The following is a 120,675-nucleotide window of genomic DNA, read 5'->3' as shown; positions in this document are numbered from 1 at the left end:
TTCATTGGAATTTCGGATGAATTCTCAAACTTGTCTTTCAATACCACTCGTTTTTTTTTTGCACAGTAGAACGGTCAACTTAATCTGACATTTTTCACACCACTTCTCCATATAAGATGGTTTTCTAATTGTTTTGCACCATTCCTCAAGTTTCACAAATGATAATTGCCTAATATTTTTCGTTGGGATGAAAATTTCTGCATTTTGGTGGGTTAATAGTTTTTTCAAAAACGTCGTTATCATTCGGTTCATATCATTCCATTACATCCCGTCTGTAATGGCAGCTTGTTAAGTCAGGCCAATGCAACACCGGACAGTCGTGTGATTGAATGGATGGCAAAAATCGCTTCTGAAGACACTCCTCCTTGTATATTTGCCCATTTATGGTCGCTCCAGTGATGAAAACTTTAGTTTTTTTTTCCACAACTTCAGATGCTTTGACAAACCATCAATTTGTGAGCATTCTTGCCTGCATAGACATATTTGAATTTTCCTGGAGCATTACCCTTTCGTTTGATAAGGTAAAACTTGTGTTAGGAATTGAAAGTCAGTTTTGAAATTAATTTCATCGTCCATCAAAATACATCAATTGTATTTCGTCAGAACTTGCTCGACCATCATTTTTGCGCTATGTTTGGCAACCAGGATCTGTTTCAGGGTCCTGTTGGGACGCTTACTGACATAATACGACATGAAACCTTCGCGCTGACAGATTATTTGAGCAGTGCTGTACGGCGCAGTGAACCTTTTCGCCAAATCACGCAAGGAAACCCAAAATGGTTCCAAAAACTGCTCTGCAGGACTTTCACTTGTAGTTTCTAGTCGTATGTTACACTTCTACGATTGTTTTGTTTTACGCGATCCAGCAGTAGTGTTTTCCGATAACATTTGACAGTTTTTTCAGTAGTCAATTTCGGTAATTTTAGATAGGGGAATGACGGCTTTGGCGGGTTTTGTTCTATTATTGGCGGGTTTTTATGACTGTCTAGGCTCAAATTTGGCCTGAACATTCTTTGCATATCAAAGAACCTTGTGGCCAAATTTCATAAGAATTTGGTCGACAAAACCCTTTGCCAAAAATAGAACAAAACTGCCAAAGCCGTCTTTCTCTACTTTGAAATCATTCCTCCTGGCCATGTTGGTTTCCAACGCGAGTGTGCAAAATTTGTTTCCATCTCTCGCGTTCCATTTTCGATAACTTTTGAACGTGTGTTTTACTTCTCGGTACGGCCACCAGAGCGCCGCAGTAATTGAAAAGAAATGGCCAAATACTAAGCGGATTGAGCTTTAACCCTCTGCGCATTTCGAAGGGCCTCGAGAATGCCCTGAAACTCGAACTACGCACATCACCCGATCCATCGTCGCCTGTGATCAACCGTATCAGTTTATCCGGAAATCCGTTTTCGTGCATTAGCTGCCATAGCTGGTCCTGATCGACTGTATTATATGTGGCTTTGAAGTCGATAAATAGATGATGTGTGGGCACATTGTATTCACGGCATTTCTGCAATACCTGACATACGGCGAACAATTGGTCTGCGGTAGAGCGTTCACCCATAAATCCCGCCTGGTACTGACCCACGTACCCTCTTGCGATTGGTGCTAGTCGGCGGCACAGAATTTGATAGAGTACCTTGTAGACGGCGTTCAGCAATGTGATTGCGCGGTAGTTGCTACAATCCAGCTTATCGCCCTTTTTGTAGAAGGGACACAAAACATCTTCCATCCACTCCTGCGGCAGAACCTCATCCTCCCAAACCTTGGTAATTACCCAGTGCAACGCTCTAGCCAGTGCCTCACCACCGTGTTTAAACAGCTCTCCTGGTAGTTGGTCAACTCCAGGGCTTTATTGTGTTTTCAGCCAGCCGATCTCCTCCTGGATTTCCTGGAGATTCGGAGCCTCCAGCAAGTCCGCGCGCGTGCTCTAGGTTCATTACCATACCGCCACCGTTGTCTGCCCTATCGCCATTCAGGTGCTCTTCGTCGTGCTGCCGCCATCTTTGGATCACCTCACGCTCGTTTGTAAGAAGGCTTCCGTTTATGTCCTTACACATGTCGCGTACACTAGTCACCACAGTCTGAATTTTTCATTTTTCACCATATAAGGAAACTCGTTATTGTCCAGTTATACACTCTTTATTTATTTGTTTCCCCAGTACATTATACTTTTTGTAATGAATTAGTTTTAGTATGTTTTTATTCCTCTCTGTGTATTCACGATGTGCGTTTTTGAATCAAACCACTCATATTTTAACTTGCTGCCTTAATTGAACTGCACTGGCTAATTGAACGCACTCACTTACTGCACTAAAACAATCTAATAACTGACCACTATCTGGTGATGGTTAAACTGCGCCCAAAACTATCCGTCATCAACAATGTTCGGTACCGACGACCGCCGCGGTACGACCTAGAGCGACTGAAGCAACCTGATGTCGCCACTGCATACGCGCAACATCTCGAGACAGCGTTGCCGGAAGAGGGTGAGCTTGATGGGGCCCCTCTTGAGGACTGCTGGAATACAGTCAAAGCAGCCATTAACGACGCAGCGGAGAACAACGTCGGGTATATGGGTCGAAGTCGACGGAACGATTGGTTCGACGAAGAGTGCAGACAGATTCTGGAGGAGAAGGACGCAGCGCGCGCGGTCGCGCTGCAGCAAGGTACCCGGCAGAACGTGGAACGTTATAGACGGAAGCGGAGACAACAGACCCGCCTTTTCAGGAGAAGAAACGCCGCCTGGAAGAAGCGGAGTGCGAGGAGATGGAACAGCTGTGCCGTTCTCAAGATACACGCAAGTTCTATCAGAAGCTCAACGCATCCCGCAAAGGCTTCGTGCCGCGAGCCGAAATGTGCCGGGATAAGGATGGGAGCATCTTGACGGACGAACGTGTGGTGATCGAAAAGGTGGAAGCAGCACTACGAGGAACATCTGAATGGTGCTGAGAGTACAGGCAGTGAAAGTCAAGGCAGCGGAGGAGATGGCTACGTCAGCTCAGCGGACGATGAAAGCCAACCAGCCCCCACCTTGAGGGAAGTTAAGGATGCCATTCAACAGCTAAAGACCAATAAAGCAGCTGGTAAGGATGGTATCGGAGCTGAGCTCATCAAAGATGGGCCCGGAAAAGCTGGAAAAGCCCGGAAAAGCTTGCCTGCACAAACTGATAGTCAGAATCTGGGAAACTGAACAGCTACCGGAGGAGGGGAAGGAGGGGGTTATATGCCCCATCTACAAGAAAGGCGACAAGCTGGAGTGTGAGATCTTTCGAGCGATCACCATTCTTAATACCTCCTACAAAGTGATATCCCAGATCATCTTCCGTCGTCTGTCACCATTAGTGAACGAGTTCGTGGGAAGTTATCAAGCCGGCTTCGTTGACGGCCGCTCGACAACGGACCAGATCTTTACTGTACGGCAAATCCTTTAAAAATGCCGTGAATACCAGGTCCCAACGCACCATCTGTTCGTTGATTTCAAGGCTGCATACGACAGTATAGACCGCGTAGAGCTATGTACCTTCGAGGTGGTCGAGGAATTCGGCTACCTCGGATCCTTGCTAACGGCTGACAACAACGTTAGTCGTGAAATACGAAGGCGCATCATCTGTGGAAGTCGGGCCTACTACGGGCTCCAGAAGAAACTGCGGTCGAAAAAGATTCGCCACCGCACCAATTGTGTCATGTACAAGACGCTTATAAGACCGGTTGTCCTCTACGGACATGAAACATGGACAATGCTTGAGGAGGACTTGCAAGCACTCAGGTATTCTAGAGACGGGTGCTTAGGACCATCTTTGACGGTGTGCTAGAAGACGGTGTGTGGCGGCGAAGAATGAACCATGAGCTCGCCCAACTCTACGGCGAACCCAGTATCCAGAAGGTAGCTAAAGCCGGAAGGGTACGATGGGCAGGACATGTTGCAAGAATGCCGGACAGCAACCTGCAAAGATGGTGTTCTCTTCCGATCCGGTAGGTACGAGACGGCGTGGAGCGCAGCGAGCGAGATGGGCAGACGAAAAGAATTGCACTATGCATGCATGCTGTTGACCAACGCAGCAAGGAATATTCTCCAGTCGAAACACCACACCAGGCCTGCCCAACTTTTTCAAACCACGGACCAATTAATAGAAATCACGTTTGCTGGCCTGGTGTAATATTCGGTGTAAAATATTCGGTACATAACTTTCTAAATATTTTCAAAAAAAAAATCATGTTTTTTTTTAATTTTCTAGGAAAATTAAACACGATCTTAACGCGTTCAAACAATATTTTTTGTTTATTTTGTTTTTGTCATTGCATTAGAGATCCATTTGAAACATTAAATTAAATTATTTTCATAGTTTACCGGGTGTTAAAAATGCATAAACTGTTTGTAGAAACGAACCAGATTTCAAAAACCCACTGTGCCAAAGTGCTTCATGTTCAAGTCATTGAGATGTTTGGCAATATCTGCAAGAAAAGCCAAGTAACTTATCTATTCAGGATCATTCAGCTCGGGCAGTGGTTTTCCTTCATCTTGTAGAAATGGAGCCATTTTCTTTTCGTAACAGTCACTGAAATTCGCAAGATTTAGTTCTCTAACGTTGAAAAAGTTGTTTGTCTTAATAAAGAGCATCAATACTTGAGGAATATTGACCGTTTTTGCATATCGATGCTTTTGATGAATATCTAGTAGCAGGGGCTATCAACCATAAGGTCACTTAAGTTATCAAAGGAGAAAAAAGTTCCTTCACACAGGTCTTAACAGCCGTCAGGTTTCAAATAAATGGTTTTGCTGAGCGAACTTTGATTTAAAACTTAGGTGAAAAATAGTGAATAATAAAGAGGGCTTTTCGAGCCAGACAGGTAGATGACGGGCCGAAGGTTATTTTTGAGGTTAGGACGGTGAGGTTATTTTTCTTACACGCCGCAGGGCCACAAAAATGAAGCCGAGGGCCGCATCCGGCCCGCAGGCCGTACGTTGGGCAGCCCTGGACTACACCATCACCGGATCATCGTGCGCGGTGCAGGTTTGTTCTATGCCCTACTATAGCGGAGACAGAAAAATCAAATGGTAGCGAATAAAAATTCCGACTCATGATTTTTTGTATGGTTGCCCCCACGGGCATGTCTAAAACCACCCCCGTGGCTACGCCACTGGTTCGGACCATCAATATTCGAAGCGTTATAACATTTTTTGTGGACGTTTCAGCAACGTACTTTCTTTAGTAATTTTTTACGGCATCTTTTACACTATATGCCACACTTAATCACGGCTTTCTTGTTCGGTATTTTTTACGGTTTTCGAACCGTAAAACTTAAAAATACTGAAAACTCGGTAATTCGACAAATTGCTGACCGTCGGAAAGAATTAAGCAAAATGAATTACTGAATTCGGTTATGATTAATACCGACTTTATTGTAATAAGTGAATGTTCACTAATGTTTACTGAATAAATTAAAAAGTCAGTAAACACAGATACCGAAATTACGGTATTTTGATATTTTTCTACTGACAATGCGTTTCAAAACTAAACGTCACCTGAGCTCGTGGTTTGAAAAGGCAAAACTTTCATTTTCTCGCATTTTTTCAAGGTTCTGGAAGCAAACGGTTCAGTTGGTGTTTTTTCTTCGCAGAACTTTTGAAGAATCATACAGTCTTGAGCAGGCACCCTCGATAGCACCTTGATTTGAGGATCCCGGAATCGAAAAAAAAGTACTGCTGATAATTGCGCAGAAGTTTTGGTTCGTTTTGGCCCTTACATATATGCCGGCTGCTACTGTTTCGTAAATTATCAGGTTCCCAACGGCAATCCATTCCCAAGCAGTAGTAGGGATCCATGCCCGAGCATCCTTTGGCAGTTTGGTTATTGTTGAGTACAAGTACACCTCCAAAATGGAATCAGAATCGAAAATGATTGTCGAATCTAGAAAGGAAATTGCTGATTTACGTAAACTCATTTAAATGACTATCGTTGAAGTTGAAGCAACGTTTTTATATGTTTTGTATATGTTTTTATTATTCTAACATATTTAGTCAAAAATGATATTTTTTTAAATATTCCACAAAATATTTATGATGTTTATGATAACTGAAAATTTCGGTAAACCCCAGTGAACGAAAAAATTACCGAGAAAGTCAGTTATTTTTTGACATTTCATGAGCTGGAATCTTTACCGACTTTTCAGTAGCATTTAAAATTACCGAGTTAAGTCAGCTGTTCAAAAACCCAGTAAAATTTTACCGACTTCGGTAATCGAAACTAACAGTGTCATCAGTGTAAATATCAAGAAGTCTATGTTGAAGTCTAACTTTAACTTCTTAATGAGCTAGTGTTAACTTGAGAAGACCTGCCTTCGCCCCATTCAGCGATCATTGCCGCTCAAAATAGTGACTTTAGTGACCAACGTTGTCGAAAAAAGAGACCAAATAGTGACTTTCAGACAGTTTTAAGAAAAATTCAACATCTCGAATCTCGGTACGATTTCAATCGAGCACGAAATTTTGCAATCATTTTTTGGCAAATGAATGAAACTAGGTGATTTTGCATAAAAAAACTCAAGTACGATACTTTCTTTCAAAATCACAAATCAGTTTGCTCGGGCGTAAGGACTTGGCTGCCGTGGTAAGCATAGTTGGCGTTTTTCAACAGTGCCATTCCTATTGTAATGTGCGCATCTGCCTAAACAAGTTATTTTTTATCAGACATCATATCTAGACTTGCCTGCAATCAATTCTTGCTCTTGAATCCATTGATGGTAACATTTACATCTGATTACTGTCGGCGTTGTGGCAAATGCATTCCTTGAAAATGACATGGGATAACTATGCATGGCAATTGATAAATAAGCATTGAAATGATTTTACCATTAACATTGATTTCAGTTGTAAAACATTAACAATGGACTTTTATTTAAATTTAATAAATTATTAGTCAGTGAGTTACAATTTGTTACCTATATGAAGCCTCACGTCCTTTAATTCTTTTCCTGTTCTAGGACGAACTACTTGACGAAATATGAATTTCGATCAGACATGGGCTTAGGGACTAAACTACGGATTTTGATCAAACTAGTTGAAAATAGTGACTTTTTGAGAGAAAAAGTGACTTTAGTGACTTGAGCTCGAAAATTAGTGACTGAACAGGAAAAGGTGACCCACTCAGGCCTGCAAATACCGGAATTTAAGGGGACAGACTTATTTCGAAAATATACAATTTTGTTTGCCTCTGTTTAGTAATTTGTGTTCGATCATTTAGTAGTTCGTCAATAACACATTCTAGCGGCTAGATGCAACTCTGCCTAACAGTTCGATGGTTCGATGTTTGAATTTTGCTAATATGGGAGCTAGTAGCTAGTAGCCTCAGCCCGATATGTGTGAACGGCCTGGAGACCCATCGTCACCCGTCGTATTAGTGTTACGAGATCCTTTGAAAAGATCTCTTTGAGAAGTATTTAGTACTTTTCCTGCACATACATTTGAGAATAAGCTTTTATACAAGCTCAAACTCAAGGGGGTGAATAAAATTCAATGTCTCATAATGTTCTTCATGTAAACTAGACCAATTTTCTGGCTACGCCACTGGTCCGAACCTTTCTTGTTATACTCAACTCATCCCCGGGCCTTGGCCAATCACGTTGTATGACACTAGGCAATACGTTTACACGGCCAATTTTCAACGTGACGATGACGATTACTATATCGAACTCATGAAATCAATGTGAACTCGACTCGTGGAGAACTTATTCCAGGTTATCCGAGGCTTGTGATAGATCCTTTATCATAGCGGACCTTTCCATCCACTGACTGGTAGGCTCAAGCGTCCCGTCCTCTGCTACAGACCCATAAGGGGTCCGAAACAGTTCAGTTTCAGGGTAGTGAACTTGTGAGAGTATAGAAGATAGAGGAGGAGAATGTGGAGCCGCTTGTTGTCCACTTCCGGCTCTAGTCACTGGTGGAACCTATTTATTAGAGAATTGTTTGTAGAGATAGAAACGGTTGGGTTTATGTACATGATAGATGTTCAGATAGTTCGGGATCACTGCGATAGAGTTTGTTATAGTTTAGAAACTTTTCAGATTATACTTAGGGGCGATTCAAATATGACGTCCAATACTTTTCGAGATTTTTAGACCCCCCTCCCCCCGCTGTCATGCTTTTTTGTATACCTAGTACATGTACTGTCACAAAATCTTAGACCCCTTATGGTAGAAGGGAAATGATTGAAATCCGTTTTCTGGTGATTGTTGCAGAAGCTATGTAGATTGATATGAAGAGGTACGTGTAGTTTGGGATTAGAATAATCCTGTTGGTTTTAAATTGGAAAAATAAAATAGAATGGGGGCAGGCTGGAGAGGAGGTAATCCGGATTGAATAATAAAGGAGGAAAGTATGGAGCGGCTTGTTGTCCGCTTCGGGCTCTAGTGACTGCTATAAATAGAACCTATTTATTAGAAATTATAGAAAGAGAAACGGCTGTATTTATAGACATGATAGATGTTCAGGCAGTTTTGGAATTGATGAGTCTATAATTGTTTGGAAACTTTTAAGATGAGTTCGTTGTACGTCCAGTTTGGGATTAGTATGATCACGTTGGTTTATGTTTGGAAACATTAAATAGAATAAGAGGGAGCAGGAGGGGTGGGGGAACAAATACCTAACCATCTAACGCAGAAAAATGAAAATAATTAAACTGATTTAAAATAAATCAATTAAATTTTACAAACGGGCTTGATGGTCATATGGCTACCGCTTCTGCCTCATACGCAAGAGGTCGTGGGTTCAATCCCAGGCCCGTTCCATTCTTCCTACTTTATATCTTTTCATATATTTCTCATGTTCTAGCAATCGCAAGAATTGAAAATGGACTTTCATACCGTTTCCATCTTCTATACATACAACTTCAACTTAACTTGATTAGTTCTAGCTAGCAGGTAACTGTTAGAATTCGAAATGAGCAAAAAAGAGCTCGTTTCGGCATCCACCCTTTCATTACTATCAAATTGGCAACCCGTTAACCTAACCCCCAGATTTCCAATAAAATTCCGCAGGAACCTCGTGGCAAGTGCAGAAGAGTTCTCGGCTTACAGTGGGCGAGTGACTGCATGATCATTGCCTTTCCATCCCCGATGACCACGTCCGGCCAGCGCCGTTATCGTAATAAACATATCCAACAGACCATAATGGATACAAATATTTCCAAAAAGTAGCCAGTTTTGTGCAGTAAAATCATTTGTTTACTTCTTCGTCTCTGTGCTAAGCACAAGCAAATATGGCGGTCGATGGGAGGACCAAATTGAAATAACTTTATTTGGTGTACTAAACCAGGTTCGTTTCTCAAATTATTTCGTGAAAAACATTCAACAACAATAATATGTTGTAATCCTCCCGATTTTCAATTCTGACTGGCAACTAAAAATTGAAAAAATAAATGATTTATAATTGAGATTGCTGACAGCTCACATTGGCTGGCCTAGCTGATTCCAAACTCGATGAAAATAATAACAAATAGCCGTCAGAACAGTTAACCCAGATGGTGCAATTGCTCACGAACCTGCATTTCCAGTCACAGGGCTTCAAATTTGATGAATTTCACCAGGTGGGATGACTGAGTTGAAGTTTGTTTGTTGTTGTTTTCATCGAGTTCTGCGGAAGAACCCCAATGATAATAAAATGGTTACCTGTTTTTCCGTAATTTTCACACTGGGCTTAGTACCTCTATGGTCCAATGCACCGAATGAACACAATGACGTTTGAGACGGGCGCTGTTTACTAAAAATGAACACTTGCATGAACTCGATGAATGAAAAAGTATTCATTCTTAGTAAACAGCGCCCGTCTCAAACGTCAATGATGAACTCGGTGCATTGGACCATGCTACTGAAGTTAGGGCGCGCGCGAAATCAGGGCACATCACGGAACTTGTTTTTTTAAATAAATCTTTCCTTTTTACATCAACTTTATTAAGAATTGAAGAATTTTTAATGTAATTTATCGAAAATTTATTTTTCCCGGTGACTTCAATTTCCCATCTTTTTCCCGGTTCGGTGGCCACCCCATGGGCGTAGCCAGGGGGGCAGATGGGGGGGGGCGTCGCCCCCCTTAAATTGTGGAAAGATTGAACGGGTACTGAAATGAATTCCCTCAAACATGTGCACTTTACGATCCAATCATATACAGAAATAGGTGGTTGAAATTCAAAAAATTCCCAAAACTTATTAGGGCATCCAGGATCCATACTATATGAAAGTTCAAAACAACTCGAAACATTTCGGGCTCATAAATTCTCCTTGAAATCCTTCTAGAAGCTCCCCTGGGAACTTCTAAATTCCTCCGGAAAGTTATCCACAAATTCCTCTGAAAATCGTTGGAAAATCCTTCTCATGTAATTGTAATTCCTCTTTATCTAGAAACCCCCCACTATTTTTTTTTAGGAAATTCACGAGGAAATTCCTTGAAGATATCTTTTCTTCTCTCCAAGATTTACTTCTAGATATTTCATCGGCTATTCTCTCTTCAGGAAGAATCCGGCATTTTCTTCATGCATGCATTCGAGAGTTCCGTCAAGAATACATACGGAATTTCTTCCCAAAATTCTACCAGAAGTTTCTTCAAAATTTTGACGGAAATACTCGATTTAGCTCCATAATTTCACTTGTAAATCTATAAGGAATTCCTTCGGAAATTCTTATAGGAACTTCTCAGGCATTCCTCTCGGAACTCTTCCTTTAATACCTCCGGGATTACTTTAGGAATACCTCAAACATTCAATTGCGAACTCATCTAGCATTCTAATCTGGAATTCTTTTCGCAATTACTTCAGAATATCCTTCAAGAAATCCTCTAGAAATATCTTCATGAATTTCTCCTGGAATTCGTCCAAGTATTTCCCCAGAAATTCTTACAGGTATTTTTTCGGAAGTTTCTTCAGGTACTTCTCCAGGAATTCCTTCAGGAATTTCTCCGGGAGATTTTCCGCGGAAGTGTACTAGAATTCCTTCCGGACTTCACTCGGAATTTACTCGGATATCTGCCAAGAGTTCTTCCAGAAATTTCTTCGGAACAATCCGCAGAGATTTTCTTCAGCAATTCATCTGGGAATACTTTCAGGATTTCATCTGGGAATTTCTGCATTAATTCCTCCTGGTATTTTTCTGGGAATTCCTTTAGATATTTTTCGGAAATTCCTTTAGGAACTTCTCTAAGAATTATTTAAGGACTTCCATGTGGGAATTCCTCCGGAAGTGCTTGTGGGAGTTCCTCCGGGAGTTCTTCCAGGAGTTTTTCCAAGAAATTCTCCGGTAATACCTCCAGGAACTTAACAAGGAATTCCTGGACGATACTTGTGGGGAATTTCACGGGAGATGGGATTTCGGAAGTTCTTTCAGAAATATTTTTCTCTTCCTCTAGGGTATTCCACCGGATGTTCCTCTGAAGTTCCACCAGTAGTTCCTTCAGGGAATTCAATCAGGCTTTCTTCCAGGAATTCATTTAGCATTTCTTTAGACATTTATCTCCAAATTCCTCCAGAAGTTCCTCGGATAATTTCTCTGGGAGTTCTTGCATGGAATTCCTCCAGGAGGTTCTTAAAATTCTTCCAGGAGTTCCTCCTGGAATTCTTACGGAAGTTCCTTTGGGAGTTCGTCCTAGAATTCTTGCGGGAGTTCCTCAAGATTTACTCCGGAAATTCTTCCTGTAGTTCTTCAAGAAATTCCTCCGGGAGATCCTCCGGCAGTTCCTACGAGATTTCCTCTAATAATTTCTCCAGAAATTCCTAAAGAAAATCCCCCGGGAGCTCCTCCGGAAATTACTCTGGGAGTTCCTCCGGGGGTTCCTTTTCAGAGAAACACCCGGAGAAACTGCAGGTGAAACTCCCGGAGGGATTCTCGTAGAAACTACTGGTGGATCTCCCGGAGGAATTCCCGAAGGAACTGCCGGAGGATTTCCCGTTAAATCTCCCTTAAGAATTCCCGGAGGAATTACAGGAGGAACTCCTAGAAGAATTCCTAGAGAGCCTCCCGGATGAGAACCCAGAGAAACTATCGGAAGCACTTCGGGAGGAATTTCCAGCTTAATTTCTGAAGAAAACCTAAATGATTTCCTGAAAAAATCCTGAATAACTTCCTGGAATAGCTTCTGGTGGAACTCCCGGAGGAATTTCCGGAGAAACTCCCGGATGAATTGCTGGTGGAATTCCCGGAGGAACTCTCGAAGGAATTTTCAGGAAGAATTTCTGAAGAAACTCCCCGGAGAATTTTTAAAAGTAACCCCGGGGAAACTACCAGAAGCATTCTCGGAAACAAGAGAATTTATCTTATAGACAAATCTCGTCTATATGAAACCTTTGTTTGGGGTTTGTAGCTGGACCATCATCATCATCAGAGGACCTCCCGGAGAATTCCCTGAGGAGCTCGCAGAGAAATTCTCGGAGGAGCTTCTGGTGAAAAATCTATATAAATTCCTGAAGAAGCCTATGTAAATTCCAATTCTGCCGAAATTCCCGGAAGAATTTTCAGAGGAACTGCCGATAGACCTACCGGAATAATTCTCGAAGGAAATCCTAGAGAAATTCTTGGTGGAATGCCGGTGGAACTCCTGGAAGAATTCCTGGAGGAATTTTCGGAGAAAATCCTGGAGGATCTCCCAGTGGAAATCTTGAAATTTCCACCGGAATTCTTTCAGGATTTCATTGCGAATTAATCTAGGAATTCCTCTAGGAATTACTGGCAATTCTGCAGAATTTCCACGGAATATTCTCATTCTTAAAAATTATGGGAAACGAAATTATTTGAATTATTGCAGGGAATTCTGCAGAACTTATAAAGAAGTTCGTGAAGATTTGCTTGGAGTAAATAATGGTGGAATTTTCGGATCAATTCCCGGCAAAATTTATGGTGGAATTCCTGAAGACACTGCCGAAGAAGTTGCTGTAGGCATTCCTAAAGAATCCCTGATAGAATTTCGGATAGAATGCCAGGAGCAATTGTCGAAGGAATTTCTGTAGAAACCTTGCATATTGATTTTTATGTTTCTGTTTTTTGTTTAGAAATTCAGATGTATGGTTCTAGTTTTCTTAAACTTAAGGAAGAATAATTTTTATAATAATTGTTATAGCTGATTTTATATTCCTTCTGAATACTAAGTTCGTTATATTTTTCTGACTTTATTTAAAAATATCTGATGAGTAATAAATCACGCATTTTTAAATCCATTATTGTTTTAATCATTAATGGTTTGATTTGGTTTCATGTGTTAATATTCATGTGTTTTTATAAAACTACTATAAAACTACGATTTAGAAGAACAAAAAAGTTGGCCCCCCCCTTCTCGAAATCCTGGCTACGCCCATGGGCCACCCAATGAAAATAAATACTAAGGTATGGAAATCCATATACTGTGTGCGTGCCTTTCGTGTATGGCGAAAAACCTCACTACATACTACATTCGAACGAGCTCCCATAAGACCGTCAGTACGTCACCATTTGCTGTTTACATTTTCTATCATCCACTAATGCACTTGCATTTCAAGCAAAATTTTTCATAACGACGTATGTAACAAAAGTAAACAAAACGAGGTTTTTAATACAACGTGACAATCACACGCGGCTTTATATAATACGCATCGATTTTACTGATTTCAGATCTTAAAATTCTTTAATTCAATCTTTTTACGAATCGACGTATGTCAAAAATCAATTTTGAAGTCTCACTGTTACATACGTCGCTTTAACATATGGGAACTAAGAGCGACCTATGTACCAAAAAAAGCAAAACAAAACAAAACTGCAGTTGCGTCAATCGTGCACTATGGAAAACCGACCAATGTACACCGACGTGCGTGCAGCATACCGGTGTATGTATAATTTTATCGTTTTCACAGTGAATTTGAATGAACTGAGAGTCGTTATGAAAAATTATGCTTGATTTGGTCTTCTTCCTCACCTTCTATCTATTCTCATTGGTGGCCACCCTGTTACTTACTTACTTATGGATCCTGTACACCTCCGGTGGTGCAAAGAGCCGACTTGAAAGATCTCCATCCTGAGCGTTGCCCGGCTATCGCTTTAACCTGTTGCCAGGTTAGATTTCGGTCGACTTCTTTTATTTCTTTATTGAGGCCACCCTGTTACTCAAGAAAAAAGTTATTAGCAAATTATTCCCATGACATCGAAACGACATTTCCCATCACTGCTTACAGCTTAGACTTTTTTCGGATCTACTAACATAGTCAACAATAAAGAATTCCTATAGACAATTATACTTACACGTATAAATTCAATTTTTAAAGGTATTTTTTATTATACTCGCTCTCTCGCAACCTTATCAACCTAACGGTCTCAAAACTTAGATCATACGCTGGATAAGTTCGTTGATCTTATTCTCGCGGTTACCGAAGTCACCACCCTCGACGTAATGGTTGTTCTTCTTGCGCCATCCACCGGTCGGGGTGTTAAGCTTGAACGGCCACAAAAAGTTGTTGGCCTTGCGGAACTTTGGTCCACCGGTGTAGATCTGGTACACCAGATCCTCGACGCACTGCATCTGGTATCCGGCGCGCAGCTTGCGCTCAATCACGAAGTTGTCGGTGATCGGGATGCGGCTGTGTCGGTGCTTAACAAATCCGCGCTTGTAGATCAGGTGCCGTACCGATTTCAGCGTCGGGTATCCGTAGGTGATGTACGGCTCGGCAATGCTCAGCATGTTCTTGGTGGCCTTGTTCAGCTTGATGAAGGTGGCATTGTTGATCTGGCGCAGGCGGAACAACTGGAGCACCTTGCGGACTTTGGGAGCGACCTTGTTGATACTGGGAAGAAAAAAGGAAAACAATCAGATTAGTTATCAGTTGTTAATTATTAATATTCAAAATCAAAGATTTTTTTAGTTCAACTAACAGATAATGAAATATTACGGACTGATTTACGGGCAACGACTTTAAAACAACAGCCGTGATTAGGAACATGGAACGTTTGAGCCATAGCCCAGCTTGAGATCGGTATCATAGTGACGCTACCAAAATAGGACGACCTGACTATATGTGATCCAGGAGTAGATCGATGGGACCCTCCAACAGTAGCAGGTCGGATTCCGTACCGAATGATTTGTGTAGACCGTATGCCACGCTTCGTATTATTCCGGAATAGCTTCACGAATTCCAAGAAAGCTTTTGATTGATCCGGTCGCAAGAATGAGTTCTTGAGAAAATCAACGGCCTCATCGAGACATACAGTAAAAGGGCCTTCACGTGCAGAGTGCTACGCCATTGATTCCGGGTCGTAGCTGAAGACAAAAATGTATTCTACAGTCGATTATCTACATCTCAATGTTCTATATCTCGTTATCACTACCTATGTCGATGGTTTCCTCAGTCCCTTCAATCTACATACATTTGGGCTTACTACATCTCGATAACCTCTCTATCTTGATATCCCTTTATCTCGATGTGTTCTGATCATATTTTGTTCAGGATTAACTCTCCTTATGTCGATATGTTCATTTTTTTAGGCTACTAGATTATCTTTGGACAAAAACAAACACATTAAAAACAGGAAACGACATTATACAAACAAATTTTGTTTTGTTGTCGTTTTTCATAGCAACGAGCGTTTTTGGATCTAGTACCCATTTCAATTTTCCATCCATTCATCGATCTCTCCCTATCTCGATGGTCCCTTCAGTATCGAGATGTGGAGAGGCGACTGTAAAACTGGTGCTGTCCCTTGGCGTAATCGACAAGATTCTGGTTGGTACGATTGACCGTGAACGAACTATTGCAGGCTATAGCCGTGGGTCACAAAAAATGACATTGAATTGGCTGATGGTTTAGTCATCAACGTCAACAAAATCAAAACGTTGGATATGAACACGATGGCCCCTTCTAGCTTCATAGTAGCCAGAATCTGGGAAGCTTCCAATATCTTGGCGACACACGGCCAAGATTGAAAAAGGCGCATAGATTTCTCGATAATAAAGACAAAAAAAAAGAAAGACAAGGGCTACCTTAAGAAATATCTGGAAGAACAGGCAGTCAACGCAGAAAAATCCGAATTTTCAATTCCAACGAGAAATCTGTGCAGGGTGGTTAAAAAAATCGATTTTGGTCCACAACGCTCATTTGACTCTGTATCATGTTCTGTGTCCTCCAAAAATTTGAGCTCATTTGGATTAGAACTGATTTAGCACAAGCTGTTTCAAGTTTGCATGTTAATGAGTATGAAGAAATTTATTTTTTCATTGTACTGATTATGGCGCTTCCTCATTAATCGCAGGTTAAAAGAAAACTCAAGAGCTTTCACTCAGCGAAATCTGCATCATAATGAATCGTTCCATCGGCGGTGTCACCAGAAGCCTACCGCAACTGAAAGGGAGCGGAAGTAGGGCTGGGTTGGCTACACCTTATACCTATTATGTATATGTATACCTAGGGACGGAAACGAAATTTGAAAAACAATCTTTAAATTGGAACCAAGTAATGCCATCTACTGCCCAGGACAACTGAGTAGTGTCAATTTCGAGCTGAATTGGACATGGTCAGGGAATGCTTCCAGGCTAGGTATAAACACCATCTGATTTTTTCTAAGCACTTTTTTTGCGGTACTCAAAATAGTTTCAGGTGTCACAACTTGACTGATTAAAGGCAGTCTCAATCCAAACCATTGTTTACTAAATTAGTCCGCTATATTTACCTTACAATATTTTAATGCCCAAATCAAATCACTAAAACTCTATACCCACTGATAACAAACACATGGCCTATAAACATTTAAATTGCAAAAAATCACTTCTGAAGTTCAAAATTAAAAATTTTGCAGCCTAACTGAATAACAGCAACTTTTAATTTTAAAGTTGATAAATTAATAATTCCAGTCCTTGTTCACACATGGTCGAGAGCACAATTTAGCGTCACTGCACGGTTGTGTTGTTGATATACTTCCACACCTAACCTTCCGACAGTTTAGTAAAAAACAATAATTTGTGGCAATATTTAGGATAAAAATCAATTCACAATTCACTCCACTAATTTCAACAGGAGCAATGAACACTGTTTCCTTGCACAATCTCCCGTCACTACCAGCCCTCGATAAAAAAAAACTAAAACTCACCCGCGAATACGCATCACGAAGGCAACCTTCGGCTCTGCCGGAATGTAGATGTTTCCGGCCTTCTTAGCGGCGCGGGCCTTTTCGACCACGACGCGCTCCATGCGCAGATACTTCTTGGCATACTTGGCCGCGCGGAGCAGATTCTGCTGCTGGCGGATCAGCTTGACAGATTGCAGGCGACGGCGACGACGTAGGCTGCCGGGGCGGGCGATCGTCTTCACTTTTGTTGCCTTCAGCTTCGATTCCGGCACCGCGGGCAGTTTCTTCTCCTGAACCTTCTTCTCAGCCGGAGCCTTCGTGGCCGGGACCTTCGTGGCCGGGGCAGTCTTAGCCGCTGCTGGCATCTAAAAGCAAGCGAATGAACCGGGTTAGAACCGTTTTTCGACGGAATTTAGCACAATATTTCGGAGAAAAACAAAGCACCTTTCTAGCGTTCAGCACGTTTCACGTCGAAAAGACCGAAAAAGAAGGAAGTTGTCATAAGTTGGCAGTACTGAAATTTGACAGCGGTTGGAGTCGAAGGAAAGAGAGTGAGAACTGTCAAAATAAACAAAATGATAGACTCTACACAGCTCTACACAATTTTCAGATTCGGCTGTTCAAAAATTACGAAACACTATTTATTGCCTATCCGGAATAATGTTTGAACGCTTTTTATACCGAGGTTGGATTTTTTTCTATATACAGGCAACTTACCCAACTTCGGAAGTAGTGCGCTGGATTCGCCTAAAGATGCGCTAAACAACGCAAAACTTCGGAAGAAAGTTCGTTCGGAAGTCCCGTCTGTTTCTCTGTGGTATTGGTTTGCATGGGAGTGATTTTCGATTCATCAAATCTATGTATGAATCTTTGTTTACAAAAGCAGATAAGTCGTTTGGAATATTTTGTATTGCATGGTACTATATACTCCATTGCGCAGTGACGTCACGCACGACTTTTTTCGAAACCATTCGAAAATACTTACACTCTTTATTAAGGTCTGAGGGAAGCTCTCTCGCGGTAGAGCGCTATTTTCGTACTAAAAGGTTCCTCCAGGAATTTCTTCGGAAGTTCCTCCAGGAATTCCTTCGGAAGTTCCTCCAGGAATTCCTTCGGAAGTTCCTCCACGAATTCCTTCGGAAGTTCCTTCAGGAATTCCTTCGGAAGTTCCTCCAGGAATTCCTTCGACAGTTCCTTCAGGAATTCCTTCGAAAATTCCTCCAGGAATTCCTTCGGAAGTTCCTCCAGGAATTCCTTCGGAAGTTCCTCCAGGAATTCCTTCGGAAGTTCCTCCAGGAATTCCTTCGGAAGTTCCTCCAGGAATTCCTTCGGAAGTTCCTCCAGGATTTCTTTCGGAAGTTCCTCCAGGAATTCCTTCGGGAGTTCCTCCAGGAATTCCTTCGGAAGTTCGTCCAGGAATTCCTTCGGAAGTTCCTCCAGGAATTCCTTCGGAAGTTCCTCCAGGAATTCCTTCGGAAGTTCCTCCAGGAATTTCTTCGGAAGTTCGTCCAGGAATTCCTTCGGAAGTTCCTCCAGGAATTCCTTCGGAAGTTCCTCCAGGAATTCCTTCGGAAGTTCCTCCAGGAATTCCTTCGGAAGTTCCTCCAGGAATTCCTTCGGAAGTTCCTCCAGGAATTCCTTCGGAAGTTCCTCCAGGAATTCCTTCGGAAGTTCCTCCAGGAATTCCTTCGGAAGTCCCTCCAGGAATTCCTTCGGAAGTTCCTCCAGGAATTCCTTCGGAAGTTCCTCCAGGAATTCCTTTGGAGTTTCCTCCAGGAATTCCTTCGGAAGTTCTTCCAGGAATTCCATCGGAAGTTCCTCCAGGAATTCCATCGGAAGTTCCTCCAGGAATTCCTTCGGAAGTTCCTCCAGGAATTCCTTCGGAAGTTCCTCCAGGAATTCCTTCGGAAGTTCCTCCAGGAATTCCTTCGGAAGTTCCTCCAGGAATTCCTTCGGAAGTTCCTCCAGAATTCCTTCGGAAGTTCCTCCAGGAATTCCTTCGGAAGTTCCTCCAGGAATTCCTTCAGAAGTTCCTCCAGGAATTCCTTCGAAGTCCTCCAGGAATTCCTTCGGAAGTTCCTCCAGGAATTCCTTCGGAAGTTCCTCCAGGAATTCCTTTGAGTTTCCTCCAGGAATTCCTTCGGAAGTTCTTCCAGGAATTCCATCGAAGTTCCTCCAGAAATTCCTTCGAAGTTCCTCCAGGAATTCCTTCGGAAGTTCCTCCAGGAATTCCTTCTGGAGTTCCCCCAGGGATTTCTTCGGGAGGTCCCCCAAGAATTCCTTCTGGAAGTTCCTCCAGGAATTCCTTCGGAAGTTCCTCCAGGAATTCCTTCAGTTCCTCCAGGAATTACTTCGGAAGTTCCTCCAGGAATTCCTTCGGAAGTTCCTCCAGGAATTCCTTCGGAAGTTCCTCCAGGAATTCCTTCGGAAGTTCCTCCAGGAATTCCTTCGGAAGTTCCTCCAGGAATTCCTTCAGAAGTTCCTCCAGGAATTTCTTCGGAAGTTCCTCCAGGAATTCCTTCGGAAGTTCCTCCAGGAATTCCTTCGGAAGTTCCTCCAGGAATTCCTTCGGAAGTTCCTCCAGGAATTCCTTCGGAAGTTCCTCCAGGAAGTTCCTCCGGAAGTTCCTCCAGGAATACCTTCGGAAGTTCCTCCAAGTTCCTTCAGAATTTTTTTCGGAAGTTCCTCCAGGAATTCCTTCAGAAGATCTTCCAGGAATTCCTTCGGAAGTTCCTACAGAAATTTCTTCGGAAGTTTCTCCAGGAATTCCTTCGGAAGTTCCTCCAGGAATTCCTTCGGAAGTTCCTCCAGGAATTCCTTCGGAAGTTCCTCCAGGAATTCCTTCGGAAGTTCCTTAAGAAATTCCTTCGGAAGTTCCTCCAGGAAATCCTTCGGAAGTTCCTCTAGGAATTCCTTCGGAAGTTCCTCCAGGAATTCCTTCGGAAGTTCCTCCAGGAATTCCTTCGGAAGTTCCTTCTGGAATTCCTTTGGAAGTTCCTCCTGGAATTCTTTTGGAAGTTCCTCCAGGAACTCCTCCAGAAGTTTCTCCAGGAGCTCCTCCGGAAGTTCCTCCAGGAGCTCCTCCTGAAGTTCCTCCAGGAATTCCTTCGGAAGTTCCTCCAGGAATTCCTTCGGAAGTTCCTCCAGGAATTCCTTCGAAGTTCCTCCAGGAATTCCTTCGGAAGTTCCTCCAGAATTCCTTCGGAAGTTCCTCCAGGAATTCCTTTGTAAGTTCTTGCAGGAATTCCTTCGGAAGTTCCTCCAGGAACTCCTTCGAAAGTTCTTCCAGGAATTCCTTCGGAAGTTCCTCCAGGAATTCCTTCGGAAGTTCCTCCAGGAATTCCTTCGGAAGTTCCTCCAGGAATTCCTTCGGAAGTTCCTCCAGGAATTCCTTCGGAAGTTCATCCAGGAATTCCTTCGGAGTTCCTCCAGGAATTCCTTCGGAGTTCCTCCAGGAATTCCTTCGGAAGTTCCTCCAGGAAATCTTTCGGAAGTTCCTGCAGGAATTCCTTCGGAAGTTCCTCCAGGAATTCCTTCGGAAGTTCCTCCAGGAATTCCTTCGGAAGTTCCTCCAGGAATTCCTTCGGAAGTTCCTCCAGGAATTCCTTCGGAAGTTCCTCCAGGAATCTCTTCGGAAGTTCCTCCAGGAATCTCTTCGGAAGTTCCTCCAGGAATTTCTTCGAAAGTTCTTCCAGGAATTCCTTCGGAAGATCCTCCAAGAATTCCTTCAGAAGTTCCTCCAGGAATTCCTTCAGAAGTTCCTCCAGGAATTCCTTCGGAAGTTCCTCCAGGAATTCCTTCGGAAGTTCCTTCAGGAATTCCTTCGGAAGTTCCTCCAGGAATTCCTTCGGAAATTCCTCCAGGAATTCCTTCGGAAGTTCCTCCAGGAATTCCTTCGGAAGTTCCTCCAGGAATTCCTTCGGAAGTTCCTCCAGGAATTCCTTCGGAAGTTCCTCCAGGAATTCCTTCGGAAGTTCCTCCAGGAATTCCTTCGGAAGTTCTTCCAAGAATTCCTTCGAAGTTCCTCCAGGAATTCCTTCGGAAGTTCCTCCAGGAATTCCTTCGGAAGTTCCTCCAGGAATTCCTTCGGAAGTTCCTCCAGGAATTCCTTCGGAAGTTCCTCCAGGAATTCCTTCGGAAGTTCCTCCAGGAATTCCTTCGGAAGTTCCTCCAGGAATTCCTTCAGGAAGTTCCTCCAGGAATTCCTTCTGGAAGTTCCTCTAGGAATTCCTTCGGAAGTTCCTCCAGGAATTCCTTTGGAGTTCCTCCAGGAATTCCTTCAGAAGTTCTTCCAGAAATTCCATCGGAAGTTCCTCCAGAATTCCTTCGGAAGTTCCTCCAGGAATTCCTTCGGAAGTTCCTCCAGGAATTCCTTCGGAAGTTCCTCCAGGAATTCCTTCGGAAGTTCCTCCAGGAATTCCTTCGGAAGTTCCTCCAGGAATTCCTTCGGAAGTTCCTCCAGGAATTCCTTCGGAAGTCCCTCCAGGAATTCCTTCGGAAGTTCCTCTAGGAATTCCTTCGGAAGTTCCTCTAGGAATTCCTTCGGAAGTTCCCTCTGGAATTCCTTCGGAAGTTCCTCCAGGAATTCCTTTGGAGTTTCCTCCAGGAGTTCCTTCGGAAGTTCTTCCAGGAATTCCATCGGAAGTTCCTCCAGGAATTCCTTCGGAATTTCCTCCAGGAATTCCTTCGGAAGTTCCTCCAGGAATTCCTTCGGAAGTTCCTCCAGGAATTCCTTCGGAAGTTCCTCCAGGAATTCCTTCGGAAGTTCCTCCAGGAATTCCTTCGGAAGTTCCTCCAGGAATTCCTTCGGGAGTTCCTCCAGGAATTCCTTCGGGAGTTCCTCCAGGAATTTCTTCGGAAGTTCCTCCAGGAATTCCTTCGGAAGTTCCTCCAGGAATTCCTTCGGAAGTTCCTCCAGGAATTCCTTCGGAAGTTCCTCCAGGAATTCCTCTGGAAGTTTCTCCGGGAATTCCTCCGGAAGTTCCTTCGGGAATTCCTCCGGAAGTTCTTTCGGGAATTCCTCTGGAAGTTTCGGAGAATTTCCTGGAGGAACTTCCGAAGGAATTCCTGGAGGAACTTTCGAGGGAATTCCTGGAGAAACTTCCTAAGGAACTTCCGAAGGAATTCCTGGAGGAACTTCCGGAAGAATTCCTGGAGGAACTTCCGAAGGAATTCCTGGAGGAACTTCCGAAGGAGTTCCTGAAGAAACTTCCGAAGGAATTCCTGGAGGAACTTCCGATGGAATTCCTGCACGTAAAAAAATTTAATGTTATATATTATTAAGATTTCTAATACTTTTTTGCCGAAGCAGGCATTTAATGATATGTATAAGAAAAAACTTATACATCGCATTAACCACATACATTCCGAAACTTATACTTTTCATTAACTTATGAATGTTATTAGCTTTTTGATATGGGATCATTCATTAGGTGGCATAATGAAGAGTATAAGTATTTTCGAATGGTTTTTTGCCATAACATATAAGGTTATTTCTTTACGTGTGGAGAAACTTCCGAAATAATTCCTGGTGGAACTTCCGAAGGAATTTCCATAGGAACTTCCGAAGGAATTCCTGGAGGAACTTCCGAAGGAATTCATGGAGGAACTTCCGAAGGAATTCCTGGAGGAACTTCCGAAGGATTTGCTGGAGGAACTTCCGAAAGATTTGCTGGAGTAACTTCCGAACGAATTCCTAGAGGAACTTCCGAAGTGGGTGGCTTTTGTGGAAACCTTGTACAGAAATCCTCTCACGATATTGTCTAATGTTGTTCTAGAAACGGCTCATGTTTTCATTTTCCAAAACCAGCTGGAGTTTGTTTATTTTGATTTCCTCGTTGCGTGATTGGTCGGCGCTGCTGCTGTTCTCTTATCGAACCACTGCATGAGTGATAAATCTCTTCCGAATTGTTGCCAATTCCTTTTGTTCTCCGTTTACGGCAAATTCTCAAGCAATTGGGTTGTTTAGGGGTATATATGTTTTTACATATTCTGAATCTGCATAGAAAACTGAGCCTAACCCCAATTTTTCAGAATTTTTGGAGACCCGGAACTATTTTTAATTTGCATTTTAAATTTATATGGGACTAAAAATTTGTTCTTATGCTGCATGGGCCAAATGTCATTCTATGAATGTTAGTGTCATTCTATCGATTGAAATGGCTTTTTGTTTGCCTTACAAAAATGTAAATAAAAGATTTACAAACAAAATAAAAATATGTTGGAGATCAGAAAAGCATGCTCTTTATGTTAAACTATGAAAAATCCCATATTTTTCTCTGCTAAACAACCCAATTGTAAACTGCATAATGATGAAATTGTTTCCGGTGCAAGCCAATTGACAAGCTACATTAGTACATTATGACAATAATGAGAAATTATGACAATTCCCCCGTCCAACAACTGCATCGAATTAGTTAATTTCACTAGAATATTGTTTTCATTTTAAAAACATTCCATGGTTAAAATTTTTACCTAATATTGTAGTAGAGTTGATCATAAACCATGGTAGATTTTACGTTGTGCGTTCATGACAGTTCCATGGTAAAATTAAACGCACATTCTGTTCGAAACAAATGCGACATGTAGTCTGCACAAATCAAGTGGCGTTGTGCATTTAATTTAAACCATCAGATGGTAATTTTTACTGCAGCGTTGTTCTCAGTGTGTATTTCCAGCCCAGTTCACCCATTAATACTTCACAAAACAAAAGTTGTTTCGAATAATCCAGCAACAAACCACGTTGTAGTTATATCTATATTTTTAAGCACCTATTTTTCGGGGTACATTGACAATGTACTGGAGACGTCAAGTTGCTCACGGGTTGAACACACTTAAATTCCACCGATCTCGGCTGTGCAATTCTCGGTTTAAGTTCATTTGCTGAGATATCAGCTGAATGGACGTATGATTATGGCGGCTTCTTCGAGTGCCGCAGTAAACAAATTACTTTTTCCGCTGAGATATCAGCAGAAAGTCAGGAACCGAGCACTCGGCTGTGCGGATATCGGCAAAAGAATGAAAAAATGCCGAGCGGAACTGAGTGTGAAGTTAATGAAAAGTATAAGTTTCGGAATGTATGTGACTAACGCGATGTATAAGTATTTTCTTATACATATCATTAAGCGCCTGCTTTGGCAAAAAAGTATTAGAAATATGAATAATAAACAAACATTAAATTTTTTTACGTATCGTATCGTATCAAAAACTAAACTTTCCACCTGGGAGCTGCGGACTCGATCGATTCTAATTTTCAAGATGTTTTGCTTGAAACCCGCAAATTTCCTCTCATGGGCCAAACACAATTGATACGTTTGCGTGCGTTTTGACAGTTTTCCTATGGGAAAACTGTCAAAACGCACGCAAACGTATCAATTGTGTTTGGCCCATCAGTGTTCAATGTACACGCTACGATTTTCTCACATTGAATTATCATTATAATTATCTTTTAAAAATTAATTTCAAAGATTTCGTCGATTTACTGCATTGCATAAATTATTGTGCCGATCGTAAAATTGAATAATGTTGTTCACTTATTAAAATTCCTCTATACACGTAAAGAAATAACCTTATATGTTATGGCAAAAAACCATTCGAAAATACTTATACTCTTCATTATGCCACCTAATGAATGATCCAATATCAAAAAAGCTAATAACATTCATAAGTTAATGAAAAGTATAAGTTTCGGAATGTATGTGGTTAATGCGATGTATAAGTTTTTTCTTATACATATCATTAAATGCCTGCTTCGGCAAAAAAGTATTAGAAATCTTAATAATATATAACATTAAATTTTTTTACGTGTAGGTTTTAAACGACACCAAATAACTGAGTTTTGTTAGAAATGAACTATAATTAGTATGAGTTGATTTACACGTGTACTCTCTCGGCTGCGCTCAGAATGCTCACAAACTCTCTCGATGCGATGGATACTTTTTGACAGCTTGCTTTGGAGATTTTTTGACAATCGTTTTGACTCTATCCGCAGCTCCCAGCTTTCCACTCCCTATTGCGTTACGTAATATTTGAATAAACCCATACATGATTTGGGCCGATTGAAGGAAGTACTATGATTTTGGCCGATGAGGAAAAATGTGAGTTCTCATCACGAAAAATTGTAGAGTTCTCAAGATTTTGACGTTTGTAAATGTCATAACAAAACTAATACTATGAACACAGGATTCGCACACAGGCGCATATTCAACCAGTTGGTATACGCGCGTCACTCGATAAGAGAGAGAATGTTTGTCAAGAAAAGGGGGGCCCTTTGGAGCATGATTCATTTGGATCTCTCCCATTTCCTAATGTTGCCTCAAAGAAGTCTGTTGAAAATTTTATTTGTGCTTATAAAAAGGTGAAAATGGATTACTAGTAGCAAGCTGCTAACAGCGCACCCCTGGTGCCCAAGTACAACAAAAGGAATAATTTAGTGAGCTATGATGTGAGTACTCAGATGATGAATTTGTCCAGTATTTTTGGAAAGGAAAACATTTTTACCTGAAAGAATTTGACGTCACAGCGCCATGATGAGGTGGTAAAAATATGCTTGGTGCTGCGCCACTGACGGATGTCTTCGCGGCTTGGGGTTGAACTGAAAAATGTTTTTTCTGTTTCGTACGGTTATTATGTTTATATTCTCAATCCAGTCGAAAACCGGAATTGGGGATAGCGAAGTTGGATTTTTCTCACAATCCGTACGTTAAACCTAACTTCGGAAGTGGTGCGCTGTTTTCATATCGCGAAGCGTTGTTCAGCGCACCACTTCCGAACTTCCGAAGTTAGGTTTATCGTATACGGATTGTGAGACAAATCCAACTTCGCTAGCACCCAATTTCTGGTTTCAACTGAATTGAGTATATCTAAATAGTACATGCAGGGTTAAAGGGATGTACTGCATTGAGTGACGTTTTTTATTTGCAGCATGCTTGAAATAAATTGTTCGAAATAATGACGTAATTTATTGCGATTTGTATCGATTGCTATATGTGCGAATGAGGATCCGAGTGTGCGGTGTGAAAAAATGTAGCACGTATGCAAACAGCGCTACGATGTCGCGCGGCGCGTGGGGAGTGTGTTGTTGCAGATGGTTTGCGAAAATATGTGTTCGCGCGACGCGTTCACTGCGCGCGTAAACAAAACAAACCTCAACAACTTTTCAAAAGTGACCTAAGTAACATTTTTTCATGAATTCTCGTTAACTTTTTCAAAGGTTCTATAACATTTTTCATGAATTAATTTGAATAGCGCAATCAATAGAACAACATGAAAGCTTTTGATTGCTGTACTCAAATTAATTCATGAAAAAATGTTACTTAGGACCTTTTGAAATTAACGAGAATTAATTGAATAGCGCAATCAACAGAACAACATGAAAGCTTTTGATTGCACTACTCAAATTAATTCATGTAAATAATGTTACTTAGGTCCTTTTGAAAAGTTAAGCGAGAAACGAACTGTGACTTGCATGTTTGGAGCTTGAGGATTGAATAAAAAATGTTTTTGTTTTGTGAAATGCCGTAGAAGCCATAAAAGCAATTTGATCCAAATTCACAGTAATTGTAATTATTACCTAACTCGTCTGGATTTTAGAAAGCGATTCTCATCGCAATGTGCACTGGTCACAATTTCGAATTTGAATGCCTATGTACTAGAGAGTGGTCCAGCCTTGTATGGGGAGAAAAAAAATGTCAAATTTTATAAAATTGTCAAATTTTTGAAATAGGCAAATTGCTGGAAAGTGTCCGAGTCATTTGATATATAAATCTTAAAAATCCATCGAAAGATAAAGGCACTTGTAACGTTCGAAATCTTCCCTTTCAGCCAAACGCTCTCGATTTCCAAAAATCTAAATGACACTCAGTATAGTAAAGAAAGACGTAAGTCCTACGTCAAAATCCAGGAAGTAAGGCCTTCATATCTACAGGCGTAACCAAACATTTATCTGTCTGTTACTCAAATATTTACACTCAAATATTTAAATCCTTGAAGACATTCTAACGGAAATTTCACCTACGTTTTATTCCTCATCCGTCATATTATCATTAATAAATTTATCCCTATACAAATTGATTGATGTTATCCCTAAATTTGATTGATTTTGAATATATAATGAATTATTGGCAGTGGCTGATTTTCAACCCGCCGCTTCCACATCCAGGCGCTATCGTATATGCGCAAAATTGCCAGCATGAGTTAACCGCCAGAAATTTGTATGGCGAAAGACATCTAACGCGGGTTTTCTCAAAATTAGGAACTTTTCATGAAAAACTATTTGGTACCGGTTATGAAGGATGGTGTCCGCTACTACGCCTACCAAATATTTTTTCGATTAAGGTGGTTATTTTCGAGATGTTAAACATTAGATGCTTTTCGCCATACTGATTTCCAAAAGTTAACTCCTACTGTGCCGCTGTAAGCACGCTCAAAGCAGGCGATTCATTCGCTGACCCAGCGAACTTTGTCTCGCCAAAAATTGATTATTTTTCTGATAAATTTTTTTGCGTACACAATCCATCTAGAAAACAAATCGGGTCTTAACTTTTTTTAAATTTTTTTACGGTTTATTATTACATGCAGAAAATTAAAATTTAAAATTCCAATGAATTGCCTGCTTTGAGCGTGCTTACAGCACACTAGGAGTTAACTTTCGAAAATTAGTATGGTGAAAAGCATCTAAGGTTTAATATCTCGAAAATAAGCAACTTAATCGAAAAAATATTTGGTAGGCGTAGTAGCAGACACCTTCCTACATAACTGGTACCAAATAAATTTTCAGGGCCCTCCTTAGCCGTGCTGCGGTACGACGCGCGCGCGGCTACAAAGCTGAAGACCATGCTGAGGGTGGCTGGGTTCGATTCCCGGTGCCGGTCTAGGCAATTTTCGGCTTGGAAATCGTTTCGACTTCTCTGGGCATAAAAAGTATCCTCGTGTTAGCCTCATTGGTATACGAATGCAAAATGGTAATCTGGCTTAGAAACCTCGCAGTTAATAACTGTGGAAGTGCTTAATGAACACTAAGCTGCGAGGCGGCTCTGTCCCAGTGTGGGGATGTAATGCCAATAAGAAGAAGAAGAAATAAATTTTCGTGAAAAGTTCCTGCTGTTGAGAAAACCCGCGTTAGATGTCTTTCGCCATACAAATTTCTGGCGGTGCATGAGTTGGCAATTTTGCGCATATACGATAGCGCCTGGATGTGACAGCGGCGAGTAGAAAATCAGCCCCTGCCAATAATTCATTCAAAATGAACGAAAACCCATTTCATCAAAGAGATTGGGTTTTGTTTTTCAAATTTTTCCAGGTTCATCGTAAATCTAAGAAGAAAACGGATATGAATTAGCAGAAATTGAGCTGTAGCTTCGTGGCCGTGCGGTTAGCGACGTCAATCGTCTGGACGCATGTGCTGTGGAGTGTGGGTTCGATTCCCACATCGGTAAGGAAAAAACTTTTCGTAAAGCCAGTGGCGTCGCGTAACCTCACTTTTACCTGTGCACTGACCGAAAAAGTGAAAATTTTGATTTTAGGACAGCCCAAATGGAAAAGAAAATTATCAGAGTTGATTATACTAATAAAAATCTAGTTATTGTAAGCATTTCCGCACACTTATTTCTTTAATTTAAACTCAGTGCACAGGTAGATTGAGGTTAGGGAAACGCCACTGCGTAAAGCGAAAAGTTCTTCACTGGTCCACTGGGTGTTGTGTAAATGTGTCCTGTCCGTTGTCTCATGCTAGATGTTAAGTGTTCAGTCTGTGCGACCTCTGGTCGAAGACGGTGACCCAGTCCCGGTGATCCAGTGACTCTGGGCATTGGTTTTGCTTTATCTTGTAAAATAGTGTGATTTCCTTTCGAAGAGTATAAAATCTCTCAAGCAAGGAACCACAGGTTAGCCAACGAACTTCACAGTAACACAGCAAATCTTCGTATTTCTATCAACATAAGTGGTAGTTAAGCTTCCTCGCGTAGGTAAATGTGTAACCTGCTACTGCGCCAGGAAATCACCCATTGCGCACTATTGCACTCGGCGGAGGGTTCGCCTTGCTCGGGTCACTGTTGACATCTGACTGAGGGATAGCGGTGCCTGGCTGCTTGCTCATCATCAACACCAAGACGGCATAACCAGTATATAATATAGAACGGTATACAACAGGGCTGTCTCGCCCCACACATCCCCCTTCTCACCGGATTGTTTTTAGTGTTAGTGTTTTTCTTCGGTGTTCTGCAATAATAAGGCTATCTGACGTTTATCATCTTTCTCTTGCACGCGCATGGAACGGATAGGATTTGTTTTCATACGGAAACGCTTCGGAAGCGTTTCCGTATGAAAACAAACCCTATTCCGTCTGTGCGCGTGCAAGAGAAAGATGATAAACGTCAGATAGCCTTATAACTTGTCTTTTTTTATTTAAATTCACTTCCATCGTCTTTGACGTGCTCAGGTTTCCTCCATCGCGTTCGTGTCAATTTTACGTATCAAAGCATCAACGTCGTCGGCTTTGCCGATATGCTTGCCGTAACTCTCTGCCTTAAGTATCGATCGTCGCCTTGAGTTATCTTGTAGTTTATCTTAGAATTCAGTTGAAAAAAAAAAACAGAAAACCTCGAAATCCTCAAATCAAGCGTGAGTCGAGATATGCCGGACTTCTACTTTTTCAATGGCAATACACTCTAACTGGGACTTGGTCCCAACTCCCTTGTTATACCCGACATTCCATGAATATTGAATATGTATCTTGTCTGGCAAGAACAATGGATACACTATGCTCAGGAAGCCGAAAATGCTTCCCACCCGATAACACCTTAGTCCGGACCGAGAAACGAACTCGCCATTTCCGGATTGGCAATCCTATAGCCATTGCTTACAAAACTACTGGAGACCCGGTCTTATTAACAAAAACTATTAGTGAACGGCATCCCTTTGAATCATTGCATAATTTTCTATATTCTACATTGTTAAATGCAATGCACTTCTCATAAACAAGGGACAATCTTGAGCATGTGTTAGAATTGACTCAACATTTTCTGCACCTTTCTTGGTACACTCCGCAGTTCCTCAGTGTAGCCATATAGGGTCAGTACTGTTCGTGCTCTTCGTCAACGATCTGCCCTCCGTAATGTAAGCAGATGACATGCTGTCCTCTTCAGATGGACATGGATGCTTTGCTTATCTGGTGCGTAACACACAAAATGGAAGTAAATGCCAAAATAATGCAGCGTAATTACCTTTTCTCGCTTACCCTATTCAACTAATGTTTAATACACGATAGGGAATATCGTAACGAGTTGCATTCGTCAAGGACTTGGGTATGACACTTGATAGTATGCTCAGTTTTCCTGAGAACTTCGGATTTGTTATTGCCAAAGCTACTTTGGGAATGATAAGGCGTAACTCGAGGGCTTTCACTGACGCTTATTGTCTTAAATCGCTATACGTTTCGATTGCTCAAAATATTTTGGAATATGGTATTACTATCTGGGCTCCGTATCATGCCGTACAAAATGCCCGCCTGGAACGATTACAAAAACTTTTTATACGATATGCAATTCTTCGTTACCTTCCATGGTGCAGACGTAAGCTTCTTCCACCGTACCAACAAAGATACTTACTCACTCCCTCATGTGTCCTGAAAAAGATCTCGAGCGGCTGCTCGCTTATGCCTTGACATAAGCCCAGGTTAGATTCGTATCGACTTCCTTTATTTCTTTATTGAGGCTACGTCGTCGCGAGCCCCTGGGTCTGCCTCTGCTAGAATGTCCTGTAGGATTCCAGTCCAGCACTTGCTTGCTTGTAGATTTCGTCTCCAGTATTTCGTAATGTTGTGCAGACCCACCTCCATTTACACTCTCGGCATCCCACGGTTTGGTACACGGTCAATCGTACCCACCATGATCTCGTCGATTACGATGAGGAACAGCAGCGAAGATAGAATATATCTTTGCCTCACTCCAGCGACTACCCGGGTGGAATCAGACAATGATCCGTTATGCAGGACTCTGCACGTAAAAGCTTCGTACTGCGATTCGATGAGCCCGACGATTTTGCCTGGAACACCATTGCGTCTAAAGGGGTGGTTTTTCGTGGTTCAGCTTTTTCGTAGTCAATGAATACCAAATGACTCTTGGAATTCGTTGTTCTGATCCAGGATAATGCGGAGCGTGACAATATGGTCCACACATGATCCTGCGGGGCGGAATCCTGCTTGCTGTCGTCGGAGAGTCGTGTCTATCTTCTCGTGTATCCGATTTAAGATAACTTTGCACAGAACTTTGAGAACAATGCACAGTAACATGATGCCTACCCAAATGTCGCGAAGTCAAATCCCCTTTTTTAGGAACCTTCACTTAGTGAAGGTCTGCATCCAGTCGGCCGGAAAAGCCGCGGTGTCCCAGATATTTCAGAATATTTTATGCAACATTTGCACGGATAGTAAGGTCAGAGCATCTCTGCTGAAATGCGATCAACCCTGGGAGCCTTGTTGGAATTTATGCTTCGGATGGCCGCTTCAATCTCCTGCAATGATGGAGCTTCGGAGTTGATGCGAGTAATGCGTCGCACCCTTAACGGCTTATGATGGGATGTTGATGGTTGATCTGGCGTCGAAACTTGAAGAAGTTGTTCGAAGTGCACCTGTATCCCGGATTCATGTTTGCTCCACTCAGGCGTCGTGATCAATCATCATCAAGCGCATATCACCAGCTTTCTCCCCTTCGTCGGCCAGGGAGGTCACCCACGCTCGCTTGTCTTGGCTGCAGCAACGTTTAACATTCTTCTCTAAAGCCGATTACCGTTGACGGGACTCGTACTTGGCTGCTCTGGTTCTTGCCCGCTCTATCGCGACTTTTGCTTCTCTGCGCTCCTCAATCTTAAGCCAGGTTGCATCTGTGATCCACTATTTTCGCTGAGTGCGCAGCTCAACAAGGGTTTTCCTCGCATGTTTCGTTAAAGGCATTCTTTATTGCCCTCCACTCCTCTTATATGCTGCCACTTTCCGGAACATCCGCTGCTCGAGTTCCTAGTTCTTCAAAGAATGATCTCTTCACAACTAAATCTTCTAGTCGGCGTGTGGGAATCGCCGTCCGCCCTAGCAGCACACATGTTACACATATATCACAGTAACTTATATATGACTAAATTCAGTCACAATTAAGTTGCTGCAATCACATGACTTGTGCTGCTTGGACGAATCTCTTCTCCAGCCGCTACAACAGTGACGTGAGCTTCTCCAACGTTTGCTGATTTATGACCTGCTTCAAAGCCATCTCAACTGTTTTGAGCAAGTCGTTTGACTTATAGTTGAATTTAACGTTTAAACTCCGTCTCATTTGAACGAAAAGAAGGCAAGTTAAATGAATTCAACTTAATTGATCAATTCACTTGCCATGTTAAAACGTAGCATTATACTTTGCATCAACTGGCAATGCATTCAATATGGCATTGTTGCTTCCCCTATTTTCAAAAACTTGTTTCGAACTTCCTTGAGACTCTTTTAACGCATAATTGCGATTTTCATGATTTGTAAACCATTTCAACTATGTATGATTGCTCTTTCAACAAGTTCACGCCATGACGTGCACTACATTCCAACTCGCAAACCTTTTTTCCAATATATCTAGCGGATTATCATAACCCGCATATCATTCCAACCTTACTTGGCAGTCTTCCAAATACGCCCCTGCGGTCCTCAAAACACGCAAATCATTCCAACTTGGCGGTCCTCTAAACACGCCACTGCGGTCCTCAAAACACGCAAATCATTCCAACTTGGCGGTCCTCCAAACACGCCACTGCGGTCCTCAAAACACGCAAATCATTCCAACTTGGCGGTCCTCCAAACACGCCACTGCGGTCCTCAAAACACGCAAATCATTCCAGCTTGACGGTTTTCCAAACACGCCACTGCGGTCCTCAAAACACGCAAATCATTCCAACTTGGCGGTCCTCCAAACACGCCACTGCGGTCCTCAAAACACGCAAATCATTCCAGCTTGGCGGTCCTCAAAACACGCAAAGCATCATTTCAATTTCGAATATTGCTTTTTTGCATTGAAAATTTTCGTTTCGTCTCTGAAAACATTGACACTTGTCTTCAGCGACTGTTTCCGCAATATATGATTTGTGCACATTATTTACTCATACATATATAATACTTGCATTTGACAATTCATATTTTCAGCTAAAAGCTCTATTTTTTGACATAATTAATCGACATCAGTTGCCAAAAAAATCAGGGATACCAATTCGACAACTATCCCCATGTCTCCGAATCTGACGCTGAGTGCTCGGTGCGAGAGCCCAAAGGTGGGAATATGATTTTTGAATAACGATGCACAATATACTCCGCGTTTACTTACCAACACACTAAATTGCGATTCTGCCAATTCGTGGAATCTTTTCCTGCGTAAACACGGCAGAAAATAAACAACTTTCCTGGTCTAGGAACTTATATTCTTTCCTATGGCTGCGTAGTGGGTGATTTCCATGATACAGTATTGTTAGTAAACAATTTGATACTAAAATAATGAGCAGTAAAACCTGCCACTGTCGCCAAATGTGTAACCTGCTACTGCACCAGGAAATCACCCATTACGCACCATTGCACTCGGCGGAGGGTTCGCCTTACTCGGGTCACTGTTGAACTCTGACTGAGGGATAGCGATGCCAGATTATTCCAACATCAATTCCGTAGCTTCGCTCAAAAATTATGGCTGACCCTATTCTGTCGCTCCTTTACAATCCTAGTATACAGAACATTACACGATTGATCTCTAACTTTTCACAATGCATAGAAATTAGATAAAACAAGAACACTAACCACTGCTCTTGTTATATCCAAAATTTCCTGAAAACCAAAAAGGAAATAAATTCAAGTCATAGTGCCCTATACAAATATTTCCACACACGCCGTAATGGCAGTTGCTATACATATTTTTGACAGTAACAGTTTCCAAAGCTGAAACTACTGATTTTACATTTTATTGATTGAGCTCTGTTGAAAACTTCAACATAGAATCAGTTTAATATTATGGACTTCTTATTTTTCAAAACATTTCATATTTCTTCTGTAAATATTTTAAACAACTCCATAGAAAAAACCTCCAGGAATTAATTCGGTAAGTAATCCAAAACATTTTTCAGGCATACTTTCAATTTTTTTTGTGATTTTTTCAGAAATCCTCTAGATATTCCATCAAAAACTATTCCAGGAATTCAAAATTCCAACAAGAATTCCTTTGAAAAGTCCTCCGCAAATGAATTTAGAAACTTCTTCGGAAACTCCTAAAGAAGTTTCTTTCGAATATCACTAACTTCCCACAAATTCCTTAGGAAATTTCTATAGGACAACCTTAGTAAGTTCTGTAGAGAATTCTTCCGGAAATTTGATCAGAAATTTTTCTAAGGATTATTAAGGAAAGTCCTCCAAAAATTCCTTTAGTCATTTTTTCAGAAATTTCTACATCAATTAATTCAAAAATTATTTTATTATTTCTTATGGAAATCATTTTTTTAGAATTTTATTCAGTAGTCTCTAGAAAATTCTAGGAGTATCCAAACGAACTACAAAAGGAATTTCTTGTAAAAGTTTTGTAAAAGAAAATTCGACATTCAAAAGCCTTAAGAAGAATTTTCAAAGGATTTCCCGTAGAAACTTTCGAAGAAACTTCTGGAGAAATTTATAAGGACTTTTCCGAAGGTATTCCTGGAAGAATGTGCAATAAAATTACTGATGTTTTTTTTTGAAAATTATTTAGAGGATCCCCCGAAAGTATTTTTGGAGGAATTTACAAATGAATTATTGAAGGATTTTCCGAAGGAGAATTTGAGTAGTTTTTCGAAAAGTATTTCTAAAAGACTTTCTGAGAGAATTGCTAAAGGAATTTCCTAAAAAGTTTCTAAAGGAAATCCTTTAGAAACGTCCGGATGAATCCCTGAAGGGGTTTTTAAACAAATTTACATCGAAATGTCAAATGGAATTTCCTTAAAAAAATGCTTAAAATTCTCAAGGATTTTTTTCGGCATTTCATCCAGGCTGTTTAAACTTAGCTTCAGAATTAGAGCACAAGAGTAAGAGCGTTATTCAAGAATTTAAATAGGATGTTCGACTTCACTGAATGAGTTGGTTATTTTCAACAAGCTTCATGGATCATACACAAGAATTATTTTCAATGTGATCCCTTACTAGACTTTAAGCATTGGTAATCTCGGTAAATGATCGACCAGAAAAAAAGAAGGGGAGAGAGGAAAAGGTATCAGCGTTGGAATTGATCTCTCTTCAGCGCTGATACTCTCCCCTTTCTCTTCAAATGGAAGCTTGATAGAAGTTCGTTCGATTCAAATCGTGACAAAGATTAAACACGGCTCGCTTTTTAAAATCCACTTCTACATTTTTTTAAATTTCTACCGTATCTCAATGGAACTATCAATTTTATACTTTCGCCTCTGATTCTATCATGAAAATGTACACCTGAGTTTGGAAGATGATATATATTAGTATTTCCATATTTTTGTAAAATGCGGGGAAACTTTATGCAAAAGTAATCTACACATCCCTTAAATCAAAGAAATTCGAATGTTTTTGAATTGTTTTGCTGTATGAATGTGCCATTTTTTCTACGGATAAATCCATTTTAAGATTTTTAGCCTATTTGTCTGTGAGTTATATATTCATATTTAAAATTGAATTAAGCCGACACAATTATTTAAAAACATTTCCCCCTCAGATTATTTTGTCTGAAATTATTAATTTGAAGGGATAACAATAAAACTCCCATTTTTTTAGAATTTTCAATACATTTTTTAATAAATCCAAGGAGTTTTCGATTTTTTCATTTTATAAATCATCATAAATATAATAGCCCTGTTTGTCTGTCCGGTGACTAGCCAACCAGACGCAGCACGCGGGGAAATTCTCACAAAAAATAAAATATTTGACCCTTCCATTTTTTTACTATCAGATGCAGAAAACAAAACCAGTGACAACCTTGGACAACCAGACACAGCATTTGATGAAAAAATCACAGACAACAAATGTTGAAAATTTTGATTTTTATTAATGCGAACCGTTCATATTGAAAAAAAAAACACTTGCCACGGGCGCTACTGCGTCCACAAATAAACTAGTATTTAATACTAGTCGACCCGGCAGACGTTGTCCTGCGTAGTAGACGAAAATGCCCATTTGAAATTACCATACGAAATCAAAATTATAGTTTTTCACGATTTGCACAACCTTAAGGGTAATTTTTGCATGAGGAAATATCATATAAACCCGTCGGAAACGGTAACGAACATATCTGCTGAAGAAATGGAGAAAATCCATCCAACCGTTTTCGAGTTATGCGGATACGAACACAGACCATTTCATTTTTATATGTATAGATAGATTATCTACCCTTAACCTTTCGGAGCTCAATAGGACATAACTTTCAACAAATATTTCTAACGGTTTTTTCCTCTATAAATAGAAACCCATATATCAGGAACTTACATATTGTTTGCTCAGCTTGAACTAAATTTGAAACCACACCAATTGAAATTAAAAGTATGCTAATAAAAAAATCCGTAGATTTCCGCAAAAATTTTCAAATTTCCGTAGTTTTTATTTACGGATCCGTAAATCCGTAGAAAGCATTCAATTCCGTAAATCTACGGAAATTTCCGTAGTTCTGGCATCGCTGCTGAGGGATAGCGGTGCCTGGCTGCTTGCTCATCATCAACACCAAGACGGCATAACCAGTATATAATATAGAACGGTATACAACAGGGCTGTCTCGCCCCACACAGTAAAGTTTATTTTCTTAATAACGAACGTCGCTACATCACGAATATTGATCGTTTTTGCACATAGATTTTTTTTATGAAACATGAATTGTGCAGAGAATGATCACAATTTAACTTTTATGGCTGATTTACAATCGATTAACAAATAAATAAACTGCTTTAATTTTTAAATGTCATAACGTCCGTGTTTCCGTCATTGCCGGAGCTCGATCAGTTGTTAGGCCTTAAGTTTCCAAATAAGAGTTCCATCTCCTTCAGGTCTATACCTGTGGTTTTCCTCAGGCCTATACATGAGGTAGTCGGTTTTATTTATTGAGATCAAAGCTGTTGATTCCTCTGTAATTTGAAGATGATCATCAATTCCGCTTATGAAGATAGCTATAGCTGTGCCTTGTTTTTTTACATTCATTCATAATCAGAAGCATGTGGCTTTTCTCATCATTCATTAAAGAGGCTTGCAGCCCTAGGCTGGCTCACCTCTGAGGTGTCTTCTTGAACTGCATATAATACGCAAGGACTTGAGGGACTTGTATGGACATGCTGGGCTGATTTCAGTTTGATACCAGGCCAGGAGTAGTTGACCTATAGACCAACATCATTCATATTCAATTATGATGGGTAATAAGATTATTAATAGCACATATTAGCTTATTCTAATGAATGAAATAAGGCGGTATTTTGGTTGGGTTTCCAATAATTTTATATAGAAATCAATTCGGAGGAAAAATTAGATTCAAATAGGGTTTCTTACCCCATTCCCGGCCTAACATGCATACGACTGCATTATTTAATTGATATTTATGACAGGAAGCAACTTTTCCTGAATTTCGTGGGCCGTGCAATACTGCAAAGATGTTTACTTCTGATTAAAAATAGCTTTTCTTGGTAAACATCGATTGAAAAAGCTTTCATTTGATTTAAATTAACGATGTGCAGCACTCATTTTAGTCATAGCGATTGCATATCCGGCCCACATCCAACCCAGTTCCCGGCCTAAGCAAAATTTCGCTCAATCTCTCAACATCTTACTCTCATTCTCTCTCAGGAAGGAAGAAAATGCGACGTAAACAAAAATATGCACGTTCAACGTCGACATGATGCCAGATGGTATTATTTATAATAATTTTTATTTGGTTGAAAAGATATATTCACTCATCCAAATTACTTCCAAATGCTTAAAAACTATATTTTTTTCACTTTTTGAAATTGAGAGAATTATAAATAACATGGTAGCGTCAACTAATTAGATAGTTTTCTTATTAACGATGAAGGATTTTTTTCATACTAAAAAATACTCCTGGCCTTCTGGCACCACGGTGCGGCTAGAAGTTCTTAGGCCGAGGTGAATTTTTGTTCGGTTTGAGGATACATTTTTAAATGTATTCTAATATGTTTATATTAGCTCTAGTGAAACGAACAAGTAGAAAAGAATAAGGTGCACGAGTTTAGAATTATTGTGTGGTGATTAACAGATTGAAGCAATGATTGTAATATCGAGAACTGTGACGATTTTTAGGTAGGTGTTTATATGAAAATACCGTTTTGTAAAAGTGGAAAGATTCACTCCGGCTCAGTGGTGTAGCAACGGAGAGCGTATGTTCGGAATCTACATGTTTATTTTTTATAATTGGACCATTTAGGAGTGAAATAAATAGTTGAAAAATATTGAGTATTGTGCGAAATAAATGGGAGATTTTTTAAAAATTATCAACCATAAACCTACGGCTTCCAAAAAGTATGAATCCTTAGTTTTCTGTGCAGTGAGCCGGGAATCGGGTCCATAGGCCCAAGTAGTGATTTACCCTAGCACAAGGCTTTCCTTTATTCATTAATAGCTTTTTTTTTGTTGGTAGCTTATTAAGCTCTGATATGTCTCGGAAAATTTGTGGCATAACATCTAACGGAATAGGTATGCTGCGAAAGACTTGTGCTGAAATGGAAGAAAAGAGGATTTATAATTAGTTATAATTTGTTCATGTTAGTATAGCAATTAATATGCATGTTTATCAATACCGTGCATACCTGGATTCCTAGCCGTATAGCTAAAGATAATGCTGTTCTGATTCGGTGGCCCTACTCGTCCATGTTCCGTACAAGATCCACTGAGTGTTTTCATGGCTGAATCCCTCCAAACCGTACGAAAACCTGTTGTCATCCATACACATCTTCAATGGCTGCTGTTTAGCATAATCTGCAATCGAAAATAAAATGTTTCATTAGTTTGAAAATATGACTAGAGATTAAAAATGCCTACCTTATAAACCACCGCACGAGATAATTATCTCCACAAGTCTTAATCGCCACGTTTTTTTCACTCCGCAGGCTTCTGATAGAAAGTATAAGTTTTACCTAATACATTTTTGCCATTAGAAAACCTCATACTTTTCATTGAGACATAACATAGAAAACATGTACACGCTAAATATATGATATGCAAACGAACTATGATTATTATTGCCTGGAATGATGAACTGTATATGTGTATACACCATGAAATGATTAAATCAAATTTAATGAATAATATAATTAAATTTTTTCACGTGTACAACATCTGCATCAAACTAATTTGGACAGTACATAATAAGCAAGGGCTATATCGACTTGTGTGGACATGCTTGGTTGTTTCCGAGTGGATACCAGGCAATGTTGACCTGCTAGACCAAATGATCTGTACTCCAGAACAATTTGGAAAACCCAGATCTGCATCAAATTAATTTAGGCTGCGCATAATACGCAAGGGTTTTATGGACTTCATGGACAGTTTGGAGAACCTAGAACATCTGCATCAAACCAATATAATACGCAAGGGATTTAGAGGCTTGCAGGGAAAAGCTGGGTTGATTTCCGTTTGGTAGTTCTTCTTAATTGGTAAATTTAACTCATATTGAATTTGGTAAATCGAAATTTTCTACATTCTAAATGACAGCATTCGTACTCCAGCTGATATCGCATAAAAACAAAATTAGGATTCCTAGAAACATAGCAAACTAGCAAACTAAAGGAAACTAGATGAGATGGATAAGACAACAGTGGGGGAATTGTGAAAAACGCTTAGAAAGCGCCCAGGAACCCTGTTTGATATCATGGTTCTAATATTTTTTTGATCGCAGTATTCGACATGTTAACCAAGAACATGTACTTCCCAACATGCATTTAGGTTCAGGTTTCCCATAATAAAAGTTCCATGCAAATGCTTGCACACTTGTTCATTTATTAAATAAAACGGATGAGATGAAATTTATCTAAAAAGTTTAGTCAAAGGATGAATCATCACACAAATGTAACATGCGTCTTCATATGCTTTTATGCTTATATGCTGCTGAACAGTTTTCAAAATCTCTACCTAACGTCAAGGATGTTATCGATCATTTAGTAATCTGCATTCGATCTTTTAGTAGTTTGTCAATAACTTATTCCATAGGTCTAATTTAAAAATGTATTGTGCGAAGGTTTTTCTACAACTCTCCCTAACAGGTCGATGTTCGAATTCCACTATTAAAGGAGTTACGGTGCTAGTTGCTATATTTATACTAAATGATAACAAAATATGCAATCATTTAGTTTAAGCTATTGCTACTAGCGCTATAGCTCCGTTATTAGTGAAATTCAAACAATGAAATGTTAGGCAGAGTTGTAGATAAACCTTTGCACTAGAAGTCCACCATACAACACATTTTGAAATTTAGCCTCTAAAATGATTTTTTTTCTCTAAAATGAGTTGTTGACAAACTACTAGGGGGAATTACGGCTTCGGCAGGATTTGTTCTATTATTGTCAGGGGTGACTGGTTATGCTCAAATTTGGCATAAACATTCTTTGCATATCAAAGAATATTGTGGCCAAATTTCATAAATTTTAGTAGACAAAAACCCTCCTGACAATAATAGAACAAAACCTGCCAAAGCCGTCATTTCCCCTAAATGATCGAAGGCAGATTACTAAATGATCGATAACATCCATGCCTAACGTTTCCTCTGAGAGGCCCATTTTTGCCTGAAAAACACTCTTGAGGACATTCAAATATCGTAGTAACTTAGTATGGTAACTTATCTGAACATGCAATTATGCAAACATGCAAGTGACTTCAACGCCGTTAAAGCGATGATCCCCTTCCTACTTTGTGACCAAATAATCTTGGAATTTTTCCAATCAAACAACAAACGCCAGTAATCAGTCAATTTTAGAGGTCGAGAACTACAAATACAACACATGAGCATAGCGAATACAAATTTACTGTCGATCAGCGCATCAAAGAGCTCTGCTGTTTAAAGTTTCGTAAAATTTGCAGAGATCTGCAAAATGAGTTGACTGTAAATATTTGGACAGATATTCATGAATCTTCTATGATATTTTATTGGGAGCTATGGAGCTATGGGAAAGTTAATACTAAAAATTTTATTCTTCTTAACAACAAGTTTTCATTATTACTCAAAACATAAACATCGATCGCTCATACTTATGGTGTATGCGGCTTTTAATCATTATGCTGCACCTTGTTCCTCGGTAGAAGCCCGATTAAGGTGCATGACCTACATTCATACTTTTACCTACGATCACGTACATAAGGCATGCCAGGTGCTTGATTTATTCTCTTCATTCCACGCTGCTAAAGCCTTTTGCTATAACCGGTTACCGTTGATCGATGAATGTTTTTAACATCGGCAGAAGGCAAATTGAAAATCTGTTTGATGTGTGACGTTTTTGGTCTGTTGTTTTGACTAGAAATCAACTTGTAACGAGAAAAACTTACGACAATATTAAAAGCGAAACGATTCGTAAGGTGATTTATTCGAAAGTTATTCACTACCGCAGAAACGCGAATTTGTTTATCAGCAAACAGCACTCTTGTAAACAACGAAAGAGCTTTACGTTTGATGTATTGACGACTGATAAGAAACAGCATTTGTGGTGTGACTCGGACAATGTTTGATTGATTTTATTAACCATAGCTTCGTTTAATTCGATTTCATTTAGTTTGGATAAAAGCAGCTTCTAAATGTGATTAATTATCGATTTTTTTCTTGGATTTGTAATTTAGCTATTTTTATTATCCTTAAAAGACCCTTGGGCTACGATTTTTTTTCAATAGGTGTAAGTTATTCTAAAGCGAGAAATAGTCGACTTTTGCACATTTACTGATCTTATAGCCTATTCTGACTACAAGTTTTATTACTTGATAAAGAGTATTTCCTTTAATGTCATAGTTCACATAACTTATTTTCATGAACTACCGTTTTGACTCAAATTCCGAACATGACTCATATTCCGAACACACGCCTTCATATGGCCATTCGTTTGTAATCTTGATCCTCAGTGCGGAAAACCAATAAAAAATTAGTTTTAGGGCGCTAAAACGACGGTGTTCGGAATATGAACCGTGTTCGGAATTTGAGCCAAAATGGTATGATGTAAAATGATAATGCTCATTTATTCAAACAGGTATTAGAATTAGATGCTACTCCGACAAATTATTTCTGAGATGATACTGCCAAACAAAAAAAAAATTAAAAAAAATTTCCCGTGGTATTAATGTAATGCCAATGAAGAAAAGGAATAAAAAACAGCAAATCCCCAAGCTCAAGCAGAAATTTTATTATAAATATTAGCTTTTTTGCTCGAAATATGATTTTTCAATAGTCGTTTTATTCTTTTCCCAAGCTATTTGAACGACCTATGTATACAACTATTTCTGCCTTTTTTTCCTTTTTAACACAGAGCCAAAATGGCACCCTTCAAAAGCAAAATGGCGTCCCCAGCGACAAAACCCCAACAAAAAACATCATCTTTATCAACAACACCTGAAGAAATTTTATCATCATCGTTGTTCTCTGAATCTGCCGAACTAACATTCGAGAACTGCAACTGCGATGGCGTCCTTTCAAAATCTGGACAGCTTCGACTGGGAGGGCAAGATGGAGCCATCGTCTCCCTCCTCCCAGCACTCCTTCTATGGTGAGGAGTTCATTCTCGAAGACTACGATTTCTGCAACGGTAGGTCCATCCTTGCTATTCATCTTTACCGGATATTGGGTATAATATTTGTCCTTGTGGTTTCTTTTTTAGATGGCCTTTTCAATAACGCTCTCTTCGATATCGTCGTCGAAACTAAGCCGGTCATAACATCGGACCTGCTGAAGGACAGTACCATGGTGATGCCACTGCCACCTGTGGAGAAAGTCGAGAAAGGTAGGTGGATAACATCTAGACTGAAATGTGGAAATGATTAAATTCTAGTTAGTACACAATTGATTATCAAAATTGACAATAGCATAGCATAGCATTGTGATGGTGTACTTCGTAGATTGGACACTAGTGATATTCATGTTTTTCTTTTAAAATCTCAATTCAAATTGCTATTAGATATCAAGGTGGGTGTAGTCCTTGATTTCAATCTAGGACAAAAATTACAAAAGCATGAGGATTACTATTCTTGGCCACGCCAATCTTTATCGTAACTTGGGAGGGGAAGGAAGTGTTGATGTAGTACTTACTTAATGAGAGGTCCCCGACTCAGCAATTCCCTCATAAGTACCAAGGAGTTGAGTATTGGGACAGGTATTCATTGGGTCAGGATTTGCATGTAGCTGACAATGTTACCATGGTAGATCTCACACCGTAACACGCCACGCAAAAGTTTATACTGTATCAAAATTCACAATAGGTAATTTTTGAAAAATCTACCGTATTATTGAAACAAAAGGTCGTATTCGGCAGAAACAATCCCTTTGATCTTTATGCATTTCTCGTAAGTCGTACTAGAATAAATATATAGGTAATTTAACTCCAGGTTATAATCAAGTGAAGCCCGTAAGAATCCATTTCCAAATTTGCCCCACAGTTATGCATAAGTCTCAACAATAAAATCTGATCACGGCAAAACCTACTTTTTAGTTTTTGCAGCGTAGCAGCATGCGTGAAAAAGTTTTCAGTTGTGTAACGACACTAAGGATCAATCGCTGGAACTGGAAATGGACTTCCATACCGTTTCCATTTCAATGCTATACTCAACTTGACTATTCTAGTAGTAGCTGCCAGAATTGGAAATGAACGAAAAAACTCGTTTCCTACATCCAATAAGAAATTCTATCAGTGGCTTTCTCATATCTGTCACATTGGCAGCTCGTTAACCAAGACGAACCTCTGCCTCTCAAACCTAACCCAAAAATTCCAACAAATTCCGCATGAACTCGTGGCAAGTGCAGAGGTATATTCGGCTTGCAGTGGGCGAGTGATTGCATCATCATTTCCTTCCCTTTCCCTACATTGACAGGCGCCAGTGTTGACCTAACAAATGAGATCACCAGTACTTGTACATTGAAGATGAATGCTAGTCCCAAGCAAACATCTGTTGGTTCTCTGTGCAAGAACAGTTGATCTGGTCATAATGGAGTAGCAACTACGGGCAGTCAATAAAGCTCAAAGCTCAAAGCTGAAAAAATGATTTTAAAAAGGATGTTTCAAAAGTAGGACACATTTTCTGTTCATATATATTATGCAAACAATAACTATATTGAATATAACCTAATTGAAAGTCAAAGCACTCCAGATGTCCAGTGTTTTGACTTTCATGAAGTATCAAACAGCAACACAACAGATCACAATGCCTCCATTAAATAATTTATAAGTATTTTTGTGCCCTTTTCTTGAACTTTTTGAAATTGTTTTATGGCCTTAGTAGCTAACTTTACTTGCCATAGGTGCTAAAACTTTGCTATAGCTTATCTTTGTGAATGCATCGATATTTTCTTTTAAACCTGGAATCATAAGGATGGGGTTTCATTAGTAATCTATTTATGATTATAAGTAGAAAAGTCTACAATACATTAACAAACGGCTAAGTCTTCTCACCTGCTTCCAAATAAATGGTTGTTGATATATCAACTTCAGTGGCAGCGAAATAACAGTTTTTTTCACGAATTACCCAATAATTTAATACGCTTTGCACATTCGGTTCTTAATTTGTTATTATACAAAAAAATATCCCCGAATGAGTTTAAATTTGCACTTTTTGTTTATGTATGCCCAATAAAAGTTATTTCTATTTGAAAAAAATAGAGAAATTCATTCAGTGTCGAAAAATTTTCACTTGCCCCATCCGTAGTAAAAATCAGACAAAGTCATAAAATATTTTTTTCAAATTTTTTGGTTTTCATATTTTGTTGTTTGAATTCAAAACTATAAAGAAAACAAACCTTAAAACAAACTTTAAAATAATCAAATATATATATATATTGATATGCAAAACAAGTTGTACAAAAGATAAACTTGGCAAGTGAGAAAACTTTTTCTCTCGTTTGTTGAAATAGATCATTATTTCATGATTTACTCATTCAACGTATTAATTTAAATGGCCGTGTAGGATTGTGATGTGTAATTGATAAATTTCATGCTTTATCATTGACATATTTGCGTTTTTTTTCACTTACCCTACTTACTCACTTACCCAACTGTACCTTACAGATCGACTCAGTTCGACGAATTGTCTGTGTGTATGTGTGTCTGTGCGCATCCACCCAAAAAAAATGAAGTAAGAGTGTCACTCTTTTTTCGGGCACTTTTCCTTAACCGATTTGCTTGCAACAAGTTGCATTCGCCGCAGAATACTCTACCATTGTTTCCTTACTTGATGGGCTACAGCTCTTCGATGAACCTACGCCGAATGGAGTATCCTTTTGGACTCGATCCTGGGCCAATCGCTTCCAGTCGCCCTGAACATTGAGCGCCCTCAGGTCCTCTTCAACTGCAAAAAGCCATCGTGTACGCGGCCTTCCACGAAGCCTGCGGCCTCTTCCGGGTTCTCTACTAAATATTATCTTTGCTTGACGTTCTTCCGGCATACGAACAACGTGACCAGCCCACCGTAGTCTGCCGTGTTGTATAAGCTTAATAATATCCAGCCCTTTATACACCTGGTACAATTCGTGATTCATGCGACGCAGCCAGATACCGTTCTCCTGTTTACCGCCGAGTATTGTCCGCAGCACCTTACGCTCAAACACTCCGAGAGCTCTCCGATCAGCCTCCTTTAACGTCCATGTCTCATGGCCGTATAAAGCCACCGGAAGAATCAGAGTAGTATACAGCGCGAGTTTTGTTTTCGTTTGCAGACTACGGGACTTAAGCTGGTTACGAAGTCCGTAATAAGCCCTATTTGCAGCTGCGCCTTTTCACCTCGCGGGTAACATCATTATCGCACGTCACTAATGTTCCAAGATACACAAATTCTTCTACCACTTAAAATTTTTCACCATCCAGCACTATTTCGCTACCACCACCACTAATGAACCCACGTTGATTGCCAGCGACCATGTACTTCGTTTTGCTGGTATTGATCGTGAGTCCAATCCTCGCTGTCTCCCTCTTAAAAGGCGCAAAAGCCTCTTCCACGGCACGGCGATCATATCGATATCGTCCGCAAATCACAGGAGCATATGCGATTTTGTGATAATGGTACCGCTTCTTTGCACACCAGCTCTCCTAATCGCTCCCTCGAGCGCTATATTGAACAGTAGGTTCGAGAGTGCATCACCCTGCTTTAATCCATCTAAGGTAACAAATGACGTCGATACTTCATCCGCAACCCTTACACTTGATTTCAATCCGTCCAACGTTATACGAATCAGCCGTATCAGTTTCGCCGGAAAACCATGTTCAAGCATAATTTGCCATAATTAATTCCGTTTCACTGAATCGTACGCCGCCTTGAAATCAATAAACAGATGATGTGTCTGCAAGTTGTACTCCCGGAATTTATCAAGGATTTGTCTCAGGGTAAACATTTGATCCGTCGTTGATCGGCCCTCACGAAAACCTGCTTGGTATTCGCCGACGAAGGACTCTTCAAGCGGTCTCAATCTGTTGAACAGAATACGGGACATAATTTTGTACGCCGAATTAAGGAGGAGGAGGGAATGCCAGTCTTCCCATATTTTCGACATAATATGGTGCAGAACTTCATAAAGCTGCTCACTGCCATGTTTGAGAAGTTCAGCCGGGAGCTGGTCCTTATTGTTTTTCAGCTCTTTGACAGCTTTTTTAACCTCATCTAGTGTAGGTGACTCCACAGCTTGTCCATCGTCGCTAATATTTATTCTGTTCACCGATGCACCGTCACTTCCTCCATTCAACAAAGTCTCGAAGTGTTGCTTCCACCTGGCAGCCACTTCAGTTTTATCTGTCAGCAAATTCCCTTATTGGTCGTTGCACATGACGGGAGATAGCGCTGTCTTTCTCCGCACACCACTGACAGACTCATAAAACCTCCGCATATCGTTCTGCACCATTTTTTCATGCGCTAATAACTTGTTTTTCGTACTTTTTTCCCTGCGGTGGGTTCGTTTTTCGGCTGCTCTTGCTTCCTTGTACTGATCTCTATTCGATCGGGTACCCGACACCAACATTCGGCTTCTGGCAATGTTCTTCTCGTCTGTCACTCTCTGACACTCCACATCGAACCAATCCGTCCTGGGTCGCCTCTGTGCGGTGCCTACCACTTCTCGTGCTGGTGTGCTCACCGTTCCATGGATCGACTCCCATAGATCGTTGATGTTGTCGCTTACGTTGATTGCACTTATCCGTTCGTCGAGCTTCTGGCGGTACTCAGCCGATACTCCTTTTGCCGACAATCACTGGATATTGTAACGCATCGTTCGCTCTGATCGTTCGTTCGATACAGTTGACAACCGTGATCGAATTTTACTGACAAGATAGTGATCAGAGTCAATGTTCGGACCTCTGAATATCCGCACATCGATAACATCCGAGAAATGGCTCCCATCCACCAGAACATGGTCTATCTGGTTGCAAGTTTCACCATTTGGGTGTCACCAGGTGTGCTTTCGGATATTCGTGCAAAGTAACTGCTACTGATGGCCATCCCTCTTGCAGCAGCGAAATTTACTAGTCGTAGGCCGTTGTCATTGGTAGCGGGTGAAGGCTCTCCTACCGATTATGGGACGGAAATAGTCCTCTCTACCGACCTGAGCGTTAGCGTCTCCGATAACAATTTTCACGTCATGCTTTGGGCACTCTCCATAGGCTTTATCAAGACATTCATAAAACGTGTCCGTAAACGTTGATTAGGCTGTAATTGAAGAATTTGCCCCGTATCCTCAACACACAGATTCGTTCGCTAGTGGGTTTCCACCGCATCACTCGCTTCATCTGCTTGCCCATCACTACGAAACCAACTCCATGCTCTGCTTTTTCACCGCCGCTGTGATAGATGTTATACTTGAATGCAGTATTGGTCGTTGGGTCCACGGCTCGGAATTCACGTTCTCCGGATCTAGGCCATCGGACTTCTTGAATAGCAGCCACGTTCACTCCAACCTTCTGCAGTTCACGAGCCAGAAGGCTCACTCGTCCAGGTTCATTTAGGGTCCTGACATTCCAGGTACCGAGTTTCCAATCATAGTCCTTATTTCGTTGCCGGGTCGGTTGCCAAAAATAACGTTCTCTTTTTCTTCTATCTCCATTTTTCGTGGTATTTGAGAGGTTTCAGTAAGCTACCTTACCAGGGTTGCGTTACCTACATCGCGATGATGGGGCTGTCACCTTAGGTATAACTGACGCGATACAGCATTTCGTTAATCAGCCGCTGGGTACCAGGCAGACGCTGTTTGAGCCGCACCTCCTGGTGAACAGACGCTCGAGGCGTATCTTCTCACTCTAGCTGATGTCAGAAGGACAACAGTGCCCAGGCTGCACTACCAGCTAAGTACACAACCCTTAGCTGGCGGTCTTTTGTCATCGGACGACCCGTGGAAGCGCGAGATAGGGACTTGTGGGGACCAGAGCTCTGTTGGGCGCTCCTTCCTTGATGTCAACCCACCATTTTGCAGCCCACCATTGTTTCCTATTGAAACCAAATCGGCCAAATTGGCAAAATCGGACTATGGGCTCAAAAGTAACACAGGGGAACAAAATTTAACCTTTTGCGGGTCCTCAGAACCAATTGATGTGTCTTCAGTAGATTTTGGCTCGCTGAATCCGAGTCTGTCCTCAGATATGCTCTAACACGTCCAAATTTTGAGATATATGTAGCTAAATTAATACCGCTAATTTGAAGAAATTGACATTTTCGAAGGACTTTCATGAAGTATATTAACATAATTTTAGGTCAATCGATACCTGAAACGATAAAAGCACATCTGATCTAATGAATTTCCATCAGATTTGCACGTTACAATTGTTTTCTATTCGGTTTTACTTGAATTTAAGTTCAGTGAATTTAATTTAAAATATTCCATGCAAGTTTGTTTCAAAAACTTGCATGCAAACGCCATCACCACCAGTTCGAAGCCACCAAAATTCAACAACATGAGACCAGAGGAACTGGGATAATAAAATGTTAAATGAAGTATAGAGATACTAGTAAGTTTGTAAATTTATGTTTCATTCGACTTTTAATAAAAATATCCATGTTTTTTTTTTCATTTTATGCTCAACATTTTCCTCCTCCTAAAATGTTATTCTGCTCGATTTCTGGTTGTTTTTTTCGATCGATCAACTACCAATAACCACACGTAATCTGTTAACATGTTGCAATTGTGTTGGGCTAGAATATAGTGAGAACATGATGATCCATAAAGTTCTTTCTTTTATTCAACAAGGAAAAGATCGGAGTGTAATTTCAACGTATTCGAATACTCTACTAGATCCCCTACCAGAGCATTCAAGCCACATTGACTAATAAAATACATTTCAGAAAATAAGTGGAAACTTAAACATTTCGTAACTTCATCGTAAATTCTCTCATTCATGCCGTTATTTTGTTAAATTAGAGAAATATCAGAGTGCAGAATTAGCGGATCATCCAAACATATGCTCGGGTAACAGTAACATGTTGAACAGCACACAAGTGGAGCGGAGCCCAAGGTTTTTTTCTGGCGCATAACTTTGCGTCTTAGCACATAACAAAGCTTGATAAAACTAGTGAACTTTTTCCTTTTTCAATGTTAAAAGCTGATCATAGTTTAAAGAAATTGCATTAGTATCATTGCAACATCCTCGCAGCATTTTCAACGAGAATTAAATCCAAAGTCCCCCACGCACGAGTAGGTTGTTGACGTTTTCCGGTTTCTGTTGCGTAGCCGTCAACATCGCTTCAGCTTGTATGCAATCATACACAAGAACGATCGAAAACCAACTTATCGATTCGTTGATTGATTTTGCTGATTCCGCCCAAATTTCTATCATAGGAATATTGGAATGATCATAAATAGCAGGAATAATCAAAATATATAGAACTGCGTACAGTTCTCGTACTTGCTTTATTCGAATGAACATAATAAAGGAGCATTAATTGACATAAATTGAATAATTAAATACACCATATCACTTGTGCAATAATTGAAAATTTATCGCGCCAGAGGAAATACAATATCATATTTATATTCAATAGAATTTACTTCAATGAAAACATAATATTTTTTTCCTTAGACAAACTATTATATTGAATTCTTGTTACTTTCCTCTCAAAATCCTTCACAGAAAATAACCAGCCTTGTATACAAGGTGGCTTGCATAAAACATATTTTTAAATAACTTTCACTAACTAAAATTGCAGCTAAATCACACTTATTATGTTTAACTTGTTCAAAATGCACCACATTTCGAAAGATTATATGTTTGTGATCCATTTTGAACCTTGATTGACTAGTAATTCTTTCTATAGGGTTAACGATGGCTGTTCCAAAATGCCCAAAATCATTGATTTTACGACATTTGTTGAGGTATATCTTAAAATCTCGACGTGTTAGAGCAAATCTGAAGTCAGATTCGGATTCAGCGAGCAAAAATCTACTAGGGACACATTATTTGGTGTTAGGGACAAACCTTGTTTAGCTGTGTAATTGCCAAAATACTATTTTTATAATGAACGAGAAAGGCACCATCACCGCTAGGTGGTTTAATCAGTTTTTTGCATTGGTAAACGCACGAAAAGGATGAAAGTGAAGCTTATGCTAGAATAATCTAGTTTAAGGTATAGGATAGAGATGGAAACGGCATGAAGTCCATTTCCATCCTAGCGATTGCTAGAATATGACAAATATAGGAAAGAAAAGATACACAGTATAAAGTTGAACGGGCCTGGGGTTGAACTCACGACCTACTGCATATCATCGCTTATCCCCTCCGTCCCTGCCAGCTTCACCTCTTCAAGTATCTCGCCCATCGGCCATCACCGTTGGTGATATCTCGGCGGTAAAACCCCCACTCTTATGGACAGTAACAGTGAAGAGATTTCATCAAGCACCTCGTTTCAAATAATAAGACCAATAATGGAGCCTTGGCTTCTCAGTAACTCGCATTGTCTTCTGAATTTCTCTTATGTAGCGTACACAAGCTCAAACAGAGGAGTTCGGTCGTAGTAACCATCGCGATCGGTAGTGTTTTGTATTTAGTAACGTTTTTCGAAAATTTGATATTTAGCAGAAAGTTTTTGTTAGATTCTGTATCCTTGGCCATTGACAGAAGAAAAGTGGGCATCTTTGGATTAAGAAGCAATATAAATGAAGGAGCTCGCACATCCGATGCTATAATTGACGACGTAATCTTACGTTAGTGCATGTGGTCCGGTCGGAGTGTGCAATAGGTCTTCAGGTGTTTGGTGATGTCACACCTTTGTTCGAACAACTTCACACACGGTCATGCAACGTACACACCAGTCAAGCAGTTTGAGGAACATTGACTCCACCCCCAAGAAAACGCTTCGGTTGCTGCTTTGTTGGAACGTGTGTGAAGTTGTTCGAACAACCATTTGACAGTTGGCGGCTCGGTTGGAAAAAATTATGTCGTTTTCGGTTATTGCTGGGTCGAACCTAGTTCTGCCCCGGATCTGCTCTAACAGGTGTCAAAACGTTCGGTTATTCGTTCAGGTTGGATCGCGATCCGCACCAGATCCGACCCAAAACGAACGAGGTTCGCTCTGCCGATTTATCGAGATCCAACCTAGGTTCACCAATACATTCGAACACAAACTGTCAAACAGGTGTTTATGTTTACGCTAAAGGAAAATGAAAACATGAAAGACACGGAAGGGTGCGGATGGGTATTTGACTTTTAATCGTTTTTGTTTCATTTGTTGAATTTATCAATTTTGTTGCTGTCTTGCACGTAAAATGGATTATTTTAATTGTGTGTTGTCTTCAAGTTCTCTGATGGTGAAATGGATTCAGATACCGACATATTTTTTGCTGATTACTTCAGACGATAGCTCCGTTATAAACAAAATGATGGTTAAAAATTTTGATGAAAATGTGATTGATAAATGCAATGACGAGAAGGTAGCTGTAGCTGCTATTTATTCACTATTACGTTGTGTATTCGATTATATGCTTTAGGTATAATTGCTCTCTCATTTTCGGAGACGAGCCAGCCTCGGGCTGAAAGTCTCCTTAATAAAGACACAAAAAAAATTGCTCTCTCAATGGGAAAATAGCGTACCGGAGTATCGGATTATTATTTATACCAAAATGTTCATACCATTATTTTATTCGTTATTGCAGGTCTGTGAATAATTTGTTTAGGGTTACGGATTTGAAGAATATAAACATGAGGAGATCGTAGCAAGCATCGGGCACGGTTGGCTGCATTCAATTTTTCCTGTCACGTTTATTTCTTCCAATATTTCAAAAATATAATTTCTGTTCAAGTGTTTTCAAGTGTGTTCAAAAGTTTAGTTTGCGAGCTCAATCACTGAACGGATTTAATTGAGTTCCTTAATTCAAGTGTGAACAGAGCAACTTTCAATAAATATCCAAAAAAAAATCGTTTGTAAATGCTACTAAAACCCACTGGAGGAGCCACGAAGAATTCTGACGAAGAAGTCTCGTCTCTGCAGAGCGTTGGAAAGCTACAAGAACTACATCAGAATAGTGCGGAAGCAGGTTCATACGGATACCGAGACCAGCCATGAATATTTTGAACAAATCTTTCATCGATATCTTCCAACAAAGGCTTCCGGATTATCGCAGTACAACAAACGCTCAACTAATACCAACAGCGATATCCAAACAGCTGTCCGTATGTTGCTACAGGGAAAGTTAGCACAGTACTTCTTATGAGGTTGCTATAGCCGTCACCAAGCGTACCAGGTCCAAGAAGAAGCGTAGCTTTCTGTTAATAAGCTCACATTCAAGCTAGATGTTGCCCAGGAATGCAGTTTTAGGGACACGGGGAGTAAGTCAATTAATGAGAGAAGTGGTGAAACAGTAAGGTAAGCTCTAATTTTACTTTACTCAATCAAAATTAGTTCAAAGTTCATGCTCCAGTTGATTTGGTACCACTCTTAATAGCGTAAAGTAAGCACTCTTTACTAAGCTATGCGGTTATCATACTTTATTTATATTAAACACCAAAAGGCTTGGGTATCAACTGATTTATGGAGCAATTGACTTTTATATTTAATGTTTGCTCTTGAACATCGTTTATTTTTAATAATATTGAACAAATTTCTAACGTAAATGAAAAAGTGTAATATGTGATGAACGTCGTGGACACCGAATCTCTTAAAATATTGTGTTAAATGCCACATATATAAGTAACATGACATGACCCACACTATTCCATTAAGAACCCGGACATATTACCAATTATACAACAGCTGCCCTTGCGAGAAAGCTGTCCCATAACCAGCTAATAACGGTGGTATATGAGTCAATTCCCCGTATCCATCGAATCCTACTTTAGCAGTATTTCACATCTTTTCGCTCTACCCAACTATGTGTATCAAAATTGAGCAATAGTCGATCGCGTTTGAATCACAAACATGTGCTTCTGCCTGTCGTATTGAGGCGGGTTTGCTTCTGCTATGACAATAGAGGCTTGTTTGCAGCCGTTTGATCATTTATTCATCAACTTAGAATTCATTTGTTGATCAAAATCATTATCATATCAGGGGGGAAGGGGAATTTAATTTCTTTTTGCTCTTTTTTCGTTTCAGAGAGCGAGCAAAGGCGCTTAAACCTAGGCTATTAGCCAGGGCAAGGCTAATACCTTCGCCCCATCCGAGGAAAATCATCGGCAAGGATAATGGAGTGACATAAATTTCTTAGCAAAGTCACTCCCAACGTATTTCCACAAATTTTCTATCATTTGCTTATAATGATACTCCTAAACCACATACCCTACCCACCATCCAATTCCTTGACATCTATGAGGGCGTCGGTGAGTCGCTGGCCTCTCGTTAAGTAGATGTCATATCATCATTTCCTTCCCTTTCCTAGTAACGGAGAAGATGGGCGTGGCCGGCAATGATAGCTTTCATGTTTTATCATTTTGGACCCCAATTGATTTCCATTGAATCTCAAATGGAAATCCATAAGCAATTGGGATAAGAAAGGTAAAGAATATACATGACAACTATCAGTATGCAATCTACGAAATACTTCGTTACAACGCAACGCAACGCAACGAATTTGAAGAATATAAACATAATATATTAACCCTTTTAAAGGCAGTGATAACTATATTGCCATCAACAAATGATACGTTTTTCTGATTATATTTGCTACCTAGTAACACTCCAGATGATACTTGGCCAGAAAATAAATTCAAATGTAAATTTAGGAACAGTTTTATACGAATTGAGCATAATTTTAGAGTCGAAGAAGGATTTTTAGTTGTAATTCGTTAAAAAAACCGACAAAGACATATTTTACCCCGTTGATATTTATTATGTTGAATCTCCTGTTATGTAGTGGAAATTATGTAGAGAAAAATTATTTGCCTTTCTTGTATATTTGGTTTTATGAAATCATGGTTTATCCCAAAGGGTCCCTCTTGGGAGGAAAATACAAAAATGTTAGTCAACTCTTGTGCGATTTGATTCTTTATTTTAAAATAAAAGGCCCCAAATCTCAATAAATTTTCTATTGGATTTTTTACAAAGTGTTTCCATATTTTTTTGTTCTATTACATTTGAATGACATAATTGATAATTCAAATGTAACACAATCACTGTTATCCAGAACGCCACTTAGAACCAGTATAACAGTTTATCGGGAAACACTGATTGGCATAATTACCGGAAATGTTCCAGAGCGCCAAAATTTCTTCACGGCAATCCACATTGCCGTCGCCATTCATCACAAGCTTCCAATCACATAAATTTATTGATGGATTAACTGTCATTTTTAAAATAAACAATTAGCAGAATAAAAATCTGACTTCCCCATTCAATTTATATAATAAGAAACAAAATAACACTAATAACAAAATTCAAAAGATAAAATCTGTATGAAATCTGATAATAATTTATATTTCTGCCTATCAGCTGGCAGTGCGAACTGAAAACAAAACAGATGATAGGGCTTGAGATCTCACTAACACCATCATACTGACTCGATCCCGATTCGTTTTTCGTTCGGTTATTCAGAGTCGGGGTCGGACCTGACCCAGGTCTAAAACCGAAAACGACATAAAACGGTTTGATTTTGGTTTGAGTTGTCGGGGGTGGAGTCAAGGTTTGCCGAACATGTTTGAGCATTTGTAGTGAAGTTGCACAAACCCCCATATATTTTCTGATGGTTGGTGCTCAAGTTGGCGCTTCGGTCGTTCGTGTGTGATATTGTTGGTCGAATAAATTGATTGTTCGTGTCGCTGTTGCTAAAACTTGATGGATGTTCGAATAAACGAGAGGTGGAGTCAATGTTGGTCAAACTGCTTGACCGTGTGTACGCTGCATAAGAAAATCCTTCGGTTGCTGCTTTGTTTGACCGTGTGTGAAGTTGTTCTAACAACCATTTGACAGTTGGTGGCTCGATTGGACAAAAATCAAAGCGGTTTGAGCTGTCAGGGGCGGAGTCAAGGTTCGTCGAACATGTTTGAGCATTTGTAGTGAAGTCGCACAAACCCCCATATATTCTTCGATGGTTGGTGTTTAAGTTGGCGCTTCGGTCGTTCGTGTGTGATATTGTTGGTCGAATAAATCGAGTGTTCGCGCCGCAGTTGGTGAAACATAGAGCATGATTGACTGAACGAGAAGAAGACGAATGTTGGTCAAACTGCTTGACAGGTGTGTACCTACGCTGCATTATGCAGCGTTCACATCAGTCAAGCAGTTTGACGAACATTGTTTCCAACCCTCGTTTAGTCAAGCATCGACCATGTTCTACAAACCGCGACACGAACACTCAATTTATTCGTCCAACAATATCGTCAGTTTTGTTTTTATAAAATATGGAATGTGACAAATTCGAAAAATTTGTTATTTTTATTTTCAATTTTTAATTCATTTCACAAGTATTAATTAGTTTATGCCTTAGTAATGAACAGTTGACGTTATTTCTCGCCGTAAATGCTTACAAATCCTCTACTTACACTCAGTGTTGAGTAAAACTCAAAATCTCAAAACTCATAAATGATTAAAATCACTCGTGAGTTGAAACGCAACCAACTCAGCACCTAAAAAATCATGGCTGAGTTGAATCATCCATTTGAATCATCGTAAGTTTTCTTTTGTTCTCCTTCGTAAAATAACATGAACGTTCAACACATAGAACAATGGATACTCATGCGTGTGTAAACAATAAATTGCCCCCAGATTGATTATTATTATTATTTAATCAGACTAAGGCCGAAGTGGCCTGTGCGGTATATAAGAGTCTTCTCCATTCGGCTCGGTCCATGGCTACACGTCGCCAACCACGCAGTCTACGGAGGGTCCGCAAGTCATCTTCCACCTGATCGATCCACCTTGCCCGCTGTGCACCTCGCCTTCTTGTGCCTGTCGGATCGTTGTCGAGAACCATTTTACCGGGTTAATGTCCGACATTCTGGCTACGTGCCCGGCCCATCGCAGTCGTCCGATTTTCGCGGTGTGAACGATGGATGGTTCTCCCAACAGCTGATGCAATTCGTGGTTCATTCGCCTCCTCCACGTACCGTCCGCCATCTGCACCCCACCATAGATGGTACGCAGCACTTTCCTTTCGAAAACTCCAAGTGCGCGTTGGTCCTCCACGAGCATCGTCCAGGTCTCGTGTCCGTAGAGGACTACCGGTCTGATTAGCGTTTTGTAGATTGTCAGTTTGGTACGGCGGCGAACTCTATTCGATCGGAGCGTCTTGCGGAGTCCAAAGTACGTACGATTTCCAGCCACTATGCGTCTCCGAATTTCTCTGCTGGTGTCATTTTCGGCAGTCACCAGTGAGCCCAAGTACACAAATTCTTCTACCACCTCGATTTCGTCACCACCGATGCAAACTCGCGGTGGGTGGCTCATTGTCTTCACTTGAACCTCTTCCTATCATGTACTTCGTCTTCGACGTGTTGATGACTAGTCCGATCCGCTTAGCTTCCTCTTCAGTCTGATGTAGGCTTCTCCATCTTCTCAAAGTTACATGCCATAATATTCTATGAAATAGTTTCGGACTTTCTGTACCATTAATACCAATTTCAAGCTGGTTATTCTTTCAAATTTTATGAAGCGTTTTCACGGTTCGATCTGTCTGCTGCTTTTTCTCCGGTTTTGTCTGTTCACGGCTGAAATTTTGTTCATCAATAAACTAATTATGTATTTGCAGTTCCAAGAATGTTGGTACCTGCTGTGAACGCGGCGCACAAAAAACTGCTACGTTTAATCGTCTAATGATGAATATCAGGACGGTTTTATTTTTACTTTTAAGATATCTGTTTCATGAATTAATTTGAATAGCGCAATTAACAGAACAACATGAAAGCTATGCTGATTGCAGTATACAAATTAATCTATGAAAATGTTACTTTAGGTCCTTTGAAAAAGTTGTTGAGATATCATTTCAGGAGGGCTAGTTTGAACGCTCTCCACCCTCCCTTAAAAAAATCTTAAAATAAAAACCGTCCTGATTTATAAAAAATATAGATTATAGTCTGTGTATTCATTTACATTTTAATGGCCGATGTCCACGTAGTGGAGTATTTGGGAGTGTGCACGTTGCAAGCTCATTACATACCCAGCATCAAATGGAGCAATGCAAACGTGAACGTGTGCACGACTACATTTGATGCTGGGTACCTTGCGTGGACGCGGCGTGCACGCAGCTTGAAAAAACGCTACGTGGGCATCGGCCCTTTACTCGCTCAAATCTAAAATTGGCCTTTTGGTAGTTTTGGCCACTCCTTTATATGGGGCTGTCCTATTGTGCAATGCAAAAATGGTAACGGCTAAGAAACCTCGCAGTAATTAACTGTGAAAGTGCTTAATGAACACTAATCTGTGAGGCGGCAATGTCTTTGTGGGGAATGTAATGTAAATAAGAAGAAGAAGTATATACCCGTCAATCCGTTGATATTCAAACTCAATTCCTGATATATTTTTTTCCAAACCTCGACTACTGCTTCACACAGATTGACAGATTTTTATCTTGTTAAAATGTTTTTTCGGAACCTTTACATTTCTTGTACAGTAACTGTAGATCGTTACCACAGAAGCATCACAGCGAGTGTATGATGTTACTAAATATTCAACAAAATGTCATGTCCGACGAAAACAAATGTGAATAAAATGCAAAACGCGGGATAATCGAGATGAAAATTTCCTTTAAGAAGAGACACCATTGTCTGATTTTGCCCTTTTTGAATAGCAAGCGTCCGTGTGCTGAAGTGTAGTGAAAAGTGTAAGCACCTCACTTTCTTTCCTATAGAAAGAAGGAGAAAACTATTTGGATAAATCAACCCGCAGTACAGCAAACACCTACGTCCTACATACAGCGCCGGGAAGAGCGGGAAGGAGGCCCCGGGGCCGACAGCCTGTGGGTCCTCAAAATGTACAAAAAAGGTTGGTTTTGGTACATAAGATTTGTGGGAGCCCGGGGCCACGCCAACACCGCCCCCCCCATAAATCCGGCCCTGCCTACATATATAATCAACGATCTGTCCTTCATGACATACACGCAAAAAAGGGGTTCCCAAATTCGTGAACTAACAAGTTAACGGTGTATTTTTTGTAGAAGGTTTCTAGAACAACAGTCACGGTTTCTGAAACGTTCAGGAAAACATGACTGGTGTTCCCGAATCCATGAATAAAATCACAGTGTATTCCTGGCCGCACACCTGGACAGGAGTTGCTATGTTGGCCACCCGCTTCCATTCAAAATCGAATAGAAGCGGTATGTTATACTTAAGACTTGATAAATTTACACGCCCACACGCCAAAATCAGAAAAATAATCCCGGTTGTTAGCTTTTAGTGTTCGTAGATTTAGAATTTGACATAACTTCAATATGTGTCAATTTTTTTGAAAATTTCGCAAAAACTGTGATTGATAAAATCCTAAAAAGTTGGGTGTAAGCGGTGTTGGTAAAATCATCCATAAAACTCAAACATTGAGCGCTCCCGAACTAACTCGTTTGCGATTTTAAAATAATGAATCACGTCTGAGTTTTTCATGCTAAAACGAATCATTTCCCAATAAATCATTTCGCTCTAAAAAAGTGTCTATAATCAATCTGGGGCTGCTGGAAGTGGCACTTCCAACGGAAGAGCAGCTAGGCGCAGCGTCTCTTGAAGATGGCTGGAGAGATATTCGATCCGCTCAGGTAGTGCACCGCAACTGCTGCACTTGGCACGGTGCCCCAGGATCAGAGAAACGACTGGTATGACGGCGAATGAGCAAAGTTAGTAGAAGAGAAGAATGCAGCATGGCGAGATTGCTGCAACACCGCACGAGGGCGAACGAGGCACGATATATAAACAGGCGCGGAACAGACAAAACTCGATTTTCCGAAGGAAAAAGCGCCAGCAGGAAGATCGAGACCTTGAAGATACGGAGCAACTGTACCGCGCTAATAACACACGAAAGTTTTATGGAGAAGTTAAACCGTTCACGTAAGGGCCACGCCACAGCCTGATATGTGTAAGCGACATAAACGGAACCTTCTTACGAACGAGCATGAGGTGGATCCAAAGGGGTGGCGGCAGCACTACGAAGAACACCTTGAATGGTGATGTGGCAGACGAAGATGGCGGTATGGTGATGGACCTGGGGAGAACGCGCGCAGGATATAATTCTACTGGCTCCGGATCTCCAGGAAATCGCAGGAGGAGATTGGCCGGCTGAAGAACAACAAAGCCCCTGGGGCTGACCAACTACCAGGAGAGCTATTTTAAACACGGTGGTGAGGCACTCAGAGCGCTGCACTGGGTCATTACCAAGATTTGGGAGGAGTAAGCCGCAGGAGTGGATGGAAGGTGTCGTGTCCCATCTACAAAAAGGGCGATAAGTTGGATTGTAGCAACTATCGCGCAATCACATTGCTGAACGCCGCCCACAAGGTACCTCTCCCAAATTTTATGCCGTCGACTAACACCAATTGCAAGAGAGTTCGGGGCAGTAACAGCAGGTGGGATTTATGGGTGAACGCTCTACCACAGACCAGGTGTTCGCCATTCGCTGCGGCACTGCAGAAATGCCGCGAATACAACGTGCCCACACATCATCTATTCATCGACTTCAAAGCCGCATATGATACAATCGATCGGGACCAGCTATGGCAGCTATTGCACGAACACGGTTTTCCGGATAAACTGACACGGTTGATCAAAGCGACGATGGATCGGGTGATGTGCGTAGTCTGAGTTTCAGGGCATTCTCGAGTCCCTTGAAAACCCGCAGAGGGTTACGCAAGGTGATGGTCTTTCGTGTTTGCTATTCAACATCGCTTTGAAGGGGTTATACGAAGAGCAGGAATTAACACGAGTGGTACAATTTTCGTTAAGTCCGTCCAGCTATTTGGTTTCGCTGAAAATTATCTGTTTATCTTTAGTGATTTAAGTATTTTTCATGAATTAATTTGAATAGCGCAATCAACAGAAAAACATGTAAGCTTTTGATTGCAGCACTCAAATTAATTCATGAAAAAAATGTTACTTAGGTCCTTTTGAAAAGTTAAGCGAGATATGTTTACGTTTTTCGGGAAAATGGGCAGCTTCGCCACATTTTCGTCTTAAAAGTAACATATTTATATATCGTTACAAAACTCTTAAACAGATCTATGCAATAGGCTTGATAATGTAATAATAGCACCGTCCAGAATTTAGTTTTTAGTAGTTTTGTAAACGCATATTTTACGCAGTATTTTGTTGTTACTCCGCAATACCCCGCAGTAAAACATCATGCACTACACTATTGAACTCTTAAGCTTTGAGGACCATGAATAAAATTCTGCCCAGATACATGAATTTAAAAAATTGCCTATTTTTGCCTTTCTCATGTACTAAGTATACGTAGAAGCTATATGATCGCTCCAAAAGCATTTAAAAGAGAGCCCAAACACTCATAGTGTTGTATACCGATCGACTCAGTTCGACGAATTGAGGTGATGTCTGTGTGTGTGAATGTCTGTATGTGTGCTAGCAAAAAAATATCTAAACTATTTTTTAGGCACTTTCTCTTAACCGATTTATTCGCAACGTGTTTTATGACGCGTTTAAAAATAGGCTGGATCGGACTATCTGCTCAAAAGTTATGGCCAAAATACATTTTCTTATAATGTACGAGAAAGATAACATTACCGCTAGAGGGATTAATCAGGCTTCTTCTTTTTCAATTTTCATCTGAGTTACTCAATAATACCACTTGGTGACGAACACAATTTACTTAACATTTTAAGGGGGAGGGTTATGTCTTAACGGCCTAATTAAAAAAAATCAACCTACCATAAAAAGCGTCACGCAGTGAGAAGAAAAGGGGTTCAAAATCTACAATTTTGACATTACTACATTATAGAAGCGTGGTGGATGAGTAGTGTGTTAAATAACTCCTTGTTACAATACGTTTTTATATTTATAAAAGAAATCTTAATGAAATATCAAATAAATAAAATTCCATTTCGTTGATGTCACAATATGACGCTAATTGAATCTGTTCTAATAAAAAATAAATATTAAAATAAAAAAAATCTAAAAACTCCTCGGGTTTGTTAAAGAATGTTTTGAAAATCCTCAAAATTATCCGAACTTTATTTTGTTGTACGAACTATATAAGTACGTTAGGCATAAGTACGTTAGAAATAATGTACGTTTGGCATAACTCTGCCTTCTTTATGTCATGGGCTGTTCTTTGGGTCATTTATGTATAACGTCCATTATGCCTAACGGGTACCCCATTCACATAAAACTTGCTTACATAAAAAAATACGTTGAATCATGAAAAAAGTGCTAAGGTAACAAACTTTTATAGGCAAGTTAAAGTCCGTAAAACTTCCCGTATGCCGATTCTAATTCCAATCGCTGATGTTTTCTAAAAACAAAACTTTGGTTGAGGAGAAAGAATTTGGGAAGACACGTTCCTCAGCATTAATCTCAGCCATCTTAAAATCCAATAGTATATACTCTGGATCTAACGTATACTGATAAATTTCGTTCCATCAATGAACAAAAGGCTGTATCATACGTTCCCGTGTTTTAGCATTAATACCAAGGGAATGAATCGACGGTGTTGACCTTCACCTACAGTTCCGTGAATTGTGAACACTTGAGCAAATTGTTATGGAGCAGTTGAGAATGTTCCGTCAATTATCCAAATCTTGGCTTGTGCTTACAACACTGAATTATGTGTTGAAGGAAATAGCATCATCCCATCATAGCATCGTCCCATCATTACCATGGATAGTCGATCGCAAGAAAGGTTCTGCGTCCAATGTTGTCATATAGCATCTGTCGATATGCACATATAGATCGTCACATTCTGATGGTTATAAGGGTACATCCCGTCGTCACCGGTGTTACATTAAACGACGTGGCTCGTTTTTGCTTATCTTAAAAACGAATTTTGCTTGAACCTTAATACTTAGGGAAGAAATCATGTCTTCAATACATTTAGAAAGAACAATGTATGAAGAAAAGAAGGGTGAATTCCTATTTGCGCCTCTTACTTTTGACGATTGGTTTAAATAAATACTCTTGCAACATTATTTTTCGCTATAGCTCTAATTATTCCGTCAGGTTTTGATTCATTTCAGGATGTTTGTGAACCGGTATAAGTGACGGTACACAAAAAATATTTTAATATATGATTCTCTCAACAATGCTGAGTGATTGAAACTGACTTTGTTTTTCTATGTGAATGGATTGTAAGACAGCGATGAGTAGATTTTATTTATATTCAATGTTAAATTGGGATTTACACCTCGGGAAAGTTTCCCGCCGGATTTTGGTCCCTCTGTCCTGGGGAAAAATCTGCGAAGGTGCGAAGGACTTTATGCATACGTATATAAAGAAATCAAGTCATTATTTGAATATTATGAAAAAGAAAATACATAACGTCGTTATTTTTCTTATTATTTCAAACATAAACGATACGAATATTTAGATACATGTGAGAGACGTGTACAACAAAATAAGAGATAAGTCATCAAATAAAAATCAAATATAAATACTATTTCTTTTCATTAGTCACGTAACAATCTTTTCATCAAGTAAGGTAAAGAGTTTTTTTGGGCATATAGTTTATTCGGGCGAATGGTCTTTTCGGGCGAGTGGTCCATTCGGGCGAATGGTCTTTTCGGGCGTTTGGTCTTTTCGGGCGAATGGAATTCGGGCGTTTGTTATTCAGGCGAATGAAATTCGGGCGAATGTCATTCGGGCGTTTGTGATAGAACCATGAGAGTAGCATCACTTTCATCCGTTACCACAGATATTGATTTGGGACTAATCACTATCTCTTAGATGAAAGCAATGCACTCTCCAATAGACGAAATCTGTCCTGGCCACGTCCTTGCGAATGCTGAGGAAGGGTAAGGATGGTTTGTTGGACACCTACTTAAGAAAGATGCAGAGAACTCTACGACCTCTCATAGGTGCCACGGGAGGTTTTGGGATTGTGTGGGATGTTATAACAGGAGGAATCGTTTTGGTAGAACGTGAAACACAGAAAGAATTAAGATAAAAATTCAAAGTAGGAAAGGGACGAGCCTAGAATTGAACCCACGACCTCCTCCTTATAAGGCAGGTCTAGCTCGTCTCTATTGCTGGATTCTTAATTTTGGCCAAAAATCCTCCTTTTCCCGTAAATTATTTAACCCTTTCCCGTCCACGACTTTTTTCAAAGATTGCAATAGGAAGAAATCATCTTTGAGAAAAATGCTAGAACAAAAGTTATTTGGCATAGCTTAAATTAGTGGAAAACGAAAATAAGTTCTTGATTGTAAATCAATTGTTGATTGTTTTCAATAGTTTGACTATTTGAACTCAAAATTGATTATATTTGTATTCTAATGGAACCATAAAGATGTGCCATTTTTTTTTGTTGAAACAATGGATTCGATGAAGATTAGAAGGTGCAAAATTTGATGGAGCTTTATAGACACCATTGGCGGGATGTTACAACGGTTGAATTATCCTCGTAGTTAGTTAGTAGTAAATCAGAAATACTTAAACTTAGAATAGATCTTATGCAATCTATAAAAACGTAGAAACAATCAAATTATTGATGAAAGAGAAAGCAAACTGTTTGCACATAGAACCGGAATAAAAAAAACTCGAGGTTGACCCATTCTGTTGCCGACATGTCAATAATTTGAAAGCTTCATATAGCTTCTGTATAGAACGATCGGTGAATCGACCGGCCGATATCGTGTGTCTTGACTTGATTCCTAATTAATTGCTTCCATTTTTTACGGTTAAGGTCATCCACATCTAAATTGATATCGACAGGGGTGCACAAACAAGTTTTGTGAGTGGATGAAATGTGGAAGTATTTCAAATTCTTACAGTTCGCTCAACCAAAACAATCAGGAAATTGTTTCAATTAGTCGATTAGCAGCCGATTTATCACTATTGGTAGCGCCGTTGTCTCGGTATAGGCTCGGAAGCAACTCGGTCAACCCTACTAAGCGACCCATACATATGTAGTTACAGACCAGTTGTGCGAAACGAGGGCGGGTCACGACAACTATCACAAACCGTTCAGCTTCGATTCCGCGCGATCAATTAGTGGTGATCAATAAGCGGCCGCAGCAGACTATCTCGTGGTGCGTGGCATAGGGCTATGTGTCATTTTTGTTCTGAGTTGATTTCATTTGTCTTCTTATAAATTCATATAAAAGTCTTGGTTGAAGAATAAAACATGTACATTTTCAACTTTCAACTAATTAATAATCAAACTGAAAATAATGAAAATAATCAGGAAGTTAAAGACATTTTTGGAAATTTATGAAAGTTTTTTGACGGATTGAAATTACTGGAATTAAATTGACTGAAAAAATCGTTTCTAATAGGACAAAAGTTAGCCCGTTATCCTATACAGTCTCTCATGTAAGTAAGAGGTTTTACGCTATCGAAGGGATTTTCACGATTTCTGTTTTGGATCCATGTTTGCTTGGCATCATTGGGTGATCCGGGGAAACTACCTTGCCGAGTATCAGCCAGATTCCATTATGAATTATGAAACTAATATGTATTAGCCGCGTAAGCAGTGACTTGCATTTTCAGGAGTAAAAAGCTCACCTATAGCCATTTACACAACAAAACAAGTAAGATATTTTGAGCCATCCTTGAACTTGCGACGGTATGGCTATCCACTGAGAGAAGCCAATCTGTTTTTGAATAGCCTTCGGTCAATGAAGGGTAGATGTCTGAAGCGCATTCACACAGCTCCTGCTGATATAGAGTTGCTGCTGGAGCCCCAAAAAAATATGCTATAGCCGGTTCGAACCGGTTCGAATAAAACAACGATGCCGATCATGGACCCATCGCGTGACAGCCATCCTGCTCCAATTGGCTACGAATGGTTGTGTACAAAAACACACGCAAATTTTTCATTGTAAGTGGGAATCGGACTTTATCTCCCCTTTTTTTCGTACCTTTCCATAGGTTCAAGAAAAACGACTTTCTGGGTGTCGACAACCCGCCTATCTGTTATCTCAATCAGGTGGCGGGTGGTGGTCGTTATTTATAGAAACAACTGGTTTCGTTCACCGAAACTGGTGAAATCTAGAGATTGGAAGCCGAGAAATTTGCTGCGATGAATGAGCTAATATGTCAACAATGTTTTATAAACACTATGAACATGTTCAAAACAATGAGACTCTACGCCAAGCAAGAGTTTGCATTATTCAAATAATTTATTGCGGCCTGTCAACTTTTTTGGCATTAGAACAAAGCGGATACAAAACAAGTCACTTGGTTCGTATCCAGATCTTGTTTGAAAAAAATTCCGGCTTTCTAGACACAAGTTATTTGTGCTGACCTAATTACATTATAAACTAATATTTAATTGGTAACATGGCTTCGAAACATCGTAGATAATAATCCAATAATGTGCAACGAAACGGCCATGTCCCATTTGTGGGATGGGATAAGTATGCGATATTAGTAATTAGAGTTACTATCATCTTGTTTTGTGTTCTAAAAGTAATTTTATAAATAAAATATAAAGCTAAGCTACTAATTAGGTTTTATTACGGATTTAAATTAGTGTAGTCCATTAAATGTTTGTCAAATCTTTCGAAGGACTCAAGTATTATTCACGTAAGGTAGTTAGCGAAATGACGACTATCTTCAACTTGCTCTCCATACAAAAATCATTATATTGGTTACTGTGAAATAAGGGAAGTTTTTGAGAAATTCTATAAAAATTAAGTAAAAAATTGTTGGTAAAAAATGTACGCAACTGTATAGAATTTTTATGTCCGTGAAGCATTATCTGGTGAAAGTATTATTAGACAATTTCAGATAAGGTTCTTTAAAACAGTTCGTAATGAACTTATTAACATTGAGCTGTACCTTATCATTAGGAAGAAAACACCCCTGATTGATCCACCGAATGGTGAACAGTCTTACTAGTAATGAGCTATGAAAGGAACACTGATTAACATTGCTAAACGTCTCAAGGCAAAATCAGAAATCAAATCGATTGACCATTCAATGGTCATTGCAAAAAATCGTTTTTGGAGTGAAAGTGCGTTCACTTCATAACAAACTTGGATTTTGGAGACATACAACAGCAGTAAGGACATTTTGTGGAGTAAACTCACGATCTCACGATCTAGGGTTGTCGTGGTAGAGCAGTTATTTTATTTTCATACACAATATGATGGAACTGTTCCATTTTCCATTTCACGCCCGTTTAGGGCCGAAGTTCTGCCAACTTACAAACTTAAACAAAAACTTACTCTTTTTTCTGCCCAAGCTTTCGCTTGGCAGATTTAGTTGATTAAAACCCATAACTAAGGATATCATAAAACAAATGTGTGATGTAATCATTTCCGTTTTATTTTTCCGATCAATATATCAAAAGTCAGTCAATAAGCCGCTTGGTGCGTTTTGGCAGAACTTCGACCAGATAAAGGGAGGAATTGCTATTAATGGAAGAACCAGAACAGTAACCTTATTTTCTAGCGGCTGAAGAAGTGAAGAGTAAAATTGCAAAACATGAATTTTGTTTTAAATCTTTTCCTTCTTACAGTAGCTGTAGAGTACCATCAAGTTTTGCATCTTACAACTTTGATCAAATTGTTTCAACACCAAAAAGCAAAAGTTGGCACAACTTTATTGTCCCATTAGACTGCTAATATTAGCAATTTTATGTCAAAATAGTGTAACTATTGATTTACAATAATAAAAACTTTTTTCGTTTTCCAATAATTTCGGCTGTGTTATTTTACATGGCAATGATTTAGCATTTTTATTAAAGATGATTCTTTCAATTTCTATCCAATATCTTCAAAACACCAATTATTTTATAAGAGCTTACTATAAACAGAAATGAAAGAAAGCTTCGTTTCTTAATCCATTTTTTAGAATATCATTCTTACGTTTCAGCCGTGCGGTAAGATGCGCGGCTACAAAGCAAGACCATGCTGAGAGTGGTTGGGCTCGATTCCCGGTGCCGGTCTAGGCAATTTTTGGTTTGGAAATTGTCTCGACTTCCCTGGGCATAAAAGTATCATCGTGTTAACCTCATGATAAACGAATGCAGAAAAAGTAACTTGGCTTAGATACCTCGGCGTTAACAAACTGTGGAAGTGCTTAATGAACACTAAGCAGCGAGACGGCAATGTCCCAGTGGGGGATGTAATGCCAATGAAGAAGAAGGATGAATATTTTCTTCTACAAACATCCCTCTTTATGCTGCCTTTCACCTATCTATCCTTGATACATCTTCTCTTCTTCACTGCATCCGGTTTGCTTCGCGTGAGTACTCACGGTTACTGCTTTTGTCCATGCATGATCGAACATATCACTCGTCATCCATCGAAAGCGCTTAATCCCATCATCCCCTACTTCGTTCCAAACTACACAGGCCGGCTGATTCCACCCTGTCCCCTACTCGCTGGTTAGTTCTCGTCTCCAATACAGAGGCTTCGCCGTTGCTCCTGTTTCCAAAAACCGAGAGCTGCTTGTGATCGAAGTCTTATCCTCGAAGTGATTCCTCCCATTCTTTTCAGAGTGATGCCTCCACCGAGCGATCTTGGTCCTTTACCGGAGTGGCCTGATGCTGCACGCAAAAAAAAAGCGTTCCCGAATTCGTGAACCAGCAAAAATACACCGTGATTTAATTCATGGATTCCGGAACACCAGTCACGTTTTCCAGAACGTTCCAGAAAACGTGGCTGTATTCTCGAATCCGTGACTATTGTTCCCGATAAAAAACATCGTGAAATCGTTAGTTCACGAATTCATGAACGCTTTTTTTTTGCGTGTGTAATTATATTAAAGAGCCCTCCAGCCGTGCGGTAAGACGCGCTCAAGCAACTCATCTTAATTTCGCACTGTCGTTTTGCTCGTGCTATCGAACCATTCGTTTCCAACCACGTATCGTAAACCAGGTGGCCTTCTCTATTCCCATCCAACGAGAACCATCCATCGTACACACCGCAAAAATCGGAAGACTACGATGGGCCGAGCACGTAAACGGAATGTCGGACAGTAACCCGGTGAAAATGGTTCTCGACAATGATCCGACGAGCACAAGAAGGCGAGGTGCGCAGCGGCAAGGTGGATCGATCGATATAAGGTGGAAGATGATTTGCGGACCCTCCGCAAACTGCGTTGCTGGCGTCGTGCAGATAGATAGACCGAGTTGAATGGAGAAGACTTTTATTTACTGAACAGGCCTTAGTCTGAGAAATAATAATACATTCTTCTTTATTCCTGTGCCGACTGTTTTCCTGTCAGAGAATGCTCTCTGGTTAATTTGCGCATTTTCTTGCTTGAGCTTGAGCTTGATTGACTGCTCGTAGTTGCTACTCCATTATGACCAGATCAGCTGTTCTTGCACAGGGAACCAACAGATGTTTGCTTGGGACTAGCACACATCTTCAATGTACAAGTACTGGTGATCTCATTTGTTAGGTCATACTGGCGCCTGCCACGTCAGAATGCAAATCAATGTAGGGAAGGGGGAGGAAAATGATGATGCAATCACTCGCTCACTGCAAGCCGAATATACCTCTGCACTTGCCACGAGTTCATGCGGAATTTGTTGGAATTTCTGGGTTAGGCTGGAGCGGCAGAGGTCCGTCTTGGTTAACGAGCTGCCAATGTGATAGATAGGAGAAGGTAACTGATGGAATTTCTAATTGGATGTAGGAAATGAGCTCTAAACGTTCATTTCCAATTCTAGCAGATTACTGTTAGAATACTCAAATTGAAGGTATAGGAATAGTAATGGAAACGGTATGGAAGTCCATTTCCAGTTCTAGCGATTGCTAGAACATGAGGAATAAAGAGAAAGATACAAAGTAGGAGAATGGAACGGACCTGAGATTGAACCCACGACCTCCTGCGTATGAGGCAGAAGCAGTAGCTATATGACTACCAAGCTCGCTTAATTTGCGAATTTTCTTGCAGGAATAAACTAACCTTCAATTCTCGTGCGTACTTCTCCAGGAGGCTGACCGTTCTTCTCCGGAGCTCTTTTTTGGGAAATCAAGGCCAATATGGAAATTTCCGACACTCTTGTATTGCGGAATGAAGCGATCACTTCTATTTCTGTGCAATTCTACACCACATGCACACGATGGACCGACCGACCGACGATCGAGGAGTATCACTTTTTGTACGAAGTTGATATCAACGTTTCACCGTTTTTCTGAACTGAAGGGAAGTTGGCTTGACAGCTCTGCTCGGCTTGTGGTTTCAAAACAATGATTCGTTTGTCTTTATTTTCAAACGAGCTGTGCCATGCAGCGAATGATTATACTAAAAATTGCAAACTCAAAAAAAAAAATCCTGACTAACAGTACTAACGTAACAGAACCTAATACCACAAGCGCAGAGTTTTTTTTTGTGAGCGTCGGCAAGCAGCCGTGTAACGGACTATTACTGCGTTCTAGACCCATCAGTCAATGGCGCTCAGACGGATTTGCACCTTTATGGCTAACTTGCCTTATTGGGTGATTGTTGTTGTGTAGGCAATGCTACTTGTTCGCTGGTTTCTGTAGGCTGAACGCTGGTCGATGTTTTCTTCCCTTGTTATGGTGGTGACCGTGTTCGCAACTGTATCTGATTCGATGGTCCACTTGATGGCAAGGTCTCGTTTCTTGTTGTTGGTTCTCTAGCCTCTTCCGTAGAACGTATTTTAGTGGCGGCTTCACTCGTCGTTGGCAGCTCCTTGCTGTACGCTGTCTGCATAGCTTACTCGATTGTCCATGCCATTTGTAGCCTTCTTACTAGCTTTCAAGGTCCCAACCTCCCGTGCCGCCTGCCGGTTGAAGCGACTCTACTTTCTCGGCTGTCCCGACTTTGTTGTTGGTACTTGTAGCCTCCCTATACTAACTTTCAGGGTTCCAGTCTCCCGAGCCTGCGTCAGGCTTCCTAAGAAGCCTTCCATTTTTCCCAGTGCTGCCAGCTGATATCCCGCTGCACCTGATAGTGGCCGTAAGCATCAACTCCGCGCTGAACCGAATTTTGGTTGTCAATTTCTGGTCTCCTATCCAATACATTAACTGGTGCAATGCAGAGATCCCTAAGTCCCGTTTCCAGAATCAGAGGGTACGATTTTTCCCACTTCGTGAACGGCAAACGGTCCATCCTCCATCGGCGGGATGGGAATGCGCGGTGGATCGCAATTTGGCACGTTCTTCAGTGGTATCTGGATCCACCTACTTCAAACTTCAGAGTTCCAGTCTCCCTTGCCTATAGTAGGCCGATCGGCCTTGGTGTTGTTTGATGTAATGACCGCATAGCGTATGTTGTTTTCCGATGAAAGTTGTGGTTGACAGAAATTGCTGCGTACATAGCTGACGGACTGTCTAGGTGGAGAGGTAGTTTAATAGAGTGCTGTTGCTGATCACACCTGGGGCCTCATTGCGCATCTCCTTTCGACAGCTCTTTCGTATGACAGTTTGCATGGTTTGTTCGTTTCGAGTCGAGATGCGCAATGCCACCCCTAACGGACTTGCTGTGACGTTTGTCGTGTTGATGCCGCTGAACGGTGAAGCTTGATTTCGCTGTCGAAAACTGAATTCTGCGTGGAGCAGCACCGTCTAGCTTGTTCTTGTTGTTTCACTGCGTACCTTCTGCTACCCTTGGGTGTTGGCTCCTCGTTCTGCACCGTTGAATCTTGACCGCCTTGCGTATTTTATTGATTCTCCATGAGATTATCCAGCTAGTTGACAGCGTTTGCTGTTAACATAGCTTGTTGCCAAGGTGTCTAGTTTGTTGTAGATTTACCAACTTTGATTAAGGGTTGATTAAAAAATATTCATTGAGTAGATATCATAAAAAGGGGATCAAGTCTCCCCAAATTCTAAGACTGCATGCACTGTCGAATTCCATAACAAAAATCGTTTAGCAAGTTGGAAAATCTACATATTTTGAAGAAAAATATTTAAAAATAAGAGTTCACCTTTCTACTTTTATCAAACTATTGTGTATCCGGTACAAAGCTAGAAGACATTTTCTGCGGAAGATATTTTTTTCTCGGGATACAGACAAAATTCCCAACTTCGGAAGTAGTGCGCTGGGCTCGCAAGTCATTACTTCCGAATTCTAATTTGGTGCTACGCCGACAATAAATGCTTGGAACGAATATTTTGAAATTCGATTTTTGGCAGTACTCCAAAAGAAAACGATTGTTTATAAATAACAATAATAATTTACACACGGTCACACATCAGTAAAGTTAAATTTTATGTTTCTCAGAGTTTGGAGGTGGTTATGGGTTCGAGTCCCTTCAAGACACGTGGATTGCGTTATACAAAGTGCACATTATAGTGTGTTTTAATTTAAATAAGCCATTACCTCCTTCATTTATCTAATTCCGAACAGATGCGTTCATTTGAAGAAGGCATCATCTTCTCTCAGGAGAAGCGTTTATTTGAGGACATAAATGATTTAGTGATGAACTCTAGCAGTTAGGAAATATCACTTTAAGAAAATCATTAAAAAAAACTTACACGATGGGGTCTACTTATGGCTGCCCTAATGTCCGGCTTACCCATCACCTCGCGTTTTTGGATGAACAAACCTTAATTGTTAAGAAAATTATTTTGAGCTTTTTAGTGGAATGTCTTCACTTGTCATAAGACGACTTTGTAAAATCCCATTGAATTCCACCACTTAAAGTTTAAGTGGTGGAATTCAATGGGATTGTACAAACTTATCTTATGACAAGAGGAAACGATAATTATTAGATGATGAACACAACACGCATTTATTTTTTCACGTATGCTGCAACCATGGATCGCCAGGTGGCCAACTAAATTCTGTCTCCTTATATCAAGGAAACTACACTCGTACAGGCTCTGCACGGCTGCTCCAAACATGACAGCCTCCACCATGATCGATGCATTCAAGATGTTTCAAGCAACTGTTCGTTCGTCACCAATGCCATTCCAGTCGCACTCGCGTTTTGCGGTGCTGGAGGCCAGGGACTGGCCTCTTCTGGTCTTCGCTATTATTATCCTGTAGGCATCGTCCCAAGGATTAGCATTGACACTAGGTTGTTGAAATACTATCTCTTATTGCTACTAGTGGCCTTGTTAAGGGCCAGTTTCGTAGCTTTGAACGTTAGGCGGTGTTCAAACCTATTCACCTCAGTACGACCTCTTTGCATCCTTCACCTAGCCCTAAAAGGCACATTGGCCGAAGCACGCCGGAGGTCGTTTCTCGGTAGCGCACACTGTCATCGCATGTGCGTTACAGAACAGCTATCAATGCATTATACTTTCGGCATCCTCGTATAGATTTTTAGTGTTACCTCACAGTTCCAGGGTCGCTGTCAAAGCTAGAGGTCTCCTACCCACAAACCTAACACTACACAACTGATCATAATGCGGATTACCAAATGGTCGTTGTTAGAATATCGTGTAGTCCTTATCGACCCTCCAGTTAAGTAACCAGATCGAGCCATGGCTACGTTAATGAACAACTCCATCCCATTCTGACGGAATGTACTGGTTAAGCCGTCATTGGCTAGTATCACCTCGAATTCTGCTAGGGACTTGGTAGTTTTTAACTCAACCATTCGTTATTTCGTTAATTTAATATGTGCAATAGGGTGCACAGTGTTTTCTAACCCAGGAATTCGTGGATCGAAAAATGTTTTGGCCATGAAAAGTTGATTTTAGAGTCTCAGTGACTTCGGAGAAAAAGTTTCAGTATGTTAAGCTCTATATTCTGAAAAACATTTTTTTGACTAATCCCCTGAAAGTGAGATGGAAATTCTCTTTCCTTCAATTATGAAGATACATCATTGGTGTCTTCGAGAAAGTTGTAGAAAAAGTTTCTACGAAAAATTTTGCTGTATAAATTTTATTTCTATCTGCTATAGAAGTCGAGATATGGGTCGTTATTTATGAACGACCACCAAAAAACAGGGTTTTCACGATACTTTCGTCAATATATTTTTTAGATTTTTCAAATGTTCTACAAAGATGTCCGTCGCGATAAAAACATGAACCTTTCAAAGACAGTTTCTTCTTATTTTCAATATTGACGAAGTTATTGACGATTTTCGGTTCAAAATGGGCTTTTTGACATTAACTGCATACATGTAGGGGCAGAATTGTATTTAAGTAATTGAAAGTATAACTCATGCTCTAATGGTTGCATTGCAACATATATGTGACATAGCTTGACATAAGTGCCGTATGAACATCTTTTTCTTCTTCTTCTTGTTATATATAAAAAATGAATTGGTCTGTATTGTGCATAACTAAGAAACGGCTGGATAGATTTTCTTCATTTCTTCAGCAAATTTGTTTATCAACATGTCCGACGGATTTACAGAATATTTTCTCATGTAAGAATCTCGACCAAAATTGGAAAAAATATGAAAAATTGAAAATAAAATTTGTATGGCGGGCAGCAGGGACTATGTCCAAGGGCTTGACGATCCCTCCCCAGGCCATCTGCGAGTTGTGGGGCTTGCCTAGGATGTGGTGGGGTTTGACAGTGGGCCCTGTTAAACCTCTATAAAAAGCTGCATGTATCCGCAAGTAGGCTCCACCAAAGCGACCGTGTGCCGCTCAAAGCGCACAAGCCCAAGTCCCGGTGTTAGGTGGGACGCTAAACAGCCCTGACACGACGGCCCTCCGACGAGACAGGAGGTTTGCGCAGGCCTAATAAGCCGCCTAGAAAACCAATCATTACGAACAATATAAGAGATAATGCGACTCGATATAATCGGCAAAGACCTAGGCGACGAATACAGGATCACGATTGGAAGCTTGGAACATGGAATTGCAAGTCGCTAGGTTTCGCAGGTTGCGACAGGATGATCTACGATGAATTACATCCCCGCAACTTCGACGTCGGCGCTGCAGGAGATTTGCTGGACAGGACAGAAAGTGTGGAAAAGCGGGCATCGAGCGGCTACCTTCTACCAAAGCTGTGGCACCACCAACGAGCTGGGAACCGGCTTCATAGTGCTGGGTAAGATGCGCCAACGCGTGATTGGGTGGCAGCCAATCAACGCAAGGATGTGCAAGCTGAGGATTAAAGGCCGTTTCTTCAACTATAGCATCATCAACGTGCACTGCCCACACGAAGGGAGACCCGACGACGAGAAAGAAGCGTTCTACGCACAGCTGGAGCAGACATACGATGGATGCCCACTGCGGGACGTTAAAATCGTCATCGGTGACATGAACGCACAGGTAGGAAGGAGGAAATGTATAGACCGGTCATCGGACCGGATAGTCTGCACACCGTATCGAATGACAACGGCCAACGATGCATAAACTTCGCAGCCTCCCGCGGAATGGTAGTCCGAAGCACCTTCTTTCCCCGCAAAAATATCCACAACGGAACATGGAGATCACCTAACAAAGAAACGGAAAACCAAATCGACCACGTTCTAATCGACGGTAAATTCTTCTCCGACATCACGAAGGTCCGCACTTACCGCAGTGCGAATATTGAATCCGACCACTACCTCGTTGCAGTATGCCTGCGCTCAAAACCTCCTAACATTGGCTTAACATTGGGCGGCTACAAGACGGTAGACTAGCCCAAGAATACGCGTAGCAGCTGGAAGTGGCACTTCCAACGGAAGAGCAGCTAGGCGCAGCGACTCTTGAAGATGGCTGGAGAGATTTTCGATCCGCCATTGGTAGCACCGCAACCGCTGCACTAGGCACGGTGCCCCCGGATCAGAGAAACGACTGGTATGACGGCGAATGTGAGCAGTTAGTGGAAGAGAAGAATGCAGCATGGGTGAGATTGCTGCAACACCGCACGATGGGGAAAGAGGCACGATACAAACGGGCGAAGAACAGACAAAACACGATTTTTTGGAGGATAAAGTGAAAGCAGAAAGATCTAGACCGTGAAGAGACTGAGCAACTGTACCGCGCCATTCACAGACGAAATTTCTATGAGAAGTTAAACCTTCCACGTAAGGGCCACGTGTCACAGCCCGATATGTGTAAGGACATAAACGGGAACCTTCTTACGAACGAGCGTGAGGTGATCCAAAGGTGGCGGCAGCACTACGAAGAACACCTGAATGGCGATGTGGCTGACGAAGATGGCGGTATGGTGATGGACCTGGGAGAACGCGCGCAGGACATAATTCTACTGGCTCCGGATCTCCAGGAAATCCAGGAGGAGATTGGCCGGCTCAAGAACAACAAAGCCCCTGGGTTGACCAACTACCAGGAGAGCTATTTAAACACGGTGGTGAGGCACTGGCTAGAGCGCTGCACTGGGTCATTACCAAGATTTGGGAGGAGGAAGTTTTGCCGCAGGAGTGGATGGAAGGTGTCGTGTCCCATCTACAAAAAGGGCGATAAGCTGGATTGTAGCAACTACCGCGCAATCACATTGCTGAACGCCGCCTACAAGGTACTCTCCCAAATTCTATGCCGTCGACTAGCACCAACTGCAAGGGAGTTCGTGGGGCAGTACCAGGCGGGTTTTATGGGCGAACGCTCCACCACGGACCAGGTGTTTGCCATTCGTCAAGTACTGCAGAAATGCCGCGAATACAACGTGCCCACACATCATCTATTCATCGACTTCAAAGCCGCATATGATACAATCGATCGGGACCAGCTATGGCAGCTAATGCACGAACACGGTTTTCCGGATAAACTGACACGGTTGATCAAAGCGACGATGGATCGGGTGATGTGCGTAGTTCGAGTTTCAGGGGCATTCTCGAGTCCCTTCGAAACCCGCAGAGGGTTACGGCAAGGTGATGGTCTTTCGTGTTTGCTATTCAACATCGCTTTGGAAGGTGTAATACGAAGAGCAGGTATTAACACGAGTGGTACAATTTTCAATAAGTCCGTCCAGCTATTTGGTTTCGCCGACGACATAGATATTATGGCACGTAATTTTGAGAAGATGGAGGAAGCCTCCATCAGACTGAAGAGGGAAGCCAAGCGGATCGGACTAGTCATCAACACGTCGAAGACGAAGTACATGATAGGAAGAGGTTCAAGAGAAGACAGTGTGAGCCACCCACCGCGAGTTTGCATCGGTGGTGACGAAATCGAGGTGGTAGAAGAATTTGTGTACTTGGGCTCACTGGTGACTGCCGAAAATGACACCAGTAGAGAAATTCGGAGACGCATAGTGGCTGGAAATCGTACGTACTTTGACTCCGCAAGACGCTTCAATCGAATAGAGTTCGCCGCCGTACCAAACTGACAATCTACAAAACGCTAATTAGACCGGTAGTCCTTTACGGACACGAGACCTGGACGATGCTCGTGGAGGACCAACGCGCACTTGGAGTTTTCGAAAGGAAAGTGCTGCGTACCATCTATGGTGGGGTGCAGATGGCGGACGGTACGTGGAGGAGGCGAATGAACCACGAGTTGCATCAGCTGTTGGGAGAACCATCCATCGTTCACACCGCGAAAATCGGACGACTGCGATGGGCCGGGCACGTAGCCAGAATGTCGAACAGTAACCCGGTGAAAATGGTTCTCGACAACGATCCGACGGGCACAAGAAGGCGAGGTGCGCAGCGGGCAAGGTGGATCGATCAGGTGGAAGATGACTTGCGGACCCTCCGTAGACTGCGTGGTTGGCGACGTGTAGCCATGGACCGAGCCGAATGGAGGAGACTCTTATATACCGCACAGGCCACTTCGGCCTTAGTCTGAATAAATAATAAATAATAATAAATGGAAATTTTAAAAGGTAGATCGCATTCTCGCCTACTGTGCAGGACAACGTCTGCAGGGTTATCTTTAGTCTTTATACTTACGCCAGACCTATGATTTAGCCAAATACAAAATTTCCTAAATGATTATGAATGGATGTTTTACAGAACTGACATGAATTTCATATTCCGGGAAGAAACAACGCGCATTTAAGAAAAAATCATCAAAAAGTCACGTAAAAAGCAACCCCAGTGTATTTGGGCAAATTGTATTATTTTAGAAATCACCATACAGCCAGGAATGCTGATAAGAGGAAATGCAGTATCGGGTAAATAAGTAATCTTTATTGAATGGAAACTATGGTTAGCGACGCCTCAAACATCATAAGTATAAATATAATTTTATGAAAGCAATTCGAAGGTACTTGTTTTACCTATTTTCTTTTCGAAATATCCCGGAATAATAAAAAGCCGGTTTACTACGTCTAAAACATCACCATATTGCAAAAACAGGTTAACAGAAACGTGTTCCAAAAATTTTAGTTTATTTCTTTTCATTTAGAATTCTCTGGAAATACCAATATCCTGATATATTGGTATTTCTGTAAAATATCCTTCGATTCGATAATCATTTTCCAAATTTGGACATTAAGACAAGACATAGGTTTGGCGTAAGTGTAATTATCATGAACTAGTTGACCTGGCAGACGTTGTCTTGCACAGTAGGTGAGAATGCGTGTTGTGATCTGCCTATACAAAATACCCATACAAATTTAATGTGATTTTTTCATATTTTTCAGTTCCAGTCGCGACTTTTACATAAGAAAATATTATGTAAGCCCATAGGAAATTGTGATGAAGAAATTTGAACCCAGCCGTTTCTTAGTTATGCGGAATACAGACCAATTCATTTTTTATATATAACAAGAAGAAGAAGAAAACATATCCATACGGTACTTACGGAAAGCTAAGTCACATATATGTTGCAATGCAACCGTTAGTGCATGAGTTATACTTTCAATCTCCTAATTAAAATTCTGCCCCATTTTGCCCCTACATGTATGCAATTAATGTCAAAATGCTCATTTTTGAACAAAAAATCGTCAATAACTTCATCAATATTGAAAATAAGAAGAAACTGTCTTCGAAAGGTTCATGTTTTTTATCACGACGGAGATCTTTGTAGAACATTTGAAAAATCTAAAAAATATATTGACGAAAGTATCGTGAAAAACTTGTTTTTTGGTGGTCGTTCATAAATAACGACCCATATCTCGACTTCTATAGCAGATAGAAATAAAGTTTATATAGCAAAATTTTTCCTAGAAACTTTTTCTACAACTTTTTTGAAGACACCAATGATGTATCTTCATAATTGGAGGAAAGAGAATTTCCATCTCACTTTTAGGGGGATTAGTCAAAACAATTTTTTTTCCAAAATATGGAGCTTAACATACTGAAACTTTTCTCCGAAGTCACTGAGACTCTAAAATCAACTTTTCATGGCCAAAACATTTTCGATCACGAATTCCTGGGTTAGAAAACACTGTGGGGTGGCTCAAATTAGTATGGGAAAAAAACTTTTTTCAATTTTTTTGATGGGTTGCCCTCTTATTCGGTTCTGTTTGATGCCCTGATGCTCTGGACAAATTTCAGCCAAATGGTCAACGTTTGGGCGTTGCTAAACTCGTTGAAGTTTATATGCAAAATGTATGCAGAAACATCCAAAAACAATGAATTGCAGTTGTACGGCATAACTTACGATGTAGAACTATGATACTCATTCAGATCTTGAAGAAATTAATACAGAATGTTATGTAGAAAACCGCGAGAAGTTTAGACTTTGCTCGGCTAAGTTATTAGCATTTCTCTGATGTGGGGTTTGAGCAAATTTCGTTTCTTTTACCTTTGAAAAGAAATAAATTCACCCCTACAACACTCCAGTAAAATGCTAATATCTTTGCCTAATAAACTCTAATCTTCTCGCGGTTTTCAGCATAACATTCTGTATTTAATTCTACAAGAACTGAATGAGTATCATGATTTTTGATCGTAAATTGTGCCGTCCAACTGCAAATCACTGTTTTTGGATGTTTCTGCATACATTTTTCCATACAAACTTCCAACGAGTTTAGCAACGCCCAAACGTTGACCGATTTGGCTGAAATTTTGTCCAGAGCATCAGGGCATCAAATAGAGCCGAATAAGAGGGCGGCCCATCAAAAAAATTATAAAAGTGTTTTTTGAGCCACCCTAATGTGCAAAGTTAAAAAAAAATGTATTAGTTAAATCACAAATAGTTGATGGACCATGCGACTCCATCGGTACGTATGTTCATATGACGATGAACATTTTGAAGATCCCTACCTGCGGGATAGTGTTATCTTGGAAAACACTTATGAGAACATGAACAAAACTGATTGTCGAATTTTATGTTCTACACCATATGTAGGCATACAATATGCAAATGATTTCATCGCATTAATGAAAATTTCACAAGCGACGAACCCTCGGTAAGGCATTCCAATTTTGTGAACTAATGATATCAAATAAAATTGCATTCTCCCGGCTTGAATCCTGTATTCCAGACTTTTCCTGGTTTTTAACAACGCTTTCAAATTTCTGTTTTCTTTTGTTTTCCCATTTTTCATCAGATCGGTGCATCGGGGAAAAGTGTACAGCATTTTATTGACTTTATGATTGCGAGAGGGTTCTGAAGAGAATTCTCCTCAAAATCTTGTTTTTTTTTAATCTTCAGATTAATGCTGGAGTGGCATATGCAGTGCATAAAAGTCTTCTCCATTCTTCCAGATCTTGTAGAGATATTTTATTTTGGTTTTTAGTTTCTATATTCATCTTGCCAAAAGCTACACAATGAAAGGCATATGGGCATGCTTTTATTTTTTGTTTGTTTGTTTTGAGCCGTGAGCATTTTAACAACATCAACTGACAAAACTGACGAGCACTTTTTTCATTTCTATTTTTCGAGTGAACATAGGGTGGGTAGTTAAATAATTTCCCTAAATGATGAGCAATAACAAAAGCGCTTACTAACTTTACCCAATATTTTAATAAACCCTACCATACCAGTTTCCAAGAGGGTTGTGTGTCAATTACGGATCATAATTGATGATGGTGCTACCGGTCACGTAGCGCTTTACAATATGCAGTAGGTACATACATATTGGTCTGGTTTTTCGAAACAAGTCTTATCAGCCGGATACTCAGATAGGGGTGCTCCGTCCAGTATCATGCGTTTATTTTTCTTCAAACAGTTCAGCCTTCAGGAGGTACCACAGGTAGTAGTCAAATATTGGTGCAAAGCCATCACGGGTCTGGCCCGTGTTGGAGTTGGCGCCCCGAAGGGACCCTCACAGTAGTGGGTCACTCTCTTTTGATGTTCACTTGTCGAATGGTGTGGTAGTATCAGCGTGGTCGCTGTTATTATCTGCCAATACATTGATGCGGTTAGCGTGAATGGATTGTTATTGACCGGTTGTTATTGAGAATTGTTAATGAATTAGTGACGGTCGATCGTTGTCCGGCGCGACTATTCAGATTAGTGTGCGTTTCCTTAGTGCGAGTCTCTTTACTGCTGTCTGAAGCGATGCTATTCCCACTTAATGGAAAAAAGTTTCCACTCAGTTTGTTACTTAGCGTCATGGCATTCGTGTCGTTTCGATAGTTGACTCTCAGTTTAAACCTGTTGCGCATTTTTCACGCCTCAAAGCATAAATATCGTGGCCGCGTGTTTCGTCGGGTCGTTGTTATCGCAGTTAAAATTTTGTGTCCTTGGGAAACCTGCCAGGAGAAAATTGACTCGTTGGGCATAAGAGTGATGAGTTTGGGGCTACAGCCGATATTCGTCGCTGAACAGTTGATGTAAATCTGTTCCCGTTGGACTGTAGGCTACCTGTGAGCATGTACGTCGCATTTGCGTATCGTTACACCTGGAATCGCGAGATTGTCTTCAACTCACAAAAGCTCGTTAAAAGACGTGCGAGGATTGCTGCCTGATTGCTGCTGGAGTATTTTCGTCGACGAGGATATCTACGCAGCCGAATCTACGAAAGGAATAGAACCAAGTCGGAAGGAAAGCGACTAATCGTGGGAATAAGCTTGAAGTAATAAGAAAAATTGCATTAAAATCTTGCTGGATAAGAGAGAGATTTTGTAATCACGTGTTTTGGCGAACCTCTGGAAGAAAGGATCTGAAGAACCCAGACGACGTGGAGTAATATCTGTGATCTAAAATTGCTGTGTTTAGTATTTTACCGCACCACAAAAAGCTTTGTTCATTGAAAAATTGTTTCGAATAGTTGTACTACGAAAAGAAGATTAAACGTTTTGGAAATATCTACTCTCTCTAAGAATTATACGTTAAAACATCTTACTCTTTATGAACTATTTTTTCCCTTCGTATCAATATCAACATCAATTTGTATGAACAAACTTTCTGTAAATGTCAGACAACGTGAGACGCTGATATCGTAAACCAATAGAATTGTAGTCAAATTTTTACGCCATATTTACACAAATCCCTTAGTTAGTTGTATTCGCAATACTAGGCTGTAAAACAACGTCTTAATAATTCGAATATTCATCGCATCAAAGGCAACCAGCGCCTTCCCCTCGATAATACACATTGACACCGACAAAACGTTGTACAAGGTACTCGCTGACCGGTAGTCGTGTCGGTGAGAACTGCCTTATAAATAATTAAAGCGAAAAAAATAACAAGCACACTACGCAGCGGCAGCAGCAGCAGCAGAAAATACTCCCAGCTCAGCAGCAATTCAGCCAGCAGTCGCGCGATCCGGCAGTAGCACAGGGCCATGATGAATGACTACGGTTAGTATCTATTTCTTCCTGGGTGGCGCTGTTCGATTTGCTCGTTCGTAACCGTAACCGTAGATGCGTAGTTCTTGCTTAAAAATTGCGATTTAACTGGGTTGCTCCCTTTTAAGGGTGGGGGTAGGCGACTGGATTCTAGATTCTGCGTTCCCTTACGGGGGTGACGTTCGGGCGCCCAGGTGGAACTGGCCTGGCTAAGTGGGGATTTGCATTTCAAATTCCCGTTTTACAACTTCGATCGCGGGCTGGAATTCCATTTGTGGGAAATACCGACAGCACTTGGTTCGGTATGCAGTTGGGGTAATTGATTAGAGTTACTATATAAATAAATAGAAAATCTGATCAATCCACCTAGCGGTATTAGTGGTTTTCTTGTGCGATATAAAAGCAAATAAGGGATATGAGAAAAGTAAATATTAGTTTAGTTTAGGAATTGGGACACGAGATTGCTTGCTTATTAGTTTCAGCTGTAAATCACCCTCTTGGATGTTCAGATTACTGTTTGACAGCTTGTTTCATTGTAAATTCAAGCTGGGGATGTACAACGTGTAAAATGATTAGATTATGAATCAGTTCTCGTTCATCGTATATTTACATGTATTTCTTGTTTTAGAGCCCATTCCAGCAACAAAAAAATGTATTAGGGTTGGGATTCTGCTAAATCCAACCAAGAGACAGTTAATAAAAAATACAGAATTTTAGCCCAGGCGTCCCTGTGGAAGTTCCAACACGACGGATTTATTGTAGTTTTGTAGAATACTTTAAGAGTAATTCGTTGTCTCGAAGAACGTTATAAAACTATAATAGTTATTTGGGATTTGCTCAATAATCGAATCGAATGATCCTCAACCTAGTAACTGAGGATATTCTATAACAAACATAAGTATAAATAGTTATGAATAAGCTTCCGTGTCCCCACGAACAATATATCACAGGCCAGTCGGAAAGGCGTTTGGTGGGGGTTCGCAGAACTTCGACCATGTGGATTGTCTTAAAATCCGAAATGACGTTAAAAATCGGTTTTTATCGATCCCATATTAAAAATATTTATGTGGTATGAATTTTTGCAATTTTCTTACTACATACTTAGCACTTCAGTGCTAAGTGCTGCAGTGATGAAAAATCAGATGTGAGAAGAGATTAGGGTAATCAACTTGATTTGGACTTTCTTTGTGATATTTTCTCGATTTCTCAACTTAAATTAATGCTGCTGCTAATTTACTCACTGCCTTGGTAGACAATATTGTGCCGCATTTGTTAACCATATTTACATTGTCAGCTACAGGTAATTCTGACTAAACCAATAAAGTCTGACTAAAGTTAAATCGGTAGGTATTAGCGGCATACCATTTTCACACCATGCTGACGACCGAATGACAAAACCGATTTTTTTTCAAGCGCTCATCCATGTAAATTTTTGATGTTATTGTCGAAGATGTGAAGAATGGCTGCGTTTTGTGTACACAACTACATATCCCCATGCAACATCATAAGTTTCTTCGCAGAATTTACTGCAAATACAAACTTATGTTTGAAAGAGACATCACTGGCGCAGTTGCAATAAAAAACTTTTGATCTGGAAGTTGGTTAATGTTCATGTCTACGATCCATTAATATGCTTCCGTTAAATTTCATCAAAACTTGCACGTACAGAAACTTTGCACGTTCCACAAAATTGAGTTGGGGAGGGTTACTGGATTTGTAAACTCTGAATCCTCTGGTTCCGGTTAGAATGGAGGTCCAGGGACGCATTTCCACACATAGATTTTTTTCATTTTTCGTCAGGCACAATAGCAATTGCAATTGCTATTCAGCGGCAATGATCAAAGCCAGCTACTCAGGTTCATTGGCCCTCTTATTGCTATCAACAAACCTCTCATAAATCTGCTGATAAAGCTTCAAACGTTAAATGACTATTGACCTTATGAGCAGATCTACGTGATGAAGATCGTAATAAATCCTATTTTCAACGCTCGAATAAATCCACAATTTTTGGTCATAAATGTAGTCAAATGGATAACTCGATAACCCCAATAAGAATTTTGGCTTTGTAGCGAATTTAAAACGGTGTTTAATAGGAGCTACTTTTTTGGGCGATATTAATGACGGCAATATTGAAAACGAGAAAGCATTTTCAAACCAGTCAAGTTTATCACTGAAATCTATGATTGGGCGATATTTTCACTAAACCGATTCAGTGGAGATCTACACTATTCTTGTCATAATTATTTTCAATTTATGATCCGAAACTGGGGTTGAACACTAATCCTCACACTTTTATCGTTAATTAGCTCGGTGATCCAATGCATCATGAGTAAAACTCTCTCAAAAGATGAAGATTATTCTTTGAATGAATGTACAATTGTTATAATTGAAAATGTATTGAACATTCATAAATAATTGCCATCCTCAAAGGAACTCCTGGATAATTCCTGAAGCAATTTCTGGATAAATCTATGAATTTATTGGAGAAATCAATTAGAGATTGCCTTGTAAATTCTTTTGAGAATTTCCTCCAAAATTCTTCAGGAATATTTTAAAAATACAAAATTACTAAGGATTTTTGAAAGCAAATTCCTGGAAAAACTTCCGAATGAATTTCTGGATCACCTTCCAAAGTAATTTCGAAGAAATTTCAAAAGAAACTTCAGGAAGAAATTCGGAATGGATTCTTTAAGGAATTCCGGAAGGAGAATCTGAAGGTATTTTCAAAAAAATAAAAAATAAAGGAATTTGTGAAGGATTTTTGCTGAAAGAATTTTCTAAAGCATTCCCAAAGGAATCCCTAAAAGAATTTTCAATCAATCCCACAACGGAATTTCTGGACGAGTTGCTAAAAATATTCTCTAGGAATGGCCGAAGAAATTAACGAAGAAGTTACTTGAGCAATTTTCAAAGAAATTCTTTGAAAATTCCAGAAATATTTTCCGAAGAAATTCCTAAAGGAATTTATTAAAGTTTCCCAAGAAATTCGTGAAGGAATTTCCAAATGAATCACTAAAGATATTTTCGTAGGAGAATCCGGAACAATTCCTCAATGTGTTTTCTAAAGTTTTCCCAAAGTAATTTGCGAATGAATTCCTAAAATAAATCCAAGAATTTCTGAAGCATTTTCCAAAGGTATTCGCAGTAGAAGCATAAGTGGTGGCGCTGTAAAGTAGAATCATAAGTACTAGAACGCTAGTGGTGCTGTAATTATTTAAATTATTTTGCCAAATAATGCTTCAACAAGCTTCAATTGGCCATAATTTATGCATCATTTTGTAGTGGATATTTGGTTTCATCACCAACATCGGTTTGAATCAACTCGATGTAACCATTATAATTCTTTTTGCCAAAATATGCTTCAATAAGGCTTTGCTGTTTGTTGTCCATCATGCATGTTTGACTTGATCACTAACATCACCTTGACACTTATAGAATCGGTACATTAGCTGCTAGGTCTAAGCAAACTAGATGTTGCTTCACGTGAAGGGATTTTCGAAGAAATGTCTAAAGGAGTTCTTCTTCAATGGCTCTACATTCCAACTGGAACTTTACCTGCTTTTCAAATATACTTTTCCTAGACCGGACCGAGAATCGAACTCGCCAGCTTCAGATTGGCAATCCTACGCCTTTGCTCGCAAGGCTACTGGAGACCCCCAAGGAGTTACCAAAGTAATTTCAACATTTCAAGGAAATTGCTAGAGGAACGTGCAAAGAAATTTATAACGGAATGATTTTCTGAAGAGATTTTCTTGGAAAGTTCTGAGGGAATACCCGAACAAATTCCAAAATAAATTTCCTGAACAATTTCTTCCGAAGTTTGTTAAAGTTTGTCCAAAAAATAACCGAATTTAAATCCAAAGGAACTCCTAAAGAAATTTTTAAAGGAATTCTTAGATAAATATCCTTTAGGATAAGGAATTCTTGCAGGTATATCAGAAGAATTTCTCAAGAAATCTCCAAAGTATTTTACGAAGGTATTATGAGGGATTTTCTCAAGAAATTTTCAAAAGAACCCTTAAACGAATTTCAGAATGAAATTCTGTAGGAAGTTCAGAAGGAATTTCTGAGGAAAGTTTCGAATCAATTCTTAAAAATTCCTCTTTGAAAAAAAATCGATTTCAGTTTCAGCGGATGTTCCGAAGAATTCCTGAAGTAATTTCCGAAGGAATATCTGAAGGAATTTCCGATGGAATTCCTGAAGGAATTTTTTATTCATCGGCTGAAGCAATTACTGGATGTATTCCCTAAAGAATTTCTTATGTAATTTACGAGAAAAAAAGTAGTGAGGCCACTAATAATTTCTTTTGAAATTTTTTTCCCCAATTTGAAATGGTTTGAATTGATTATTTTGCTGCAAAAATCTATATATGCCTCGTTTGTTTTTACCTGGAAATTAATGTAGAGCACCTGAAAAAACTTGGAAAAATCAGGGAATTTTGGTTTTAAATATGAGTACTTAGACACCCTTGTATAGAAACGAGATCACCCAGCAAACCAACAATCGTATAAGAATGTACAAATTAAATTATATATATATATTCACAGATCAGATCGTAATCATATATAGATCCAGCAGAAGTTGTGAAAAATTGTAGAAAGGTTACATATAGGGGAAACCGCCGAATGTTGAACGGCTAATTTTGTCGCCTATTGTTGAACTCCCATAAGAAATGCACGTGCGTTCAACAATAGGCGAAGAAATAAGCCGTTCAACATTTGGCGAATTACCCTAATGCAAATGTACAATCTAATTACAATCTATGTCATAAGTTGTAAATATGTAAATTTAAACTCACAACAGAATCATATATCGCGCAAATATTTGAAAAATTGCATATATGTGCATCTGAAGTTACAATGTCGTTAAGATTTGATTGTAAAGACCTCTGTTATAATGATTTCAAATATACTTACAACAACTCTGTTGATCCTTAAATGTTCAATAAAATATTCTTTTTCAAGAATATTAAAAAGAACATATTTGTCATTGTCATTAAACACAATTCAAAGACAAATATCAAAAGCGGTAGTTGTTTTATACAAATACATTCCTCAACATTAAACAATCGGTAATAACCCAGTCAATGTCTGTGAAATAGAACTACATGAAAATGATCATTCAGTTATTTTTGTACTATTGGCCAGAATTCTAAGGGAACCTTTTCGCACCCATTCTCCATGAACTGTGTTTTTCCGTACATCTGTACTAGCTATGTATAACTAAACCTTCAAAGGTAGATTCTTAATAGAATACTTACTGTTATTTGTCATTAGGCATAGTAAACAGCCTGGTGTTGTTTTTAAGTACTCACTAAATGGATAGAAATTTAGCAACCAGAAAAAGAGTACTATTAGTCGTTTTATTCCATATTTTGTTCTCAACAATAAATTCACAACATCACTGCGATCTATAGAACACTTAAGATATACAATAAACACGATTTTAGGGAAAACAAACTTCTATTTTGTTATATTGACAACGTTGTATTTCTCCTCTTAGGGATGATAATATTATGAAGATATTATTCACGTCAATATGAAATTATATATGTGTTCAATTAAATCGCATATACTGGTTTATGTAATCATTGTCGACAATGTTGTATAAGATGTAATGGAATGTCTTTTCCAGATTGTATTCGCAGATGCAATATTATCATTAGGTATAAATGATTGCTTAACAACTGCGTACAAATGGAGGAACCAGGTAGCTTCAGGACTATGAACTACCCAAGTAGCACACGCAACATCTTCCAAGAAGCACCTTGTTTCTATTCAGTTTCATCAAAGGCATTGGAAAAACATCAAAGCACGAAAAAGTTGCATCAAGATGTCAAAAACGTTCGAGTTGTGATCAATGTTTCATTAACATTGCAATGCAGTACGTGTTTGACATTTGGGAACAAACAACCAAAGAATACTGCACTTTATGTTGCAAACACGAAACAAAATCATCAAGTTGCATATTTTTTACCATGTAACTTCAATGCGTCTTTCAAAAAAAATTTTTTTTTTTTAATTAAGTTGTAGATAAGTTGAGTGCGTCTTTATGTTTAATTTAACATCGTTCAACGTTTTGACAACTCACATTTTTTTCGGTGATGGTGCAATCAAGTAACAATAAACCCGAGTACAAAACTTCATAATCGTATGGTTTTTATGGTGAGTTAGCATGCAGTCCCTTCGAAGTGTTGAATGGTGCTGTGGTAGAGTGAAGATCCATAAATCGAATCCAGTTTTATAATTTTATTTTATTTTTCCGCTGTAGTATTTTGTATCATTATTGCAATTTTACTGCAATCGAAAGATGTTTCCGTAGGCTCCACCTCTTGCGCTTTTTAGATTGCAAGAGAGTTATATTTGATGGCACATACGCAAATATTGTCTCTTTCCGAATAGTTGCAACACAGTGAAATGTTCAGTAGTGAAACAAGTTGTGCTGCTTGGGTAGAAGGTCAAAGGATCGAAACTGGAAGCTGGAGGCTAAATTCATATTATAAATATATACATTAACTAATAATCAACTAACAGCATGTCACATAATGATTATGTTTCGACCTAAGAAATATTTTTGTTGCAAATACAATAACACGTATGTTTTTTATGATAATATAATGTATGTATTATGATGTATGTTTGAACTGTTTTTTTACTATTCTAGATTTAAAGTTGTAACAGTCCAATTATGCAACTTTATAACTGAACATATGCGATCTCGGATAAAAACCGGCAAGATTGTATATTGATTAAATTGAAATCGGAATACGTCGTATATCTTGTTATGCCATAACACTGATTTGTACGTATATGGCCTCCACTTTTGTTCACATAGAAGGAATCTATGCATTTTATACAATCAAATTGCTTCGTATAAGAGTACATTAAACAGAACTGAGAGTTAGTTATGTGAACCAATTTGTTGGCTGGGCACTTCCTGATGAATCAACATTCATTTTCCACGAACAGTTAGACGCTGATCTAGACAAAGAAAATATTTTATCCGATCTAGGTCCGGAGGGCATGTTATTCTTGTTATCTCAACAGTACTCAGTATTACGAGGTCAAATCATAGTCATTATTTAAAGCATAGATAGATTTCGACCTACAATCATCGACAGATTCCCCCATGCACATCCTTTAGAATTAAAATCTCCTAGCAGTGAGTTTAGGGAGTGAGTGTACAATATGTTTAAGGCCATTATACCTAAGGTTTTTTTTTTCGGAGGAGTGCATTAAATGAGGGCGATGTTTATTTTACCCGACCGAATATTGACTACGGCTGCAACTATTTCTATTGGAGCAAATTGTCTTATCCAAATTCTTTCAAGCTCAATTCATTGTTTGAATCGTAGTGCAAATCCACCATAAGGCTGTTATCTGTGGCATAAGAATATAGGGAAGTAAGCAACCACATCTCAGACATTGCAGAAATTGTACTTGACTTTGATAAATTATTGATCTGGAGTTGTCTACTTTTGACTATTGCAATTCCGTTGGAGAATATTAAACTATCGCGAGCGTTGTACATCATTATGATTTATGAGCAGTAAAAGCAAAGAGGGAGTATAGTACTGTAGTACTGAACACAATGTGCGAATGAGTTGTGGTGGAATTGTCAGTCAGTATGGGTTGATTTGTATTTTTACCATTACTCATTTGCATTTTCACCATTGGGAACTCATTAGTATCGTGAAACTCAAAACTAGCTATATAGTTTCGCTGAGGATGTAGCTGGGAGAGGCTGTAACATTTATGATTGTTGCTCTGATTTGTGTTCTGTGAACAATGGTCTTGTTCATAGATTAAATGTTAGACTCTGTGTAGACTAGACTGGCCCAGATTACTATGGGGAGAAATTTTTTTTGTCGAATTCCACGGGGCACCCCCCAGAATTGTGTCTTTGGGTGAGAAAATCAATCTCTGAAAATTTCAGCTCAATCGCTTGTTGCATAAACTGGCGCATTTGATTTGAAGTTTGTATGGGGATTTCAGCCAAAATGTATACAGTCAAACCTCCATGAGTCGATATTGAAGGGACCATCGACTTATGGAAATATCGAGATGAGGAATTGCAAATCTTTGGAAAGCCGTTTGAAGGGACCATCACAGTAACCAAGAAAATATTTTTTAATATGGCATAATTTGCTTCCTTGAGTCGATATCGAGTCATAGAACATCGACTCATGGAGGTTTGACTGTAGGAAAAAACACCTCCGTTACTCATTCGATCTGGAAATTGGTTCTGATTGCTCGATTGACCTCAGAATTGCAAAAACGGCAGTTGGTATGCTACAGAACAATTTCAGAGAACATTGTATGATGATTAAACGAACTTTTATATAATTTTCGGCTGATTTATTAGGAGCTGATTTGTGTATTTTTGAGTTTTTTTTATCGAATCGCATCAGCCGAAACCTATATAAAAGCTCATTTAATCATCATACAATGTTCTCTGAAATTGTTCTGTAGCATACCAACTGCCGTTTTTGCAATTCTGAGGTCAATCGAACAATCAGAACCAATTTCCAGATCGAATGAGTGACGGAGGTGTTTTTTCCTATACATTTTGGCTGAAATCCCCATACAAACTTCAAATCAAATGCGCCAGCTTATGCAACAAGCGATTGAGCTGAAATTTTCAGAGATTGATTTTCTCACCCAAAGACATAATCCTGGGGGGTGCCCCGTGGAATTAGACAACCTTTTGTTTCCTGGGCCAGTCTAGTGTAGACTGTAGACTGCTGTTCTAAAACCATAACTTTTGTGTCGAATAAAATCAATAACATCTTTTATTTTTATCTTCGAAACCCAAACCCGCCTTTTGGGTTTTGTTCAAAATTTTTAAAATATTTCATTTTGATATAATGCAACTTCAATGAGTGCCTGTACATAATATAATTTTAATTTGTAATTTTGGAATAATTTGGCGTATTATCCACGTTATTTGACAGAGTGAAATACTTGTGGTACAGTAATTTCGCATGGCTTTCAAAATATAATGGATTTGATTCACCACATTTTTGTCCGGCATGGAAAGTGAAAAATGGTTCAGAAAAATTTTAAATGCAAATATGGCAGAATTGAACGATGATTTACAAAAATGTTAATTAGGATAAAAACAAGAAGTTCGTATTATGTCATTTTAAGTGAACAATGAATTGAAAAAAAAAACACCACACGATTTGGAAGTGGAAATAATTACATGAATAAGTAACGAGGCGTCCATCTGTTTGAAGATCTAAAATTGTTTTCAACATATACTAGGCCAAACCTTTCCATTGTTTTTACATGGCCGTTTGTATGAACCTCGTGTAATAATAGCCCGGTCTCAGTGAGAATTTTCAATTGGTAGTAAGCAGAGAGGCAATTTAGTGCAACTTTAACAGCGTGAAACTCACAAAGTTGCGGATAGTTGCACAAGTAATGAATATGGTTTCATATGGCACACCAAAAGCAACGATTCTGTTGATGTTTTAGGATGAAACTCGTTGGAACTTTTTTCTGCGCTCCAAATAACTTTAGATTTAAGGGTTTTTATCGAGTAATATTCTAACAAACATAACATTTATGTTTCTCGAAAACAAGGTCGAATTGAACTGATTTTTTTTTGTTTGAAATACTTTATATTAGATCTTTTATTTACGAATTTTTGCTTCATGCGATATTAAAATAAACGGGTTAATGAACCTTGCCATATTAGAGAAAATTACAGATTGGTTACCAACTGATGCTTAACATGCTTACCAACAATCGTTCACATTACAGGGACAATATACAAATACGTTTATGTGTAGAAGATGCTAAAATACCAATTTTCAAAATTTCATTTTTGTTAATGAATGAACGCACTGTGTGTCGTCAGATTCCTATCAACCGATGATAGGTCAGCAAGCAGGGAAAACAAGTTTCCGAGACCCACTGTTTCTGGATTGGCATTGGAAAGTAATTCAGCAAACGAGAGTCTGGATTTTCCAATGAACTTTTTCCGTGACAAGGGTGGTTGTGGTACGAGGAACATGTTTCGTAATCCATCGAATGCAGAGAGAAAATACAGAGATACATGCAATTTTCCATGGATCTCAGCACATTTACCACAACGTTCCTTATTATCACACGATTTGGTTGAGTCCAGTCACGCTAACAGTAAATTTTGTTTTTTTAGTACTTTTGGGACATGCATGCAAACTAAACTGGAATTAACACTCGATCAATTTCGATGTAACCTGGAAGGTCGTTTCCTTCAATGTTATATGGTATGAACGACTTGGTTCATAAAACGCCTCTCCGCCCTTTCTGCGGGGAATGACCTACTGATTAACCTTCAGAACATATACCTAGAGAGCATTGGGATTTCTGAATTTACCGACGCTATTTTCTTGTAGGTATTGATTCACTGTATCAGAATATTTCTCCTAAAGACTACTTTTTAATGTAACTGACTTATATCGAAGTGTCCCCATGGTTGGTTTTTGAGCCTTTGACGGGAGTTAAAACGCAGACGTAAATACCTTACGTAACCCTATGCTTTATTGTTTATTACAATTGACATCGTAGTGTTGTCAATAATTGTTTTTCAGATGAAAGATTCACAATCAAGCGATAATTATCGATAATTATTCTATAAATGAGTGTACGTCATAACGTGTGTGACAAACGATGAGGATATCGGGGATATTTTGTGCATCTGATGATATCCCTAACAATTGACTCTAGTTTTACAATTTACGAAAACAATATGTACCGTTGTTACTGAAATTGTGTTCGAACCGCACAAAATAAAATTAGGGTAACGGTACCAATAGTGGAGGTATTAGTAGATCCACAAAAGAAAATATTTTTTAAAAATTGATAATTATGGAAAATTTACAGCTTTCATATCTTAGTCAATAGAAAAACTAATAAATTTGCTAACAAAAATGAGATAGATGTCATTTAACATCAACAATCACCAAATATTGCTTGCACCACTATGGGTACACTGTTCCTTCAGTGGAGGTAAAAATTAATTTTGGTTCCCATAGTGGTGCTATCCATTGGTTTCTTATGAGACTCGCCACTATTGGTACAGTTGCACCACTATAGGTGCAAGGGAATCAATTTTGTTAAGGAAAATCATTGTTTTCAATAGTTTTCCAAGCAAAATATTAGGATAAGTTGCATTTAACAGGATATTTAAAGCACGACGCATCAACTGAAACCACCATAAAGTGTATAAATATGATAAATTTCTTTAAAACCCCAGTACCTCCACTATTGGTGCTACCTCCACTAAGGGTACGGTTACCCTAATGGTCCAGAATATAATTAGCCCGCAAAAAAAAACTAATTACTCTGTAGTCTAATTTTGTTAGAGTTTTTATAATCTTTTTGATTCAATAAAGAGAGTGAATTATTCTGCTTTGTTCAACTTGATTCTAATCGTTGAAGTTGGAACGCCTACGCCGCGCAAATATTTGAAATCTAATCATAATAGATCAAACAATGGTGTGGGATGCTTTCGTTTACGTGTGCCAGTTCAACCTGTTGCCCCGTTTCTATGATGTTACGCATATTATACCCGTTAAGAAAAATGAGGCACCCTTTCGTACCTTCTTGAACACACAATAATGATAGGCCTTCAAAAGCAGATGTATTGAATGTCAGAAAAACATGATTTGGAATTCCCCAAACTCGTGGGCAGCGCTCTGTCTCGTTCGTTGTTTACGAAGATTAACGTCGTCAGACGGCAGGGAAGTAACCGCTGGTTTGTGTACATATTTACAGTATAGGTGTAGGGTAAGAGTCTGTCGGAGCATCTTCGTGATATTGGATCGCAGAAGGGTTCACGAAGTGCAAAACTTTTCCGGAAAGCGCATCTGGTGGATGATAATCGTCACGCTCTCGCGAAACGTGACATGTCGATTTACATTATGGCTCATATCACAGGTCTACCTACGTAATGTAACCGGTTTGATAACTTCATCAAATTGATTCAACGATTCGTGTAGACATAATTGAACAGTAGGATATCAGAGATCCGTCAGCGTCATTTAAATGTTTGGTATTGATATTAGCAAACTCAAATGAGTGACCCAGTTTGCTTCACATGAAGATTTTTATTCGAAGTCTGATTCATATTCAACTTTTAACATTAATTTAGAAAAACTTTTAATTCCCATTTGTCATTTAGTATGGATTCATTGTTGAATAATTTTAAATATTTCCTAATATTTTTATTCATATTAATCAACATTCCTTATTTCATATCAGATTTAAAGAATTGCACACCTCTGCCTCGTACCTCGTGCGATCCGAGATAGAATTCTCACACCTCGGATCAGACAGCTTGTCAGATGGGCGAAGCGATAGCCTATTGGTACGTTAGTCAGACATGCACTCGCACAATAAATTTGCCGTCATCGACGTCATTTAGCGGGGCATTTGAAAGTCTAATCATGCTGGCGCTGGCTTAACGATTCAATCTATGTAATCGCCGGATTGAGATTCGCGCGGGATTCAACGATAGGCTATTTGAGTGGCTTTTAATAGCTTGCTTTAGAACGTAACCGTTCGTTCTTCCCACGACTGTTTACGATAATCTAAATGAGATTAAGCCGTGTTATAAAACATAATTTTGTATTTATTCACTACATAATAAGGGGATTTAGTATAACGTGATATTGAAAGTGTTAATTGAAAAAAAAGTAACTAGGTTGTAAAGCTTCTTGACCTTATTAATACTAGACGAGCTTTCGTTTTTTTTTGTTATCAAACATTGAAAAGCTAATACATATAAAAGCGGGCTTCAATTATCATGTGTTTTAGATGAATATATCTCACAATCAGATTAAAGTGTACTAAACTAAAAACTCTGTGATTAATTGAAGATATTGTTCTTTGCGTTTCATTGGTTGAATAGTCTGTTTTCAACCACCAAATGTTCGTTTTCAACCACCACTCAACCACGTAGATCTGCGCAATGCTGTTAGATAAATTGAAAAACTGTTTATTTGCTGCTCAAGTTTGAATGTTTATTATGAAATCTATTCGGTCCTGGATTATTAGGATTGAAGCTCCTTCTTAGTAGCATTAGCATTGAGCAATTCGCACAAATTCGTAGGTGGTTCAAGCCAAGACTATTGTATGAGAGTAGCATAACTTTCATCTGTTACCACAGATATTGATTTGGGACTAATCACTATCTCTTAGATAGAAGCAGTGCACTCTCCAATAGTCGAGATCTGTCCTGGCCACGTCCTTGCGAATGCTGAGGAAGGGGAAGGATGGTTAGTTGGACACCTACTTAGGAAAGATGCAGAGAACTCTACGACCTCTCATAGGTGCCACGGGATGTTTTGGGATTGTGTGGAAGGTTATAACAGTAGAAATCGTTTTAGTAGAACGTGAAACACAGAAAGAACTAAGATAGAAATACAAAGTAGGAAAGGAACGACCCTGCAATTGAACCCACGACTTTCTGCTTATAAGGCAGAAGCGGTAGCCACTAGACCACCGAGCTCAGGATTGAAGCTCCTTCTTAGTAATTCAAAAAATATTACAACTCGTGCTAGGGAAATCAGTAACTCGTTGCATTCTAAACTATAATTTCACTGTGGATGCTTATTTTTGTACATTTTAATCTTTTTATATATAAATTTATATAAATTATGTCCTAATACCTTTGGAGTGGTAAAGGGGTGAGAAAAAATAAATATTAGAACAAATAAAACCGAAAAGCTCATCTGTTTTGTTAGAGAATATACCAGGAAATAATAAAAAAATCCTGAAATTTGATTATTTCCCAATCAAATTGTTAAATTTGATCGAAACAAAATCGAGGGGATATAACTTTTGAAAAATGTTAGTATCGGCGTTTTTGATGATGATGTTCCACCTTCACGCGTTAAGGAGTAAACTTGTGTGTGCTGTACAAAATTTTGTTGTCAATCGTTTTAATTTTTTTTTCGTTTGATAAATTCTTAGTACTCCATCGGAGGATGGATAAGATAGTAGCATAAAAAGCGAGGTCAGGCATATAATCTTCAACGGTAAGTTGCGATCAACCACTTAGAGACTACTATTTACGCGCACAGTCTGTTTAGGTTAAGATAAGCTAAGCAAATAAAAGCGTGACTTAATTACCATTTTTTTGTTTTTATCTGTGCTTAGACAATGAAACAAAAGAGTACAGTCCTACTAACTGTTATTTGTTTTTCATACTTTTTTTTTGAAAATCACTTTATATTTTTGTTCATCTTGGCGAGTGATAACCAAACGTTGATTTCTGTGGATTTCTCGTTTATCTTCCAAGGCTAATTCTAGAGAAAAGATTGATAGCTGAAAAATGATCCTCAACATAAACAACGAAAAAAGGTTTCTCCCTTGGCCCGAAAAAACGCTTGCTTTGGTCTCCTTGAAACGAAAAGTCGGAACCCTGCTCATGAAGCAAAACGGCAGCCCTTATGCTACGTTTTGACAGGGCAAGTGAATTGAACAACTCAGTTGAATTCAATTGACTTGCCAAAAGTTGAACATGTTCAACTTTCTTTTCGTTCAAGTGAATTGAATTAAGATGTTTACACGTTCAGTTCGCGTTCGATTCAAGCGACTTGCTCAATTCACTTGCTTTGTCTAAACGTAGCATTAGGGAAAAGGCACTACGCGTCAGCTTATCAGCATTATATTATGGGCAGTGCGTAAGAAGGCGTACACTCAGCAAACTGGACTATCGAAATTCATAACTGGCGCCTTATGAATCTTCGACTGATTATCCCACCAACAGTGCTTCTTATACGCAGTTACCTTCACGAGTAATCAAGCGTCGATGGGCGTGTGGTCTACATACCGGCCTCCCGACCCCGACGTCCATGGTTCGAACCCAGTCTGCCCCTCTTCACTTTTTTCCAATGAAAATCATCATTCATAAGGCAACATATTGAAATTCATACCCGGATCCTTGTGGCAAATTTTCATAAGGCGTTTGATTGAAAATCACACGTCCATTTTCCTCAGTGTAGTACATTGTTTGTCCGACTAGTCCGTTTTGCCTTGCCAAAATTTTAGATGTTTATTCGAATTGTGGAAAATTTCGGTTTTTCTTACCTCCCTATCTTTTATTTTGACACTTCTATCGCCTAACCAACATAATTTTATACTAAGATTTGTTACATCCATTTCAACCACGATAAATGTGAGGGAATACCCAAAAAGGCGTTTTCCTCGGGAGGGCATAAGGGGGCCTCTTGTCCAAAATCGAAAATGGTTCAATTATTGACCATTGATATTTTTCAATCCTGTTACTGTCGAATGGTAGAGGCCACCATAATAATATTTATACTTAGGAAGCTAAAGAGGACCGCCTCATCTATCTACAGCGTAATTTCGATCGGTTAGTGATCGTCGGCTGATTGGTGTTCAACTTGCCAGCACAGAATTTAGCAATGTTCTGTTTGCTTGTACCTATTATTGTATTATATAAATGACGGCAGCTGAAACTGAACTGGATCGATAAGCAGCGTCGAACCTCTTTCTGTCGGACCTGCTAAGCGAGAACCGGTTTCGCACCGAACGTTTCATATTTCATGAAAGGTATTCAAGGGTAAAGCATCTAATTTGAATGACACTCCGCAGGTATTAGCCAATACGGTGGTACCTCGATGTTGTCAGTCTTATCACACATACACCTGTTTAAGTCTGATATTGCAAATCAATTTCCATTGCTACTGTTAATCTGCTTATCAGCTATATTTCGCAGATGACGATGATTGATTTTGGTTCGGCTTTGTAAGTGCATAATTGTTTGTCGCGAGATAAGGCGGATAAAACCGGATCAATACTGTATCGCTGATGTCTCGCTGGCTGGCGGACCACCCCAAGCAACGGACAAAAGTTTCACTTTCCGGGCCCGACCGTCGCATGCAGCTGCTGCACTGCGAATATGATTATGAACTTGTAATCAACGAAGACAACGAAAAGCACAAATAAGCTTGACCCGGTCTCATTTTGGCTTTTGCCGTTCCTGCTGCTATGAGCTCTATTTGACCATCAGCAGAAGCAATAATCGTCGCAGCTTATCAGCTCGTTAACGGCGCGTAGCCCCTCATGACTGACATATGACACACGTCACATTAGATGCACTTCGGTCCGCTGAAAGGAGCTCAAAGTTTAACGTTTCGGGAGTTCGCTTTCGCTTATTCAGAAAGGCTAAAGATCGAGCGCGATTTCGGGAGATGCCGTCTAAATTAGCATACGGAGCGACTCATCTCGTTCCAAAAAAAATTGTTTGTTTGGAAGTATGCGTTTGTTCTTATTTTATTGGACTGCTTGAGAGAAATTGGTTCCTATGAGTAGGAAATAATTTTCAATATTATTCAATGAGATTTGGTTTGAATCGATTACAAATGCAACACTGCTACGAAGGTACGACTAAACAAGTAAACATATTTATTCATATATTTGTATTGTCCTTTGGTTAAAAGTCCTATCGGAATACAAAGAAAGGTAATTCCATCGCAAGGTGGATGAATCAGGGGTTATTATAATAAATTATGATAAGGCTCGCACTTACGGATTAAGATGTTTCTCTGAAGGCTGGGTCTAAGCGGTAGGTGGCGCATCTACTGGCTAGTTGATAATGTGTGTAACGCTGAAAGAGAGAGCGCGTATATGGTAAACCTTTTGCGTTTAGCAATCAGCAGAATTTACTTTGCATCAGAACAGATAAGGCGGTTCTAAGTTGATAATAGGACACATGAAACAAAGTCTCAAGGTGTCCCAAGGGATTCAGTAGCTAAGTACCATGGAAAATCATTCAGCATTTTTCTAAATTTAATTTTTTCACAGCCTGGTTCACTCTCGCTCCACTTTCAAAGAGTAAGGACGATAGATACGCAAAACTTAAGGCGTGAAATAATTTTTAAAAAAATCATGAAATCAGTTCACAAAATCATGAGATAAATTAAAATTTTGAAAACTGATACACGATTCAACTCAAGGGCGGTTAAGAATCAATGGGACTCATGGCTCAGAGCATCGTGAACGTTGCGACAATTTGCATTATTGAATGACTTTTAAGTGTTCTTTTTGCCGAGTGAGTTTGTTCAATGCTCTTCGCATAAACAATATGTAGATAATAAAAGCAAAGCCAAGATTTGTGTTTAAGCAATTTTTGTATTAGCAAAATATGCGTCTTAGCTTAGCATGATTGACTGTACGTACACATCTAAGTTGCTAGTCGTGATTTGCCGAGAAACAATAAATATGTACAGTTCACCAAATGAATAGTCTTCTTGGGATTTGAAAGCTATTTTCACTGTACATGATTTGGAGTTTCATTAATTCAAGACCAATAACTATGCCGGCCACGTTCTCACAGTCGATTTAGGATTAGGAGAGGAAAATTAGTTCGACACTCACTGCTACAAGAGACCGAGGAATCCTCTGCATCTCCGTGAGCCCCACGGGAAAGGGATGGGCCGTGTTTCAAATCAATCCAACGCGAAATCAATGTGCTTCGTTCAATAAGCTTCTACAACATGATCAATCCTGCATTAAACAATTTTCTGCTCTTCGATGCAGACATTTTTTTTTCACTTCGCGTTCTAACGGACATGCTGACGTGCCCACCATCAACACTCATTATGCAAAAATATGTGATTTTGTACGAAAAATTAGAGCTCGAAGCTGTTTTGCAGAATCGCAAGTGAATTAGCTCGCGCATGAGGCCTCGATGATTCAAGGATTGAGTGTGGTTTTACCAACACTGCGTGAATTTTCGTAACGTAAATCTACGTTGGATTAATCAGATCATGAATTGTTTTCTTATCTCGGGGAGCAGTATTGTATTCAAGTGATTTATGTAAAAAATATCTTTTTAATGCTTCGATACTCTAGATAACAGTTTATCCAAATTGGTTAACGTCAATGATGCTAGGTAGCGTCATTCAAGAATAAGAACTATGAAACCCTCCCAGGTATTACAAATTTTAATACCCACTCGTATGCTAAAACAGCAAGAAGATTTGAATTCATCCGGCGAAATTATTAGCATTTTTCTGTTTACATAGATGGTAACTTGTTAGAAGCCAAGTGGCCGGTGTAGGTGCAACCAATATTCTACCATCGTTGTATGAATATGATTTTTGCCCAACTTTTGGGCGTTAATGGGTTAATGAAGCTGGAAGGCAAGAATAATATTCAATTATATAACCATTTAACACCTCTAGGCAATACAGTCTAAGTTCTGCTAAAACAAACAAATTTTCAATACATCACATATATGAATCAATTCATAATGCCCTCCATGCTATTGAGTACAACAATGGGCGGGATACTAATTACGTAAAGTTTTTCTTCCTTTTTTTGTTCAAGGCTCCCTCTTTCCGTAGTAATTTTTTTCCACGCGATTTTTTTCTTGTGTGGGTCGTCTGGAACGGAGAATCGCTACGATTATGCCGATATTGCTATCAAATCTAAACGTCATATGCGACTGTGTGATGATAGCGCGGTTTATTCGAAGTGCAGAACACGCTGTAATTTTAAATAAAAATTAATAGTTTATTTTTGCATTGGACGCTGTTTTACATGTCGTTTAATTTTAATTTTTTATTTCTGTGTAGTCCCTCAAATAAAGATACATAAAAAAGTTTTTTTGCCTTTATTTAGGAGACTTGCAGCCGGATGCTGGCTCGTCTCCGATCAAAAGATGTGACGTATGAACCTTAACACCTTATATAAGGATAAAGACCATATTTCAAATAGCTGTAAGATTCCCTTTTCAAAGAACTTGATTCTTTTGTTGAAAAGTGCAGGCCTTATTACAAAAAATCGGCAAACATCATCTTCGACCTTCTACATTAGTAAAAAATGAAATTTCGACAGGCAATGAGCATGAGCACTATGACCGCACAATTCGTAGTTGCTACTCCGTGATTGACTAGAACTTGCGAAATTGTACAGAGAACACAATAAATGGGGCTTGGGACTAGCTACCCATTCTCAATGTACACGTTCCGGGAGCTCAAATATCTAAAATCAATAACGGCGCTGGCCACGTCCTTACGGTCATATTGGAAGGGAGGATTGTTAGTCCGACTCTCGTTGCTACTAGAGACTCTGCATTTCCAGATAGTCTTGGGATAGTATATCGTTTTAATTACAAAAGATAATTTATCTGGATTTACTTCGGTAAGTGATGCAATCTATGAGGTGAGAGATAACACTTATTCGCTGTCTCGCCACGAGAAAAAAGGTTAAACCATGCACGCCCGGTGGCATATGAAAACTGAGGAGAATCGCGTTTTGGACAACTGTACAGACGCGCAGCACTTTGAACTTACTTGCCCGATAGCTACTGCAAGCTAATGAAGACCGGAGGAAACCGCAATACATGCGCATGAGCCGTCGAGCACCAAATAGATATTTTATTATTTTCCCGACGACTAAAACACGCACTGCTTTTACTTGCTCGATGGCTACTGCAAACTCTCAAAAATGATATTTCGAAAGGCAGCATCCTGTAATTCATTAATTTATATAGCTTACATTTAAACAGAAAACACTGAATCAACAATTTGACGCCACAATATTGCGCTCCTCGATTGCGCCCCACGTTCGCTAAGTCTTATTTTTTCGTCTGATTTATGTCGACATGACATTTTGTCGAATGACGTTTAATCGAAATGACATTTGGTCGAAGGGACATTTGATCTAGGGTGACCATATGATTTTTTTCCAAAGAAGGACAATTCACCCGAATCGAAGCGAAAAAGGAGGACATTTGGTTAAAAAGGAGGACATAAAAAACCTCGATCGATTTTTAGTTTTAATATAATTAGAAATATTATATTTGTTAGAGTTTTGCACACTAAAATTTATTGGAAGAAGTTTTTGTTAGTAGATGCCATATACCTACACTTGGCATGAAGTAAAATCTAAACTTATTCGCTAGCTTATGAAACTTTGGCTGGGAAATACGACATTTTCTTCTACTTTATTAACATTACATCTCCAAATGGAATATTTGACAACATTCAATATGTTGGCATTTTCAGCGATATTCCACAGAACTTTAAACAAGAAAAGATCATCACATACAATTCTGAAAATTTAGCAATAGTTTCTATTAGGACCGAACACAACATGATTAATAGACCAGTGAAGATTTTATTCTTGAATGCCATTGAGAATCAAAATTTAAGGCATGTTAAAGATAATGATACCGTTAACTGTATCACCAAGTTTTCAACTGAAGAAATTCAAAACTGTCCAAACTGAAGCCGACGTTCTGATGGTATGGCGACTGCTCTTTGCTTCACATATTCAAACAACGTACCGTGCGATACGTTCCAAAGGCAATTCAATGGGTGTTTACTTGTAGAATCCTTACTTTACTTTACTTTAATCCATTATTCACAATTCCAATTGGGTTGTCTAGGGGTATCGATGTTTTTACATGTTTTTCAATTTTCAGAATTTTTGAGCCCCGGAACTATTTTTTTTAATTTGCATTTTAAATTTATATGGGACTAAAAATGTGTTCTTATGTTGCATGGGCCAACTGTCATTCTATGAATGTTCGTGTCATTCTATCGATTGAAATGGCATATTGTTTGCTGTGTCATCGTAGTTGGCTTCGGAACATTTCATTGATTGACATTTAGTCGAATGACACTTGGTAAAATAACGTTTCGTCGAAAGGACGTTTAGTCGAAGGGACATTTGGTCGAATGTAAATGGTTTTCTTATTTTTCATTGATACTTTCTCTTTCACTTAATATGTAATATGCCTGTATTGTCAGTAGATCACTGCCGCAGCATTACTAATTTGGACGTAGACAGCCATCTTCCAAGGTTGCGTTTTTCGGAGTTTTCGAGCCATATTGTGTTTTGACCACGCCATATTGTTTTTGAATTGATTTTTTGGCTGCAGCGTGTATTGAGAAATTAAACGATAAGTTATCCTTATTGCTTATGGTCTTAGCTATGTTGCACGTACTTAGAATAGGTCGTATGAGGTGGTATTGTTGAACGGCGCGTCATTTCGAGAATAAAGTCGGGGTGGTCCGAAACCGACCCCCCATTTCATTGCACTCTACTTTTTACTGTCATGCAGTAAAAAAAAGGGAAAAAGAGAGTGGACGAAATTCTAAATGATTTCGTGATATATTAGGAAACACCCACAAATTACAAATTTCATACAAAAAGTGTGACATAGAAGGGATGTGGTATTGAAAACGACCGATTTTTGCGTTTATGGATCTTCCCTTATTTGCTGAGATGGGACAAAACGGGGAAAGACAAGTTATATCTAGTTAGGGTAAGACGGTATAATATGGCCCCCCCTTAGGCAATACTTAAATGACTTATTACTTTTAAACACAATTCCATATTGTTTATATTGTGTTTATTTCATTTAGGGAACTGTTCCGATTTCCATCTCACTGAACATATATTCATCTCATCGTCAAACAAAGAAATACGGCACTAACTGCTGAATAAAATCACAAAAACTGGAATTAAATCAAGTACCTTTTCATTGCTTTGTTTTTGATGGGATGCACATCGGAGCCATGAGATGAAATCCAGGAGAAGTTGCCCTATATCATATTTACCACTGAGGCAAGTTGCTTTGTTGCCCAACTGAGTGCTTCAGCGCAAGTTTTGCAGACAGTATACAACCGTCGCTCCATAGTATTGTGCAAACAAACATTGAAAGTTACATCAAATCTGTAACTTTTTGAATTTTGCAATTATTTTCATTATGTAACACAAAAATACTTTCATATTCACGTAGTATGATGGTCTTACAAATATTTAAAGGCACCAACTGATTATAGACTAAGTAAGTTCTAGTTTTCTAGAAATGTCACAGGGGCGTCTTAGACAGGGGGCATCGTCAATTATACCGTCTTACCCAACATCAGCTCTGCGAACGTAATAGTCATACAATTCACTCTTGAGTAGGGGATAATGTTGGTACCATACACTACCCCCACAATTATTGAATGCTTAACGACTTTCTCAACATTCAATTACTTTTAACACGCCACAAAACAAACCAGTTGTAGATATTAATACACGAAAACCAACGTTAGGATCTAAGTTTTCGGTCCGCTATGTGATATCCAATCTAAAATAGGTTTGATTAGAAAAAAAAATTAATGAACATCCAATCGATTGCAAATAACCTTATTATGGAACACTTCGTGTCCAAGATGGCGGCGAATGTAAACAATGCCGTTTTAATACAAATATCAGCCACAAATTCGTTTATACCGCCAATGTGATTGCTACAATGTAACAGTAACCTACAATTATTGCTTTTGAGCGTTAATGTCGACACAAAAAGTGATTAAGAAGCGATTTATACAGGAAATACAGTTCCATAGTGTGGGAAAATTTTGTCGTGGTCACAATTATGGAACACTGATCAATTTAATTTGTCTCGAATAAATCAAATTTAAAGCTTTTTAAGCATTTGAAGCAGTTAAAATTATGATGGGTTGCTAGTTAGATATCTAATATTGCTGATAGAAATTCATTTTCCATTGAAAATAGTGAATTTGATTGTGAAATTATTACTTTTTGGCAAAAGTGTTCCATAATTGTGGGGGGAGTGTACCGATTCTCCGGTGTTTCTCGCAGATGGCGCTGTCGGCTAATCTGTCTGCACTCTCGTTTGTCGTTACTCAAACTATTTGTTTGCGAAATATAGGTCAGTTCTGGACTACAGGAAGGGGGTCGGTTTCGGAACATGGGGGGGTCGGTTTCGGACCACCATTTTTGAGAATGCCGAAAACGTATACTTTCACTTTACCCTCTGTATCTCCTAACTTTCCACATCTGCACCCACAATAAAGCCTCAGAAATACAGAATAATGTCCCCGCTACAATATAGACTACGAAACTTGGCCAAAAAATCATTTTTCGACATTCGACGGAACGTCATTCGACTTAATGTACAAAAGTATTCATCCTCTTTGACCAAATGTCCATTCGACCAAATGCATGAAGACTCTTCACTTCATTCTAAAATCTGATTTCGACTAAATGTCCATTTGACCAAATGTCCATTCGATGTAGTGTCCTTTCGACCAAACGTTATTCGACAAAATGTCCTACGTCTTAAGTGGATTAAAAATTTATTTTCGACTAAATGTAAAATTCGAAATGGTGTGTAGATTCTTACATTATTTGTGCGATTTTCACGTTGAGGCATATTTTGCAACATCCCGGAGGACTAGTTCCGTATTTCTGGGTTAGCGGTTATTCAAGCGATCAATTTTGGCCGAATTTTACTTCTGCGAGAATCGCTGATTTCTAGAGGAAGTAAAATATTTGAAATGGATGAAGTCAGCTTCGAAAACCGCGATTTGGATTACGATAAAGGTTATGTATCGATTATGAAAAAGGTTCTCAATCATGGTAATCACGTACGTCCAGCAATAATTTCCTTGTTGCGTTTTCGAGTAATCGGAGGGCTACTCACTTTCACGAGACTGATGTTTTTTAAGCTTGTTCTGAATTTGCTTCGAATGGTCTGAAACAGCAATATCTCAGGATAAATTCGTTTCGAATTCTTGACGGTGCGAAAATTCACACAGACGCTAATATTGTGCAATACTGTCGCCGTTGCCTACGCTTTAACCCCTTTGATATTTTGATCGGACTAGTTAAGCAACGTTTCAAACAGAATTCAATAAATTGAAACTCAAAGATTTGAAATTATTTGTTCTACAAATCGTCATGGTATATAGGGATTTTTATGCGACTTTTTGTTTCTAAAGCGTGAATAGCAGGCTCATTTGCAGCTGACTGAGTTTTTGGCGCGACTTGGCAACACTTGATGACACCTGTCGAATGTGCATTCAATTTATTTCATGCTATTATTCGGTTTCCGCCACAAAATTTTGAGCCTTTAAGCAACATTTTGATGCATCGCTTCTCTTGCTTTCACATTACGCCATTTTGAAGCATTTCTCATCGCGTGCCATCACTATCCGTCGTTGGATAGTTCTACGAATGCAACAAACTGGTTTATATGAGAATAATATACCTAATTTTATTGCTATCTTCGTCCAAGCGACTAACATAGATTAGGAGAATTAAAAACAATCCTAATCGCATTGGTCGGCTCCATCAAACTGCAGCCGATCGCTGTGGTGGGACGTCAACGCAACGCCACAGTGTTGTTTTCGTTCATGACAAACGGTCCAAGGTTCAAGACGTGCGTCGTGACCCACTTTTGCTGGAGCGCTAAGGCTATGTTCTTATATTAATGGGGCTCTATGGTATGGCTGATAATGCACAAAATTTCATCGACGCGTGAGATTTCAATGATGCGTTACTTGCTTGAACTACTTTCGTTTTAAACTTGACTGCTAGCCTTTTCGATGGTGGTGATTGATGTTCGAACCTTCAGAAACGCAATTCCTTTCGAATTCCTTCACGATCAGGCATCGAGTGCATGATGAAATGTTTTGATGGAACCGAATCATTTTCGCCAAATCAGTGCTGGTTGACACATTAGATAAGGCCGAACTGAAACCTTCCGGCAACCGGCCTGAAGCCGCTCGCGTTTGCGTTCTGCCATAAAGCAATAAAATTTGCGCAAGGTTCTTCCGTTTGGTCCACCGCATTAACCGTCCATTGACCACAGCGGCGAGCATAGCACATACATTCAGGAACCAGTCATTATCAGAAAATCCTTCGGTTGTTTCAGTAAACTGTATCGACGCCGATTGACATATAGCTAAACAACTGAACCTAAGCTCCTGTAGAGTTGACCAACTGGAGTTGTGTTTTTGTTATTACTTGCGTGCGCGAGTTGCCTTTCCCACCGTGCCGCCGCACGCTTGGTGGGCATGATCTCCGCGCACGCTTCAAGGTGAGCCATAATCTATACGCTTCTGGGCCGGTTCGAGCTTTGTGCGATGGGTCTGAAACGAATATAGGAAGATGGTTTTTTTTAAAAGGATTCAGATTATTATTTTTCGTGGATTTTTTCTTTTAGTTTTTGAAGCCATGGTTTTGATGTATCGAGCCAAATTGTAAACGTGTCGTCAACCACGGCAAGTACGCATTTTTGTTACTATCTGAAACCCGTCCCTACCTTATCAACATTGGGTAATTTGTGAACGACACCTTATCATAATTTTGATGTCTGTAAATATCGCAGTTCTATGTATGGTTATGGACGTCTGTAATCGAAAAGTAGGAGCTGATACAGGGCACGGCATGCGTTATCAGGTGGTTTATTGCGAACAATCGTTGTAAGGAATCCCGCTTCAACATGTCCACTGATCAATGGTTGTCCTTTGGATAATTACTTCAACGATCGGTTAAGGGGGTACGTTTTGTGTAATTAAAGTTTACAGTTGAAAACAAAAAGATTTTTCGCCAGTTGATGCTAAAAGAACAAACTTTACAAAAAAATCGGTGTAGAAAAGAATCGAATGTATTGAAATTAAAGTAAGAAATATCCATAACTCTATGTTAGAGTCATTGGCAACGCCAGCCATAGTTATTTGAATAGGAACAACTTGGTGCAAGAACGTTGTCTTTGAGAACAGGAGAGTGCTTACAACGAGTGGTTCCCCACCTCTGACTCCGCTGACTCCGGTTGTGGTACTCAATATGCTGTAATGTGCTTACACTCAAGTTATTAGCGAAGCAATTTGACCAAGAATAAACAATATTTAGTTTTATATGCATATAATGTCTGCAATCGTTTGATGAAATTCGATCTAAAATGGCTTCTCACCTCACCTCATCTAACGATTCAAAATTCTGATTTCTGAAATGCTACAAAATATTTACTTGGTAGGACTTAACATTTTTGTTTTATAATTTAGTTCTGAAAAATCGATTAGGTTGATGGTAGTTTGCCATTTGAATACCCAAAGTTTGTTTGGCATTAATTTACCGAAACTTATCCCACATATAAGTAAAAGTTAAATAAGTTTACTCCACACTGGTAAAAAAATGAAAGAATAACATTTAAACCAACCATCAGGAAAAAATATTGATCTCATTTCTAATAGTTATTTTCATGATTTTCTGTTTTTCAATTACAATTTATTCTATCGCAGGAACTAGGGGTAACGACGGCCATTGGCGTAACTAGCCCCGATGCCCAGGGGGGGCTAGAGCCCCTTCATCTAGTTTCTCTATTTTTAGCTTCTTTTCAAAAATTCTCAAACAATTTAAAACCTCATTCTATCTTAGTGGTAATGTGATGAATATCAACATATCGGCTCAGGAGGCATGTTTTTTTCTGTTGTAGCCCACAGTGTCGAAGAGCATTTGTTTACCAGCCGATGATTACTACTACGACTCAAATTGATAGCTATTGCTATTGCGACTAAGTGTTGTAGCGCTCGGCTTGGTTCCGCACACTGTGACGGATCGCTGTCATATTCAAACGTTTCAGGGATCCCAATGAGATTCTGATTGGAATTCTCCAGGAATTCCGACGCGAATATTCCTGGAATTCCGATAGAAATGTTCCAGGAGCTCCAACGGAAATGTTCCAGAGATTCCGTCTAATCCTCCAGGAATTCAGGGTTTTCGTAGCAAATGTTTCAGGGATGTAGAAGAACATCGTCGTAGGATTTTTAAGCAATCTATCGACGGATCCAGAAGCAAATCGTCGAGGGACAGTAAATTAATCCTCTAGGGATTCCGTAAAGAATCCTCCAGCGATTGCGAAGGGATGTTGAAGCAAATCGTCGAGGAATTTCGAAGCAAATCGTCGAATGATTCCGAAGCAATTTATCGAGGGATTCCGAAGTAAATCGTCGAGGGAGTCCAAACTAAATCTTCGAAGAATTCCGAAGCAAACCGTCGATGTATTCTGAAGCGAATCGTTGAATGATTGCGAAGCTATTACTCGAGGGATTTCAAAGCAAATCGTCAGAGGGATTCCGATCAGCGAGGGTTTCCGAAGCAAGTCATTAAGGGATTCCGAGGCAAAATTTCGAGAGACTTCGAATTAAATATTCTAGGGATTCTGTAGAAAATCATCGACGTATTCTGAAACAAATCGTCAAGGAATTCCGAAGCAAATCTCCAAACGAAACAAATATTCGAACGACTCTGGAGGAATACCGAGGCAATTAACTAGAGATTCTGAAGAGAATCCTTTAGGAATTTTGAAGGCTATCCCCCACAGATTCCCAAGGGTATCAACGATACCGAAAGGAATCCAGTAGAGTTCTTCTGTATTCCGGATGGAATAATTCGATGATTCTGAAAGGAATTCTTCAGAGGCTCCAATGAGAATTCTTCTCGGATTCTGATGAGAATTCCTCTCGGATTCTGATGAGAATACTTCTCGGATGCATATGGGAATTGTGGAGATTATCATGCTGCTAGGGAAGCGGAGGTCTGCTGAAAATCTTTTACTCTAGTCCGTGATGGTTGACCACATATCTTTGACTGCTAACACGATTGCTTTGATTGATATTTTGGTAGCTCTCCATTGTTCTTCATATCAAGCTTGCTCTGATGCTTTCAAATCAATTAGATATTGGCGAAAAAATGTTGCATGAAGAAGAAAAAGTCGAAGATATTTAAAAAGAATGCACCGGAGAGCATACTGAAATTATTTTAAAACTCTCAAAAATTCTAGGAGCAATTTAATTAAAAACGATTAGCGGTACGGGGTTGGACTCTTCTTATACTATGTATAAAGTGCAATATTACAAAATAAAATTCAAAATCGAAATGGTGTGTTTTTATACAATATAAAAAAAGTTCAACCCTGTACTGCAACCGTTTTTAAATATAATGCTGCTAGATTTTTTAAGGATTTTTCAAAAATATTTGTCTGCTTCCTGTGCATTTTTTTTAAAATATCATCTTTTGGCTTCTTCTTCTTCTTCTTCTTCTTCATGTAACTTTTATTCGCCAATTGCCTTTACATAATTAACACCAAGTGCAATTTTAGTGAGGAATCTTTCTCAAAAATGAGAAAAAACTCATTTGTCTGCCACTCATTTCATTATGACAGGGTGAATATGCAAGATAACTCATTTGTCTTCAAACTTTTCCAATAATTCGCTATGCTACATGTTGAAAACTGATATCACTGCTAACTACTTTGTCAAATCCTAGGGGGGGCTAATTTTTTTCTAGAGAGGGCTAAGCCCCCCCTAGCCCCCCCTTATTTACGCCAATGACGACGGCTTTGGCAGGTTTTGTTCTATTATTGTCAGGGGGGTTTTTCATGACTGATTATGCTCAAATTTGGCTCAAACATTCTTTGCATATTAAAAAATATTGTGGCCAAATTTCATAAAATTCAGTCGACAAAAACCCCCCTGCCAATAATAGAACAAAACCTGCCAAAGCCGTCTGTTCCCCTATATGTTGAATGAATTGTAAAAGGATTGTAGTAATAAAATTAAATTGTAACTATTTCCATATTTAAAAAATAACGCCACGTGATTTTAGACCAAACGTAACAAAGTACTCCAAAATAGCTGAACATTTTCATTTGAACTGTATTTCGTCGTATTTCTCTTTGTACGGGAAGGGTCAGCGCAAAGATCATTGCCCATACAGTATTTCATCGGCTTGTTAATTGTGCTTACACCGACCGACCGGCTCCACTGTAGCACATCGGTACTGATAAGCGCGGCATTACTGTAGCGAGCTGCCGCCAAGCTCCTCCAATAACAACGACGCGACACCGCGGCGAACAGCGAATGGGAGCAACATGGGTGGAAGCAAATTTGAAGGTTTTTCGGAATGGTCATGTTTTCGCGATGGTTCAAGTTCGTACATGTCTTATCAGCTCGGCTCGGCAAAGTGCTGAGATAGAGGCGAGATTGCCACCGCTGGCACTGCTTTGTCGAGCCTATCACCATCAGAGACTTTGCCTTCGCATCGTCCGACATCAGTGACCGGTTATCGATCGTGGTGAGAGAAAGTTCTTGTGCGGATGGCGTTGGATCGATCTCGTTCAGTTTACTATTGAAACCATATCCTTAATACAGTTATCAGATATTTGGAGTCTCCGGTTCCGGTAACGAGTCAGTGCAGCACGATTGGTGTCAATGAATGTACGAATCACCAGCGGAGGGCCGGCGTCGATTGGTAGAGGAGAAGTAGTGGGGCTTGGCGTTGACCCCGTGGCACCACCAGCCGAGCAACGAAACTATTCACGTGCTCCACATTCGCGCCAGCAGAGGAAAAGTCTAAATCTTCACGTTACGAGCGGAAATGCGTAATGAAGAGTATGCTGATTTATGTAGGTACTAAAACGGTGTGATCGTTTTTTGGGGCTAAGAAGGGCAATGATTATGAATACGAGGACATTTTGGAATGAATATTTATGAACACTGTTGCAGTATCCGATATGAGTTGCTTGCAAGGGAAGTTAACGTGAAGCGAGTTGCTTTTGATGTTGTTGCTAATGATTATATAAAGTTGGGGATTGGACCCGCATTTTGTGTTGATAATTTTCTGGCTTCCCTTGTATGGAAATTCAGTTGGCATAGCCATGTAGAAGTCGGGCCTATTGATATTGTGTTTATTTGCTCGTTTCAATGTTTCAAGATCGTGCAGCAGCTTTGCGGTATCAAAAATGTGACTACTGAAACCAGTTCAGACTGCGGGTTGTTATAACGACATTCACCAGATCATATGAAACAGCGCAACCGTTGGTTAATATAGCTTAACAATAATTTCATACATCAGCGAAACAATTGTTCAATTATGAGAACCGAAGCTCCACGTATTCAAGCAATCTTCGGATATACTGATACTGTAAATTATTTAGTCAGAGTATAGAAATATTTTTAATGACCAACCCAGAAGTTGTTTTTTTTTGCAAACTCATTAAACAATAAAATGCGGATTATTAACTTGTTTTACCATTCTCGAAAGTGTGTTTAATTTCACTTTGGATGGATTACGCAGACGTGTTACATTTTATTTCATTAAGGAATTGAGAAATAAAATCGATACAATTTGAAGTTTACTAATGGTTCAATATCAAATTCTTTTATATCTCCTGTTTGGTTTCATTAAAACAATCAAAATCAATCGGGGAATGCAACGAAAAGTTTTTAAGATATGTGTCGGGGCCGAGCGAATATTCTTAGGACATCCGTCGAATATTTGAATTATCATGGGCTGTGTACTCACAAGTATGCTCTGACAGAACGAGTAGCTCTAGTGATACACAGAAGATTTACCCAATATTCGAATTAGTATCGTCTTGTTCTTTGTTTCGTTTTGTCAATCGAGTTCATATTCGTGTGCCGATTGCTTCGATTTAGAATTTCAAATCTTATTCAAGTAATCCTTGCTTTCATTTCGTATCTCCGATTATTATTTTAACACAATCCGCTACTACCACAATATGTAGTTTCAAAATTTACTCAGTTAAAAAGTTAGATAGCATAAAGCGTGGTACATGTAGTTATGTACGCTATTGAGTTTCATTCAGATCAAGGTCCGGTTGAATGAGTTCTTGATTTTTTATTCAATATAAAGTTCTGTGGAAAGTTGCTTAGCGTTATGAATCTTCCTGATGTTCAGAAAGATTTAGTCTTTTGAAATGGAGGCAATAGCTATTTGGTACTTCTTTTAATACAAGTATCACCTCATCTAGTCCGGGCTAATGTAAACCCTTGAGCTGGAATTCGGCCTTAGTAAAATAATTGACAAACAGACGTAACACTTAAGAGATCGCCATCGACTATAACTTCGAAGGTTATTTTGAATTTGATTGAATATGCGCGCTTCGCAACTGAAGGCACAAGCATTTCTTCGTGTTTGACATTTCACACTAGCGCAACAGTCTTTACCTGGGAATCTTTACCAAAAAGACCGGTGCCCTGGAAATAGTTGGAGCAGTTTTGTTCATGGTCGGAGCAGTTAAAACTGCTTTGAATTGTTGACCCCACTATTCTCGCGAAGTTGAAGTCTCCGAGTAGGGCGATGCCGGCCGGCAAAGTAGTTATCCTCGGCTTGCTCGCGATCGATTTGCGATAGTCAGTGTTACCAACAGAATGAAGCTGACTTTGTGTTGTATCAACAAGAGTAAGCAAACTGACGTAATAAGACTGGTATGCACCTCACATTCTCCTTTTCCTCTATACAAAAAAATATCCGCGATTCAATGTGTTGACATAAAACTATTATCAAATGTTGAAAAAAAAATTCCACGGAGTGAAATAGGGGAGATCCATTAATAACGTAACGCAAAAAAATACCATTTCGAAGCCCCCCTCCCCCTATGTCATACTTTTTATATGAATCATTCGAAATTTTTGTATGGATTGTCACACTTCGGGCCGTACCCCTCTAAGCGTTACGTACTTTATGGATGCTCCCATAGATGTTCACTCATCTCTTTTTATTTTTATTCTATAATGATTAAATATTAAAAAATAGCAAGTATAAATGCTTATTCAGGACATGTTTGCGTTTCTAAGGATAAAGGTTCCCCCAAACACACGCGACGCGACAGTGGCGACGCGATTCTATCGCTTGGCGACAGCGATTCTGTCGCCGTTGGTATGGAAGCGTAAATAGAACATTGCCTGCAGCGACCCAACGATAGAATCGCGGCGACTAGTTGTCGCCGTCGCGGCGATGAAATCGCTTCGGTCTGGGGGAGCCTTAACCCATTTAATTATCTAACAGACCCATGCGATGCGTTGAACCTTTCGGAGCATTATTGGCCGGACAAAGCCCATTACCCAATTCGGCAAATTATTAATAGGAAACAATGGGACAAATTAGAAAGTTAATAGGAGACAAAATTAAATAACGGTGTTTTGATTTTGTTAACAATTAAAACATCCATGATACAGATTTCAAAAAAGACGTGAGATCTCCAAAGTACAACGTAACAATGCTAGTGCTCCGAATAGAGCCCAAAATTTTGAGTTTCAACCTACATATTCAAACTTTGAAACTTTGATTTTTAATTCACACTCACCTTTTTTTACCAATTTATATATTCTTAAAAGATAGGTTTGCAAGATTTTCTGGCAATTTTATAAGGAACCCAGATTTTGCTAATAAGATTTTTTTTTTAAATCATCAGAACAGTTACAAGATTACCATCGATGCTATAAGAATGGCAATTGAATAAGTATAATCTGACCACTTTATTCAGTCTAAAATTTTGACCTTATAAGATACCTAAATAGCATCGCATCATGAGAGACCATAATTCATGAACAATTTTATTTCATTTTTTTTTTCCAGATCAATGGCTTGGCGAAAAGTTAAAAATACCCCAGCTGTCCGCCGTCGCCGGTGGCTATGTTTCAGCGCCAACGGCACCGTCGGCCCTCGTGGGTATCGCTCCCGAGCTTGGCCCCTTCCCGACACAGCGACCACCGGTGAAGGTGCAGAACACCGAGGAGCTGTTGATGGAATTTGACTTCGTATATGAAAACGTCGAGCTGACTCATCTGACGCCGCCCCAAACGCCACCCCAGGAGGACCAGTACCATGCTGCTGGCGAGCAGCAGCAGTCTGCCTATATTGCGGTGCCTGCGGAGAATTCCACACCAAAGGGTACAGCGAGCGGACAATTCTACGCCTTTCCGAATTCATTGAACGGTGGAATCGTTCTGAATCAGATACCAACCGTTGTGGAGCAGCTGCCTGCGGCCGCGGAACCACCTCAACAGGTTCCGGGAGAGTATCAACTGGCCGACAGCTTTGGCTTCCAACCGGTTGACGATGTGGAAAACATTGCTCGCAATTTGGAACTGGTGGAGGAAATCGTTCGATCCCGCTCGAAGGACCTTCCCGACTGCAACGATGATGACGATGACTCGTGCTCGTTCTCCGAGGACGGTTCAGTATCCAGCTCTTGCCCAATGAGCGACACCAGTTCGTCTTATTGTGGTTCGGCGTATTCCCGTGACCAAGACGACGAATGGAGTCCAAGCAGCAGTTACAAGAAAAATTCAATCAACAAAGTTTCTGGCGGTGGCGTCTCTAAAAAACGCACTCGCCCCTACGGACGCGGAATCGAGGACAAGAAATCCCGCAAGAAGGAGCAGAATAAAAATGCTGCTACGCGATACCGCCAGAAGAAGAAGGCCGAAGTCGAAGAGATCCTTATTGTCGAACGTCAGCTAAAGGACAAGAATGAAGAATTGAAAAGCAAATCTGCCGACATCGGGCGTGAGATCCGCTATCTCAAGGGTCTGATGCGAGAGGTTTGTAAGGCGAAAGGCATGCTTGAATGAGAGCTTCGAGATACTTATTGTACCTTTTAACTTTGATTTTTATTTCTTATTGTTTATCACTACATAAAGTAAGCAAAATTTTGAAAAATAGTTTGTATAACACACCCATTCTGGTAAGATTTGCTTTTATAAGATTCTTCATTCTGCACCTCTACGCTTGTCCGTGTGATCGTGTGTTTTGGAATCTTATTAGTTTGTAGTCTTTATTAACGCAACCATGCGTTTAGTACGTAAGCTATAACAAACAACAATTGACGGTACATTACGGTAGCATGTTGCAGAAATAAGTAGTTTTTCTATGAATGATTCGATTGCTGTCTGTATCTATACCTTCAAATGGAAATTTTCGAAACAATGATGTAACCCAATCAACTCGTGGCTTGCCACCTAGCGAGAGATCCGCCCACAATCCTGACTGTTGCGTATGACGTCCGCTCGGCGTGACCGAAGATCTGCTATCGTGTCGAATTGGGGTGGGGCTCTCGGGCAAGGCTGTGCTACGGATAATGAGTCTTCGAATAGTAAACTAAATTCCAACGTGCGAAAAATTATCCACATTGAGGGAGACAAATTTCCATTGTCAATTTTTAGAAAATCAAATCTTCTTAATTCCTGGAACATCAACAAACTTTGTGACCACTCAAGATCTGGTATGATCTCCCGAAAATTCCCAAATTGAGATCTTGAGTATTGCGCTTTGTTTTATGAGTAATTTCGAATATCCATCACAGCGAATCATTTGATTCTATCGGGATTGATTGGATCGGTACAACACGTTTTTACGAATTAGAATAACAATAATAAGTGTATTTACTTAAAGATCAACAATAAATTTGGGAAATATTACAAGAGTAACAATGGATAAAATGAAATGTTTAAACAGTGCATTTAGAGACGATCGTTTAACATGTTGCTGTGCAAAGTTATGCCATTTGAACGTTTCTTAACCATAATGGATCTGTGAATGTTTTCTCTGTATGTAATATAAAAAGGGTTAAGAAGAAAAGCTTCTAAGTGCGATTCTGTCCGAAAATGTCCTTGAAAATTTGGTCCAGTATTGAACAACCGTTTCTAAATAGTGATACACGTGATTACGAGAGATTCTCTGGGTTTTTATACCCACTTCCCCATGATATGATAAGACATTTGGAAAATATCCCGTCTAGTGTTCTATCCAACATTTCCTCAGATTTCAATTGAAGGCTTTCTATGTCTGCCATTGTATGGATCAATGAATATACTATCAATCTTTATCTAACTCCCAAACAGGAGTTGTAGATCTCAGCTGACGATATGTTGGCCAATGTTGAACCCTAATTTCGTTAACATTGTGAACTTGGAGCTCACGCATTTGAGTGTCCAGTTCTTGACCTACCTTCCATTGATTTTCAATCAGTGCCTTAGACTTAACTACTTCTCCTCGTCGTGGAAGTCAGCAAAAGTCGTCCTTATCCGGAAGCTCAAAAGTATTCTTCGTCTCTTAAAAAACTGTTAGCCTGTCAGCCAGGCTAACAAAACAACATCTTGCTCGAGAAACAATTTGGATCCTGGCGCGGGCACCGATGCATACGACACAACTCAGAGCAGAATCATCGAGCCCCTGCTTTTCAATCTGCTTACCTTCGACATGCCAGCTCACCGAATATGTTCGCAGCTTCGATCATTCACAGCTGTAAAGTGGTCAGAACTCCAGCCAGACATTGATGCTCCAACGAGGCCTGGATGTCCTGATTGTTTACCTCACCACGTAACAAATTTGTATCAACGCTACGGAACCCAGGTGATTTTTTCTCTACTTCAGATAGGGGAAGTGTACTGGTTTTGGCCACCTTAGTGCCTAATTTGGCCAACACTGAAAATGCATATTTTCCAAAAAAAATCGACATAACCCCCCCTCCCAGAGATAAAATTTTTAGAAGAAGTTTTTTTTCTTCAGAAATTCCCCTCCAGAACAATTATCTGGCTACGCCACTGGTTCTATGCGATGGAAGTCAATCACAAACGCCAACGATGAATGAAGACGTTCAAAATGTTTAAATATTGAATAATCATAGACGGTACCAAGATGAATACACAGCTAGGTGTTTCAATGTGCTCAGTTTATGGACGAGAAGAAGGCGGGGGTGAAAAATTCATTTTCGGTGCAAAACATAAACAAACCGGCTGGCTCTCCCATACTTAAATCCAAGATGGCTGAATCGTGAATTTGGCAGATTGGAACACCTAGTGGTGTATTCATCTTGGACGGTACAATGAAGAAATAGGCCATCATCGCCATCTTCGTCACTAGACAGCAAATTCATTTCAGACAACAGATCGAGAACACAGCCTGCTGCAATCATTGTACCATTTGATTCATCGTGAATCAAAAATTATCTAGAAGAAAGCTTACTGTCCACAAACAAATCATCCTTCCCGGTTTTGACCACGGTATTCCGGTCTGAGGGTCTCCAGTTTGCCTTGTGAGCTTAAACGTAGGACTAAAACTCCGTGGGGTATGCGCTCGTCTGACGTCTAAGTTTGCTAGAATGATAATCTTTCTAGACCGATTTAGTGAGGCGAATAATACGTTTAGGCTGCGTCGCACTATCAGGGGGTACGAGATGTGGTTTTTAGTTGATACAAATTTTATGTTCGCTAGATCTAAAAATCAAATTGAATATATTTGAAAGCTTAGGAGTAATAACGGCCAATCATTACTTAGAATGTAAGAATATTTGTAAAACACAAATAATATGTAAATAAACCTGATTTTGTCATCATTGTATGAATTTGTATCCTGTTGTTTTCCACCGGGAAACATCTTTGGCCGAACCGAATATCGAATTTGCCATCTCCGGATTGTCTATTTTACCTTTGCTCTCAAGGCTAACTGGAGATTACTTGATTACCCAGACATCTGTCGATATGTAAAATTGTTATGAAGACGTTTAACTCGGGCTTGAGATGCATCTCCGTGATGATTGCGATGTCGACGTCGTGTTCGTTGAAAAAATCAGTGAGCTTATAATGTTGTTCTTGGTTGAACAATCGTTCCAATTATTTTGTTGTTCCTCGTAACGGCATGTGCGTAACCGTCGATACAAGTCAAAAGTAAGCTTTGCTTCATCCTGGAAGTGTAGAGTTGAGAATCGAGAGGGATCCAGTAGTTGCCGCGTAGCATTCTTGGTTTGATGGAATAGGCAAATGAGATGTTTGGCGATGCGTCTGAAGTGGTGTCATGTTCTGTCCACTGTACATTGTACTGAATGGATTGCTTTGCGTGGACGCTTGTTTGCGGATCTTCATATACTCTGCTATTTTGGGACAAGTTCGGCTGCTGTCTCCATGATTGGCACCACGGTTGATAGGCTTCTTCGTCCTGGTGGAAATATTTGAACGTGTAATTTCCCGTACACTTCCAATAATAAGACTTTCTTGGCACTTGGCGCGTAACTTTGAGAAAATGACTGAGGATAGAAGCTAAGCGGTTCAGACACGTCGATGACAAATCTCAAGACTCGTAATCAGTACAGCAGATTGTCCAACATCACTTTCGGTTTTCTTCGATGGTTTCGGATCAATAGCTCCAACGTACAATAAAAACCAGAACCACAGTTTGAAGAGACGGATTCGGAGGATCGAGACGAAGCTAACCTGACGAGTGATTCTTCAGACGAAGAAGCGGTTGATAAAAAGATCCCGAAACAATACGAGAATCAACTCCAGTTGAAATTGAAGAACCAATCCAACCGACTACAATAATCCTAGAGAAAGGGCGGCGATTGATTCAACTTTCTGCCCGATTCAAGCCATACTGGATGACCAAACCTTAAGGGAGGAAGATGTTGGATCATAGCAATCTTTGGTATCCAAAAACTATTGAAAATGTACCCGCATAGCAACTAACGAATATAAAAACCCCACTACTGTCATATGAACGATCATTCCAGTACTAACAAGCGACACTATCGGTAGTGAGGTAGCGAGACGAAAAGCGTCGCTTCAGTCTGTAGGGTAAGAATGCGATGAAATGAATAAAATAATGATAAAGCAAATTTAATTTGTTATTTGAAATAATTGAGAAAACGAAAAATCTCAATTTCGGTGTTTGGTAACCCTATCGCATGAACATGCGCTTGAATTCAAATGTCATAAGAAGAATTCATTTTCCCTCCGCTGTGTTGTCTACTCGAAGCTGAAAAACAAACAACTAAAAGAAGACGAAAACAAATCGGTTTCTCCTTCGCTGTTTCCCCTTCGTTGATGCTGATTGGTCGGGTCTTGCCAGCTCTCAGCTATAAAAGACGAGACCATTCCTTTGTTGAGCTCATTCACTATTCGGAAGCCGCATACGGAGCATCGGAGGAAAAGCTGCTTCACTCATCCAGAGCGTCATCGGAGTTTTGGCGGCAGCGTGGCGATCGGCTGGTAACAAGCCGAATTCATTCCAAACCCGGCGGCAGTGACTTCTCGATCGTTTCGACATCGGTTGGCGTCAAAGCGGTGACGGTGGCAGCAGGGTGACCGTCCAATACCTCCCACGCTTCGGGACACCGATCGTTGTGGCGTCGTCTGGCAGCAAATCGGCGACGTGAGAAACCAGAGTAGTAACGCGACGGCCAACTACCCTGACGTCAGCAGACATCGCATCAAACAAACGGCCCTTTTTCAGGGCCAACAGTAATCGAGGAGCAAACGGTCCTTATCAGGACCAAGAGGAAGAGCGTGTAAGAGCCTACTTTCGGTCGCAATGAGGACGCCCGACTACGACACAGTCGTTAGCAGCAAATCCTTCTCGACCATTCGCTGAAATGGTTCGCAAAGGAAACTCCAAGTCGATGGGATCGGCTGATGAGCAACCAAGTGGCGATATGATGATCTCCAGACCCTTCGAAGATAAACGCTAGGCTACTAGCAAACAACAAGTATGCTGTTTTGCCGAGCCAACAAGTACCCACAAAAGTGAAAATTCCTCCCTTCTTCACCTCGTCCTAGGACGTCCCAACAAACATTCACTAGTTTAACTAACATCAGTGTGATGATTCAGTTCAGCACTGTGTTGAATTATTTCTGTACTATTTCTTATCGCAACTTCTGTTCAGGCTTTGTTCACACAATTTTGGAGAAGTTATACAGCTAAAACATCTCATTTTGAAAAACAATTTTATTACCTGATTCGTTAAACCTCTAATAAGCATTTTACTTAGCCTTAATTCAGCTACATGTAAAATCTTCGAAAATGATAACGCATTGAGAGTAACATCAACAAGATCTGCATTGAACGTATTGCAATTGCTATTTTCATATAATCATTTTAAAATT

The 120,675-nt window shown here is 39.8% G+C and overlaps 2 protein-coding genes across 3 annotated transcripts; one reads left to right on the top strand and one right to left on the bottom strand.

Annotated features, from left to right (window-relative positions):
* Positions 1 to 14,253: 14,253 nt before the first annotated feature.
* LOC134212712 (large ribosomal subunit protein uL30) lies at positions 14,254 to 17,655 on the bottom strand. The gene is made up of 3 exons (XM_062690796.1): positions 17,503 to 17,655; positions 17,080 to 17,423; positions 14,254 to 14,783 (listed from the first exon to the last, which is right to left on the bottom strand). The coding sequence occupies exons 2-3, from the start codon at positions 17,421 to 17,423 to the stop codon at positions 14,324 to 14,326; spliced, it is 804 nt and encodes a 267-aa protein (XP_062546780.1). The 5' UTR covers positions 17,503 to 17,655; the 3' UTR covers positions 14,254 to 14,323.
* Positions 17,656 to 25,341: 7,686 nt separating this feature from the next.
* On the top strand, positions 25,342 to 116,377 carry LOC134212711 (activating transcription factor of chaperone). Of its 2 annotated transcripts, XM_062690794.1 has the most exons (4): positions 25,342 to 25,501; positions 42,550 to 42,825; positions 42,898 to 43,020; positions 114,374 to 116,377. In XM_062690794.1, the coding sequence occupies exons 2-4, from the start codon at positions 42,702 to 42,704 to the stop codon at positions 115,369 to 115,371; spliced, it is 1,245 nt and encodes a 414-aa protein (XP_062546778.1). In that variant the 5' UTR covers positions 25,342 to 25,501; positions 42,550 to 42,701; the 3' UTR covers positions 115,372 to 116,377. The 2 variants fall into 2 exon arrangements, with proteins under 2 accessions (XP_062546778.1, XP_062546779.1); XM_062690795.1 differs by lacking the exons at positions 25,342 to 25,501; positions 42,550 to 42,825; positions 42,898 to 43,020 and adding an exon at positions 80,974 to 82,174.
* The last annotated feature ends 4,298 nt before the right edge of the window (positions 116,378 to 120,675 follow it).

Source organism: Armigeres subalbatus, chromosome 2 (assembly GCF_024139115.2).
Source record: "Armigeres subalbatus isolate Guangzhou_Male chromosome 2, GZ_Asu_2, whole genome shotgun sequence".
Lineage (NCBI taxonomy): Eukaryota > Metazoa > Arthropoda > Insecta > Diptera > Culicidae > Armigeres > Armigeres subalbatus.
Note: the sequence above shows the minus strand (reverse complement) of the source record. Positions and strands in the feature narration are given on the sequence as shown.

Coding starts and splice junctions, on each gene's coding strand:
- LOC134212712 (XM_062690796.1), bottom strand. CDS start 17,423: ATGCCAGCAGCGGCTAAGACTGCCCCGGCCACGAAGGTCCCGGCCACG. Junction 14,784..17,079: donor TTCGTGATGCGTATTCGCGG/GTGAGTTTTAGT, acceptor TTTTCTTCCCAG/TATCAACAAGGTCGCTCCCA.
- LOC134212711 (XM_062690794.1), top strand. CDS start 42,702: ATGGCGTCCTTTCAAAATCTGGACAGCTTCGACTGGGAGGGCAAGATG. Junction 42,826..42,897: donor AGACTACGATTTCTGCAACG/GTAGGTCCATCC, acceptor TTTCTTTTTTAG/ATGGCCTTTTCAATAACGCT. Junction 43,021..114,373: donor TGTGGAGAAAGTCGAGAAAG/GTAGGTGGATAA, acceptor TTTTTTTTCCAG/ATCAATGGCTTGGCGAAAAG.